Below are 120,198 nucleotides of genomic sequence, written 5' to 3' on the forward strand. Positions count from 1 at the left end.
ATTATTATAACATTTATCTGCTACTAAGAATACGATCAAAAATTGGTCTAGCTGTTTTATTTATTTTGCTAGACATTATTTTAATACTAAGTAATCTAGACGAATAGAAGCTGAGAAAAGCGGGGAAAACTGCGGGGCACAGCTAGTAATTTTATGTTCATTGAATTTCCCAAGGAAAGCGCTGGCCGTAGCGCGCATGAAAATATATAGAAAATTAGACTGGCGCTCTGTGTTACAGGCATTATCACTTTTTAAAACTGTAGTTCTAGTATGTAGTCATTACAATACAATTTCAATAAGGTACCTACTTGTCATCTTATTTGTTTTTACCAACAAGATGAACAAACAAAATGCATCATATTTAATGAAAGGACTAGTTAGCTGGTAGGTTATTTATGCACCTTGTGTATAGGTCCACCAGAATCTGATGGCATATTTATATTTAAAAAATAAAAGATTTTCATGTGGTCACTTTACTGGACAACTATCAAATTGGTTGTCAAATTATTTGTGTTGATGATTAATTTTTAGGATTTTGTCTTCAAAATCTTCGAAATGTCGATAAAACCGCTGCGATCACAAGCAAGAGGTGTTGTCTACAATGTGTATAGAAAAATATTCGATGAAGAAGGGTCAAACACATCACAATTTTCAATTTTAAAGCGCGTGAAAGATTTTATTGCTAAGTTGGACTTACTCGTTTTGATACTTTAAATTAAAAATTTAAATTAAAAATTGAAGACTGGCGTGCTTCAACCCAATAGCTACCTTTCTGTTGATCTTGGCGTGATGAAATACCTATATAACCTTGGCTTCCATATCGTATCACATGTTGTACTGTTTTGATTTTCCTGAGATTTATTTATGTATATATGACACGTTATATGCCTTATAATATATTATATTATTCATATTTATATGTTTCTGCCGTAATATAAATTATATGCATTTATTTATTTATTATTAATATTTTTATACTTCCTTATCTATATATTTATTTTAAGTACCTAGACTTAATTCTTTTTTAATATTAAGACGAACCGCAATCGCCGGTACAGCCTGAAAATCAGCGCTGCTTTTGTGGAGCATTTTGCTGAGGCTGTCTCCGTTTGCCTAATTGTAAGATATTTTATAATGTGTTTGGCTGTGTTTTTTTGGCAATAAATTTCTTTTCTTTCTTTCTTTCTTTCTTTCAAAAAATGTTATAAATATGTAACTATAATATTGTTTGTTGATTCAAATATAATTTTATGAAAACTTATTACAGGAGTTTCCAATTCGGCTATTTGTCAAGTCCAAGGTGTACAAGTCAATTTTATAATGTGTTAATACTTACGAAAATAGCTGTGTTTTACCTGAAAATAAAACACATATTAAATACTTACCTATATTTGAAGCTTACTTCATTGAGAAGGCACCTAGCTTTTTTCCGCCTATTCTTCCCTCTCTTTCCGTTGTATGTATGCTATCTCTCTCGCACACCTCTCCACCAGGTGGCGGGGCGCACGATAATGTCGGGCGCTGGATGTTTTTCATTGAGTCGAAATCCACAACAGGTGGACGTTAAGTGTAAGCTTCAAATATAGGTAAGTATTTAATATGTGTTTTATTTTCAGGTAAAACACAGCTATTAAACACTTGACCGTAATTTGAAGCTTACTTCATTGAGACCTGCTTGTTACCCACCTGGTGTACAATATATGGACGCCAATGTGAATTTGAATACATAAGTAATTACTTATTTCTTTATTTGAAAGAGTAAGGTGTGCAGATAGTATACCTACCAATAAATCACACAAATTTTTATATTATATAATATATTAACAATCCCAGATGAAAAGTTAATCAAATAAGAACCAAAAAGTTAATCATAATGATTAAAAGTATTAGAACTTATGAGATTGGTTCAAGCGTACCTTAGTTAACCTTTTGGGCTTGAAAAGTTAAAGTTACTACAATTTTCACTATCTTTAGCGTAAATCTGCGAAAGCGCCAGTAACGACTTTCAATTACGCATTTAGATGTTACTTACAAAATGAAGCAACAGCTGATCCCGACGAGGCAAAAATACCTCAAACTCAAACCTTTATTTATTCAATTAGAACTCTGTAGAAGCACAATTGAATCATCTTAACATAGAATTACCACCTGTCTCAACTCACACAGTTTTAACCCAACCTGCTACAAGCGGACAAGAAGAGAACTTGGTCCTTACTTTTGGGGTCAGAAATAAATTTAAAAGGTCACCCCTTGAATAAGGCAATAAAATATCAAAACAGGTAAACGGTTTTAATTATAATACAGATTTTTAACATCCAACCAAACCGTGCGGTATCTATTAATGTTTAGAGCCAACGCCACCAATCATAATCTAAACATGGCTAGTACTTTCAGTACAATGCATGAATTATTTATTTAAAACTGATAGGTCATAAACTCTGTACTGGAAACAAATATACTGAACTTAAGAGACTAAAATGATAAGGAGCTTATCTGTGTCCCAAAACTGCAATTACTACAGCCAAGTACGTTACTTTTAATCAATTCGGTTTTAAGATATAATTATGATTTACATCAGAACTTATATACCGAAAGCCTTGGGACTACATAACGTGACTTATCTTCTTATACTTATATAAAAATGAATCGCAAAATGTGTTGGTAAGCGCATAACTCGAGAACGGCTGAACCGATTTCGATAATTCTTTTTATATTCCTTGAAGTACGAGGATGGTTTTTATGTAGAGAAAACGTAAGTACCACGAGCGAAGCCGGGGCGGACCGCTAGTTTATAATAATAGTGTTTGTGCACAACACTAGGCAGTCAACAGCTATATGAACGTCAGATAGGAAAAGAGCCAAATTTATCCAGTCAGTAACAAAGGATTTTAACTATAGTTACTTTATTCTAATTCAACCAACTACTACTAGCTACTCCGTATGTCTTTTGGATAGACGGAGGCAAATAGGATTTTTATTCCAACTATATCATTTGATATTTTGAAAATGTACTCCACATTTTCATACCGTCAGAGTCATTTTGCAGATTATAGTGGTGCAGCACTGAACACTGTCTATTAGGTGGCTGATGCTGCTGACCGGGCCTTCAGTTCCGCTTTCCAGAATACCTTCACCCTTCTAGGTGTTACTATACTACTGAAATAGCGGTACTCTATCGCGTCGTTCAGGTCTCTAACTGACTAGGATTTCTCATATTACCGTAACAACCCTCGCTCGTTCTAACGAGGATAAATTATCGCCAAGGAATTCTGCTGCAGGATAATGGCAAGAGAGATTATAAGCTTAACTATGCATTATTATGTTAAGGAATATGGTGGGTTTTGAATACTATCGTCGTCTGAAAGTATCTCCTTTCGATTAACTGCATTAAGGATGCAGATCTGATCCCATCTTTGTTCCGTAGGAATGCTACGACAGTCTAAACGTTACACTGAACAAAGAAAATTGCCCTGAATATAGTCGGGTGTTCCAACATCCGTAATATGGCTAGCCTAAGGTTAGTTATCCCTTGATTGTAACTGCTACCAATGGAGGCATTGCTCTTGTGTTGTCCACAGTTGTGCGAGTGCAAAAATGAAGAACTGAGCTCGTGGGGAGCTATGTCGAATGAATCTGTGTTAAGATTATGACGGTATAGGACAGTTAGCTGTGGATGCGAAGACAGGACATTACTTTATTCATCCGTAAACACGCGAGGCAGCCACGGACAGCGATATAGCAAGAACTAAACTAGCAAAGTTTAGTTCGCTTACCAGACTTTGTCATGTTTTAAATGCAGTATATCCTCTGAATAGCATTGCATTTATGACTATTGATAAACTTAATTCACCCGTAAACACGAGAAGCAGGCACGGATAGCGATATAGCAAGAACTAAACCAGCAAAGTTTAGTTCGCTTACCAGACTTATATTTTAAAAGCCGTATAGCCTGTACATTTCATTTATTGCCCCCCCCCCCCCTCAAAGCAAGGAAATGAGAAGTCATTTGGCAGAGCTTTCTCGTTAAGGGTAGGGGTTCCAAGTAATATCTAATAATAAGAGGCTTTTGTTTGGAAAGATTGACTTTCCGTTATTTATCCTCTATCCTATGTAACTCAACAGTCAGTATTCTCAGCATTCGTTGAGTACTTAAACGTTTTACGTTAATAGTTGTATATAACTTTATTATACAATATAATAATCCTGGTGGGATGACAAAAAAACTTGTCTAACAAACGATTATCTTAATCCCTCAGCGATTTATTGTTTGAGCCCCGAAGAAAAATCTCATGGGTGCAATAATGAGCTCAAATGGGTTGAAAAACGAGTCAAATAAATTGCCTACAAGACCGGGCAACTAAAATAGGCCTATGAGAGGTCAACTATACGTAATCAATCGTCATTTGTTACATTCAATCGCTTTGCGATTAAAAAATCTCTTCCGATGTTTGTATATGAAAATTGGTCGGCTAGTGCCATTTAATTACGATACCAAACATACCGTTGACACAAGGCTTGGTGACAATCCTCGAAACCACCGCCACAAATCATCTGCGAGATGATATTTGATCCGACTCGCCTTCCTTTGTTGTGATTAGGCTTTGCATTGGTAAATACAATTTGTTCAATTCCAATTTCCATAATTGGTAAACCAATGGTGGTTTCCTGATTCCTGAAGCGTAAACTTTTAGGATACGAAGTATCAATTTCATGCGCCCATTATTTGACGTATCTAACCTTTATTGTATTTATTAGGTCATTTACTATACTGCCCACTGTGAAGTAGATTTCAAAACCTTTTTCTACCTACCTTAGAAGAGTGAAGATCCGATACGGTCATATCCAAAACTTCTTTCGTGGGTCCTCGTTGACAAAAGCAAATATCTATGATCATTTTAATGATCAATCCTTTGTATATTTGCACCAATCGCCATTAAAGCCCCGCGAGGGCTGATATATATTTGCACCATTTCCCCGTGGGGACGGTTGTTATCAAAGCCCCGCGAAGGCTGATATATATTTGCACCATGTCTCCGTGAGGTACTGTTGTAATCAAAGCCCCGCGAGGGCTGATATATATTTGCACCATTTCTCCATGAGGGACGGTTGTAATCAAAGCCCCGCGAGGGCTGATATATATTCGCACCATCTTTTCCGTGAGGGACGATTGTAATCAAAGCCCCGCGAGGGCCGATATATATTTGCACCATTTCCCTGCGAGCGACAGCTGCGCGAGGGATGTTTGTAACTAGAAATAAGTAGGGCCTGCCAAAAAATGCTTAAGAGACACCCTGCGAGGGTGAATTTGACCTGGCTAACCCCTGCGAGGAGTAGTGGCCACATTTATGTATTCTGCTTCGAGCAAGAATACACCTTAGTGCTAATATAAAAATAGCAGTAAATAATCATTTAAATAATATAGCAATTAACAAGGTCCTTTAACTTATTTTCCAATGTTAGCGACATTTAATAAATTCATAATTCAAATCAATTCACTAAATTTTAAAATGAACTTCGATTCATATTTATTTTTGTTCATGCAATCGATGTAACATTTAGTTGCTTTATATCCGTTAACATTCCTTACGAACGCAACCATACCGTCGTAGGACGTTATATTTAATTGCACAAAATAATCTCCACTCACCCGCAATTTTTTACTTTTTGTCGAGGTGTACAAGTTTATAATATTATTCTAAAACGTTAGAAGTGAATTGTAAATCCTTTGAAATAAGTGTATCTAAATCTAATTTATATTAAGATATCTCGATAATTATTATACGATAACCCTTTCAGCACAAGTTCAGTAAACCAAAGAATTTAATTGTAAAATTTTTGGTACTTACTCGTTTTAACAAAAAAGTTGCATCATTTGAACATAGGAAACGTAATTTTCAATCAAATTAGCCGTGTGTAATATGTCTATTTTCACATAAAAACGGATCAGAATAATACTCATAAAAGGACACGTATAGACTACGGATAGTTTTGAATGTGTGGAACATTCATGGTACGTATCTACTATACATGAGCGAATTCCATCATTATTCAGTTGAGCGGTAACTCCCGTACGATTTATAAAATAATATCACAACGTGTTCTGACATGTCGTGACTTCTTGGAGCTGACTCATCTCGTTCGATAATTTTTAGTAATAAACTATGATAGGAATTCCGAACCGTTCCTAGCGATAACGACAATGTAATAAAGTCGTAGCAATGGATTGTATGCCTGTAAAGCTTTGAGTTGGCTCATATCCATACTAAGTATTAATTGTAATTTTTCCACGAAAAATTCACTTGTACCCTTGTAATAAAAACACATTATTAAAAATGAAATAAAATATTAAAAATATCTATATACAAGAGAGGGTATTTGATATATCTAGTAATATCAAATAATCACAAAAGTAATATTAACGATTCGAGTAAAGCCGAACGGTAACACCGTTAAAATAGCTTTACTCACAGTATTAAAAATTCAAATATTAATTAGTACATATTGCATAATGAAATATTTCAAAAGAAAAGTTACTATTTCAAGTAAAATGTAACGGTTGTATCGTTAATTTTAAATATCTTTATTCATGCTATTAAGTATTTAAGCATATTGAAAAATAAACTATTGCTGAAGGATTCATTAAAAACCTCAGCATTTTAAATAAAGTCCAACGATTATACCGTTGACTTTAAAGATTTTTACTCATTTTTAAGTAAAATATTATTAGAATAGATGTAAAAATAACTCACTGTACCGATCCGACGGGATACACTTTTTAACACTTTTAGCACTTGCTTTAAGCAATACTTAATAGCACCAAGGTTGTAGTCTTGTAGACAACCTTCTCGCGGCGGAAGCTAGACGCCAATGAAAAACATCCAGCGCCCGACATTATCGTGCGCCCCGCCACCTGGTGGAGAGGTGTGCGAGAGAGATAGCATACATACAACGGAAAGAGAGGGAAGAATAGGCGGAAAAAAGCTAGGTGCCTTCTCAATGAAGTAAGCTTCAAATTACGGTCAAGTGTTTAATAAACATGATTTTATTTAATTATTGTTTTATTTTATAAAAAATTATAGACAATCGTTAAATATAGTACATAAGTTTTGATCTGCATTATCATTACATCAATATTTTCACATGCCATAATGATATATATTACCTATTACCCTTATAAAAGTAATATGTATATTATAAGTACATGTAATAAGTACCTACATAATATTACGTGGATATCTCATTATTAAATACAGTATTATCCACTTGTGTAATGTGACTCATGATATTGAGGACAAAATAAAAAAAATGTTATGTGGTTTTATGAAACCACGGTAAAAGTGAAACTGTTCGAACGTTTCCAAACACTGCTTTGTGTAGCGCATGTCGCGTGACGGTCGGCTGCCGAGTAGGTATACCTACTCGGCAGCCGCGATACACGCGACATGCGCTACACAGACTAAAAAGTTTGAGACGATGTAATAAAAGTTTCACTTTAAAAATACGCAGTATCAAGATCGTTCAGTCCATTTTCCCTAGGGTTGCACACTCAAAATTTTGATTTCCCTAATTGCCATCAGATTCTGGTTTACCTATAGTGTCCAAATTCAAATTTATTACAATAATTAATTAATATAAATTGTAATCACGAATACAGTACTTATAATTACTGATACTTACTACAATAATAATATAATATACAGGGTTACAGGTTAAGTCGACCTATTCCTGTTAAGAGCGTGTAGTAGGGGTCAAAACAAACTGATTTGATCATATAATACCATATCCAAAAGTTAGCCGTTGAAGAGTTATTGCAATTTTAATTTTTTTCTTGAAAATGCCACTTTATCTTCGCATTTAGCGTTTAATTTTTTATTTTACTTATTTGGTCTGGGTTTTTTTGAGTTTTTAAGTAAAGGTTGAGTTAAACAATAATTCTCAGCAATAAAAATCCATATCGCTGCAAACAATTCAAAGAAATGGCTTTTAAACTAAAAATAATAACATTAAAATAATTAAGTTAACTCGTTTTAAACAAAGATATTGAAAAAAATCTCTATGAAAATGTGTCTGCAGATGTTTTTAAAAACATGTGCATGTTCTTAGCTATGTAAAAAGGTATGATAACCTCAGGTAGCATTCGTGGATTCCAAGAAATCGGGGATAAACTTGGTATGGGGAAATAATTCTTAGAATAGCTCATTAACATCGGTCTAGTTATTATCTGCCTATGCGAACAATAAAGGGTTGTGCCGCGTGATTATGATGTCTCACTCACACGCTGCAACTATCTCGCTTCCACCTACTGGAGACATTTTGATGTGTTACGGGTTTTGTCAAGGTGTATCTGCACATGCTCGTGCGGAATACATGACCCGCTATCCTGACCGTCGTGCACCAGATGTTAGTGTCTTCGAAGGGACCTATCGTCGCCTTAGAGAAACTGGTTCGATTCTAAGACGACGAACAGACGTTGGTCGGCCATCTGTCCGGGATGAGGAAGACGAAGAGGAAAATGAAATTAAGCGATTTTTTCGAATGGATCCCACGACATCAACAAACATTGTTGCCCAAGAACTTGGTCTGTCTCAGTGGAAAGTATGGTTCACAATGAACACTTCAGGATATTACCCATATCACTACACGCCCGTGCACGTGATGGAAGAAGGAGATCCTTTAAGAAGACTAGATTTTTGTAGATTCATGTTGAATGCGGATCTGGAAAACCCCTCGTTTTTCAAAAAAAAATTTATGGACAGATGAGTCCAAATTTGATCAAGACGGTATCACAAACTACCATAACGCTCACTATTGGGCTCCGAAAGCACGTGGCAATCCTAACTAGAAGAATCCAAAAAAATCACAAAGACGATTCAGTCTTAATGTGTGGATGGGGATAATTTCAAATAAATTAATTGGACCATACTTCCTTCCGGACAACCTAAATGGTGAAAATTATGAGACCTTTCTGCGCCAACATTTAAGCGACCTACTTGAAGACATACCCCTGACTTTGTTAAGAGACATGTGGTTCCAACATGATGGCTGCCCTGCACATTACAGAAGAAGTGTTAGAGAATGGTTAGACATCAACTATCCAAACAGATGGATCGGAAGAGGTGGGCCCATACCATGGCCGGCTAGAAGTCCAGACCTAACCCCCATGGACTTTTACGTATGGGGGCATATGAAGAGTCTGGTGTACAATGAGCCGAACCCGATTCCATCTGTTGATATTTTACGACAAAAAATTATCGATGCAGCCAATAAGATGAGGAACCAATTAACAACTGGGGTAGTCAAGAGTTTTCTGCGGAAAAGGTTTCGAATATGTGTTCGCAATAGAGGAAGACATGTTGAGCAGGAACTGTAAAGTTTTTAAGAAAAATAAATTATGACAAAATTTATTCTGATGTTGTACTTTACTAACACTGTCCCATGTTTATCCCCGATTTCTTGGAATCTACGAATGCTACCTGAGGTTATCATACCTTTTTACATAGCTAAGAACATGCACATGTTTTTAAAAACATCTGCAGACACATTTTCATAGAGATTTTTTTCAATATCTTTGTTTAAAACGAGTTAACTTAATTATTTTAATGTTATTATTTTTAGTTTAAAAGCCATTTCTTTGAATTGTTTGCAGCGATATGGATTTTTATTGCTGAGAATTATTGTTTAACTCAACCTTTACTTAAAAACTCAAAAAAACCCAGACCAAATAAGTAAAATAAAAAATTAAACGCTAAATGCGAAGATAAAGTGGCATTTTCAAGAAAAAAATTAAAATTGCAATAACTCTTCAACGGCTAACTTTTGGATATGGTATTATATGATCAAATCAGTTTGTTTTGACCCCTACTACACGCTCTTAACAGGAATAGGTCGACTTAACCTGTAACCCTGTATGCAATGCAATGTAGATACATATTAAATACGGTACATATATTTATATTATGTGATTTAGCATTATGATTTATTATGAAATAGGTAGGTAATAAAGTAATTTAGATAATTATGAGATAATTGCATATTAGAATTAACTACTTAAGTATTATTATTGTGTGTGATTTCCTTTAATATATTATGTGATAGGACTGTAAAATGTTATTAAATTAAATAGAAAATCAGCCATGGATAGAGCCCTCTGCTTTTCCATTTTTCTGGTACGTACTTTATTGTCTTTTATATTAATTTTCTTTATTGTCTTTTATATTAATTTAATATAATATCTTCGTAGTTATAGCTGTACATATGTACAGCTATAACTACGAAGTGTATTATAATAATGATTCTATTGTTTCCTTATTGTTTTAACTGTTACTGCATTTTTATTAGTAAGTACTCAATGAAATTAAAATGGTTATTTACGATTTGTAAAAATTAAAAAATATGTCTCACAGCCATTCAGTTACTATGTACTACGTACAACATAGTAACAAAATGCTCACAGCTAACCCTACAGTGACGAATCCACGACGAAAAGGTACAATATAAAAATTAAAGTAAACCTATAAAAATCCCAAGGTCATCTAGTTTAAGATATAATCATATGGCACAGTACTGTTATCTGCTGACCCGGTTGTGTCCGTTGACCCAGTTGGCCCGTGGCCAATGAACCTGATTTTATTAGGCCAAAAAGTGTGGGTTCGATCACCACTTTTAGAAAAATAATGTTTTGGAATTTGGATATTTACTTTTCTAGATCCATGCTTTATACACGTAATAAGTATGAATATTGTATTTAAAAAGGACTTAATAAAGCTTGCTATAGCTCGGGAATATTATTCTTATATTATTACTTAATTATCACCCTCTATTACAGCTTTCTGGTGTGTATGTTACATACCAACTTCAAACTAACGTGTGCACCAGCAGCGGTCGGTTTGCATCCCCTGGCGACGAAACGTGTACAAAATACATCCTATGCATTCGTGTACCATTTACACAAACATTTAAATATTACAACTATACGTGTCCTACTCCCTCGTTATTCAACCCGAATAATAGCGTATGTACTACAAATTATACATGTAAAGAAACTAAAGTAAATAAGTCTCTATGCAACGCAGAAGGTCGTATCCCCGATCCAACATCGACCAATTGTACAAAATACATACAATGTATCAATATTAACAGTACTTATCAAGAATTCCCCCAAAGCTGTCCAGATGGTACTTATTTTAATCCCAACATGACCGAATGTGATGCGCTTTACTCGTGTCCTTATTTTTCCTGCCCATCATCAGGCAGATTTGCAAACACTACAGATCAAACTTGTCAGTTCTATATTTTATGTGTTAAATTCAATAATGGCACGTTAGCTCACTATTCCTATACATGTCCGTCGATTTCTGTGTTTAATCCCGCAACAGAATTGTGTACGACTCAGTATAAATGTCCAACGATGAGAAATTCTACACTTTAATTTAATAAATACACTAGGAATGAGGTGATTCAGTATTTACTTTGTTTTAATATTAAAATATTATTAACTTGCAGTTGTTTAATTCTCATGTCATCATTGTTATAGCAATAATGGAACGCATCGGAAATTTTTTAATCATGTGTAATATTTAACTAAGATTTAAGAATGATGACGAGTTTTCTTATAAAATAATGTAAGTAATATAGGTCTACCAGAATCTCATGGCATATTTATATTTAATAAAACAACGATTTTCATGTGGCAACTTTATTTGACAACTATCAAATTGGTTGTCAAATTATTTGTTGATGAAAAATTTTTAGGATTTTGTCTTCAAAATCTTCGAAAATGTTGAAAAAGCCGCTGCGATCACAAGCAAGAGGTGTTGTTTACTATGTGTATGGAAAAATATTGGATGAAGAAGGGTCAAACACATCGCAATCTTCAATTTTGAAGCGCGTGGAAGATTTGACTGGTAAATTGGACTTACCCGTTTTGATACTTTAAATTAAAAATATTTTAAATCCTAAACAACCTAACAAACCAATAGAAATGATTTGAGAAGAATGTTAATGACCTGCTACGGATATCAAAAAATTAGTGGAAGAAGCTTTTTCTGAAATTGGGCCAGAGCAATAACTGAAATGCTGTGAACACGTCAGAAAAATCGAAAACGATTATATGACACAAGATATTTAAGTAATAATCGAAGGGCGTTTTATTATAAACACTTATTTATCGTCATCTTCATCCGAAGAATCTTTTTCCAGTTCTGGATGATATGTATAATAATATATATTTCTTGACGGAGTATTTGTAAGCTGTCCAAGTCAATTTTGTAATGTGTGTACCTACTTACGAAAATAAACATTATTTTATATATTTTTTAATTTTATTAAAAAAAAAAAAATAATAAACAATCGAGTTTCCATCTGCATTATCATTACATCCACATTTTCATATGGGATTATGATAATATAATTTACACATACCTATATACTTAATTATTATATAGGTATGTGTAAATACATAATATGTATTACCTATCTAAAAGTTATATGTTTATTATATAAAAGTTATATGTTTATTATATACATGTAAGTATGTACCTACATATTATTATTATGTGGATATCTCATTTTTATCCACTTATGTTATGTGACTAATGATATTGAGGACAAAATAAAAAATAACCAGTATCAAGATAGTTCAGTCCATTTTCCCTAGTATTGCACACTCAAAATTTTGATTTCCCTAATTGCCATCAGATTCTGGTTTACCTATAATTTCATGTGTTTATACAGGGTGTCCCAAAAAGTAGTGATGAACGGAAGCTGGGAGGTAGAGGACCTAGAGGGCTATCCGAATCACCCCCATGTATGTAATGCGATTTTTCGTATTTTCGGAGTTATGACGTTTTTTTCAATTTTTCATTTATCGCTGAGTAGGATGAGATTTTTATTTATGGTGACGTAAATTATTGCGCTAGATGATTGATTTTTTTTGTGTGCTAAGCTGAAAGATAGGCCAATTCAGTATGGTAACATTTACTATCGTTAGATCTTCGAATGGAATAAAAAAAAGAATTAAATGCCAAGAAAGATAAAATTACTCAGTATGTTCACCACTTCAAGGGCCCGTAAAAAATAAAATCACATAAAAAAAGTTTTCCGTTTGTCTTTTAAAAACTTGCTCTATCTATCAGGTAGCTACCCTAAAAATTTCATTTTATTATTCAGAAGGCTTCAATCGAAAAATTGAAATCTAAATGTGGTAAGTGCAAAAATTTTATTAACATGATGATCATTAAAACCAATAAATAGGTGTTTAATTACCAGAAATTTTTAAAATAACCCCGCTGTTGCTGATTGTAAGTGCGACATCACCATAGAAAGTTGTCTTTTAAATGTCTGAATGCCCTTTTATCATTTTTAATGGTTTCTTCTGCTATTATGAATTTCCGGGTTATTTCGTCCAAATTGTGGCATTATCTCAAGTAGCGAGGTCTTTTTAGTATCCCCATTGAAACAAATCAATGGGGTTTAGGTCGAGAGACCGTTAGGCTAGGCTTTAAGGCAGGCGTCACCGGCGCATGCGCAGGCTGCAACGACCAATCCATCTTTCAGGGTATCTTTGCCCTTTAGCCTGGCCTCCACGGTCCCCGGACATAAACCCTATTGATTTTTTTTCCGTGGGGATAACTACAAAAACGAGAGACTGCCACAATTTGGACGAAATAACCCGGAAATTCATAGTAGCAAAAGAAACCATTAAAAATGATAAAAGGGCATTCAGTCATTTAAAAGATAACTTTTTACGGTGATGTCGCACTTGCACTGAGCAACAGCGGGGTCATTTTAAAAATTTCTGGTAATTAAACACCATGTTATTGGTTTTAATTGGTTTTTATTAATCATCATATTAATTCAATTTTTGCACTTACCACATTTAGATTTCAATTTTTCGATTGAAGCCTTCTGAATAATAAAATGAAATTTTCATGGTAGCTACATGATAGATAGAGGAAGTTTTTAAAAGCTAAACGGAAAACCTTTTTTATGTGATTTTATTTTTTTACGGGCCCTTGAAGTGGTGAACATACTGGGTAATTTTATCTTTCTTGGCATTTAATTCTTTTTTTTATTCCATTCAAAGATCTAACGATAGCAAATGTTACCATACTGAATTGGCCTATCTTTCAGCTTAGCAAGCAAAAAAAATCAAGCATCTAGCGCATTAATTGACGTCACCATGAGTGAAAATATCATCGTACTCGGCGATAGGTGAAAAATTGAAAAAAACGTCATAACTCCGAAAATACAAAAAATCGCATAACATACATGGGGGTGATTCGGATAGCCCTCTAGGTCCTCTACCTCCCAGCTTCCGTTCATCACTACTTTTTGGGACACCCTGTATATATTATAAATACTGCGGATTGGAAATGAAACACCTTTATTAAAATGTGAACTGGTTTTATTTCATAAAGATACAACTTAGTAACTATAATATACATAATTATTATTATATTTTATTAGTTTTACTTACTCCATAAAATATATTGCGTATACAGTACAAAATTTATATTCAAAATTAAGGCTAAAGTTTCTAAGAAGTGTTAGGGTGCACTATTTCAGGAGATTTTCGCATCACAATGGGTAATCGTAAGAATATCAAGAACAGCAACTCGAGTGCGCTGAAAAATCCAATCCCCAGGAACATGTTGAAAACACCACCTAAGGATGCTGAAAGAAAAAAACATAATATTATTTTGTTTACAAACTGATTTATTTCCTTTACACATACTCAATTGCTCAAATAGAGCAATGTAATGCCACGGATAGTAAATATACCTAACTCTACACTTTTAGTTTTGCTGAACCATGCTGAAACCACTGCTGAACCAAAATTTTGTGAGGATGGATGGATGTTTGTTACTCTTTCACGCAAATACTACTTACCTAACTAACCGATTACAATGAAATTTGCTATGTAGGTAGCTGAAGACCCAGAATAAGACATAGGTTACCTTTTATCCCGGAAATCCCACAGTAACGGGAACTATGCGGATTTTTCTTTGAAAACGATTGCGACCCCGAGGGCGGAAATCTAGTAAAAAAAAACTATCTACTAATAGTTAGGTTAATATGGAAACGACAAAAAAAATTGTGAAATTAATAACTTGCGTACACAATAATGTAATCCACGTCTCTGTCGGGTTCACGGTGAAAATTCTGGACCCACTGATTCTCATTCGGATATTGATTACACTGTCCAACGATACGTTGACGTTCGCACTGAAAACATTACATGTTTCCAACATTAGCTACCTTTTGAGTGAAAGAAACTGCGCTATAAAAAAAAGACGGGTTGCACTCCGGGAGTGCCGGTAGAAGTGAAAACTTGATTATTAACGTTGAGCATGTTTGATATTTTGGAATGGTATCCGTTTTCACGCTTTTTCGATCAGGTCACGTGTCCTGACGCGAGTTTAAGATTTTATACCCATTTACAGAAAAAGTGCTCAACGCCGCTAAAGAAGTTTTCACTTCAAAAAGTATCAGAGCTCGCAAATTTGTCCTACACAACAATCATCACGTTTTTTGTGTAAAGAAAAGGCTTCTAGTTTTCTTTTATATGCCTAGTCATCTTCATTCAGTAAATCAATAAAACATTAGAATAACTTACTTACTACAAAGTATTGAAAGATTGCTCAATAGCACTCATTCGACTCGATTCCAACGCAAGGGAGGTGGTCACCTTCTTGCAGGTTGGTAAACAGTTGCAGGTATTGTTGTCTGAAATAGTTATAAAAATCATGATGTAAGTGTACATTTTTTATCACGAGAATCCATTGTAAAAGCAATAAATAAATAAGCAACGAACATTAATAAATATAACTAGTATTGTTTAATTCAGTAAAAAATATAATATTCTCTGGTTTAGTATACACGACTTTTTTTATAACATATGAATGGCAATGAATGTATTTTTCAAATTTAATTAATAATGTGTTAGTTACCACGTTTAAAATCTCTTAGGCAGCACAACTTTTGTAGGGTACAGGTGGGCGGAACATTCATTTCTTTAGGTGAGTTGATTCGCACTACATCCGAACACCCACATCGTTGTTCCATACATTTCAACTAAAATGGAACACATTTTAGTTGAGTAAAACTTTTTATGTTGCTTATATTGTCTCATTTTATTCCTGTAGTGTTTATGGTAAGGGAAAATTACTACAACAAAATTAATTACGTACCTACGTATAAAACTCATTGAAGTGAAATTACCAATGTTTAGGTTTTCAAACTCACCAAGCATCTACTCCTCGAGTACAATTGATGAGCCGCGCAGGTTCCATCAAAAAGCTTGTCCATGTCGCTATCTATAACCGACACTGAAGTCAAATGGGCTTCATACAAATATCCAGGGCGAAGCGGCGTCGGCTCGAACCATTCTTCTACGTCATATTTGGTAAAGAACTATATGAGCCATATAAAAAATAAAATTATTTGGGATATAAAAGCAGTAATTCTGACTAGATAGCCTACATCCACCTACAACCATTTAACATTGAAAAAAAAGACGGGTTGCACTCCGGGAGTGCCGGCAGAAGTGAAAACTTGATTATTAACGTTCAGCATTTTTGATATTTTGGAATGGTAATTGGTATCCGTCTTACGCATGGAATATAAGGGCTAAAAAAAAAACATCCGTCTTACGCTTTTTCGATCAGGCCACGTGTCCTAACGCGAGTTTAAGATTTTATACCCAACGCCGCTAAAGAAGTTTTCACTTCAAAAAAAACGTAAATTAGCTCGTAAGCTAATGCTTAGTAACTAGCGGTAACTTCTAATAAACATGCACATGATATTAATATATTTCTATTCTTTATATGATAGGTACTCACTTCACAATTATGTAGCATTGGCTGGTTGTAACACTGCATGGTAATGCTTAATGTCCACATTGTTTCTATTTGAGACAACGAACCTGAGGCCGTTTTAAAGCTGCAATTTTGAAGGTCTTTTCAATCTTTCTACTATAGAAATTTGAAATCCAGATTATTTCCACTTTTTACATAGAACAACAGAACTGCTATTAAATTGAAAATAATTTAGTCTGTTTCTATTAAATGATTGAAATTTTCTTCAGATAAGAGAGATCAGAAAGCAAACCCCATACTCTACGGTTGGATTTTGCTACCATAGAACATTACAAGTTCCACTTACTCTTTAGGTAATGCAGTACAGCAGACTCCCCATTGAGTCAGCATTTTAGTAAACAACCGTCCACAAGCTATCGCTTTATCCTGCCATTGACATGCCCTCAAAATAGTTTCGCATGCCGGCATGATAGTGAATAAGGCTTGTGTAAAAGTGATGCCATTTTTGTCTATAATAGCGCTGAGAACAGCTAGACGATCTTCTGTTACGTATTTTCGACGTAAAATGCGCTCAAATATTCTGGGTAATTGTTTTGCTACTGCTGCGTTTACCTCGCTGGTGGATAAAAAACATAACGTCAGACTTATGCTATAGAAACTTTAGTTCGCATATAATATTTCATAGCTATTTTACTGCAGAGAGACTGCTAAATTATGTATTATGCTGCCAAACAACTCTGAGTTCGAATCATTAAATTTACCACAAATCACAATAGGTACATAATTGTTATTGGCTGCCATACACAATAATAAAACTCAAATCATATTCCTACAATATCATCAAATTTTTGAATCTCACAAATGCTCAGAAAACATTCGAGCGACAGTTGCCACGGGCGGGCAGATGGCCACTAGCGGCATATCCACATCACGGTCTTGCACCATCTCCTGCAGCGTGAGCAGCGCAGGCACCTGCATGAACCGCGCCCACACCACCGCGCACAGCACCGCCGAGCAGCAGGCGCTTGCGCAGCAACATAGTAGCCATCCTAGCCTGGATGATTGTGGGACAAGTAGAGATGATTTGTTAGACGTGATGTTGTGATGGTTATTGAGAAAAATACTGTAGTGGTTTTAAGGTCTTTGATAAAGAAGAAATTTACTGACTTAGTCTTAGTAGGTAGGTACCTAAATTATAGTAAAAATGTAGACTTTTTTTAAAGAAATATTTTGAGAATAAATTAAGAAGGTAACTAAGTACCTTATTCTACACTCATTAGATACTTACCTATCACAGTAATATTTCGAGTAAAGATACTTGAAACCATGAAACGTAGTGGTCTCGAAAAAATGTCTAATGACACGAGCGTACGATTTCATATTTTATCAATTTCTCATGAATGTACAAATGGGCAACAATATTTCCTATACAATGAAAAATCACGCATTCAATAGAACTTGAAAATTCTAAAGGTTAATTATCGATGACTATCATAATTGCTGGTGTTTAAATCGATTCAACGTTTTGTAGATCGGATCAAAAGGACCTTGATACCTGTAATTATGAACTCAGATTAATAATTAGAACTTAGTACAAGTTTTATATACAAGCTGCTCGTCCCGGCTGGGGCTGCCCCGCACTACAGAGTCCCCGGGACTTCCCTTGGCCTCCATTGTAAGAAAGGAAGTGGATTGATACCGTTTCATTTTATTATTGCTGGCTAAATTATTGTTCGTAGCTGGGTTCGAGAATATGCTTGCAACAGTTGGACGTTAGAGAACAGACGAGTGTCAAAGATAAAATTAATTTTACAATATACTTATCACGGTATCAACATCACCGAGGATTGTGGCCGAGCCCAAAGAGTATACAATTACTACGTAAGCCGAGCCTACACCATCATATGCGGATAAAGCGCGTCACACACGGTGAAGATACTATAATATTTTATGTTAAGATTCTCTAATATAAAATATTACAGTATCTTAAGGTATCCGGTATCAGCATTCTCACCATCATTTTTCATTTTGTCATTGCGTACTAAGGACCCCTGTAGAACCGCCATCCTGTTACAAATGACTCGAAATTTTGTGTCAGTGTTTCGGGTTATTTGTAACAGGATGGCGGTTCTACAGGGGTCCTACCTTAAGATACTGTAATATTTTATAGTAGAGAATCTTAACATAAAATATTATAGTATCTTCACCGTGTGTGACGCGCTTTAATCGGATTAGTGGATTAGTTACATATTAACTATATTCTATACTATAGACAATCGTATATTCGTATGGAATTACTAGGTAATGAATAAAACGAAAATGTTATATTTTGAAATTATTATTTATTAAAACAGGAAGACTTACAGAACACAGAACCGTACGAAGAAATTTTCTGACAGAAAAATTCTTACAATGATCGGCCGCCCTTAGTCCATGGCCTTATGTCAATATGTGTCAAAAGCTCTGAATAACGATCATATGGAACTGCCATATGCATGTACTTTTCCTGCATACCTAAGTAAACAAATCGGGGAACAAACATGGCGGGCTAGGGACGTTCACTTGTTCGTCTAGTCGATAATATTGTATCGATTGATGATAGAGTTAAGAATGGGTAATTCAGGTAATAAGAATTTTGTCTTTTTGAATGATAAGTATGCAGTAGGTGCTTACCTAGTAAGAGGTACTTCTTTCAACAAAATAAAAAAAGATAACTACTTCTATCGGGCAATCGTTACTCGGTAATTCGTGATTCGGATTAACCATTTTGCAATTGTACCTACCTACTAGGGATAGCTGTAGTGTGTAATCAATACATTTTGATATTTTCGTTCTGCAGTTTTATATGAAACAGCTGATTTTTTTCGCGATTGACAGGGTTTTCTTTATATACCTATGTATCCACACTAATCCTATCCTATCATACTTCCTACTAATATTATAAATGCGAAAGTTTGTGAAGATGGATGTGTAAGTTTGTTACTCTTTCACGCAAATACTACTGAACCGATCACAATGAAATTTAGCACACATATTGAGGGTAACTTGAATTAACACATAAGATAGGTTTTATAATATTATAAATGCGAAAGTGTGTATGTATGTATATTCCGTTTTCACGCTAAAACGGATAAGCCAATTTTGATGAAATTTAACATCGGGTTTTGTTTGACTATGGAGCCATCCATAGGGTACTTTATTTATTTATTTATAAGCTTTATTGTGTGCAACAAACAGAAAATACAAATTTTACTTAATAGGACATATTTAGTCAAAAGGCGGCTTTATTGCTCCAAGCAATTTCTTCCAAGCAACCCATTCGATCATAAGAGCATTCTTTACCCGCGACTTCGTTCGCATGTACGAAAATAAAAAAGAGCAGAGCCGCTGGCTAAAATACATGTGAGTGACTCAAGCAGATGTTCAAGGGCAAGTATAGTTAAATAACAAACACAATTTTTTCATAAAATAATTTATTTAAGTTATAGTGGTTACTATATAATATGTTTAGGTACATGCGACAGTAGTCTCAGATGCGGCAAATGAGCTTGGCCATATACAGTGTGGAAATTTGTTGACGGACCACTTCATTTAAACATTTAATTTTCTTTTTCTGTTTCTCCACTTTTTCTTCTATTTTTTTTTAATTCTTCGAGTGCTGAAGCCTAAAACATTAAATAAATTTTAATTATTGATAACAGTTCTCATAATTATACACATGAATCTCAGCATGTATGACTAAGACTATGAAAAAGTTACGTATTGAAGTTCCCTTTTTTTAAACAAGAATTATTTCATATAGGTTTTCTATTCAAGAACTGCTCTTACCAATTCAAGATCCTTGGCATCTTGTGGATGTGGATAACAGCATGATGGTTGATCAGTAGTATTTCATATGTCAATTAAAGCAAATTGAGATGGATGGTCTGCCTGAAAGAGATAAAAATGTTACATTAGATATGGTCCCAAGTAATAATAAATAGATTGCTACAGAAACATGGACTCAATGTTTGGTAAATTGTAAAACTTTTAGTATTTTTTTTTTATTAAAATAATTTATTGAACAAACATAGTGTATTATATACTTATGGAAAGTGTAGCTTTCCAACAACGAAAGAATTAAAAAAATTGGACCAGTAGTTTTGAGGTCTTTTTGTGCATACACAATCAAATCTTTCCTTTTTACAATATTAAGTATAGAAAAAGTTTGAGACCATGTAATAAAAGTTTCACTTTAAAAGATTTTAATAATGTAGGTAATATCTTAAAAACTAAAAAATAACTCAGTAGGTTTTAAGTACCAGTCATCACACCACTTGTCTCATGACACTCTAGGTCTCTAGAGCATATAAGTCAAAAAAGATATTGTGAAGCATATAGCAATTAGATTAATCGGTCAACAGTAAGGGGGTACAATTTCAATTACTACCTTGTACCTAAAAAAAACAAACAGGATGAGCTAAATAAAATCTATACTATAATATTATAAAGCTGAAGAGTTTGTTTGTTTGTTTGAACGCGCTAGTCTAGGGAACTACTGGTCCAATTTGAAAAATTCTTTCGGTGTTAGATAGCTCATTCATCGAGGAAGGCTATAGGGTATATAATATATATCACCACGCTTCGACCAACAGTATTGGAGCCACGGGGGTGAAACCGCGCGGAGCAGCTAGTTGTTTAATAAAAAGATTGATGAATTATTTACCTTTGCAAATACTGTTGGGATAGCATCATCTCTCAATCAAACAATGTTTAAAGTCTTATTAAATGCGCTCTCTTCAAAGTGCAATGAGCACACATTAATGTTTTTAGTTCCTGGCCGGATATTTTCTATGCCAATCTTTTCCAACCATGCCTTTCGCCGGGATTCGTTACTTGGTAAACTAAAACGAGAAAATATACAACAACATATAACTTCGCACGTAATTAATAAACAAATTAATAATTTATCGATAAGGTGTTTATGCGATGATGTTCGACACTAGCACTCATGTTTATGTTTTCGATGCAAATGAAATAAGGAGAATATTGCGGGTTTCTACAGCTCATAATAACTAAGATGATTAAATGTAAAATGATTAAAAGATTTCTATACACTTGATAATAAATACACTTTAATATAAGCAACAATTTAACAAAATGTTAGCCACTTACCCTTGAAAGGTTAGATTCGGCCTGTTTTTGCTTTGGCATAGGCCACAACCTACTATAGAACACTTCATGGTACCTATTATTAATTTCAATTATACTTATTACACTAGATTATGGTCGAAAAACACTGGAAAATCATAAAAATTTCACAATGACATCTTCTCACATGTAAACAAAACCGGATACTAAGATGGCGTCCGTGGCAGCAAAGGTACATCGATGCCAATGAAGAGGGCGCTAATAAAAAGAGTGTTGATGCTTTTTCTAAGGTAAAACCACTGTTGTGAGAAAGAGATAGGTATATCATTATTATTTCCGCGTCAAATTGAACAATTACGGCAGTTCCATAGGATTCTTTGTTCTGAGGTCAAAAGTCAAAACTCAAATGTCATTTGAGAAATACAAATAAGGCTAGCTGCATACCTACACATTACACTCGGAATGGGTAAATTATCCAATTCCATAATCTGAATTCATATTATTAATTCAGGTTTCAGAAAGATCGGTTTCTCAGATTATTTCTTTTAGACCTAAGTGTGAGCGTGATGATAGATGCGGAAAAGTTAATTTTGTGCGTCCAAACCCGCCCTTGTATATGGGATATTTACGATTTAGATTACTATGACCGGGAAAAAAAAGATTTAGCGTGGATGGATATTTTTCATATTTTTAATCCAAATTGGGAAATATTAAGTGAAGAACAGAGAAAAATAAAAAGTAAGTACATACTTACAGGTATTGATATTATAAAATTCAGATATGTATCTTAAAAAATGTTTATTGTTTACCGTCTTTAACAGTATATCATCCAATCATTTGAGTTTCTTAGAAGTTTTTAATTATGTTAGAAGCTGTGTCGTCGAACCTACATACTTCAATTTTAATTATTGGTAAAAAAAATTAAAATCAATCAATCATATTATATTGTATCTTGGAAGCTTTCACCAGCAGCTCGTATCTGTTTTAAAGTAGGTACCTAATAATAAATAATAACACTGTATTTTTTCCAACAGTTGCCGAACTCAAAAAGAAGTGGGGTAACTGTCGTGATTATTACTTGAAAGATGAAGAAAAATTGAAGGGTTTTAAAGGATCTGCTGCAAAAAAAAGGAAAAGATATGTTCACGCAGACATTTTAAGTTTCTTGGACAAAATTAAGAAAAACGAAAGAAACAATAAAGAAAATTATGAAACCGATGACTCTGAAGAAGATGAAAATGAGGAACAATGGGATGTTAGAACACACAGAGAGCAAGAAGATATAAAAACGGAATATATACATATTATGGATAGTAATACATATGAAGAATCAAAAGCAAAAAAGGAAAAACCACAAACTGTACCAGCTGATATATTAAAAATATTAAAGCTGAAAAAAAACACAGCAACTAAAGATTATGACGATGATGAAAAATATCTTTTGAGTTTTTTAGGTGACATGAAAAAAATGACACACATGCAAAAAATTGACTTTAAGTTAGGAATGGTGCAATTACTTAAAAATATATTCACAGAAAATTCTGATAATTATTATATTAAATCAAACACCCCTAGCCCTCAAAGTAGCTATAATTCGAGTTAACTACATGATAGTAGCTTTCTCAACAGGGCTTGCTAGAGTGGTCAAAGAAAATTAACAATAATTTTCATACATGTCACATTTGTAAATAATATTAGAATTTATACATTTTGGAGATTGAAATGCTCTTCATAATAGATCTTCCTGTGGGAATGAGATATTAAACTCCTATGCCCAGAAATAAAAATATGTATATCAATATTGCTGCATTGCGATGTGAAAAGAAGACAAACCAGCTTTATCTTGGGCATTTATAATATTACTAAGTATTAAATAAGGATACAAGAACCAGGCCATATATAGGCCAGCTGATTATATTTTCAATTTTTAGATCTTCTAGACTTGATGTGTCTACAACACTGGATTTAGCCAGCAGGTTGTTATTTAGTTGATCCGTATTAAACAACTAAGGAAACCGTCACATGTAAATAGGAATTTTTTCTTTTTAATAAATATTTTATTGTATGAAGGTTGTATTTATTGATCCATATTTATTTTAGAATATTTCTTTGAAATTTTTTATTACTTTTAATAAATTTATAGAAATAATCTTGCATTATACTTTCCTTTCCATATATCAAGTTCCTTTAGTTTGTTCGCATTTAGAGAATCAATCCAGTTCCAATCCAATTTCTTTTTTTTTTTTCATAGAGCCAAAACAAACAAAACTTCTGACCAATCTGAATTTTTAAACAACTGCCAGAATTTAGATTATGTATCCAGAGGGCCATGTTTGAATTCAGATTCTTAAGAACATTAGATTCATAGGTAATATCCGTAATATCTCTGTGGGTAATCTGATTTCCGGAAGTGCGCCTTACCATAGACTATAGATAATATAATATAATCATCACACAATAATAAATTCAAAATACTCAGTTTTATTTTTCAGCATAGTTGCACAGGAAAAAAATAATTGATACTTTTTAATCCGTCAGTCCTCGGATCACAGACACAATAGAAAATCTATTGTGTCTCGGCCCGATCGGGCCGCTCGGTGGTCAATGGGTTAAATTCATTTTATTGAAGATATTTGTATGAATAACAATAAAAAAGAAAAGAAAACATTTTATTTTCTGTATATCAATAGAAGGGAGCATAATATATCTAGTCCTAAACCCGTAAATGGGGATAATTTTCTAAAAATAATATAAAATTTTCTGTGTCACATTTTATGACTGTATGGAAAGATGTACATTCTGAATACATAATATTAATTATTCCTGTTTGGAATTCAGAACATTTGTAAGTTTTATTGATCAGGGAATTCATAATCTGAATCTGACCTTAACAAAAAAAGCCATTTCAGATGTATGAAGGCAGCCTAACATAGATTAAACAAATTGTACTATGTGAGCCATCAATTTTTATCAATAGTTCACATACTTATATAAATTTAAAAGTTAGGATTTAAATCTTGAGTTTGCTCTTGTATTTAAATCAATAGATTAAAACTAAAATTTAAAAATCCACTTGAAAAATTTATATTTATTATTTTATCTAAAAAGATTACCTAACTAATAGAAATAATTGACTAAAATTAAAATACCCGAAAGAAATATCTTGGCTTCATTTCTTATCTTATGGCTTAAAGCTTGCTAAATAATCATAATTGTGAATTCTTAACTAAAAGTCTCATTAAAAATTATATAAAGTTGATCTTTGAATTGAAATAAAAAAATATAATTAGTTACTCCATTACTCTGTTACATAATTATGAAAGTACATAATTATATGTACTTTGTGCGCATATAACAACATGAACAGATCACACTCAATAAGTTAACAAACACTATTGACATCACATTAGCTGAATCATACTTTACATTTTGCTAATTATAATCAGATTCTATTCCTCATCAGGCTGTGATTGTCATGTAAACGTAATACAAATCCCAAATTTAATAAAATTTGAACAATGCAAACATAATAAGTATATTGTAATGACTAATGATGTAATGTATTACGTTGAAATTGTTCAAAACACAAAACAGATGAGTGTACATTTAAAACACTGCTTAATCATAGTTAATAGTTATTAACCCATTGAGCCCCGAACGGCCCGATTGGTCCACGACACAATAGATTTTCTATTGTGTTTGTGATTCCGGGGCGTGAGTTATTAATTGCATTAGTACTGCATTACACTATTCGTCCAGTATACATCCAACACATTACTATTCCCTAGTACTGCGATAAACACTTTCATTTGTTTCACCAATCACCATATATAATTTCCATCACTATTCACTACACAAGATCACTCGTTAGCCACGGGTTCGGTGGCTGTGCTAGTACAGAAGCAGACATCAAGCAAGCAGAACACAGCTCGGCAGACGGGGCAGGAGCCCCGGGCTGCGAGCCACGAGCTTGGGGCTCCGGCCGCACGGGTCGCCCACCAGCGAGCCATGCAAGCGCAGCACCAGAGCACCCTGGAAATATAGCAATAGATTTATTATATGCATGTTTTACCCCATCTCCTCTGTAAAGGCGTTGGTAAAGGTTTTTCGTTATAGCACCAGGATGATGATCGGGTGTGTTATGTATGTAATGTAATAAAATATCATGTATGTGTAGGTAGGCTGAAATTAATTAAAAATTAGTTTGCATTGATCTGGCGGGTTTCATTGACGTCCCTTCCATATTTATCAGGGTGGTTGTGGATATAATATATCATAGAATGTATAAAAGAACAAATTACATAATAAATCCGTTGAAAAGTAAATAATATCTGTAAAACTAGGGTAAAAATATTAAACACAGCTGCCTTGGGCTTTCTGGATTGACCAAGGATTAAATAAATGTAAAATTTAATAAAGTACCGTAGTAACTTTATGATTGTAAAAATATTTGTAAAATCGATTTGTTACTTTTTGAGTTAAAACCACAAAAAACAGAAAAAAATCTTTCCTAGATATATAATATAAGAGTAACATAAGAGTTTTCAGGTTCTCAAACTAAACAAGATTACACAACACATACCTGCAGTTGCATTGTTGGCAAGGTGGGGGCCCACCTTGGACCTCCTCGGTTGGTTCACAACGCTTGTTAATCTTCACCTCAGCCTGATTCTGCATGCAGCCAATACATTGTTCCAACTCCTGTTGAAATGACTATTATTTTTGTTAAGTTTATGAAATATAAATATAGTGACATTGCAAAAATTATTTTAGAAATGTCCATTTTTGGCAGTGATAATAATTAAAGCAATGAATTTATTTAGCACAAAAATCTAACAAACATGGCAACTTTCTTTTTCTAATTAAAGCCAGAACAGAGTATTGTAGTCCTGTCAATAATAAATTTAAGCTTCGGAAAGAAAAGCATTCAAAAATGATCTTGTTTAAAATAAAAAAAAATACACCTAGTAGAGTTTATATGCTCCAAATTCACATCTTTGATATATCATGCTATATTGAAATATTCCCAAAGCATGCATACTATTTCACATACACTTTTCTCACCTGATCCACATGGTACACAGGATTCTGATCAACATGTTCCTTGAATACTTGCACAAATCTCTCAATGAGTGGTGGCATTAAGGATATATGTTCAGGAACGCGCACAGGCCTGTCAAGCCTCGGCTGTAACTCCCGCAAGGCTGCTGTAGACATTCTGAACACAAACCGTTCAATATCATCACGTAATGGGATGACTTCTATGTTTACGAATTGTACTTCTTCTTCACCAGTGGGTGTGAGGTTGTGAGTATCAGTCTGTAATAAAAAATAATATGAAGCCAGGTTACACCTATACTAATATTATAAAGCTGAAGAGTTTGTTTGTTTGTTTGAATGCGCCAATCTCAGGAACTACTAGTCAGATTTAAAAAAAAAAGTTTGTGGTTTTATGAAACCACGGTAAAAGTGAAACTGTTCGAACGGTTCCGAACACTGCTTTGTGTAGCGCATGTCGCGTGACGGTCGGCTGCCGAGTAGGTATACCTACTCGGCAGCCGCGATACACGCGACATGCGCTACACAGACCAAAAAGTTTGAGACGATGTAATAAAAGTTTCACTTTAAAAAAAATTTTGGTGTTAGATAGCTCATTTATCGAGGAAGGCTATAGGCTATATATCATCCCATTAAGACCAACAGGAGTATGTATAAAAGTTAAAATCTTTTGAAACATCGTAATAAGAAAGTAACTTTTCCATATAATTAATTAACATAGTAATAATTAATTGCGTAATTTTAATAAGACATAGATATCTCTATCTATATAGAAGCTTAGAAATGTATCTATACAGAATTCAATAAGATATGCAAGTCTAGTAGTTTTCACACATTAGAAGCTACAGGTGGTTAGTATTTATTGAAATAATATTTCACAATCTAGATATGATTAATTTATACTTACAGCAGTAGCAACAAGGGTGCAGTCTGATTGTTTTATAATATTAACATGGTACTGGGACACTTTGATGACCCAAGTTTGTGTAGCTATAACTTTGCTAGTTGCACTTAGCGGTAAGGAGACTTTGTCCACCCTAAAAATAAATTGTACACCATTAAAATGTATTTTAAATTATTTTCTTTACAGTGTTTTTAGACTATTAATGCCTGATACTACTCAGACACATTTGGTTGAAAAACTGAGTAGTAGAATGTATTTGTTAATTACCCTCGAAACTCAATATTAAAGTCAGCAGCCAGCACTCTCCAGTCTTGCCTGTGCCTCACGTACGGCATTAGCGCTTTAACCACAGGATGGTTCGTCTTGTCGTACTCCCACCAGCACGTCACAGTATACATCATGTAGGCAGGGATCAGCGCCGTCGCAATTAAAGAAGACAGCATCCATTCCCCGCGTTCTCCGCCGCACCACAGCGTGATAACGTAACCCAGCGGCAACGACGCATGTATCAGCACTGTTATCGAGATCCTCTTCATGTGGTATTTAATAAAGTTCATGTTCTCCGAACCGAGAAAGCTATCGAACACTTGCGGAATCGTAAAACCAGCGGATACGAACTCCGTAGGCGGATAAACGACGCATATCGAGAAAAGAATGTAAAAAAGTGTTATCAAAATATCCATTTTTTGTGGTGTTTTCGGCGATAACAATGGTATGTTATCGGTTTTCTGATATTATACACTGTTAAATTACAGGGAAGAAAGAATATTTATCATTGTGTTACGTTTACTGAAAATATTATAATTAAATATATTATGTTTATGATAAATTGCCAAACAATCACAACAACCACAAATCACCCACAAACGCACGAAACAAAAACTGAAAACACCACACGTATGACAATTATTGATATTGACAAATGACAACAGTCAAGTGTCAACTAACTTGAAAGATGAAGGCTTGCTTGAAAAAAATGTACCTACTACCTAATTTCTGTCAGACTGGCGGCAACGCACTGTTGCACATCTTCCATCTTTTTTAATAATTTAATAATCGACACGTAACTGAATTGCTTCTGCAAGACTTGACAGTGCAAAATGGCATTTTTAGCGGAGCACTCGCAGGCGTCCTTTCGATGTTTTACGAATACGCAGAGTGTTTGTAATCGATTACGCAAGTAGTTTTTATGAAAGCATAAGATTTTTCGATTCGAATAATCTTATACCTCGGCAAAAGGGGAAACGCCTGCGAGTGTTATCCATTACTTAATGATCTAAGGCAAGAAGCTTATATCTAATACACTGGAGATTTCAGTATGAACATTAACTTGTAACAAGAAAATATGACCTTGAATGACGCCTGTATGTTTTTCTCCCTTTCACACCTAACTAACTAGGTGTGAAAGGGATAAAAAACGTTATTCCAAATTTATTTGTAAGAAATTATGACATCCTTATTCTTTATTTACTCTAATCATATCTATTCATTGCATAAGGTTTGAATAAGCAAGTTTTTATTTGTACGGCTGTTAAAGGGCTGATAGACGTAGGAACTTTAAAATCGCGGTTTTAAAGTTCGCGTACTTACTCGGCTCGACGTCGGTGACACACGTAGAGCTTGGTCAGTAGCTTCTCACGTGTCACCGATATCGGACGTCACTTTGTCATCAACGGAGGGAATTTTGTGTTATTCAGGAATTATATTATATTATATCCATAAAACTAAAAGCAGAAGACGAAATCGGCAAAAGTGGGTGAAAAACTGACTTTCAAAAAAGAGCGTTTATCTCACGTAAATTTGGTGAATTAGCTAATACGTGAAGAGAAGAAAGACTTGCATAATTGTTTGAGGATGCCTGCGCCGTTATAAAATAAAAATAAAATAAATAAATAAAAAATGTTGTGTGGTTTTATGAAACCACGGTAAAAGTGAAACTGTTCGAACGGTTCCGAACACTGCTTTGTGTAGCGCATGTCGCGTGTCGGTCGGCTGCCGAGTAGGTATACCTACTCGGCAGCCGCGATACACGCGACATGCGCTACACAGACCAAAAAGTTTGAAACGATGTAATAAGAGCTAGCGCGCACGAGCAACTTTGTCTCCGCAACTATTTTGTCTCTCCCATCAATTTGTATGGGGAGTTGCGTCGCTACGTGCGCGCACTTTCATACTAGCCCATGGGTGAAGAGACAAAATAGTTGCGGAGATAAAATAGTTGCGGAGACAAAGTTGCTCGTGCGCGCTCGCTCTAAAAGTTTCACTTTAATAAAATCTTTATTTTGCTTTAAACATGGTATTCAATGGTGATACAATTATATTAATAAAGCACAAACATGTTCAGCCAATACAAGCATGCAAAAATAAAATAATAAAATAATTACCATAAAGGAGTTAATGGTGCGTTCGGGTTGAACTTTCCATGAACTCCTTTATGGTATAGAACACAGAGTATAGAAGTTTTTTTCATTAAGCCAATTAAGAAAATGTTTTCTAAATTTATAATCATTAGACGTCTTTAGGTTATTTGGCAGATGATTGAATATTTTAACGGCCATCCCCACGCAACTTTCCCTGTATTTGACGATACGAGGGTTCTCTCGTAAAATTAATTTATTCGGATCCCTTCGTGATCTCGACTTTAGTTGGGAGGATGTTTTAAACAAACTACTATTTCTAAAAACAAACATACACAGTTCAAAAATATATAAACAAGGTAGGGGTAATAAACCAAGCTTTTTAAATAAGGGTCGACATGATTCAGTGGGTGCTATTCCACAGATGGCTCTCATGCATCGTTTTTGCGCAATGAATGCTCTATATGATAATAACACCTTAGGGCGTATTCAGAAATAAAGCTTGAAACTTATAAGCGCTTATCGGCGCTTATCGGCGCTTATAAGCGCTGGTAACCTGCGCAGGAAAATATATGAACATGCGCTTATAAGCGCTGATCGGCGCCGACAAGTTCCAACAAGTTTCAACAAACTTGTTTTCCTGTGCGGGTTACCAGCGCTTATAAGCGCCGATAAGCGCTTATAAGTTTCAAGCTTTCTTTCTGAATACGCCCTTATAATAGGCTAGACAGGCTAGGCTCGCGGCTCGCGGCGGTGACAGACGTGTGAGTGAAGGCGGGTTACGAGCAAAATTTCAAACATGTTGGATCGTCAACGAACTTACTCGACGGCTTTTAAGTACGCGTACTTGGGGTGATACACGAGCGAAAAAGGTCGTCGAGCCACAAGTTCGCGTACTTACGTGCTGGCCACGGACAATTCGCTATAGCGAAAATTCGCGCGGCGCGACCGGCGGCGCGTCTTGCGAATGAATCAAATGTATGGAAATGTACTGGGCATGCCACGCGCAGCGGCGACCAGCGAGACGACCGGCGAATTTCCCCGAGCGAATCGCGCGGCACGACTAGCGATCGAAACAAATGTATGAGTTATTACGGCGCAGGCCACGGAGTCGAGCGGCAGACGCGGCGACTACTGCCGGAGCGAACTTAATTTAAAATAGTTTGTTTTTTTTTTCCGCGAAAATGGAGACGGAAGCTTTTATTGCAGAAATTCTAGCTAGACCAGCTATTTGGAAGTCTAGCCACCCGCAACATAATTTTTCATCATGCCTATATTTTTCATATTTTTGGTGAAATTCTCCGTCTGTAACACGATTTCTATTTAATTCGTGTACTCCACTATATCTTCCAAACATTAAATCTTGAGCAGAAAAGCTGCTACTCTCCAAACAACGTCGAGCTAACTTTGATAAAGCCATCTCGTCTCCTCGTCTACACTGGTCGCGGCGGCGAACGCAACTGCCCGTGGCGTGCTTACCGCGCCGCGCGAATTGCCGCGCCGCCCGTCGCGCCGTCGGTCGCGCCGCCGGTGTCCGTGGCCAAGGTGGTACTCGTACGTCTATCAGCCCTTTTAGAGATGGATGGATTTATCCATGAAATAACAATACCTGTGGAATTCAATACTGATTTTTCCATGAAAAAAAAAAGAGAAATGTCAGTGTCAACTGTCAATGTCACTCAAATGTCTCGATGCGGATAGCGGACACGTCTCACCGAATAGCGTATCCTAAAACAATTTAAAATCTGTGTATTTCGTCATTTATGTATCGGATTATTAATATTCTTAATACTATACTATAAAGTTGTTATTAGTACTGAGAAAGAAACCCTAAAATAAAGGTATGTAAATTGCTTATTGCATATTTCATGTGTCTTATCAAAAAAAATTTCATGTTATATCTATGTTTCTATTAAAATTAAAATGTTGGATAAAGTAAATGTGATGGGAAGAGCTTAATAATTGAATGACAATAGTTGATGAGCCTCGGTACGATTGATAAATCTATTTATATGTACCTTTTCAGAATCATGGGGGGAGTAGAACAACCCTGTTATACTTTGATTAATTTTCCAACCGATTCGGAGCCTTACAATGAGATGCAGCTTAAAATTGACCTTGGTAAGTAGATTTCTTAATACATGGCCCTATTCAATTTACTACATGATATAATAAGTGTATTAAATTATTGTGTGAATATGTCAATAGGCAAAACATTTGTATCAATAAAAACACTTGCAAAGTAATATTTCTTTTCCCATTTCATATTAATTTTCCATGTTTCAGAAAAGGGAGATATTAAAAAGAAAATAGAAGCTCTGAAAAAGACAATTGGAATTATTTTATCTGGGGAGAAGATACCTGGTCTCTTGATGATAATCATCAGGTTTGTCCTGCCGCTACAGGATCATACCATCAAGAAACTGTTGTTGATCTTTTGGGAGATTGTCCCGAAGACCACACCTGATGGCAAGCTGATGCAAGAGATGATTCTTGTCTGTGATGCTTACAGAAAGGTACTTAATAAAGTTTATTAAGAAGTTGATTTAGTAAAATAACATATATATCTATAATATAAAAATGAATCCCAAAATGTGTTGGTAAGCGCATAACTTGAGAACGGCTGAACCGATTTCGATAATTCTTTTTTTATTATATTCCTTGAAGTATGAGGATGGTTCTTATGTAGAGAAAACGTAAATATGTACCACGGGCGAAGCCGGGGCGGACCGCTAGTTAAAATAAAAATATATATTGATAAATATCAATAAGTATTATTTTACAGTTTTATTTAACATAAAAATTCAAAAGTCCAAATATTGTTTGAATAAAAAATTATTAATTAGCTACGTCAAAACAGAAAATTTTTAATCCCTCCCCATATATTTTCTTTTACTATGTGGGTGAAGCTACTGTTGCATAGCTCGTACATAATTTTAAACATTATCAAAGTTTCATTGTTTGCATTATTTTATTACAACTGATCACAATATTATCTTGCTATCATACATTTTTAGGACTTGCAACACCCCAACGAGTTCTTGCGTGGATCCACCCTGCGTTTCCTCTGCAAGCTGAAGGAGCCTGAGCTCCTGGAGCCCTTGATGCCAGCGATCAGGACTTGCCTTGAACACAGACATTCTTACGTGAGAAGGAATGCTGTTCTTGCGATTTTCACTATTTACAGGTGAATTAAATGATTGACATCTGATAAAATTGAATTCAATTGAATGTACCCGATTACATTTCGATAAATTTACCTGATTTTAATTAATTTTAAAATTTTAAATATTCAAAATAATGATAATGCGTCCTAAGTTGTTGAATGCAGCAAGTGTGTATTCTACTAATGTATAAAATGAAAGAAAGAAAGAAAGAAAGAAAAAACGTTTATTTAATGACACATAGCCTCACACGTACATAATGAAAAACAATTTATACAATACTTATATGCTACAATACTACTACAATACTTAAAAATACACATTGTAGTGTGTAGTCTGTGAAGCATGATGCCATAAAAAGGGGAAATCACTCGGTGAACATCTGTGACGTAAAAAAAACGTCACAGGAAAATAAATAAATGCGAAAGTTTAAGAGGATCAATGTATTTATGTTCCTTACTTGCTCATGAAAAAACTACTATAGAAAAATAAGGATTGACTTGGATTAATTGAGGAAATTATTCTGAAAAAAATTATAACAATTCTACATTAATAGGAATTTTGAATTCCTCATCCCCGATGCTCCGGAGCTGATAGCCAACTTCCTGGAAACGGAGCAGGATATGTCGTGCAAGCGTAACGCCTTCCTGATGCTGCTCCATGCTGACCAGGAGCGAGCGCTCTCTTACCTGTCGTCCAGGTTGGACAGTGTGCATGGGTTCGGAGATATCCTGCAATTGGTTATTGTGGAACTGATCTATAAGGTAAGTCTTATTTTTGAAGTGAAAACTTCTTTAGCGGCGTTGGGTATAAAATCTTAAACTCGCGTCAGGACACGTGACCCTGATCGAAAAAGCGTAAGACGGATGGATATCAAACATGCTCAACGTTAAAAATCAAGTTTTCACTTCTGCCGGCACTCTTGGAGTGCAACCCGTATTTTTTTGAGGGTTTTTTTGCCATGTAGTTTTTTTATTTTAATTATTTATAGAAAGTGTTTTTGCAATAAAGGTCTGTTTGAATGAGGCTTGAAAAAAAATGTGTTTGCTCACAATGATCATTTATTTGTAACTGACTTAATTTAATATGTAACAGAAGCATAAACAATTATAATATATTGTAAACATTTTCTATTTAAAAATAGCTTTCTGGCTCTTCTGTGTTGTAACTCTGAAACAGATTATAAATTCTTTATTTTGATGGCTCAAGCAAATGTTGATACATTTTTGAGTGACCTTAAGAAATAATTGTATGCTCTAATGCCACAATTGATATTTTTGGTAGCAGTGCAAATGCTATCCTGGACCTCTGTAGCAGGTCCTTGGTTGCATGTAGCCGCACATAATATGTATCTCCGTTTTGTCATTCTTTACGTATCTATACTATTAATATTATAAAGAGGAAAAGTTTGTAATTATGTATGTATGGTTTTCACGCATAAACCTCTCAACCGATTTTGATGAAATTTGGCACAAACAATCTTTAGACCCTGAGAAAGAACATAGGCAGACCGCTAGTCGTTACTAAATTTAATGTACGCTATGGTTTAATTACTGTAAGTACAATGAATAATTCTGTTTAAATAAATATTTAATCATTTTTTTTTAATATTAAGACGGACCTCAACCGCCGGTGCAGCCTGAAAATCAGCGCTGTTTTTGTGCAGCATTTTGCTGAGGCTGTATCCTTTGCTAATCTTAAGATAAATTTTGTAATGTTAATAATGAACAGGTACCTTCTAGGGAAGCGCGTTCCATCTTAGACCACATCTCAGCTTAACATCAGGCGAGATTGTGGTCAAGCGCTTCCCTATTACCAATAAAAAAAAAATGTTTTTGGCTGTGTTTTTTGCAATAAATTTATTTTATTTTTTTCTTTCTTTCAAATAAATAAAGGTGTGCCACGCGAACCCGGGCGAGCGGTCGCGGTTCATCCGCACGGTGTACGGGCTGCTGAACGCGCCCAGCGCCGCCGTGCGCTACGAGGCGGCCGGCACGCTCATCACGCTGTCAAACGCGCCCGCTGCGCTTAAGGTCACCTATAACATTACAAATTAAAAAAAAAAACTAATCTTATATGGATTACATAGATGTATAATTATTATTTCCCCAATTCCAAATAGTTTTTTAATTTTTGTGATTTTTCTAAAGCTTTCGATTATGTAGACAAAATTAAATTTTTGTCGAATTATGAATAATGCACGAGATTTGACAGCCTCTTTCTATCGTAACAAACTTCAAAAGGTTTCTTTTGAAGGCTATACATGTATATAACCTAGGTCCTAGACTCTAAAGGTACTCTTCTGGCGTAGTTGTGTAAATTGGTGTCTCACAAGGTTCTATTCTAGGTCCGGGTTTATTTTCAGTATATGTAAATGATTTAGTATTTAATATTATTCAGATTTGGGAGATTGTTTTATTTGTGTATGATACTTCTTTGATTTTAAACGCAAACAAATTAAGACATAAAATTATCGACTCCAAAGTGGTGAACAGCTTATAATTTATTTATAAACACTAAAAAATGTAACAAATAAAATATTTGCTCATAAATAATTATTTCAACAGGCAGCAGCGGCGTGCTACATCGATTTGATAGTAAAAGAGAGCGATAACAACGTGAAGTTAATAGTTGTGGGCAAGCTGAGTGCCCTCCGGGCGGAGGGCGGGGAGGGTGCGGCTAGAGCACTGCCGGACCTCGCTATGGACGTCCTGAGGGTGTTAGCTGCGTCTGATTTAGATGTGCGCAGGCACACCTTGCAACTTGGTGAGTTGTTTGTTCTTGTAGATTGGGGATTTTAGGAATTTTTTTTTGGGATACTAAATAGTAAATAGTACATCTGGTTTCATTCTTATTCTTTTTTTCTTATTCTTATTCTTTTGAAGTGAAACTTCTTTAGGCGCGTTGAGTGTTAAATTTCAAAATCGCGTCATGGCAATATCGTCACGTCATGGTCACGTAATTTAGTATCTTTGAATCTTACCAAAGAAGTTTCACTTCTGACACGTGTGCTCGGCAGACATGCACTTTTTTTTCAAGTATAATTTTTTTAATGATATTTTTGTGTGTCAGCATTGGAACTGGCGACGCCGCGTCACGCGGAGGAGCTGGTGGGCGTGCTGCGCAAGGAGGCGGCGCGCGCGCACAGCGCGGACCACGACGACGCGCACAAGTACCGCCAGCTGCTCGTGCGCGCGCTGCACCGCGCCGCCACCAAGGTATATATATCTATATATACCCCCCCCCCCTCCCCAGAGCTCAAATTAGTGTCGTCATAAATGACCAGCGACATAACTAACTTGATTAATTAATTTTTTTAAAGTGAAACTTTTTTTACATCGTCTCAAACTTTTTGGTCTGTGTAGCGTATGTCGCGTGACGGTCGGCTGCCGAGTAGGTATAAAGCAGTGTTCGGAACCGTACGATAAGAACCGTACGTGCCTAAGTTTCACTTTTACCGTGGTTTCATAAAACCACACAACATTTTTATATTTATTTATTAATTCTTTATTGCTCTGAATAAATTACAATTGTGACTTAATCTCTAATACATTGTAACAATGCGGCCTTATCGCTAAATAGCGATTTCTTCCAGACAACCGGTTGTATAGAGAGAAATTAAGTAAAAGATAGGAGATGTCGACTTCAAAATTATTATCATGAGAATTTGACTTTGAATTTAGTGTACAAATACGTACAAACATTAAAAACCTTCCAATCTATTGCATATTTAAATATTTAAATGTGTTAAATTATTTCTCCTAGTCAATGAAAACTTGCACTAATATTATTATTCCGCTCAGTTCCCCGAGGTGGCCGGCAGCGTGGCCCCCGCGATGGTGGAGATGCTGGGCGACGGCAGCGAAGCCGCCGCACATGACGTCATGCTGTTCCTGCGCCACGCGCTGCACTCCTTCCCCGACCTCGCCTCGCAGGTCTACTCGGTGAGTGAGTGACTGGTCACTTGGCACTTGCCACACGATACTTGCCACATGGCACTTGCCACACGGTACTTGCCACTTGGCACTTACTCCAAACATATCCAGTTATTTAAAATCCTACTGACAAATGTAACATTTTAGTTTTGATACTTTCCAAATTCAAATATGTATATATATCACAATTTGTATCAAATATTTTTTTTCCAAAAATAACATTTCATGATTTTGTCCCCGTAGAAACTTCTTGAATGCGTGAGCAACATTCGCGTCGGCAAAATCGCCCGCTCAGCGCTGTGGTTGTTGGCGGAATTCGCCGACACAGAAGAAAGGGCTTTAGCCGCACTTGAGATTCTTGATAACGTCATACCAGCGGCTAAAAATGCTGATGCAAAGGTAAGTCTTTTTTTAACTTCTTCTAATATAAGTCGTATATTTAGTCAATTAGACAAAAAAATGTGTGTTGTGTTGTGTTTATGTGTTTATTTTCAGAACTTTGTTTCTTTTAAGTGTTGTGATGTATGATTATTAAAATTAAGTTATATTTATTTGTTGTAAGATTGGTCAAATGTTTTCCAATTGATTAACGAAATTTTAATGGAAAAAGCTTGCATAAGAAATGATAACAATGGGCGTGTGTGCCGTGTGTGCCGCACACGCGTCAAAAGTGAAATTTCTTTGGCAAGATTCAAAGATACCAAAATCGTCGCCTTACTCTATGACGTGACGGTATTGCCATGATGCGACCTTGAAATTTTACTCTCAACGCGCCTGAAGAAGTTTCACTTCAAAAATAAATTCCACCAGGAGGAGGAACCAGAGAAAGCAAGCAAACAACCGGAAGCACCAGCTCGTCAATTAGTTACAAGTGACGGCGCGTATGCGACACAATCTGCTTTCAACTTGCCCCAGTGAGTATTTTCATATTTTTCTATTTCCTGGTTGTGTGGTACTAATTTGGTTATCTTTAATGGACAAAATAAGAAAATTCATAGAGGTTGAACAAAAGTGGGCCAAATGTTGATCCCTGGTGAACTCCAACGTATATCTTAAATGGTTATAATAAACCCAGCAGCAAATTTTATTGTTTATTGTATTAACTTCATCAAACATATCTTGAATTATTTTCACAAATATCTCTGGTACTTTTTGTATTATGATTTGCTATCCAGTTTTATGTGCACTCTATCAAACGCTGTCTCTAAATCAATGTAGGCAATTTGTAAAAATTATTAGTTGTTTTGCTGCAATAAAATCGACTGACTTTCTGGCGTACGTTAAATTTAATTTGTTACGGCTCTTTAAAAAATATATGGACCTTTTGCTAACCCAGTATTAATTAATTGGCATGATGGTTGATTAATGATTATGTACATTGAAGTGTGTTAACGATAAATCCGTGATTGTTATCTAAAGTTCTGTTGTCACGAAAATATCAGATAATTAAAATCGAGGTTAAGTAACGATTGGTACAGTCATAAAGTGGATGGTTTACAATTTTTTTATTTGATTATTTTCACACACGTAGAGTGCGTTTCACGAAAGAGTTCCCCTGACGTTATGTTGGCTTACCTGACTGTCAAAAACGAAAATACATATTTTTTTTTATCAAAAATGACAGAGAAAATATTCTCCTTTCTAGGCAGTCGACCCCGTAAGATACGGGATAAGGCTAGGAAGAGAGGAGAATATTTTCTCTGTCATTTTTGATTAAAAAAAAATATTTTCGTTTTTGACATTCAGGTATGCCAACATAACGGCAGGGGAACTCTTTCGTGAAACGCACTCTACAACCCTCACTATCCGATTCGAACTTGACTGGTATTCTTGACGTTGTATAATTTGAACGCTCTAATTAACTTGAATGTCCGTCTGACAATTGACCAGTTTTCTTGACGTTTTATAATTCGACTGCTTAAATTAACTTGTGCGTGTATCAGGGCGTCAACAACCGACACAAAAGAGGGTCTATCCACCGCGATCCGCGCAGGCGACAGCTTCACAGCAGCCTGCGCCTGCTCCGCGCTGTGCAAGCTGGCGCTGCGCTTGCCGCCCGCGAGACGTGCGCACGCGCTGCGGCTGGCCGCGCAGCTGCTGGCGTACCACAAGCTCGGTGAGTGGGGGGAGGGGGGGACAGTTACACAGCAGCCTGCGCCTGCTCCGCGCTGTGCAAGCTGGCGCTGCGCTTGCCGCCCGCGAGACGTGCGCACGCGCTGCGGCTGGCCGCGCAGCTGCTGGCGTACCACAAGCTCGGTGAGTGGGGGGAGGGGGGGACAGTTACACAGCAGCCTGCGCCTGCTCCGCGCTGTGCAAGCTGGCGCTGCGCTTGCCGCCCGCGAGACGTGCGCACGCGCTGCGGCTGGCCGCGCAGCTGCTGGCGTACCACAAGCTCGGTGAGTGGGGGGAGGGGGGGACAGTTACACAGCAGCCTGCGCCTGCTCCGCGCTGTGCAAGCTGGCGCTGCGCTTGCCGCCCGCGAGACGTGCGCACGCGCTGCGGCTGGCCGCGCAGCTGCTGGCGTACCACAAGCTCGGTGAGTGGGGGGAGGGGGGGACAGTTACACAGCAGCCTGCGCCTGCTCCGCGCTGTGCAAGCTGGCGCTGCGCTTGCCGCCCGCGAGACGTGCGCACGCGCTGCGGCTGGCCGCGCAGCTGCTGGCGTACCACAAGCTCGGTGAGTGGGGGGAGGGGGGGACACACACACAGCATTATTTTTTATACTAATTAAAAATTGTTTAACAATGTTGGTTTGCAGACCTGACAGGCTTTTGCCTACCTTTGCGCAAACTGTCAAACCTATCTAAGCTGTTTAGTTTACTTTATCGTATGTACGTAAATTAGAATAAATTTTGCTTAGTTTTCATTTTTTGGGTCCAGATGTTCACACGTCATCCTACGAATAAATTTTTCTATAAACAGATTTGCAAATAAATAATTATTGGTATTGTTCGCTTCCCACAATACTCGACCACCACAAAAAAGAAATATTACGAAATACCAAAAATATTTTTATTGATATAACATTATGTTTTTAGAGGGTGCAAACGGTCTAACAGCGGACGACATCGAGCACGCAGCGGTGTGCATACGCGCGGGCGCTGAACGACCTCCAACCATCACTGAAGCATTACTGACTTCGTCTCGACAAGCTCTTGCCGCATTACTGGCTTTGCCTGATCGTGCACAGCCGGAATTGTTGCCTGAGGTTGAGGTAAGGGAGGATTAAGTGGAAAAAAAAAGACGTGTGGCACTCGGGGACTGCCGCGGTAAAGCCGCCCGTCCCCGTGAGGAGCGTGAGGTTTTTCGTTACGGAATTTCTGGATTCGGTCCCCGCGCTCAAGGCCCGTGATAGAAGCTATGCAATAGCTTAATATAGAAGGATAGTGCAGGGAATCATGTGCAATGTTATAGAACATTTTGGTCCTTCGAGCCAGATTGATAAGTTTTCGTTTTGCTACTAGATTTAGGGCCGATTTTTCAATGCTTGGATAAAACTTATCCGTCCAATAAAGTATTACACGATAGTATTAAAATGTCACGTAAACTGTCAAATACGGGCAATTATAATACGTTTTTAAAATGGTAGTTTTATACATTATTCGACGAATAAGTTTTATCCAAGCATTGAAAAATCGGCCCTTAGTGAACACTTTATGGTAATCTATTAGTAGTATATTAGAGTTAGCCAACAGCATTAAGCCAACTTTAATACGTACGTAACATGTTTAATAATCGATCAATCAATCAATCACAATATACGCAACAATCTAATTGAATGCCAAATTATTATAAAACTAGCTGTGCCCTACGGTTTTACCCGCAGTGCTCCACTCCTGTTGGTCTTAGCGTGATAATATAATATATCCTATAGCCTTCTACGATAAATGGGCTATCTAACACCGAAAGAATTTTTCAAATCGGACCAGTAGTTCCTGAGATTAGCGCGTTCAAACAAACAAACAAACTCTTCAGCTTTATAATATTAGTATAGACTAGCTTCCGCCCGCGACTTCTTCCGCGCGGAAAAATTAAGATTTATTTTTTTCTACGTATTTTTCCGGGATAAAAAGTATCCTATTTTATGCCCAGGATAATAAGGTATAATTATACCAAGTTTCATCGAAATCGAACCGTTAGTTTTCACGTGATGCCTTCACATACAGACAGACAGACAAAATTTTTTTTATCACATATTTGGGTTTGGTATCGATCCAGTAACACCCCCTACTATTTATTTTTTCAATATTTTCAATGTACAGAATTGACCCTTCTACAGATTTATTATATGTATAGATAGAAACAACAACCCTCTGTTAAAAATCAATACAATGTTTTAGTCCTTCGGTCCGGTTTTATAAGTGTTTTTTTGCAGGCGGATCGTGCACTGACAGCCGTAGAGAAACGCGTGGAGGTGGAGCGTGGTATAGCGTTCGGTGCGCTCGCCGGAGCCGCCACCGCGCACCAACACGACATGTTCGAGCTCTCGCTCAACAAGGCTGTGCAGGGTGAGTGCATACACACACAGACATTCAAATACATACACGTAAACATTCACATACGCATTTATACTTAATTAACTTACGAAAGGTTACCACGAAATGATACTTTATGTGTATGTGTATGAGCATTTAAGAGGTAAGGTTGTTATCGACTGCGCGTTTAGATATTTATAATATGCGATAGGCAAAATTTTACTTTTGCATTGTAGTTATACCGAAACGGGTGCTCAAACTCACGCTCACATTTTTTATTCTTGTAAACATTTGTTTATTTCACATCCTACACCTCTCTTACCTTTCACCTTGTGTTCAATTATCACTCTAACGATTGTTAGATACAATTTAGTATCCTATTATCTAAATAACCCATTTCCCACCCAGGTCGTCCATCAGCCAGCAGCACGTCGGGCGGCAAGTTGTCCCGCGTGCGGCAGCTGACGGGTTTCTCAGACCCGGTGTACGCGGAGGCGATAGTCGCGGTCAACCAGTACGATATCGTGCTTGACGTGCTCGTTGTTAATCAGACTGGTGAGTTTTTGATCAAATTATCGTTAGCGTCCCATTTAAAATTTAAATGTTCCAGTGCAGTTCTGAAAACTGTGGATTTTAAATTATTGTATACTAGCGGTCCGCCCCGGCTTCGCCCGTGGTACATGTTTGCGTTTTCTCTACATAAGAACCATCCTCGTACTTCAAGGAATATAATAAAAAAAGAATTATCGAAATTGGTTCAGCCGTTCTCGAGTTATGCGCTTACCAACACATTTTGCGATTCATTTTTATATATAAGAAGATTTTCGTCGTTAATCATTTAGTTTGTCATTCCATTAAGGGATTATTTGCATTTTGTTAGATTTAATTTTAAACCATGACACTTGAGCTTTTATATTTTGAAAAAATTGTATTATTTAATGTCCAGTTTTAGTTATTCTTCAGATCGTCAGGAATGATTAAACAAATGTTTCAGGGAAAAAAAAGCAATTAAAATATATTGCGTTATATAAGACAAATCATTTTCATACATAAGCAACAATAATGGTCCAAGTCCTTGAGGAACTCCATGTCTGTTTTATTCATATGTGGACTTATATGCAATCATCTTGGTCTTTGTCAATATTTATTATTTCTTCATATTGTTTTCTGCTAGATAGGTTTTTATCAAATTCTAGGAGCATTTTTGTGTGAAGATATTGTGATTTACTAAGTCAAGAGCTTTTTAGCGATCAAAGTAGACACGACAGATAGATTTTTACTGACGTTTTTTATGGAGACTTAGCTAGTTAGTTACCGTTTAATTCATTGAAAACAAGCTAACGTAGTAGATTTATTCATCAGAAAACGATTATTTAGTATGGATAACATTTTTATATTGGATAAAAAGCAATGATGTTTCCTATTAAATACATACACTTCGTGTGTTGTGTGTTCCCCGTGGAAAGGCTATTTATCCAATGATATTATATATAGAAACAAGAGGTAGATACGTCATCAACGCACCAAAACTGATTCCGTGAATTGGTCCCATTTGGGACCAATGCAATCAGTCAGATTGTCACCGGTCCCAGTGAGCGCATGTGCCGATAGGTACATTAAAGTTGTCGAAAATGCCTTCCTGTGAGTTCAGAAAGTGCACGTATTCGTGCAAAAAAATAAAGAAAGATAAAGGAATATCATATCACAGGAAAATATATTAAATTATTACAGTTTAAGATTAAAAATAACAATTTACAATTCTTTATGAATGACACTTGCTTGACACTTGTATTGAAATAATGAAAGGGATAAAACATTGCTTCAATCACTAGTGTGACAAAGCTAGCGTACGCTGTGTTCAAAGATTATCATGTAGATACGATTATTGAAAATAGAACGGTTATTTTATTAATTTCCATTTGGGTAAATACTTGATTATTTTTATATTTAAATCCACACAGTGCATGTAATTAACAAATATATCTATTTATTATATACAATGAAATCGTGATGGCAAAAATGTTTGTTTGCAAAAATGATGTTGAATATACGTATACATTAAATAAAAGATTATCGCTACTGACGAAAAATGCTATATGCTTTTCTGTAAATGGCTATTGAACATAAATTTTATTTGTGTTTTAGATAAAAAAGGCATCCTTTCTTTTATTTCATAGACCTATTTCAGACACTAGTCCTTCACAACGAAAATGCTACACGTTTACATATTTAGTTCCTTTGTAATAGTTTAAGTTGTGAAGGCAAATAAATGAACTTTTTTTATATACATTTAATCTTTTTTTTTTCATCTAGGCACCACTATTATTACCTATATCCTACAAGTTGGAGTGATGACCTTGTACGGGTTTCGGGAACTGCCTTGAAACGAATAGCGTAAGATCGGTCCTTATGGAGTTCTATAAGGAGGACTATGCTCAGCAGTGGGTGTTTATCGGGTGAAATGATGATGACCGAATACGAACACCACAGCTAGTAATAAATACTTAATACAGTTATATCTCCAAAAAAGTTTTTTTTATTTTAATACAACATCATTATAATAATTAAATAGTAAATGAAATTGTCACATTTGTTTACTTGTGCAGGAAACGTAACATCTATAACATTGAACCTTCTGTGTCGTTAGTCTATGCCAATTACCATGGCAACTATTTGTTTATTTATATTTAATTGGTGAATTCTTATGACTTTTGCTTACACCTGCGCGGAAGTGTCAAACTATCTTTGTCTTTTTTGTTTATATCATTTTATTAGAGCCATCTCTCTTATACAGTCTGTCAATGTAATAAATTAAGTAAAATGAAACTTGTATTTGTGTGTGCCTGACACTGCATATGAAGCATTTTTTTATGGATATATTGTGAGTATATAACGTATCTATATATAAAATATCATTGTATTTATCAGAAAACTTTTTCTTTGCAAATTCATAGCATTATATTGATTAAAGGCGTATTATTACTAGAGAGGGCACCACGAACAAAATCTGTGTGACAAGCGCGGCGCGTAGTGAGTCGTACACTTTGTAGACATTCTGCCTCTTATTATTTATAAATTAAAACCAATCAATGTAACAAATAAATATTGTTTATCTTATTAAAAAAATATGAATAAACTTATCAATTAAAACCAATCAATGTAACAAAAAAAATGAGCTTGAGACGATTGACTCTAACTCGTGTTAAAAATGTTGTAGTACCGATGTCCTCTCTAGTACGTAGTACATGTAATTCAATGATTAAAGGGTGATAATTTCCTTTAAAATATAATACTTTGTCCGTTCGCAGAGGACACTCTGCAGAACTGCACGGTGGAGCTGGCGACGCTGGGCGAGCTGCGGCTGGTGGAGCGGCCGGCCCCGCTGGTGCTGGCGCCGCGGGACTTCGCCACCATCCGCGCGCACGTCAAGGTGGCCTCCACGGAGAACGGCATCATCTTCGGCAACATCGGTACGTGGGTACACGGTGATAGGAGTGGGGGTAGGAGTCTGTACATGTGCATACAAGGCAGAATTTTACTTGCAGTCAGTATTCTACTCCGTTTTGAATAATTGACAAGCATCAAAACTCATTTTTGGTATCAGCCGTCGGTATGTAACATACTATGTTTGCACATAAATACGTGCTTGACTTGACTTATGGGATGAGCAAGTATTATATTCTAATTGGTAATTTGTACATTTTTATGGCCATGAAGTGTCAAATGGAAACCACATGTCATCTATACATATAATAAATCTGTAGAAGGGTCAATTCTGTACATTGAAAATATTGAAAAAATAAATAGCAGGGGGTGTTACTGGATCGCTACCAAACCCAAATATGTGATTAAAAAAATTTTTGTCTGTCTGTCTGTCTGTATGTGAAGACATCACGTGAAAACTAACGGTTCGATTTCGATGAAACTTGGTATAATTATACCTTATTATCCTGGACGTAAAATAGGATACTTTTTATCCTGGAAAAATACGTAGAAAAAAATTATCTTAATTTTTCAGTTTTATCCATAGACGTTGTTCTGTAGAATCGCGAACACACGTTGCGTATTATTATAGGTCGAGCCGTATTTGGTATTTACAATAGATATTTATAAGATGTCATTGTCAGAGTTACTCAAAATGGAGAAATAAACCATCCACGCGAAGACCGACATCCGCGCGGACGGAGTCGCGGGCGGAAGCTAGTATATTTTAATAAACCTTTCAACAAACATATTTTTCAAAAATTTTTCATTGATAAAAATGATGATGATGACGATAATAATAATGATATTGTTGTTAATGATGCCAGTGTACGAGGTGTCAGGCGCGTCGCTGGACCGCGGCGTGGTGGTGCTGAACGACATCCACATCGACATCGTGGACTACATCCAGCCGGCCGCCTGCTCGGATGCCGACTTCCGCACCATGTGGGCCGAGTTCGAGTGGGAGAACAAGGTTAACGTTTACAATATTTTCAAACTCTAACTCAAACATTTATTTATTCAATTAGACTTTTTAGAAGCACTTTCGAATCGTCATTAGTCATTACATATTTTTGACATTTTTGAAGTGAAACTTCTTTATCAGGGTTGGAAAAAAATTTAGTGTAACATTTTTTCGTTACGCGTGACATTTTTCCGTTACGCGCCATCTTTTTCTTATCCCTACCACGCGTGATTCGACGTATTTCTGTAAAGTTGCATATAGTAAATTATTTTGAAAAATAAGTTTAATTTTCTCTAAAAGTGGACCTATTATACTTATAAAAATATTTAACCATGTTCCTAAATGCATAAGAAACCAAACATTGAATGTGTTTAGTTAAAGAAATGGCTGATTATTAATTGTTTTTATAGCCAAAAAGAATTTTTTGACCTTAAAATATGATAATTGCTAAATCGATTGTATAATATGCATGTGTAGTGTATTAGATCTAGTACCTATCTGTTTTACGCATATATTTGCATGCTTTATACAAAGCGAAACATGTTGAACAATTATCTCTTCACACCTCTCTGTACCATGTTTTTGGCAAATAAATGTAATTTTTATTTTATTTTAAGGTCATAAAGAAGTTTCACTTCTTACGTGTGTACAATACTAGTACAGGCACACATTTTTTTTATTATAATGGATTTTTTGTTTGTTGCATAATTGTGTGATCGTGATGCAATGAAAGTATTAAATAGCAAATGCAGCAAATTTGATAGCTCATAATTGATAACAATTATAACAAAACACTTTGTTTAATAAAATAACGATTTTTTGTACGTTATAAAATGTTGTGCGTTCGTCTCGCTAACACTGGACAATGACTGAACCGATCTAGTTTAAATTTGATTTTTAAAATAATATTTGTGGAAGTTAAAGGTTTATACGGTTTAAAATAAATAATAACAAGTAACCGTAGTAATTAAAGTTATTAGTCATAAAAACATCTAAGTGATAGAAAGTTTACCGGTCATCTAGTAATATGTATCTTTCTCTGAGCCAATCAATTTTCTTAAATAAATCTATATAATTGTCTCATTTAATCCTTTCATAATTACCAGGTGTCGGTAAATACCAGTATTACCGACTTGCGCGAATATTTGGACCACCTGCTCGCATCTACAAATATGAAGTGTCTCACACCAGATAAGGTAAGTCCTATTTGATTGTGGAAAAGCCGTTTTCTGTTTTTTCCAATTTTGAGTAAGGTTTTTCATAAACCAATTCATCAAATTATTAACTTTTGCATCATACATATTGTAGTAGCTTAATGCATGCGATAGCATAAAAAATATTCAAACTATATTTGTGACCTTTCCAAAGCATTTGATTGCGTGGAACATTCCATTTTGTTGCGTACACTTAGTTGGTATGGAATTGAAAGGTTTTGCAATGAACCTCATAGCTTAATACCTTCAGAATAGATACAAATCATTGTTTTTAACGAAGAATAATCGTGTTGGTGCGCCGTTTAACATTGGTGTTCTACAGGGATCTACTTTAGGTCCATTTTTGTTATTTTTTATGTTTGTAGTTGCTCTCATTATTGTTTAATGTGATTTAATTAATGCGTCACCCATCTTATTGCAGCTAATAACTTATAAAACACTGGTGTTATTTTTTACGTTTAATTTTAATAATTTATTGAATTACATAGTTCATTCGAACATAAAAATCTTGCAGAGAAATATTATTCTATGTGGGGAAATGTTGTATTTTATGCAATCTTGTTTATATAAAATCTATCTATCCACCTCCAGGCTTTATCCGGGCAATGCGGTTTCATGGCGGCGAATCTATACGCCCGTTCTATCTTCGGCGAAGACGCACTAGCGAACCTGTCCATAGAGAGCGCACTGCACCGCCCCAACGCGCCTGTTGTTGGACATGTCAGGATACGGGCTAAGAGCCAGGTGAGCACGAAGTCATACAAAAAAAAAAATTGGTTGTCTGTAAAGTCGGTTTACTGGCGATAGTTGAACGTGACAACGTCCGATTGTGCTTCTTTGTCGCTCGTTCCGCGCTCTCGCTTGCACTTCAAGCCTTACATGGAACGCCTCAGAGCGAGGTAACGCCGCATGAGTCATGTTTTTTCGTGCGTGCAGCCGACTCTATCGAATTATAAGACGTTGTCACGTCAAAAAAAGATCGAGTGTACCGCGCGTGTCAGAAGTGAAATTTCTTTGGCAAGATTAAAAAATAACAAAATAGTCGCCTCACTCCATGGCGTGACGGTATTGCCATGACGTGACCTTGAAATTTTACTCTCAACGCGCTTGTACAAGATTCACTTCAACAATTATTCACTGTACGTGTACTAGAATTATGCAATTCTAGTCAAAAATTATTTTATCTCATATACTTAAAAATGTAAACATTTTAGAGCTTTATTTCTAAACAATTTTTTTTCTAACAGGGCATGGCTCTCAGTCTCGGAGACAAGATCAATCTGATGCAGAAGGCGCCGACACACAAACAGACGGAAAATGCGATTCCCGCTGCGTAAATATATATAATTTAGGATGTAGGTTAGATTTAATATTATATCCTCGTATGGCAAGGAGTGTACTTTAAAATCTCAGAGGAATAAACCTATAGAGTTCTTATATTGAGACAGAACAAAATACATATTTTCTAATCTACTTACTCTTAGTCAATAACAGCATAAGTCAGATTGAGATAGCGATAGAGTATCTGCACTGTCTTCAAACGTAGCGCGCCGGCTATGTTTTGTTTGCCTTCCAGCTGGAGGTCTCGGTGCGTCAAGTGTTTTTAACGAAATATTTAGAAAATATAAAGTGTATAGTGTTTCTTTTTATTTGTCAGTGTGCTAAAATGACTATTGTATGTTTAGCTACCGGCTATTACTAGTCGAATGGGAGTTTTGGATGAAAACAATGAAAAAATATCTTTCCATCGGTAAGTGATTTTCAGCAAATTGATAAATATTTATGTTCTTACCCTATTTGAAGGTTTTATCAAGCGCTTTTTTATAAGTTTATGTTGTAACTGTAACATTTACCCACTTTATGGGGTTGTGGAATACAAATAATTAAATAATTTTTAAAAAATGTCACAATATTATCACGTTTGGCATTTTGTTTACCACCGTAGTGTTGTAACACATGTAGCGTATATTATCGATTTAATATGACAAAAAATCTATTTCATATTAACGTTGATTTATTTATTTTGTTTCTTATATCAGATTTATATGTAGTTGTTGTAGCAAATAATAGATGTAAATTTTCTACAGCAGGAAAATAAAAAATACCACGTGGTTGTTTTATTTGATTTATCTGTTTAGTTTGTTGTTTCTCTTTTAGATTATTAATAAATCCATTTTTTTTTAGATTTCCAGAGCTAAATAAAAAATGGGTATAAAACATGAGACGTGTAGATTGGACGCCGTCGAAATTTGCTAGATTGTGTTCACTGCATTTCGAGCCTGCGTGTTATCAAGATGGATACTCTAGAAGAATTGTGCAATCTTACGCTTACGTTTTTTTTTGTTCCTTTAGATAATAAATACATTTGTGTGTGAGTGAATTTTTATTTGGAAATTTTTTTACACATTTACTTTAAATGTGTAACTATGTGAAAATTAAACGGTTGATTAAATGACAGTTCTCATAGATGAGAAACTACTATTGAAATACATACTTAATATACATGCGTTTTCAAAGAAAAACCCGCATAGTTCCCATTCCTGTGGGATTTACGGGATCAAAAGTAATTTTTCCAAATTTCATTGTAATCGGTTTAGTAGTATTCGCGTGAAAGAGTAACAAACATCCATCCTCACAAACTTTCGCTTTATTAGTAGGATGTAAGGAAAATGTTTTCTTTAAGACTGTCCTTTTATGAACTTGTTAAAATTCATGCTGACTGTGCCTTTCTCCTCACTCCTTTAACTTTATTGATCTTTATTTTAAATTAGTTACATTTCAAGTTTTAAAATTTATTTTAAAATATACTAGCTTTCCGCCCGCGTTTTTTAAAGAAAATCCCGCACAGTTCCCGTTCACGTGGGATTTCCGGTATAAAACCTATCCTATGTGTGTATGTACAAAATTTCATTGTAATCGGTTCAGCAGTGAAAGAGAAAGTTATCCATTCTCGCATAATTTCGCATTTATTATATTCGTAGGATTAAACAAATAATGTATTCAACTGAAATTTATGATTAATTTTGTTTTTTTTTATTATTTATTATTTCACGAAACCGTAAATGCAACATGCATTCACGATGTTATCGATTGAAGCACATCCCATCACTATCACCTTCTATCCATGGGCGTAGCTAGCCATGGGCACAGGGTGGGGCAAAAAAAAACCGGCCAAGTGCGAGTCGGAGTCGCGCACCGAGGGCTCCGAACAAACCTACTTTTTATTATGTTGTAACTCTAAAATGTATGTTTTAGCAATTTTTATAATAAATAAGACATTGCTTTTAACCAAATTTCAAGACTCTGTGTTCACGGGAAGTACAATGTAGGTTTTGATTGCCTTGCGAATGTCGAAATTTGCGATAATTTGCAGCATAAAATGGCTGTATCTTTTGATTGCGTTGGCTTATAAGTTTGATTTTTTCACAGCTTTAAGAGACCGTAGACTTCGATATGAATTTCAGCTTGATAACTCTACGCGTTCCTGAGAAAAAGTTTGTTGACAGACAAACCGACAGGCAGACTTTGTTGTGCGATCTGTCTAAAAATACCTTTTTTTTTTTCAAGAACACGTGGCGGTATCAAGCTGAAATAATAATGAATACCTTAATCAAAACAAACTTAAGGTACCTACAGCCGTTTATGTTGCAAATTTCATCCCTATACTATAATATAGTTTATCTGTCTAATACAATAATATGATTCCTTTTTACCATAAAATATAGGTCTACCTATGTAAATCTTTGTAAATAGAAAAATAAACCATTTTTAATAACTCAGTAAATAAAGCAAAACCTTGCACTTCCGATTTCATGTTTGTTTTAGGTTAATGGTCACTTATTGACCATAAAAACACAAAATGCAGACAGATCCAGGTGGAGCTTTGCTCGCAATCTTATAGTTTTTGACCGATATCTCGAAAACTATCCACTTTAGGGCAAAAGTTGTTTAGGCTTTTTTGTAGAAAGTTTTGTAGAAAATTTCGCATATTTTATACCATGTAAAATTTTTTGTAAAACTTACTATTTAGGGTGCACTCACACACATCAGTCACCGTCAAGTCACCGATGACTGATCGGTGACGGTTCGTGTACGTATCCACAAACACCAGTCACCGTCATGTTGTCCGTCAGTCACGTCGCCGGTTTGACTGAATCATTGAACACATACATCAGGTTAGTCAGTGATTAGACGTGTGTCACGCTAGAGAACATGTAGCAATTGACGGTAGCACGCCGCTGACTGAACTGAGACGTGACGGCACCGGGTGAGTGGGGATAAAAGTATGATACATGTATGGAAAGATTATTTGACGTGCCTGACCGGTGACGTCACTGATAGATTTCGTGCCGGCGACTGTCGTGTGGGAACAGAGTCATACTAGAACTATTGATACATATTATTTTTTAATCCTGTCCGGTGACGTGCCGTGACGGTGACTGATGTGTGTGAGTGCACCCTTACGGTTTATGGCCTATTTGATGAACCGGTTGAAGTTGATCGTTAAAATATTGGATTAATGAATAAAATGCATGTATGTACATAGTTTTTAGGTCACTTTATTCTCTACAAGTTTTGTTTGAATTTTTTTTTTCTAGTGCCCATATTTTTTGAGTTGTTCCACGTATAATGTAGAAATGCCGCCGCTCGGCGGGTGACGTGGCAGGCCAAAATTTTTTTTACGGGTGTAATAAAAACGAAGAAGAAATTTCCAATGCAAGTGGATTTTCACCGTTTCCGAAACGGCAAAATTTTTAATACATTTTTTAAAATATTTTCCTTTATTTTATTCTTGCATCCGAATATAAAATAACTACTCAATATTATTTAGTTGTACGAAATATATACGAAACATACCTTGAAATTTACTATTTATCGCCAAACGTTAAATAACTCAAAAAGCATTAGAAAAGTTTCAAATAAAGTAATCTTAATAAATGGATAATGCATATGTATAATATATTAATGCCTATGCATTTCATTGATTAATCCAATTTTTAAAGAGTTACTTGCCAAAGATCGCTAACCGCTCATTAAATAGCCCATAAATCGTAAACGGAAAGTTTTACAAAAAGTTTACAAGGTATAAAAGATGTAAAATTTTACTACCTACAAAAAATTCCCAATATTTTTTGCCTTAAAATGGATAGTTTCCGAGATATCGGCCAAAAACTTTCATGTAAGATTGCCTGGATCTGTCAGCATTTTGTGCTTTTATGGTCAGTAACTTATCCTAAAACAATTAAAGTGAAATTGGATAGGAAATTTAGTGCGAATTTGGCTAAATAAAAACAGCTTTGAATGGGGTAACAGTACTACACTACTTTTTCTGGCACCAAAAGTGGTTTAAAATTTAAATCATGTAACATAGAAGCGCAAGCTTTTTGTTTAGATCGCATTTTTTTTTTGTGACGACTGACAACTTTCGAGTGAGAATTTTTTAACGGATATTAAGTTTTGTAGTCAGTACCTAGATAATTACGTTTTTTAGATTTGGTTAGGTACCTTCCAGGTCAGAGCCAGGGTGGGGCAAGTGCCCCACCCTGCCCCACCGTGGCTACGCCCATGCTTCTATCTATCTAAATACGTACCTATAGTAAAAATGGTGCCATGACTATGTTGAAACGTAGCTTGTAGTCTATAGCTATCTCATTCTTTCATACGACGTTTTCTTTAGATAGAGAGAAACAAATATATGTAAATTGTATACGCTCGATACAAGTACTCTATAGGTTTATTGCTCTGAGTTTAAAATTTATTACATGATACAGCCAATAATAACATTTATAAAAAAATATTGTCACCAATAGGACTTCAGAATATTGTTCTTTTAATTTTGTTATAACTATTCTTAGTATAATATATTTTATATCGTGCATTTAAATCATAAATTATTCAGTGTATACTTCCTTTGTCAGACATATTATTATGTTGATTGGTTTATATTGATATTTTATTAATAAAATTACTTATTCGATATGTATAATTTTGTTTTATTTCTTACTTAAATCATGTATTCCTGTTTCCTTCCTATTAGATCCTTGGTCAAACTTTCATCACATATTGTTTGACAGAGTACTCATATACAGGGTGTCCCACTATTGGTATACTAAGCGCGAAGAGACTTGTAGTTTAGCATACACTGATCACGTAAAAAACACTACAACAACAAAATTACGTCAAAAATTGTTTGCTAAATTTTTCCTAAAAATCCATGTTTTCTTCTCTAGCTTCGCGGAGCCGGCATATACCGCTTCGCTAATGTGAGCATTTTGTCTATGAAAACATAATGTTAAACGATAGCTCACGTGCGGGTGGCAAAGTGGGGCGGGTTGCTTGTTAGGGGTGTACACATAGAGTTTTATCTGATCTGTTTAAAAAAAAATGAGTCTGGAATTTTATTTTATACTATTATTCTAGCATAATCTAAGCACTTTTTATAATTTTTTTAAACATCGATTAATTGTTGATGACTTGAATCATTATATCTGGATCCCCGGGGCCGGTCTTGGGTTTGAATATCATATAAATTGCTCATAATTTCAAAAGGAAATTTCTCTTTTTCATTGCACTTTATACATTAATAGGGTAAAAAAGTAAGGTCACAGAAAAGATACTTAACCATTTATTAACAAGAAATAAAACCATCAAGTCTTATGTAATAAATTAGTTTAATGCGTCGTCAGCGATGTTGCGACGGGTGTAGTCCATGTTTCGTACAAGTCAACGTATAAATAATAAAAATAATTTATAATTAGTTAATGGATTGGTTATGAAACAGTACAGTCGACGCGGCGGCTCGAGAGTGGCTCCTTGGAGATAGTGTCTGGAAATAAAAATTCCTTTCATTAGTTTCACTATTACATAAATTTCGAACAAGGAATTTCACGGGAAACTTAACAATCTGTTAAAGACACTGGACTATATATATTTTTCGTAATGAAAATTCCGTAACGAAAAAACCTCACGCTCCCCACTCGGAGGTGTGGCTTGAAGGCATGCTATGCAATAGCTTTACGGCGGCAGTCCCCGAGTGCCACACGTCTTTTTTTTAATTTATTGAATTAGACTTCTAGAAGCGCTTTTGAATTGTCAAAATACAAGAAGAGCCAATAATAAACTCTTGATGCTCTTTTAAAATCATTTTACATTTCACTCACTTATTCCTCCTCCTCCTCTTCTTCCTCCTCCTCCTCTTCTTCCTCCTCTTCCTCTTCCTCCTCGACCTCTTCCTCCTCTACGACCTCCTCCTCCTCGGGTTCAGGCTCGAAAGTGGGCTCCTCATCATCCTCGGGCTCAGCCTTGGCATCCTCCTCACCTTCGGGAGATTCGGGTTCACCCTTCTTCTTACCGGGCCTCTCGCCGAACCATTTGGGCAGTCTCGCTGTTTTGGGAATTATCATTAGATATCGATAGGATAAATGGGGCAACATTTAGCGCTTTCTTTTTAGTGAACTAGAGGTTTTTAGGCAAATCAGCGCTATAAAGCTAAAATCTATTTAATGTAAAAGTATAATATCACGTTGAAACATACGATCTTTTTATTCGTATTAACTAAAATTCTTATCTGTTGTGGTAAAATTTTTGCATCGCCAACATAAGTGTAAACTGTAAAGCATTGATATTATTTTCCATAAGAATATGGTATTTACAATGAATCTTATTAAATAATTCAAAGATTAAAAAGTAGTATTGATAAGATAGAAAGCGTGTTAGTTACAAGATATAGCTAAACCTACTTAATTAGTTTGAGATGAAAAGGAAACGATTTTAGTAATGTTACCTGTGTCCTTTAAAAGTTGATAGAAGATTCTTTGAAGAGCAGCAGAATAAGCAGTAAGTAAATTATTACAGATTTTTACTATTGATTGGCTTTTCCTTAGAAATTTTCCAGATTGGAAAATTAAAAAAGCTCTATCGACATTTCTATATTATTTTGCTTTATTGTTAAAAGCTTTATTCTCCAAACCATTTTTGCCTTTCTCTTTACTTACCCTTTTGCCTGCCTCCGAACTGCTCAGCCCTTTCTTGCCACACCTTCTCCATGAAGTCCTTGTTCAATTTCTCTAGGTCCTGTTGTGAGGGAATCGTTATGATTGGGGTCAAATATAGGTATAATGAGGGAACTATGGTTACATTATCGTATGCATTAAATTTTGGGCATTTTAAAGTATAAAACTATTTATTCTTTTAGTTATGTCTAATTGAATTTCTAGTTACATATATCGATACGATAATGTCAGTGATACAGTTGGAATGGGACCCATAACAGCAAGCCACATGGACATGAGTACGACATGCCATCGCGGGGCTAAATGTGGGAGGAACAAAATGCCACATTCGCCGCTTACTTTTTGTTCGGTTCATAAACTCCTCGTGTTTCTCCTTCCATAATTTATCCAAAACCTCCGAGACTTGGCTATCGTATCCCTGTATAAAATGTGGGCATTAACAATGTTGATTTATCAGTTCCTATGTTAATCCTCTTTTTCAATATAGGTACATAAGTACCTTATTATTATGATTAATTCATTTTTGCTACCTTTGATTTCCTATGCTTATACCGTTCCCGATAGAGGACTATCATTTTTATTGTTCACTATAAGATCAAATAAATGATCAGCTTTAATAATTTGGAGTATTTCATAGAATTTTCTACTTACACCCTCGAACAACTTCTTTTTGTCGTCGTACGAACGTGTGTCAACGCGTCTTTCATATTTGGACGCTACTTGGATTTTGGGCTGCAAAAGAAATAACATTTTAGAGTCATGTTACTTGTAAGGTTCAACTCAAGAGATTTCTTAATTAATTTGATACTTACGGGGTGCTTGCCTGTGAGTGCTTCGGGGTCAAGACCCTTTTTAAGGGCCTTGTGCCTCAACTGTTGCTTCTGTCTTTCTTTGAGCTCTTTTAACTGTAAAAAAATACTTGTATTATTATAATTGTCTCATTAGTTTTTTTTACATCATGCTAACTTTTGACTTGAATCTAACTCATGGAGAATGTTACCAATTTTGTTGGTAGTAAAAGAAAAATTAACTACATCATACAATAGTTATCCGTTAATTTTACGTCTCTATACCCACTATTATGAATAAAGTTCTTTGTTTTATTGACTGTTTTAATCAAAATCCTGTTCAAGTGCAAAATAAATTCCAATACAAGAAAGACTTGAAACTCACGTCATAGTCCTGTCTCTTCTGCCTTTCCTCGAGATCGTATTTCTCGGTCTCGAGCTTGACGATGCACTCCCAGAGCTCGGTGGCCTTCTGCCGCAGCTTGTCCACGGAGAGACCCTCGATGGCCAGCGGCTTGATGCGGATGGAGAGGGAGATCCTCTTCTCCTCCTCTAGCTGCTCCTTTGTCTTGTTGCGTTCCAGTTGGGCGTTGCTGAGTCCGAATTGCTGGAAGGTCACGGTATTTTTAAAATATGTGAGCTTAAGATGTATAAAGATTTATTTGTATGATTATAATTTTATAAATGCAGAAATTTGTCTAGAATCATTAAAAATGTCTTGCGAAAGTGTTTTCTTTATAATACTTCTTAAATAGACCGAAAAACCTATAATCAAAAATATATCAGTTCATTTTGATCGGTCAGATTCTACAAACGAATTTTGTCAGACGTGTCTCTAAAAAATAGTGTAAAATGTAAAATTTGATTGATACAATGAGTGTAACTTACGTTGTCGCTTTTCTTCTGAATGGTGAAGTTGGGGCCTTGCTTGTTGGAGGCGTCCTTCATCGCCTGGAGCATAGCCTGGCGCTTCTTCTCAGCCTCCTCGAGCCGCTGTCTCTTCTCTTCGATGTCGCGCTGTTTCTTCTCCTCAATCTCGCGGATTCGCCTTTCTTCTTCTTCCTTCTTCTTCTGGGCGAGGCGCTTTTCTTCTTCAGCGCGGGAAACCTGATCAGTTAACCAATTAGTTATCAGGTTTTAGGTAATTATAAAGCTAGTTAGTTTATCTCTTAATTTGATATTGCTAATGAATGGAAACTAAAGTAATCAATGTTAAAAGCACTATGTTCATCATTTTGTTGTTAAATTGGATTATTTACCTTGCGCTTGGCCTGCTTCTCTTTGAGACGTTTGAGCTCATCTTCTTCCTTAGACCTTTGTTTACGCCATTCGTTAATGTACTCCTTCAGCTGTTCATCTAAATCCGACCGCTTCTGATCTTGACGCTGTTCATAAAAACATACAATTAATTTAATTAAATTTACTATTTAAATGTTGTTATAATAATATATTGCTTTTATTTACATTACAGTAGCTCCAAAAAATCCAATATAAAACAAATCGAAATAACTTTTAGCAGGTTCGTTAAATATTGATTTGGTAATAAATCCTTTATAACTTATTTGTATAAAAGACGAAATTACCTTGATGAATTCTGGATCTCCCTCACCCCTGAAATTATACAGATCGATTAATGAAATGCTATAGACTTCGGTCTGCAAGTTCCCAACAAATAGTTACGATATATCGCATACGATGACTATAAATTATTGTTACATCTTCTGTTGGCGTTGGTAGGTCGTAACGATTTATTGAGAACCAGTTAAATTGACCGCAGGTATGTTATAGCTTCTGTTATTGCATTATTTATTATTGTCTTAGTTGTTGTAGTTACACGAGTAATATTAAAGTTTGCTTTGACAACACAATTTATTTACTGTTTCTTAATTATTTGAGGTGAATATGGACATATTAACATTTAAAGGTATCTGTTAATTAATTTATTGTGTAAATTTAACGTATAATATTATTCCATTGGTATTTTATGTTTGATATTTATTTCTGTATAATTGTGTATAATAGTGATATATTTCGTTAAGATAATGCATATTTATACTGAATATAATGTTTTATATTGGACATATAAAGGAAGTTAATTATAATAATTAGGATATGCATGCTTTGACACTACCGTGCAATTATGAAAATGACATTAACGGAAACTCATCCATTCGAATTGACCGAATCGATGTGTAAAAGCGGCGCGGGCGCAACGAGAACATTCAAAAATAGAACATCTAGTTTGACCGTTAAAAATAACCGCATTGATTCGCTTGCTCAACACGATGACGGAAAATTTCTGGCAAAAACCATAAATATTAAAAACGCCCGAGCCGCGTTAGTTAATACGACTTTTATAGTTAGTGACACCATAGAGCGGTGCAACTTACGCGATCGACGGTCTACTCCTAGAAACAGAAAATAACAATCAGCATCTACCACACATTGTCGCAGTAATCGTACATAAAGAACATGAAAGAGAAAAGAAGCAGTGGTTTATACGTTGCGCATACAGTCTCCATTACAATATTATAGAGTTATTGAAGTAGAAAATTTAAAATCCTTTTTTTTCGTTTAGTGCAATATTATTGCCAGTGCATTATTAAACGGCGAAGCGAAGCTGTGAACATTTTGAAGTAATCAATACTACTTACTCTTGTTTGGGAGCGGGCCTAGAGAGCGATAGCAGGAGCGGGGAGGAAAAATAATTGTGATTAAAAATCGTATTCTAATTGTATTCATTTCAAAAGCTAAGTAATAGAAGCGAAAACAATCGGCCACACTATCGGTCAAGTAGATCGTTTGAACGATGTAGAAAGCGAGAATGCGCCTAACGTTCCAAGTCGGTCTGAGAGCTGAGAAAGCGTCAACTTAGCACTAGAAGCGAATATCTTAGCCTAATTGAGGCAAGCGTGCGAGTGCCGGAACAAGTCACTTACTTCCTGCAACAAAAGATTTAGGATACGGTGAGGGGTGCATCAAACCCGATACTAAAGAAATTGGAAGACTGAAGCTAATTGAATTTACAGTAGTGGTACTAAATGATAGATTTCATCTAAACAAGGTTCTAGAAGATCGCTAGGCAAAGAGACCAGGCCTCAAAGCTTAAAGTATCAATCGGAAGAGTTAAATCTCAAAGGGATCGCAGTATTCATCCGAGTACTCACGTCTCCACGACTTCTTCTTCTACTTCCTCCTCTTCGGAGCCACTGTTGAGAAAATAAAGGGTTTAGGAATAACACAGAGTAACATTTGCAGATAACATGGATATATTGGGGCAGTTAGCACATAGGTAACAAAAATTCGTTCTCTATGAATGAAATGGTCTTTGGGGGGTAAAAAAGATGCACATAGTGTTTTGGTTACGTTCATTTGTTTTGTATATAGTATAATATAGAGTCGTGTGTACATTGATCATCGTGAGTTACCTTTAATTTATCTGAAGATTTTCTAATAATTCTGAGTGTTTAAATAAAATAATACTTACGAATATTCCTCTTCGTCAGACATGTTGGTAGTTTGTTATTCTGTAAAAAAAGTTTTTTTTATTTTAAATAATGAACTAACGAGGGCTTAATGTGCATTCATTTATCAAATATCTTGGCACAGAATTGACTTGCACTGTTAAGATTTACATTATCTATTTGTTGGCTTTATTTCAAAACGTTGTTTAACTAATATTGTATTACCTACTACGTCGAGAATAACTGTCTTACCACAAAAAAACTTTAGACAGGGTTTAACTTTAAGCGCGGGTCTGGTTTTGTCGTATTTCACATATACAACTACATATTAAAGTGACAGATCCCTGGTTTAAAGTTAGACTGTGTTTAAATTGTTTTGTGGAAATAGCATAAAGCTCTAATATTCGCATAATATGCATATAAATTGGAACTAAAAACGTAATTCATCAACTGAAGTCTCGTATCAGTGGTTGAGTAGGTACTCAAAGTTGCAATTGTCATGTTTGATCACAAAGCAGCTTCGTATCTGCTTTGTGTGTTTGATATTATAGTCGTCTGCATCAATAAATGCATACTTTGTACGAACTGCTTTCATGAATGGATTGCGTATCTACTTACATACATTCATAAAATGGCGGTTGAAAAATATACAGGGTGTCCCACTATTGGTATACTAAGCGCGAAGGGACTTGTAGTTTTGCATACACTGATTACGTAAAAAATACTTAAACAACAAAATTAAGTAAAAAGTTTTTTGCTAAAATTTTCCTGAAAATCCATGCTCTCTAGCTTCTCTAGCTTCGCGCAGCCGGCATATACCGCTTCTCTAATGAGAGCATTTTGTCTATGAAAACATAATGTTAAACGATAGCTCACGTGCTGGTGGCAAAGTTGGGCGGGTTGCTTGTTATGGGTGTACAACATAGTTTTAAGAATTCATCTATTTGAAAAAAAAAATGTGTCTGGAATTTTATAAGTATTTTTACGTACTCAGCGTATGCAAAACTATAACCTCCTTTGAGCTTAGTATACCAACAGTGGGACACCCTGTATAGTTACGGTCGAATTGAGAACCTTCTCCTTTTTTTGAAGTCGGTTAAAAGTATTATACATATTTAAAAAGCCGTTTGAGTCCTGACTAGTAAGTAAAGTATTTTACCTATTTTACGAAAAGTCCCTCGCACTTTTTATACGCGAAATGTAATAATGACAATACAGTACAATACAATAACTTATTCGCATTAGTTACAAATATTTTATAACAAGAGTAAATTTTCAAAAATTAAAATGTTATATCTTAATTCCAAGTAAGGTTTACTTACTAAAATTTATGAAAAAAATCAGTCACTTAAAGTGAAAATGAAAATGAAAGAAAAAAAATCAATCTTTCATTGAAAAATCTTTCTATCACCTTTCAAGAGATTCCGAATAAATACGTACGTGGTCTAACAATGTAGGCACAGGCTGTTTTTTTTCGAGGTAGAATATGTACTAAATAATGTTTAATTTTAATAAATCAATAACGTACCTAAGTCTTAACTAGCAATATGCTAATCAGTTTTGTCAATCAACTCAATAATTAAAAATTAGAATCTGATTTCTTAAACTATGTAATCAAGTATTACAATATATTTAACAACAACAAAAATTACATATGCTATGTAACCGCTACAACTCTATCATATTCTCTGTGACGAGTGACGACAACGTTTTTTTTAATCCTAAGACTAAACAAAAACTAAAATAGTCCGATAATTACCTTATGGTTTAATTAAAGAAGTCGAAGGAACGTTGCGTTAGGTTCATTCCATTAACCTATTTATTATGAGCCTATTCTCATTTCCTTTTTGTTTTCTACCTAATTTTATTAAGGCTCCGGTTTGTGTTTAAAATATAAATGCAAGGAATAAAAAAGAATGCATATTTTCAATGAAAGAATTAATGACGTCACTTTCAGTTTTTCAAGGTCAAAAAATTTTCGTTAAGTTACCGCCAAAAATTCTCAATTAGATTGATTTTGAATTTGGAAACACGTTAAAAACGTTGGAATTTCGAATCACAGTATCCGATAGCCATAGATAATTTACGATTTACGCATAGTTACGTTCGATTATAATATTTAATATTAAAATTTCAAATATTATGTAGTTGGCATTATTGATTGCATGTTTCAAATGTAAATTATATAATTTAAATAAATATTGTTTATGAGCGAATGAAATATGAAGACGTGTAACCTTATTGTTTACAGAGAGCCGTCTATTTTCAGCGGTTTTATCTTTCGAACCAATAAGCACACCTACGGATTGTGCGTTGGCACTTGTTCAAAAAGTGTATATTTGGCATCAGTATCAGATTGTGCCTCGAAATATTTTTTGCAATACAGATATATACATTTTAAAGTTGTATAGTGGTTATGATAGTGTTAAAAAAATTTACCTGGTTAACTTTTTAATAAGAAAAAAGAAATTTTGATATAACTACCAAACTTGTAGCTTTTCTAAGCTGAGCTGAGCTAAAACTTTTTATAAGACGTGTCCTAAGTGATATTTAACGAATTTTTATTTGAATCTAGGAAATTACGTTTTACTTATAAATAACATAATATTCTAACAGTTACAATAATAATTTAAATATTTTCCAAAATATACTCAACACGAAATTTTGTGTCCAAAGAGGACGTTTTTCTAGTTTTTCACTATATATTTAAATATTAACTCTACTAGCAATGCAATCGATGTTTCTTGATATAACTTATTATTAATCTGTGATATTACTCTAATTACTAGTTTGTTTCATATTTTGACTGTGAGAATTTTCTTAATTTTTTTTCTCAGGATAAATTATCCTCTGAATTTTCAGAATCTGTATAGTATGTTTAGACTCTATTTTAAGCCTAGTGTACAGTGTATAGTGTAAGTGTTATACTTAAAATCATGTGTATCCACACGAAATCACGTAACATCCGTGTAACATAACTCCGCGCTAAACATAGTGTTGCTATACGCTGCCGACCCGATTTGGCAAACTCGCACCGCGTATTTATAGACACATCCTTATTTTCCATAGACACTTATGGTAAATCTACACACTGTACATTAGGGCACTGCACTACACCACGTCACTTACGTCGCACGGGTAGAAGACGGTCACTCAGTCACTTTAGCACTGGTTCGTAGACCGGCAGCACAGCGACGTTGGAATGTGGAGTCCGCGGCGACCGGGGCGGCTCTGAGCGGTTCCGAGCGATGTGCTCGCGCTTGCCCCGCGCCGCGCGTTTATTTTTAACCGCAGTCATTTTTGAGCTGATTTCAGCCAGCTCCGATTTCTGTAGCGCACGGTGGAACTCTGAGCGTCCTGCGGCGGACGTGAAGGGCGTGGTTACAGTTGTACTAATTATTATATTTATCAAACTTTCACGGAAACTGTATTATATTTGATTAGATATGTTAATAAAGATAAAAATAAGCTTAAACAAATGCCGAAATAAAGATTAAAGAACCGGAATGAAAACGCTTAGATGTTTTCCATTCATCTGTCATGAAAAACATAATTTATCGATGCAAATAATTGACATCCATAACGCGAGGATATTAATTAATATTTTACATGCTGTTCCGAACACCAATTCGCTCCTTCTTTCACACAACCAAATTCAAACACTTATATACTTAAGTATACAATTTTCAATAAATAAACTTAAACTTTTTCATTTAGTAGCAAAAAATAGCATTTAATACTATAATCATCTTCATCTCATAGTATTAGAGATATTATTTATTAGTGAGACTTCAAGGAAGAGTACCTAACTTAGATTCTAACAACGTACTGAAAGTTTTTATTGATCACCAAAAACAAAATAAAACTATTAGCTATTATCAAATTCTTCCATTTGTGAGTTACGATGATAAAGACAGACCACTACCTAGACCGGAGAATATACAAGGATCCAAGTCACTTAAATGCAAATGTGTCCGACTGACTGGTCAGTCATGGTCATGCAGGCACAAGACGAAAGTTTGTCTTTCTTTCACGTCCCAACGAAGAATTATCTCATATGTACAGAAATTTCCTTTGATAACGCAGACTAAGCGCCCTGTAAATAATAATTTAACCGTTTTTTTATTTAAAAAATGTTAAAGCATCTACAACTAATTGCCTTGTACCTATTAAAACCACTGTTAAAAAAAAACTTGATTGTCATTTGTCACTTTAATGTCAAATCCACGTGACATCTGTTTGTTTTCAAAGTTGTTTACATTTAAATTATTTCACAAAAATGAACTGACACGGGACTATTTTCTTTATATAGTTTTATTATTTAGTGATGTATTATAAAAATGAATTCTCGGAATAAAATACTTTCAGCATCCCCATCAACACCGAAAAGACGTCGTCTTGGAATTAGAAGGAATGTGCGGTTGTCCCAATTAAGTATCGAAAATATCAAGTTAAATACACCGAAACATTTACAAATCAATTCTAGAGTTAAGGAAAATTGTGATTCGCCGCCGTTACCATGCAATCAAGTGGAGTATTTGTGTGATTCAGAGAGTAATAGTTCAATTAGTAGCGATATACCATGCTCGCCCGGCATATTAGAGACGTGCAATATTTTTCATAATATAAGCAGTTGGAAATCGTTTCAAGAAACCAAAAGCCCTAAAAATGATGCAGCGTCTGTTAGCACAATTGTTAACGAAGTATTTAATGATTCATTTCAATCGAAATCATTTTTAAATTGTGTGCAAGAATTACCAAAGAATGACAATTATCAGGATGAAATCGAAAAAACTTTTAATGAGATAAATCAAACTATTTGCCAAAATGATTCATTTTTTGATGAGAAGGATTCGTTTTTGCTTGATATAAGAGAAAGTGGTATAATCAATGATAAACATACTAGAGAAAAGGAGTTACCTCGATCAAATGTAAATAAAGGAATTAGTGATGATTTTTATGGACTCCCAATGATTACAAAAGGACTTTTTAAATCATATAGAAATATTGAAAAATTTTATGGTAAATTCAATCTTGTTTCTACTTTATTGTAGTTAGTTTCGTTTTTAATTTTTTTTGTCTAATTTGATTTAATTAGTAAATTTGTTTATTGCCAAACTTTCATAGGCATCTGATACAGGAAAATTTTTTTCCCCATTTAATATTTATTTCATATATTATATTATTTATAATAATAATAATTGTGATAAAATGAATATCGTCCTTCTCTCAATTATTCAGATTGGCAAGAAGAGTGTCTCAATCTAAATGCAATAAAAGAGAGACGTAACTTAATTTATGCTCTGCCAACAAGTGGAGGCAAGACATTAGTAGCAGAAGTGCTTATGTTACGAGAAGTGTTAGTTCAGAAGAAGAATGCACTGTTTATCTTGCCCTTTGTAGCTATAGTTCAGGAGAAGGTAATGTTTATATTGTAAAAATGAGTATACAATACTTTGCTATGGGATTATAGACTTTATATGTAGTGGCTAAGGTTTATATTCGTACAGCTGTAATATTGGAAAATATGTTTATTACCACAAGGCACAATGTAATCATTCCATTAGTTTCTTTATACTACAAGTTATAAATGAACAATTTTCATATATTGGTTTCAAATATAAACAGGGTTGTTCCAGCTAAGTTTTGTTATATATATTTTTAAGCTATTGCATAGCTTCTATCGCGGGCCTTGAGCGCGGGGACCGAATCCAGAAATTCCGTAACGAAAAAACTAGGGATGTAACGATACATGATTTTGCCGATACGATACCGATACCGATATTTGTAATAAAATATCGGCGATACCGATACCGATAACGATATCGATGGCTTGGTAGAAAAATAAATAGTGAATTATGCATAAAAGTTACCAACATTTAACAGAGACTCAACTGTAAATCGTATTCTTTTAAATAACAATGCCAAATCAAAAAACAAGAAAACCATTTATTTTAGTATTATTATTTTGCAAAGTCAGTTAAACTTTAGGTTATACACATACAATCAGTTCCTAATAAAAGTTTACTATTGGTAGAGTTTTTTCAAAAAACAAAGTGCGCACGCCCGGGCGGCCTCCCGCATCGTTCATTGGGCGCGGTTTTTTGAATTGTTTGATATCGGTATCGGTTGTTTTATAATCGGCGATACCGATATATCGGCTTGCCGATTATATCGGCCGATATATCGGTATCGGTATCGGTATCGTTACATCCCTAGAAAAAACCTCACGCTCCCCACTCCGACGGGCACGGAGGTGTGGCTTGAAGGCATGCTATGCAATAGCTTTACCGCGGCAGTCCCTAAGTGCCACACGGTTTTTTTTACAGATATGGTCCTTATCACCATTTGCTATTCAACTAGACTTCTTAGTAGAAGAGTATGCAGCCGGAAAGGGACACTTGCCACCAAAGAAACGGAGAAAGAGAAATAGTATTTATGTAGCAACAATCGAAAAGGGTCTAGCATTGATTAGGAGCCTTATAGAGTTGGATAGATTAACAGAAATTGGCTTGATTGTGGTAAGTTTTTTTTTTGAAAATTTAAAGGTGTGCTGTGTGTTACCAGCAATAGAAATTCAAGGCTAGATGATAGCTGAAGAAATTCTAATGATATCTTTGTATGTTTTGTATTTTAATATAATCTTTAAATCCTTTTCATTTTGAAATAGATAACAAAATCATGTCCTATTTTTATTCCTAGGTGGATGAACTGCACTTAATCGGCGAACCAGGCAGAGGTGGTACTCTAGAAACCTTACTTTCAACAGTAATATTTGCTAATAGTAAGTAGAAAAGTTTAAATTTAATTTAATTTAGTTCTTAAGCAAAATATTAGCTATCTTGTCTCTAGATTTAAAAGAAAATTATAAAAATAAACAAGACAAAAATGTTGTGTGGTTTTATGAAACCACGGTAAAAGTGAAACTTTCCGAACACTGCTTTATACCTACTCGGCAGCCGACCGTCACGCGACATGCGCTACACAGACCAAAAAGTTTGAGACGATGTAATAAAAGTTTCACTTTAAAAATTGGGAACTACCGACATTCATAATAAAATTAAAATATCTCCACAGAAGGTATTCAGATAGTAGCCATGAGTGCCACAATAGGCAACTTGCCAGACTTGGCGCAGTTCCTTCAAGCTGAAGTATACCAGCGTGACTTCAGGCCCGTGGAGCTCACAGAATATGTGAAACTTGGCAATGTGTTGCACAAGATTGTATGGGATAAGGGTGGTATGGAGTTAGTACCTGATCGGCAACTGGCTTTTGATGTAAGTATTATAAATATAGAACAAACATTTGCATAATAAATTGATTTGTTGTTTATTTTGTGTGACTATTGGTATATAGAGTTGATTTTAAAATCCTGACAACTTTAATTAATTTTTGTTTTTTTAATATTGAATTTGAATTTTAACAATTCTTCATTATTTGTTCATGCTCTTATTAAAAATACATAAAATTTATACAATAAAACACAAATATTTGGATAATTCATTTATTTTAACTTGTAAACATGTCTTATTGCTTTAATGAGCTCCATGAAGGCGTCTTTTTTATATTTTATATTGTTTTGCCTCCACAAATATGCAAAAATATGATCTGAAAAATTGTCAGTATAATTGTAAAAGAATTGTTTTATTGCTCTTCACTGGGACTCACTGACTTGTGTAAAAATAATCTTATAAGAATAAAAAATGTTGTGTGGTTTTATGAAACCACGGTAAAAGTGAAACTGTTCGAACGGCTCCGAACACTGCTTTGTGTAGCGCATGTCGCGTGACGGTCGGCTGCCGAGTAGGTATACCTACTCGGCACTCGGCAGCCGCGATACACGCGACATGCGCTACACAGACCAAAAAGTTTGAGACGATGTAATAAAAGTTTCACTTTAAAAACAATATTTATAAAAAAAATGGGGTGGTTAATTCAACATGTTTAAAGATGAGACAATAATAGGTTTTCTGACAGCCCTTTACCCTTAGTACAAAAGCATAGGCAATTAATAAAACCCACCACAGCCTCGCCTTTTTGGATTAACACAAATGGAGATCTAACCTAACCAAAATTGTTGCAATTAATGGTTAATGCATTAAAACTATTACCTCGAGTGTATTTCCTTTTGCCGAAGTTTGATTCGAAAATCCGGACAATCTTCTCTGGGACATGAATATTTCCTTCATTTTTATATTTTTGATACATAGCAACAGTATCCCTGCAGTGTTTATACCAATCACTTATGGTGACTCGGCCTAAGCACTGTTGTCTAACTTCTATGTATGGGTCTTCATGAATTACAGTATTATGGTTCCATTTTCGTGAGTATGCATATAATAAGTAAAACACATGTACTAAATCTATTTTTGCATTTTCAAAAAAAGTTCCTTTATTTCTCGAAACTCTTGATGATTTCATTTACTTTAGTATAATTACTTTTTTTTTTGGGGTTGAGGGGGAGGGGAGGGGAGGGGAGGGGATTATATATCCCCCCCCCTGAAGGGGGGAAGTTGCGGAAATACATAGTTTTCGAGTTTTTTTTTTTTTTGTAAAATGTGTTTTTGAGGTTAGGAATACTATTAATTTTCTAACCATACCCATTCGTATGTGTTCAATTGTGCTAGATTTTCTACCTAGTACCAGCCCAGTATAAAATACATACAAACGAGCATTCGACGGAGCCCCAAGGGGCTGTCATGTCAACCTAACACTACGACTCGTGATCCCCGAATTTCATTATTTTGAGGTGTCTAATCGATAGCGGGTAGTGACTTTTCATAATAAACTGCTTTTCTTTTTCTACGAAAATGCGTAGTTTTTGTGAAAATCGAGAATGAAAATTATTTTGAGAATCGCCCTTAAGTCGCTTCTGGCACTCGCCGGCCGCTGCCGCGGCACGCTCGCTTCGCTCGCTCGGCTCGTGCGGCAGTTCAAGAGTTAACCTAACACGCTCGTCGCTTCGCTCCTCGCTACCTATTTGAATATTAAGGATAAAAGTTTTATAGTTTTTAACCTACGTAGTTTTTTTTTGTTTGAGTGGGAATCACCCTTAAGTCGCTTTTGGCACTCGCCACACAAAATGGGCTCACGTTTCGTTATTGCATATATTTTTTTTTAGATTTGATATTTACCGTATTAGATTTGTAAAGTAAAATATACATATTTATATCATATTTTTGATTTAATACATAATTGTTTAATTTGCGCTTTTATATTAACCGTAAAAACACATTTATTAAAGGAATCAGTCATTAATTACAGTGAACGAAACGTCAGCTGTCAAAAACGTCGTAATTAATAACCAAATTCCTCTTTGAAGATCTGAATATGTGTATTATTAACGATTGCCTTCCTACCCGTAGAGTCTCCCCATTACAAAATCCTAATACTGTAGTGGACTTAACAATTTGCTCTTCTGTCTTAGCTCCTTCCTTTTCTTGTTCTACGCTTTCCTCTACTCATGGGAGCGACCATTTTCCAATCCTCATCTCCTGCTCACGCACAGTCCATGTTCCCACTAGAGCTTTCCCACCTTTGCTCAAATTTAAGTTAGGCAATGCCGACTGGGAGAAATTTGCCAACTCCCTTGATACCAAAATAAGTAATCTCCCAAATGCTTCACCTGAGAATTGTTTGGAATCTTATTCTCTTTTTGTTAACTGTCTCGAGACTACTGCTACCGAATCTTTCCCATTGAAAACTTATTCAACTCTGTCTTTTAAGAAGCTATCCCCTCCCTGGTGGGACCATGAGTGTACTGCCATAGTTAAGGACCGTAAAGAAGCCGAGCTAAGATATGATTCCAGTATGTCTTATGAGAACTTTATTAATTATAAGAAAATTGCAGCACGAACTAAACGGGTGCTATCAAAAAAAAAGAAACAGGGTTGGATCCGTTTCTGTGAGAGCTTATCTCCAAAAACCCCGCCATCATTAATGTGGAATAGTATTCGCCGTTTCCGTGGAGCTCTATGTGATAAAAATAGAGTATCCAACAACTCAGACGTTTGGCTTGATGATTTCATTGACAAACTATCCCCTCCATTTGTCCCCTCTTCTGATCATTTTCCTTGTCCTCCCCATAATTTAGTATCATACGACAGTATGGATTGCCCATTCACCTTGCAAGAACTTGTTACGGTTCTTGATGGCTTAAAAGACTCATCCCCTGGGGTTGATGGTATACCATATTCTTTTCTTTGCAAGTCAGGCGATCAAACAAAATCTTTTTTTCTAAATTTAATTAACATTTTCTTTTTACATGCCATTATTCCGGACTCTTGGAAATCCCAGCTTATTATTCCTATCCCCAAACCCGGCAAGGATCCCCTTAACCCCAATTCCTATAGACCAATCGCCCTGTCTTCTACCTTAGCCAAAATCACCGAACACCTTATTAAAAATCGTCTAGAATGGCTGGTCGAGAACAGGGGCCTCCTAGCTAGTTCCCAATATGGCTTTAGGAAAGGTTTGAGTGTATTAGACAGTCTTAGTATTTTAACAACTGACATTCGTTCCTCTTTTCACAATAAACAGTATTTGGTTGGCGTATTTCTGGATGTAGTTTCAGCGTACGATAATGTTCTTCTTCCAGTGCTCAGACAGAAAATGTTACAGCTGAGTTTGCCTGAGAGGATGATACATTTCATCTTCAACTTATTAATGTTGAGGACGATACAAGTACGCTGTTCTAAAGACACACCTACTAGACATGTATTTAAAGGCCTCCCTCAAGGTTCCGTTTTGAGTCCATTATTGTATTCTATATACACCTGGGATTTGGATAAAGCCATTCCATCGTATTGTAGCGTTCTGCAGTATGCGGACGATATAGCATTGTATACTTCGTCAGAGAATATGGATGTGATTACCTTTCGACTTAACAGCGCCTTATCTTATTTGGAAAATTGGATGAACGATCATGGCTTGTCACTATCGCCCAGCAAAAGCAATGTAGTTGTGTTCACGAAAAAACGCTTGATCCCACAGCCGGTAATATTACTAGAAAACTCCTCAATCCCTGTAGTCAACAAGATTAAATTTCTAGGGGTGGTGCTTGACCAAAAGCTGAATGGTATGGCTCACACTAACTACATTTCTCAGAAGTGCGAAAAGGGTATTAATGTTTTACGCTCCCTAGCTGGTGTTTGGTGGGGATCACATCCATATTGTCAAAAACTAGTTTATAATGCTATAATCCGTAGCCATTTGGATTATGCGTCGTTCATCTTAGAACCTTGCAATAAAACAGCTTTAATAAAATTGGACAGAATACAATACAAGTGTCTGCGACTCATTATAGGTGCCATGAAGTCTACCCCAGTCAATGCCCTTCAGGTAGAATGTGTAGACCCTCCTTTATATCTCCGCCGTCAATATCTGTCAGACAAGTATTTCTTTCGGCTTATACAATTATCCTCTCATCCCCTTCTTCCTAAAATTCGAAATCTACTTCAAATACTTACTCTAAATAACCTCCGTCGTCCATCTGATTTTCCTTGCCTACTTAAAAGTCTCATCAAATTTAACCGCCTTCCGGATCCAACATCCCAATTTAGTATCCATCCTTTATATTCAACTCCGTTTCATGCACTAGTTTTTAACCCCAACATTAATATGAGTTCTGGTATTCAAAAATATGCTCCAGATTCTAATGTTGCTTTTAACTGTCTGGTTTCTTCCCACTGGCGTGGTTATAATCTTTTTTTTACGGATGCCTCAAAAGTGTCAAAACATCTTGCTGTAGGGGTTGCTGTATGGCACCATAACTCTAACACTATTTTACAATTTAAATGTCCCCCTCTCTCTTCTGTTTTTACTGGTGAAGCCACAGCTATCTTGGAAGCTCTCAATTTTATCGACTCTCATAATCTCCAAAATTCAGTTATTTTTTCGGACTCCCTCAGCTGTCTTCAGACTATTACTTCTAACCCTTTCCGCTCAAAGTCTAAATTTCCTATCATCTTTCTAATAAAATCCGCACTTTACAACTGCTTCAGAAAAGGGCTTCAGGTAGATTTAGTACATATTCCAAGCCATTCTGGTATTGTAGGCAATGAGAAAGCTGACGTTCTGGCTAAATCTGCCATTCAACATGGTACTCTGGAGCATTACTCTAATTATGCCCACGATCTCTCTTCTCTTTCTAAGGATCGCTTGGATCATACATGGAACAGTCAGTGGAAAAATTCAACCAAAGGGAAATTTTATAGAGATATCCAACCCTCAATTCCACGTAAGCCCTGGTTCTTCCGTTTCCCTAATATAGACAAGCCTACTGTTTCCACCATTTGCCGCCTCCGTTTGGGTCACAATACCACTCCTAATCATTTATTTAAAATTCATGTTCGTGACCATTCTCTCTGTGAGTGTGGTATAGACGAAGGAAGTTATGACCATTTATTCTTTGTTTGCCCTAAGCTCCGTATCTCACTTCTGGATATCCTTCCCCCAGATGTTCCCCTCCCTACTAATTTTAAGTGTTTACTTTGCCTTGTCCCTACCTCATTTGTGAATATCCTATCAAAATTTATCAATTTTAACAATCTAAAATTTTGAACTCCCACTGACTACCTATACCTATTTTATGTTATGCTTTTGTGATGTGTTGTGTTGTCTATAACTAATATTTGTTCTTTGTCAGGTTATACAGCTCCATGTAAGAAGTCTTTCAGTAAATAAAAAGTAAATCATCTCAACCGTGATTTTTCCTCAGCACAGAGCACGCTTAACATAAGCATTAACTTAAACTGACCATCCGTTCAAAACTTGACATTGGCAGAATCCGTCCTCACTGGGATCGGGAGTTGCCATTTGAAAAAGAAGAAGAAGAAGAATAACCAAATTTTCTGAATTTCAAAAAATTATATCTTGAAAAGTAATGGTTTCCGCAAGTTGAAACTTTACAAAATTAATTAACAAACTTAGAACTATAACTAAAAAAAAAATCAACGCTCTAGCGAAACGTAAACGTACTAAAGACGAGCCGCGATGTTTACTACATTGTTTTTCAGAAAGTACTAGACCTTGTTCTTCAGCGAATGCCACACATTGCTCATTAGTGCCCAATTTTTTTATGACTCTCGCCAAATTCCACTGTATTATCACTTCCTCGGTATAGAGGTTCCGACGGATAACAGGCCCCTCGTCATCGAAGTTATCCTCAACTGCCGGTCCTCTAACAAGCCCTGAACTCGCAGGACCTGGTTTACACGCACTTCCACTATTTTCAGATGGTGCCATCACAATCTGTAATCGCGAGCAATCAGTGTCCATAGTATGCGAATGTAGTATAGAAAAGCAATCCAATCAAAGTCCAAACATATATAGCCGTCTTAAAAAATCGCAAATGGATAGTATGTCTAAGCAAAAAATAAAAAACACTGAACTCTGAAGCATTCAACTTTTCAAGTAAACAAAACTTTGAAATCAACGGAATGATTAATGAATAAACCTGTCAAATGTCACTGTCATGTCATTTCTACGTCATTTCTAATATCCAAAATCAAAGAGAAAATATGTAAAGAGCCTCAGAGGAATAAACCTATTATTCCTCTGAGGAAAGAGCGGTTTGCGTTTCCGCAAAAAATTTACGAATTTGCGTTTCCATTTACGGTGAAAATTTCAAGCTGCTTGAAATGTTATATTAAACAAATTTATCGTTTTCTTTCACGAATTGCAAAATTGTCGACAAAATTAAATGTATTTTTTGCATTTTGTAATTCTGGCAGCTAAAATTTATTTGAAGATTGCCAAACAACGTCCCTAAATTCCTTCAGTATCATCAAATTCAGGCTGCTTGATTTTAAATCCGATTCTGAATTATATGTAGGTATACATATACTACCTGGCTCCGACCGGCTCGTAATTTTTCTGTTGTTTTACAAAATTTTATCACTTAATAACCTAATCCTAATCCAACTAAACAGAAAATCAACAAAAATATCCTTTGGCCTTAGGAATGTACTTTTGTTGAGAAAGTATAATAATTTTAATTTAAATGTATATTCTATTTTGACCGCGTTTTCCCTAATCAGAACTAGTTGAAACAAAGGCACATTTCATTACAACTGGTTCTATGGATGAAAAATATAATCAGAAGTAAGATCCAATATTATATTGTTTTAGTACACAGAAGCTGGCAGTAGGCTAGACCCGGACTTTGTGGGGGGTCTCGTCAGCGAGGTGGTGCCCGGGGACAGCTGTTTACTGTTCTGCCCTACGAAGAGGAATTGTCAGAGCGTTGCAGCGCTTCTTTGTAGCATGCAACGGAGGTTAATGGCAAACAATGTTTATCGATAATTTTGCTTAGGCTTTAGATACTTAACTATATTATTAAATATTATAGCAGAATTTGATACTGTGTGTTTCTATACATTGATATTTGACATGAATTAATGCTTAGAAGGCGTCCGGCGTCATGGCTTTTCTTCATTGTCACAACGCGTTTAGATCGAAGCAAGCTACGCCACGAATTTCCATACTTGGTCTTTCTCTGTCACGTGTCGTAAGCGTTTTCATTATAGCCGTAACACGATTTTCACGAAATATGGAGCTTTTAATTTAACCACGATGCGTGGTGAGCTATATCTTCACTCAATGAGCGTTTTCGGTCATTGAGCGTAAAATACATGTACATTGTAGCGAGATGCTGCAGCACCGCAGCGCTGAGCGCGCATCCCTGCAGAGCGCGCTGGGGGCGGAGGGCGCGTGCGCGGAGCTGGTGCGGTGCGCGCGCGCCGGCGTCGCCTTCCACCATGCGGGGCTCGCGGCTGATGAACGCGCTCTGCTCGAGCAGGCTTTTCGGTGCGAGCGAGCATATAATATGTACATACATACGCACAAACACACACATGGGCACACACAAATACCCTTAAATAGTTGTGGAAGTGCAGAAAGCATTTCGAAACTATTCAATAAGCAACTTTATGACGCTTGAGAAAATCAACAAAATGCAAAGGATATTTTTTTGTGATTATTCTAATGCTTTCGATTCTGTTGAACACAAAACTTTATTAAGAAAACACAATTTTATGGAATCAAAAATACTGCTTTAAATATCATATCTTCTTATTTAACTGATCGAATTCATAAAAGGTTTCCTTGGAAAACCAGAACTCGCTGAGAACAATTATGCAATTGAGTGTCCCACAAGGCTCTATTCTAGGTCCGTTTTAATTTTTAATGTATATCAACGATTTGCCATTCTTATTTATATATTCTTGCCAATTTAATTGGTGTGTCGATTACTTTTAATTATGATAATTTATTTTCATAGGTTTGTATTAGATTTCTGTGTGATAGTTGCAATGAGTTTCAACAACACAAATGTTCTACGTTCGATTATTTCTCATAGTTCGGGCGTGATATCAGTACTATGCTGTACGTCCACACTAGCGGCGGGTGTGAACTTGCCCGCGCGGCGCGTGATCGTGCGCGCGCCGCGTGTGGGCCGCGAGCTGATCAGCTTGGCCGCGTATAAGCAGATGGTGGGCCGCGCGGGCAGGAAGGGGCAGTGTAGCGTGGGTGAGTGATATTACTCGTGTTTTATTGTAATAATAATTTAGAATGCGAATGTACTGTGATTTCGAAAATTTTAAAATATTGTTTTTTTTTGTCATCGGAATAACTTGTCAATGTCAATCGTTTATTGTTCGTCACTCTTTCATTCATTTTACCAGGTTCGATAATAAATTTCATAGACCGTCGAACTTTTTGGTTCATGCCGGTTGACTTTTTAGAATCATTTAATTTCATTATTCATTTCAAACTCACAATTGCCTTTTAAAAATCTTCCAAAAAAGTTCGAGTTGTATAAAACATTGACTGAAACTAACACCTTATTTCGTGACAGTTATGATAAATCTAACGTATCGCTTGTTAGAAAACTGCTTTATGTACGCGCAGGCCGATTATCGCTTTGGACAATTTTTGATCGTCATCATGAGTCTAGTTATGTATTGAAAGTTACTGCCTTTAACTGATTATTGCACGCCTCATAAGCGAAGCGTTGAGGTGGGTACTACTGTCACTTCGCGCAAAACATCTGATTTTTCAAACTTAAAATGTCTTTATGTATCATACATTGCACTTGTAAGATAATACATACACACACATATTAAGAAAAAACACTATTTTTAACGTTCATGATATTTTTGATGTCATTTTTGTTATTTAAACTAGTTAAAAAACAGTTTAAAAAAGTTCTGTCTTGGACGTCCGTGTGTCTGTATGTGCGGATCCTTTTTCTTGTTAACACGATAGCGACCGAAATACTTTACTAATCGAGTCTTTTTTTTTCTCTTACGCTTGAGTATGCTCAGGAATAGAACCCTTTCATTTTTCAGGGTCTGATTCGATGTGGTTTAATTGTTATTAAATAAACAAAAATTATAATTAATAAATATTTATTAAAAAAAAATTATGAGGCGTGCACTTTTGGATTTTCCAAATTATTTTTTAATTTATTAAGAAGAATTGCATAGTACAAGCGCGAAATTTCATTTTGCTTCGTCACATTCCTTGACCATATAATAACCAATTACCAGGGGAAAGCATCATAATCTGTGACGAGCGTGACTGGCCCCGGCTCCGAGCTGTGCTCGCTGGTGGTCTACCACCTGTCCGCAGCCAACTGGCTCCCAGTATTGAGGGGTTGCTATTGAGTGCTGTAGCTTTGAATCTTGCTACTGATGTGGGAACTTTGAAGGAACTGCTTGGGCATACTTTGTTGGCTGTTACGGAACAGTGAGTTTGGATTTTTTCTTTAGCAGGATTTTTATTGTGTCGTCATCTCAATAATAAATAATTGTATGTCATAAGTTACTTTAATTACCAAAATTACGATGTAAGTAATAATAAATACTAAGCAATTATACGAACACGCAACGATCAATTGCCTTACAAATTAAAATCTGGAAAACTAAAACATATTTCAGAAGCATACGAAGTTACAGGACGATGAACAGTCGTAATTACATTCATAAATTCGATAAATTATTACTTTAATTGTGCATAGTATTCATTTTAAACAATGTTCCAGAACACTCAATATAGACGAAGTATGTAAACAGAATATATTGGCACTAATAAAAAGCGGGGCTTTAGAGTTTGTTGGCAAAAAAACGACATCAGTTAATGAAGTAGACAATGAATTTAAATTAGCTGTTAGCAAACTTGGTAATGCTGCGATAAAAGGTAAGATACATTTTAATTTAGATAATATTCTGTTTCTGATTCTTAAGAGTTGTGAATAATTTACAACAGCAAAACAAGTTTGGAAATTGTAAGCTTTCTTGTGTTTCTAGCGAGCGATCTAACTTTTTTATTTAACCAAAATCCTGAGCTAAATGAGTCCCGACTAAATATTGGCATTCTGTGCACTAAAATTTTAATGCGTTTTGTTCTCGAAACTTTTCCCAAAATTTTGAAATCACTCATCACTTTTGTGCAGGATGTCTAGATCTGCCCATAGCAAGACAGTTATTAGCCGATCTAGATCAAGCCTCTCGCGGTCTAGTGCTTCTGGGCAGTTTGCATCTATTGTATCTAGTCACTCCACATGAAATTGTCATCAGACCGGACTATAGGCATTATTACTCACTGGTAATTACCTTCTTTATTTATTGGAGTATTTATAGGTTTATTGTTGACTTTTTATATGACTCTTCTTCACGATTATTTCCTTCACCTTCATTCATACCAATTGCCATATTTTTACTAATTTATTAAATTAATAACTTGCAATTTGTTCAAAAAATATATTCGAATACTTTTTTAAAGATACATTGACAATTTAATACCTCGAAGGACTGAACTTTGCAAAATAAGTGGTTTAGGAAACAAGTTTATTTTCAATTTTTTTTTTATTCAGTATTGTGACTTGGATGAGGAAGGAGCTCAAACAGCGAGAATTTTGGGCATTACTGAGGTTAACGCGATACGCATGATGACCGGCAAACCTATCACGGTATGTTTCTTACATGTCATTTACTTTAGGTTTTGATGATAATATTGTTCATTCAACAAAATACAAAATAAGTATATGGTCGGATCTATATCTGATTTTTTTTTTTCGGAAATGAAAAGAGTTTGTGGACGCGAATTTTTTTCCAAAAAATATGCCTTTTCTACGTTCGCCTTAAAGTTCCTATATTTTACTAAATTATCCACATATTACAATTTTGAGCTATATTGCAGAATGTATCGGAGCAAGTACTGAACAGATTCTATCTCGCGTTAATGCTGCGTGATCTCTGGAAGTTAACGCCTGTTCCTGTTGTAGCTGATAAGTGAGTGTCCGTGTTACTCTTTTGTGTTTTTGTGGTTTTAATTTTTAATTATTACTATCTGCGCTTCGCGGATTCACCCGCGTGGCTCCGCTCTTGTTGGTCTTAGCGTAATGATATATAGCTTATAGCCTTCCTCGATAAATGGGCTATCTAACACCGAAATAATTTTTCAAATGGGACCAGTAGTTTCTTGAGATTAGCGCGTTAAAACAAACAAACAAACAAACTCTTCAGCTTTATAATGTTAGTATATTATACCTACAGATCACACCACAGGTTATTTTTACGCAAACTTTATTAAAGTGAAACTTTTATTACATCGTCTCAAACTTTTAGGTCTGTGTAGCGCATGTCGCGTGTATCGCGGCTGCCGAGTAGGTATACCTACTCGGCAGCCGATCGACACGCGACATGCGCTACACAAAGCAGTGTTCGGAACATAGAGATAGTATGTACTACTAGAGGGGTTATTCCAAACAAAAACATTGCGCGCGGCCGATGTGGTGGGGTACGTGTGGAACGAGCGAGGCGTGGCTTCAAGTTCAAAGATTAAGCAATGCGTGCAGATGCGACACATTGTGCAATCTGTTTACTCGGTACTATCTGGTGGTACTGATACTAGGGAATTAATAAAACGAGGATTTTATATTAAACTATGTATTTTAATTTCCTTTAAATAATATCAATTTAGTAAGCTTTTGTCGTTTTGTGTAGTAATCAATAGTTTTATCAGTTTTTGCTTCATGATGTAATCGAATTTTGGAGTATTGGTTTATAATAGCCCTAATTAAATGGATACGATGATTCAATGTTGATGGCGTTTACGTATAAGAAACTCACATTTTGAAAAATCTCACGTGAGATTCGAGGATGGGGGAGGGGTTGAATAAATTCTCACGACATCTCACCAGGGGGGGAGGGAGGTGCAGAAAATTTTAAAAAACACCTCACGTAATTTATGGACGCCCCCTTACTCGATCACAATTTTTGTAACGAATGTGAAAGACGAAACAATAAATACGCAAAGCGGCTTTTACTATAAACGGAACTACATTTAAAAATATACTTTATTTATTGAGTTATAAGGTTGCTTCCATTCTGTTTATTTACATTCTCAAAAACATCAATCGCCGCAGAGGTGGCTTGCGACAAAGGCGGCTTGTGTCAAAGGCCTCGGCGATATCATTTAAGAACATAATATTATGTACTTTAGGCAAACTTGTAATAAGATCTATTTTACTTTCTTATTATTCCATTTGACAAGGATATTGGGTAAGATACCTATTGGAATAATTTTATTATTATGTATGTACTTATTAAATCCGCGAATAAAAAAAATTTTTAGTCGTGAATATAGAAATTGGGTCGCATTTTTTTAATCCGCGAATAGTGAAAACACGAATAAAGGAAGCGCGATTAAGGAACTTTTACTGTATTAGTTTCTGTGAATGTTGTGTTTATTTGTAATTGTTGTGCATAATAATTTATAAATCCTATTGGAACAACTGTTGATTAACCTTTTTTTAATAAATAAAAATAGGTAAATAAATAAATATTACTTAATATAACCTACCGTTTTACTTTTCGTAGTCGGGTAAAAGTATAAATATTTAGGTACTACACCACGGTAATCTTTCCTAGTATATATACATAGTTAAAAAAATCCAGTTACATTTTTTTAACAGACTCATCGATAGTGTCACGTCTGTGCTGTTAGTCTATGAAAAATGGCGCGAAACGCAGAACGCGTGGTGATTTTTCGCAAAATGATAACAATATTAGTAAAATGCATGACTTACTCATAATAAGGAAACTTACTGGTGAAAAGTCACTCCTCGGGCTTTGTTTGTATTATGGGAACTTGTAAAACAATATCTAAGCAAACACGAAGGCATTTTGAACAGAGCAATAACACGTGTTGACGCGGCAAGCGGGGGGCACAGTCCGACACAGACTAAAGAGACTTGTGATTCTTACCTCTAGCTCGTGTTAAAGAGAGTGTAGTAGCGATCGCCTCTCTAGTACGTAGTACATACTATCTCGATGGTTCGGAACCGTTCGAACAGTTTCACTTTTACCGTGGTTTCATAAAACCACACAACATTTTTTTTTGAGTGTATCTTTTTCTCAGCTATTTTTCAGTTTAAAATTAAATCGATCGATCAGGATGTATTTCTTTCTAGCAGCTGTTCAAAAAATCCTGTAACTTTGTGTAAACTACTGTCACATTACACGCAGATACAACGTATCTCGTGGTCTGGTCCAATCGGTGATGACGTCATCATCGTCACTCGCGTCAAGCGCGGCGCGGCTCTGCGAGTGTCTGAGCGTGGAACCGTTCTGGCAGTTCCACGCTCTGTTCCACGAACTCGGTCTGCGCTTGCGCAACTGTGCCGTGCCGGAATTGGAACAGCTTATGGAACTGCCCGCGGTTAAGAAGGTAGGCTTTGGGTATATTTTGATTTTTGATATTAAATAGTAAAGGTTAGTTAACTGAATATATTTGTAAAAGAAATTTATTTTGTTAGTATTATAATGTATAAATATAATATATAAGTGGCAAGCTAAAACTTGTTTTTTAAAAGCTTGAAGCTTTCTGAGCTTGAACAATTTTCCTTAATTTCGTAAAGTTCTTTTCAATTGCTGTTACCTGAAGCTCAACTTCAATCTAAAGCGCAAATTCAATTTACCACCACAATTCGCTGTCATTTGAAGCCTATGATATGTAGGTAGCTTTAAATCAGTCTCAAAATATTACCTGCAACATTTTCTACAAATAACTAGCAATATTCATACAGGCGCGTGCATTACAACTGTACCGTGCGGGGTACAGGCGCGTGGAACAAATAGCGCGGGCCAGCTCTGAGGAGCTCGCAGCATCCGTGCCACATCTCGCACACACCGCTGCTAAACATCTGATAAGCGCTGCACGGGTATGGATACTAATAACCATTAAATATACTTAGCTTAACTAAATTGCCGCCCTCGTTATCAAAGAAAAACTCGCATAGTTCCCCTACGTCTGGGATTTCCGGGATAAAAAGTAGCCTCATTTTAACTGTATATTATGTAAGAAAATGTAGTATTTGCGTGAAAGCGAAAGAACTTTAATTGAGCGTTACGTTTATAACTTTATCACCTTTATTTCACGTGTACCACGTTCAGCAGAGAAGTTTATTTTTTCTTATTTGTAAAACTTTACTGATCGTCTTTGAATTTAAAAATAATCTTCTTTGGCAAGATGACATGACGGTATTGCTATGACGCGACCTTGAAATGTTACTCTCTACGCGCCTAAAGAATTTTCACTTCAATATAAAAATAGTTAACTACCTTAAAGTACCCTCGTTATGAAGAAACAAAAACTTACCATTCATTTTAATCTTTTATGCATAAATTTACTAAGATCCGGCTCGAAGGACCACAATTACTTTTCGTATGCTGAGCATTTTTATTGTTCTTAAAAATTACAGTGCTAATACCAAAGTTATTAAAAGTTACTTCTTTATTAATAGAAAGTTGTATAATTATTCTAATTGTGTCCATTTAAGAAAAAAAATATTTTAATATTGTTAAATTATCTTTTTACAGATGATGTTGATTGAAAAAGTGGAGAATTTGCGCGCTGAAGCCGAAGACGTTATGGAAGATTTGAAGTTGGACGATAGACTGAATATAATATGAGGCAATAATATATAATAAATCAACTATCTAATGTATTGTGTAAATAATTTTTTTTTTTCAATACAATTGTTTTTTTATCACTCTATTCATAAAATATTTCCTTATCTTACAAATTTTGTGTATAGATGTGTAGAGAATCAATTAAATAAATCAAATTGAATCAAATTATGTAAGTAGGTCATAATGCTCACAAATAACAATTTATATTTTCATACATGGAATATTTATAAATTGGTTCCAGTTGTCTTTGAATTTATAAAAAATAACATAATTTACTTTTTCAATAGTAAGAAACTGAATGAATGAACTGAACTAAAACAAATTTTGGCTTTGTTATCCAAAGAATGAAAGTGATGAAACCATTTCAATTAAAAATAGCCTCTAGTTCTTTTTGGTAGGCAAGTGATCACATCATCACAGGCATCTTTGCGTATATTGTATAAATAACTAGCGGTCCGCCCCGGCTTCGCCCGTGGTACATATGAAAAATAGATGTTGGCCGATTCTCAGACTTACCCGATATGCACAGAAAATTTCATGAGAATCGGTCCACCCGTTTCGGAGGAGTATGCAGACTAACATTGTGACACGAGAATTTTATATATAAGATTATATTAGCTGTGCTCCGCGGTTTTACCCACGTGGCTCCGCTCCTGCTGGTTTTAGCGTGATAATAATAATTATATAGCCTTCCTCGATGAATGGGCTATCTAACACCGAAATAATTTTTCAAATCGGACCAGTAGTTCCTGAGATTAGCGCGTTCCAACAAACAAACAAACTCTTCATCTTTATAATATTAGTATAGCTGATATTTCATAAAAAGACGCCTCATCTGGTTATCAGATCGGTGAAGGTCGATCTTAATTCGGATCTCGTACTAAAAAGGTAACTAATTGAACTAAATTAAAATAAAAAGCAAACATATCAAACAATCAATTTATTCATCGCTTCTTATAGAAACAGGGTTTCAACGACAAAAATGGCAATTTGTTCTTCTTCGGCGGCTCATTGACTTTCGTGAACTCCATGAAATAAAACACATTATTGCTTTTATCCAAATTTTTCAGTGAAAAACCCATCCTTTGAACATCGTTTATGAATTTGTCTACATCGTCGAAACGGCTCTCTACTTCTGCTATTAATAGATGCCCGCTGAAATATGCATTTTTATTTACATTATCTCTATTTTATAAACGCGATGGTGAGTAATCAGGACATAATACAAATTACTCGACTTAACAATATTTAAATTTAGCAGGGAAGTTTTTTATATGCTACAGGGCTTTTTATTATTTCAGGCTGCGAATAGAATTTCGGGAACAGTTAAACTGCTTTATAGTACATCCAGTACATGAAAATAATGTTACAAAATTGTAGAATACAATAACTGGGTCATAACACGTTATAATCTATGAATTTCTATACATGTAATGTCATATAGTATTTAGTTATTACAATCATCATTAGGTATTTAAATTGCAACATTAATTACAAAGCAACCAAACATATGTCACTGTTTAATAACTTAACACAACAATTTTCCCTCCAAAAAACTTACCCTTTCTTCAAAACGCGATTAGCTTCCACGATAAACTGAGTCAACTCCGTCCCCATGAGCGCCAAGCAATAAACAGCTACATTCATTGAACTGGTCAATAGTGGAGTATGGGCAATATCACATACTTCAACATTTGGGTTAAACGCCACTAAGTCGAATGATCTAACTTTTTGTGGCACTCGTCGAGAAAGGATACCTTCTCCACACCCCATGTCAACTATTAGATGGGATTTCGGCCTGAAAACGAATTTTTATTAAAAATCGATTGATCCAACTAAGAATAGGATGGAATCAATAATAGTCTAAGATAAACGATAATAATTTTTGTATTTGGTAGAGTCCGAAAAATTATAATGTCATTGAAAAAAAATCGAAGTAAATCGTATTTTTCAAGAAACAATTGACACATAAACATTACCATTAATTGGCTTGCACTTAGGTGGGGTACAGAGCGGGGTGGAGCGAAAGATCAAAGGATCGATAACATTTTTTGGCACATTTAACTATTACAAAAATAAACTTACATTTTCAATATCCTTTTAACGATAACGTCAAGGGGTTTTACGGGCCACTTCTTCACCTGCTGCTGGTAGCCTTCATGGTATGTTTGGAATGCATTGGGGTCCTCCTCGAATAGCTTTTTGGCATCGAAACCAGATGATGTATAGAGCTTCTCATTTAAATACCTAAATTGTGCAGCTATACGGAAGAAAAAATACAGATTCTTCATTATAATTACGATTTTTGTACGGTGTCCTTCAGACTACTGTTAGTTTTTTATCCTACTAATATTATAAATGCGAAAGTATGTGTGTGTGTGTTACTCTTTCACGCAAATACTACTAAACCGATTACAATGAAATTTAGCACACATATAGAGGGTAACTTGGATTAACACATCCCACGGGAACGGGAACTATGCGGGTTTTCCTTTGAAAACGCGGGCGAAGCCGCGGGCTGAAATCTAGTGTTTAATAAAATTTTTAGTCAATATGGGCAAAGTTGTGACTTATTGTCTAAACTGTTTCTACTAATATTTATTTATTCTTTATTGCTCCGTGAATAAAACTTAATCTAAGAATACATTTAAACAATTGGCGGTTTTATAGCTATGCGATTTCTTTCAGACAACAAGATGTATGGAGAGAATATTGTAAGTAGAAAAATGAATTTTTGTAGCAATAAAGTTCAATAACTACAGGACTAGCTTTTAGTTATGTCAGCTCTTATGTAAGCTTTTAGGTAATCTATAACGAAGGTTCTTATGGACAGAAAACATGAAAACGGGGCAGTGAGGTAGAACAATGTCTTTTACAAGCTAGTACAATATAATTATAAGTGGCTAGGAAGTAAATATTATGTAGATTGTAGATTAACGTCTTATGCTAATAACTAAATTACACATTACCTTTAAGTCGCTGCAGCATTCGTTCTCTCAAATTGTTACCGTTAACTTTTACTGTACTTCTAAGATTTTGTTTTTGTAAAACATTTCTTAACAGTTGTTTTTTACGTTCCTCTTTTAAAAGTGGCTTTTCCTCTATGAATGTTTCTTCCACAGCTTTTTCTTCTTCATGTTTTCTTTTTTTTAATTTCTGTTTTTTAGCATTAATAATGGCTTCATCAAGTTTGTCAGTATCAAAAGTCTCCATTTCGAGGCTTTCATTTAAGTCAGGTTTTTTATCATTGAAGTTACTTTCATGAGGTCTTTTTTTTCCTACAACTTTTGTTTCTGAACACTTTTCACTTTGTTTATTTACTACTAGTTTCTTAGGTTTTGTTTCTATGTTTTTTATAATATTATTACTTTTAGCATCACTCTGTTTATTTTCTAATTTCTTGTGTTCTGTGTCTATCGTTTTGACAATATTCTTACTTTTAGGTATGTCTTTCATTGTGGAAGACTTATTTTTCAATAAATTCTTTTCCTTAACAATACCATTGGATATAATAGGTGGTTTCTTAACCTTTTTATTTTTCTGTGGATGCGCAATTCTATTGGGTTTTTTAACTTCATTGATATTCTTTTCACTATTTTCTTTTTTAATTATGTCATTATTATTATTAATCGGCTTGGGCCTGTTTTTCTAAAAATAAAACGTTCATTTCACACATTAGCTACTGTTACTTTAAAAATAAAAATTTGTAGACTATGAAAAATATTTATTGGACAAACTTAAGACTTACTTTTATTTCTTTTAAAAAGTCCAAATTTGAAGCCGGGACGCTAGCCTCCCATTCCGGTACTTTAAACATTTTGGTTATTATAACTTAAATATTAATACATAATTCACGATAGAATTAAATAATTCATAGCGTGTTTACAAATCAAAAACATGTGAGCGTAATTTTGATTTTTGATTTTTGACGTATGGCATTGTATCAACACTGACAGTGACAGTTCATCACAGAGCTCGTCACAGACTAATAAGTTTACTAATAAAAAAAAAAAAATTACTCTATGTTATGTGTGTAATTCGAAATTTAAACACTTATAACCACCATTTCTTTTAATTTTGAAATTAAAAGAAATGGTGGGAATTTATTACCAAAAAAGTGAAAATAATCCGAGTTATCACAAGGTATGTATAAATTAACTTCCATGTATTATATCCGCCTCTCTTGTTTTCGCTCTCATAAATAAAATTGACAAACGTAAAATTAATAACACTTAGATTTTTTATGTGGTCATGAATATGAATATTCGCTCTAAAGATATCAATTATTAACATTTTGCTGAAATTAAATGAATATTTATATAAAGAGTACACACTACGCATGTCCAATTTTAGCACATGCGCTTATCAGAGTATCCAGCCCAGCTGTGTATCTATTTAAACAATATTGAACTGTGCAAAATAATATTCAAATAAAAGCTTCATAAAATATTTACGTATTGAAATGAAGTAAAAAAATGACACAGAGGAGGATTTCATGTTATTCTACCCATTTATAGCAACCACTGTTAAGTTCAATGATTAATAACAAAATATAAATTTATTTAATAGATAAAAATAAAATAAAATTAATAAACGAAGGATAAAAAGGTAAATAATAAAGCTGCATATTTATTATTATATATTTATGTTGTAAGTGCAATCACTATTGCTATATCGATATATCAAAAAAATTATTAGTTTTGTGTTAACCTGTAGGTATGAAATTGCACATATTAAATATTTAAGTGCAATTTAATGGCACTTTACCTTTTCTATTAGAAATTGCATCGACGTGATAAAATGAAGGTCTTTATTTTATAGCAAAACATTTATTATTATATTTGTATGTATATTTACAGAACACACTATTATGTCAAAAGCATGCAAGTATCAACGGTGATGTCAGCCTGAAATAATGCGTTTTAACGGATTGCAAAGACCAATGGCGAAGATAAGAAGGGACAAAATTGTAAGTACCTACTTGCTAAAAAACTGCACCCTGGGCCAAAAATTTAAATTTGGAATAAGTTATAAGACATGGTTATCGTCGTAATAAGTTATAAGACATCGTTTGACTTTTACACAGACTACCTATAATTATTATAAAATCATTATTTTTTTTTATGATGAAAGAAAACATACTTATAATAACATTATAGGTAATATTAAAAATATTTCCCATTATATAAATAACATTTATATTAATTAAGTTTTTTCTACAACCACTTTTTAATAGCCAATAATACTTAAGATTAAATTATAGCGTTGTATTGAAAACTGAACGTATTTTATTATTTTGAATTTCAGTGGCGATGGCGGTTACAGTGGAGTCTCGTCACTCTAGCGGCGGTCGCTCTCGTCATCTACAATGCAGCCGCTAACATGTGGCTCTTGCGACCAGCGTCTTGTCCTACACCCAGTACCATACCACCTGCTATAGTTGAAGCGACTTGCGAACCATGTCTTGAAACAGCCTCAAACACCGCCATAGACGATGACCCAATTTCTCGTATAGACTTAAATCTGGGAAGATGGGACGGGTCTCGGTCCTTCAAACTATTCGATTACGTCGCAGTCGGCGACATGTATGTCGAAGCTTCCGCGAATAGACAAGTCTGTTTGGCCACGCAGAGTTCTATCGAAAGACTGCATGAGCTTTTAAGGATCGCTGCACACTGGTCCGGACCGATATCTGTAGCGGTATTTGTAGCTGGAGACGAATTGAGGCTTTTACGTGCATTCGCAATGTGGTTGTTTAGATGTCAGCCAGAATTGTATTCAAGGATAGCGATGCACGCAGCTATGCCGATCGCTAAGCCTGGTGTGCAGGGTACACTGCCAGTTTGGGCGAAAAATTGCGACGCACAGCCTTTACCCGTGGGGGAAAGACGGGCAGAGACTGTAGCTTGGAGATCGAGGCATCCATACCCCCAGAATCATTTAAGAAACCTAGCTAGAAAGAATTGTCACTCTGCCTATACATTTTTGGTCGATATTGACATAGTGCCGTCGAAAGGAATGGCAGAGGAGCTTGATAAATTTTTATTAAATACTCCCAAATGTTCGCTATGTGCGTATGTGGTGCCGACATATGAGTTGGACAAACGTGTAGCGACATTTCCTCCCAATAAAAAGGAACTGCTGCGGCTGTCGAAGAGCAAATTAGCGATACCGTTTCATAGAAAAGTGTTTATTTATAATCAGTACGCTTCCAATTTTACAAGGTTAGTGAATAACGCAAGCAAATTCAGCTTACGTGTTAATATCGCGTGCGAGTTATCGTAAATGAAATAAATGTCAGCAGAGAAATATTCTAGAATTAACTCTTTAGCTATTCGTTGAAGGGCTTTGAATCGATTGTTGGATTTGGATAAGAATTAACTATAATTTTGGCTCTAGAGAAATTCAACACTGCTTTTTGAAAACTTCGTTTATTAATACAAAATATTATCACAGATAATATTATTTTGCTGATTTTATTTGCGCTTTAGTTCGTTTTTTTTTCGCGAATTTGAACTCTGAACTCTTAGACGTAAACATATGAACTTCCTTAAGTGAAAACTAAGATTTTATAATTATTCGATAGTTTAGGAAGTTTTAACCATTAATAAAAAGAAAAGTTCATATTCTGATAGTATTCTAATGCCGTAAAATTTCCAAGATTATTTCTTTTTTGCGTTGATAGCATAAATGCACGCGCACGTAATAAATAATTAGTCGTAATTATTTTGCTCTTTTTACCAAAAGTTCGTATTAACAAGCCATTATATTCTAGATGGGAATCAACAGGCGGGAACGAAAGCCTGGAGACGCACATCAGCCATAACGTAACCAACTTCGAACTCCTGTACGAGCCCTTCTACGTGGCCCCAGATACTGTTCCACCTCATGATGAGAGGTTCCTGGGGTATGGGTTCACGAGGAACACGCAGGTATGGCTTTTGATGTTAGGGAAAATGTTCAATTATGATATCGATTCGCAATTTGCATAGTACATACTTAATTTAATTGTATTTATTTATGTTATCGGCATTCGTCACTACTACACAACTACATTTTAATATAAATTTGACAATATATTTTATGGTTAAAGTAATTAGTATTATAATTCGAAATTGATCAGTGCGATAGTTGAAAATGGGCATGCAATACTCTTTAGACTTTACTAAAGGATGCCAATCTTTACTTGCGCGTGTTATCGTGAATTTCACGAGAGTGTATGATTCAACAGATTGTGTTTGTTATGTGTTTATATGCCGCTATAAATCATTACCTAACGACGAACTGAAAAATACATTATGAAGATTTTTATTGCAAATCACTTTTTTTATAGCAATTCGTCTCTACACATTTTTGGTACAAATTTAATTGGAATAATATTAAATTTTTTACACGTGTGTAATTACTTTTAATTGTTATCTCTGATGGATAGTAAAAAGCAGTGTTTCAGTATAATTCAAAGGTCGACATAACATCAAACAAATGACGATTTCATATGCAGCAATGCAGCGGTAAACACTGCCGGAGCCCGGAACTCATGTCACGTTAAATTATATATTACATCTTCTGAACATCTTTATGCAATAAAAGCGTGTCGTATAGAGGTGATCTTCCAGTTAATCAGACATTAATACATTTAATCTAAATAACTGCATGTCTGGAATTAGGTCGGGCTAGGGTTGTCATTCAAAATAATTAGTGTTATACTGCTAAATACTAGAAATTCTAACATCGTTTATTAGAAACAAGTTGACCCGCGTACTTTATTTGCTCTCAAAAGGAACATTTTTTTCCTATTTTTGCAAAAATGATGGTCTGCTTCTATGGTTGGTAAGCGTGAAGTTTTATAGAGATATTTTATATCCTCGATACAAGTAATATCCAACACAAATATAATAATTGTTCAGATTACGCCAGTAAACAATTTTTTCTAATAGTAAGCGCTTTATTTTAATTTAGGTAGTATCTAATTAGATCTGTAAGTTATTTTACAATGCGTACCTAAGTAGGTAATATCGACGTATGTTATTGATTTTTGATATTTCTGAATCAAATGCCTCTTTTTTACGCAGGTGAAAAACAATCGTATATTTTATCAAAACTATCTAAGTAAGCCGGAAATTATATTCAACTCAAAAATGCCATACTTTGTCAATTTGGCATGCAAACCCATGCCAATCGTGCTTGATAAAAAATTAACAAAACACATCCATTGCCAACAATGGTGTATATTTTAGGTTGAAGATAAAAGGGGGAGAGGGGGGACTGGCGCTTGTTATTTGCCGCCAAAGAACAATGTTATTTATTTAATATCTATTTCTGATATTGTGCTGTTGCCATCCCTAGCTCTGGCACGTAGGAGGTGTATTGGCAATTTGCCAACAGCGACCTATTTCATTGTTACTTCGGATCTGATATAAGCGCTGGAACACTGGACATAGACTTTTCCTGTCACATCCCATATACATATAAGAACCTCCTGTGTAATACGGTTAACAAGAGGAACTCGCAAACCAGTACCCTAAATTCAGCGGCGGCCTTAGGGGGTGGCGAACGGGGCAACCGCCCGGGGCCTCGCTCTTGCAGGGGCCTCGCGCAACAACCCACCCAAGCAAATTTAAAAAAATGAAAATGTGTGCGTGTACTGAGTATGTTCATGCGTGTGTATGAAGGAAACGACGATATTATCTCGGTGCTGAAATACTGAATACATAATAGAAAACAAATTAACTGAAGTTTACACCACTATCGAAATAGTCCTGAGAATTATTGCCACCACACCTGTGACAGTTGCGTCTGCTCACTGCTGTAAGGAGTTTTTTGAGGCTTAAAATTATTAAAACATATTTGAGGAATTCAATGACACAAGATCGGCTTTCAGCCCTTGCTATTCTTTCAATCGAAAATGACGTAGCTCATTCGTTGGTTAAAGATTTTAGCCTTAGGAAAAGCCGCAAACATCAATTTTAAAATTTATCATCTCTGTATTTGTTAATTTGGTAAATCTTTCTATGTATAAATCCATACTAATATTATAAATGCGAAAGTAACTCTGTCTGTCTGTTACTCAATCACGCCTAAACTACTGAACCAATTTTCATGAAATTTGGTATGGAGATATTTTGATACCCGAGAAAGGACATAGGCTACTTTTTATTGCGAAATATGTACCACGGGCGAAGCCGGGGCGGACCGCTAGTATATAAATATTTTAAAACTCAAATTTTATTCATTTGTATAACTTTATCATTTCTCCTCAAACATGACAAATACCTAAACCAAACAACCAGACCTACATTCGCATCACATACATTTCACGAAGAGCAAAGGGCCTCGCAAAGGGCCTGCCGCCCGGAGCCTCGCAATGGGTAAGGCCGCCGCTGCCTAAATTCTTAACTATAGTCTATATTCTAAACAAGCTTTCATATTAGCACCTTCCTTAAACAATTTATAGTTAAAAAATACTAATCAGAAAATAAAAATGTCCGAGGTGTCACATGTGGGTCACCGTGGGGACACCCGATTGGAACGAATTTCCTTTCCTTTTCAAATACATGCACCTACATATTACAGGAGTTACATGAATGATATACATAAGTGATTAGCGAAGGAATGCACTTACTCCTTAGCCAGCGTACCGCGCGATAAGGAACTTCGTTTCAAAAAAAAAGAGAAAATAATAAAAATTATGTACCTACGTATCTACCTAAAGTATCTAAAGTAAAGTATCTACTTTAAAATAAAAAAAAAAAACAGTTCCTGCTTTTAAAATTCGTTCATTCCTGACTTTTGTACCTACAGACTAATGCTGCATTATGTATCGTTATAGCTTCTTAAATGTTTAAAAATTACGTACATTGCTATAAAAATAATCCCACTACTATTATAAATATGAAAATTTATGAGTTGTTTTATTAATCACACAGTTATGCGAAAAGTTTGTCGTATAGTTCGTATTAAATATCGCCTTATGACTTGGATTAACGGATTGGATACTTTTTATCAAGGTTCAATCCGGGCAGAGTATTATAGGTAGTACAATAAACAAACGACTAGTAGTATTTAGTAGGTAGACATTTTTTTTTCCTGTGAAGCAGGGCCGAGTTATACCTACGTCTGTCTCCCGGTGAACTTCCTGCAACAATAACTCAAACATATTATTATTATATTGTAAAAAGTTATGGTCAAAATTATGGTTATGGTTAAGGTTGGGATAAACATAGGTACTACGTAGACGGAATCGCGGGCAGAATCCCTATTAATATTATATGGTAGAGTCTTTAAATTTGTGAAATTAATATATTTTAGTCAGATGTTTATTATTCTTTCACGCAAAACAAGCAGATAGGATTATTAAAAAATTTAAAAGGGAGACGAGGAATAATAGGTTACTTTTTTCTTCAGTAATAGTATAAATTCCGACATGCCTACACATTTCTGCACTCAGGATATTGCTATACAATAATGAGCAAGTTTCGAAGGATACGACTGACGTACGAGCTGTAAAGCTGTTTCAATAATAGTTTATTGTGACGCTGCGCACCGGCATCCGCTATTCGCATGTTTAATGGCCCATTGCTTGCTATCCGCGACTTCGCCATTTTGAATTTATAATGACGCCATAACTTTTGATAATGGGATGTTTGAAGATAGGTATGGTGAATAATGTTTATGGAAGGGTGTATGTTTTTTCAATACCTAAGTTATTTTTTCTATAACATATAGGTACTTAATTAAAAATTTCTATTTGTAAAAGATGCCATATTGCTCTAAAGTTTACACGATTAAAATAATCGCAAGTTTAGAGTTTGGGTGTATGTCGTAGGTCTTTCGTAGGTAGATATATCTTTGCAAATGAAAAAAGTGCACAATATTATTAAGGAAATAAAAGAGTTAAGAAATTTAAATTTTAACTATTAAATTCAAATCTAACCGTTATTTATGCAAAAATCAAATGAGGGAAAGTAGAAATTTAGTAGACCTTAAATGTAATGTTACTAATTACTATTCACTCCATAAAATATCGAAAAGCAGCAGTTAAAAAGATCATGATCATGTACAGGAAGAGTAAACATTCGGCTTCAGTACATTTTTTACTTCTTGTGTAAATAACGAGTAACTTCATGTTTTCTCGCCTGCCCTTTCAGGTAGAAACTGCTTCTCGAACCCGTGGTAAATGGTCAATTTATGTTATGACAAAAGTGCTTCTATAAGAAGTCTACTTGAATAAAATGTGTGGAGTTTTTTTGATTTGAATACGTTTTAACTTTTAATATTAATTTATAATGACTTATAATACGAAATAATCGAAATACAAAAGCTTAATTCGTTCAATTTTTTGCTCTTAATTGCCACAAACATCTTTGCAACAACAAAATATCAAATTAAAAGTACCAGGAAGTAGGATTAATCAATAGATAACAGCTACAAAAAGTGGAACAAATCGATCAGTTTTATCAGCGTTTTATTGCTACAACTGTTGGAACTATGAACGCAACAGAATTTACAACCCACTAGAGTTACAAAAAAGAGATTGGGATCGTATCATCGTAATAAATAACATGGCTTTTTGTCCAGCGCCGGCGAGTAATTGCTCACGCCGAAATTTATAGATGGCGCTACTGGGTTATTGAATACGATTAATGAGTTTTCGCCGTTTCAAATACATTGGATACCGGATTATAGCTTATAGGAAGGTAGGCGTAGTCTTTGTGCAGTACGGAGGTGTCTTTTTGTTAAGGAGAGATTTGGTAGGTAGGTAGCTAGTTCAATGCCTGTGAACAAATGTAGGTATAAAATAAAGTCACATTAGTGACTCATACTTTGATCGATTGTTTGAAATTATAGCAGACTAGCTGTGCCCCGCGGTTTCACCCGCATAGCTCCGGTCTTGTTGGTTGAATTCATACCTAGATTCACATTACAATTATTAAAACAAATGCATATACCTACATAACGAAGAAGAGCCAACTATGCTTTTAGAGCTGGCGTTCAGCACCGATGACTAATAGTAATTATTGTACGTATAATTACCCAATGTTTTACACTGGCGCCCATTCTAAGGGCCGTAAGTGATGTAACACGCTGTATGTCGTGGAGTAGAGCCAAACAGAACCATTTGGCAGACAACTGCACAAATCTATCGCTCCCACCGCTTTGCCGTGACGTTAGCTCACAATTTGTGAAAGCTAATAAATTTGATGAGTCAGTCGTGTGGGGTTAAGGGATGTTATGCGTGTTAAGTAATACGAAATAAGATTTGTGAGAAGAAATGGCAGTGAAATTGTGTCAACTTTAATACAGAACATCGTGTTCTGGGTAGACGTGTATAGCTAAACGCGGATGCAAACGTGATAAAGAAAAATATGTGAAACATGAGAAATATATCACACAAATTTACGTGCAACTTAAAAAAAGAACGTGTGCGTCGAGCACACATGTCAGAAGTGACCCTATAGGTAATAACAAAGTAATAACTGCTGGTTTCATAGCGTCATGTTAAATGGCATCATCTTCACGAATACGTCAAACTAAATCCTAGTTCACGGCCAAACATATCAAATGCAGTAAATACACATATAGAAGTATAATCTCAAAACTTCAACAAATGTTCTATCGTAGGTAATAATAGATCAATATTGCATACAATATTGTGTAAATATTGCGTTCCCGAGCGTGTGTTTTGATTCCGAACTTCTTATTAATGAAGGAATGAAATGAACATTAGAATTCTTGTAACGTCCGTCCGTATCGTGGTATAAAAGTAAAATGTCGGAGTGGGCCACGCTCGCTTGTCCACGTTCAAAATAGTGTGACTATTTCGGGAACGCGCTGTAACCCGACACTCGCGGGATAGGAGTGCAAAACATTTGAATAATTATTGTGTGAAAATTTATTTATTAGTTATCAAAACCTGTGTAAATGTTATTCATATACTTACAGTGGGTCGTATTTTGGAAGCGTGTATTTAAGATTTTATTCAGACTTTTTTTTCTACATAACTATTATGATATTATTGGTACACATAATTAGGTAAAGTTCTTGGGTTTATCGTGAACAGACAGACAGACGCGGCGGACTTTGTTAAAAATATTATGTAGTGATGATGTACCTAGTAGGTTAGGTAGCGTAGATGCATGTTCCATTCTTAAAATATTGCTATGTTTGCAGATTCTCGAAATTCGATATTTTCATACGGAAATCTTTGAAGTGGTCATTTAGGTAAATAAATTAGTTAATTAAATTTAAGCACGAAAGACTATGAATTTTCCTACGCTTTAATACATAAACAAACACCCGAGGTAGCCGTATAAATGAAAATACAATGTATCCAAAGTTTTGCTACTTTAACAGAGTCCAATAAAAACGAATAAACTGCCTTATAATTTGGTTGTAAAGTCTTGTATTCCCATAACTTTAATTTAAACTTTATTCGCGGAGTACCCATTGTACTGTAAAATTACTACACCCCAAGAATACTAATTTTATCTCTCAAGTTTATAAATGAAAGAACGATAAAAGTTTTCCACCCCTATTAAATATTTCGATAACAGGGAAGAATTTCGTAGAATATGCCTCTTATTTATTACTTTTCTTCCAGATCATATCTATACAATACTAATATGATAAATATGAATGTCTGTTTGTTTGTATAGACTAAAGTTTGTGAAAAATAATGTGTTGGGCATGATAGATATATCTAGTGAAATATCTACTGAAAAAATGTATGGAAATATCAAATAATTTCAAATGGAGTAAAGTATGAGAAAAAGTCAAAATTAAGTTTACGATTAGAGTACTTATCGAGTTTTGCTACTATTATGTATTCTGTGGTATCGAATTAAATCTTTAGAAATATTAATTCTCTCGATTTAATACATCAATTGTATTTTAAAATGGACAAGAAAATTAGAAATTAATTTGATGTAACATGTCTGGCTTTGAATAGTTATTTCACAGCACGACTGATTATTGAGTAAATTAAATCTTTTGAAATTTCTCTATTGTTGCATTCAGATGTATTTTCTATTCTTTCTCATTGTACTTTCCGTATTATAAAACAGCAAATTGTTATATAATGGAATATTTGCATTGGGTGCAATGTTTAGCCATTCCTTAGGTGCAATGGTGCGGTCTAAAACCACAATTATGGTTAACAATAAAAACATTTTCTTGCGCATTTGTAATGTGATACTTTACAATAGTTTGTAGGTTGTAAGTTTAATATACTTAGAGCCCGGGTACATTACACCCAACATTATATTAATGTAAGAAAATATTGTACTTAGGAAATTAAACAACAATGCACGTAATAATAAAACATATTATTTCGATAATGCAAACAAAATCATGTTTAACATACATCAAATGACACAATTCAAAAGTGATCAAAATAATAAAGCAACCAAATTCATAGGTTAAGCCACTTTAATTTTAATACGAAATAATGATAGAGTTATTAATGAGAAATTCGCAATTACGCTACAATGTCATTGGAACAAATAAGATTAATTTGCAGTCGACACTGCAAACTAAACTTCGACCAATAACAGAGATTGTTAAGTGATAAGCGGTAGCGGAAATATTAAATTTAAGTTTGTAAAGCTTTTATTGTATGAAAAGATACCTACGTTAAAAGCATGCAAGCAATTAGTTATCATGTGCCAAATAGGACCCATCTCGTAACTAAGAGCTTATGGTGGCATTGCACTTCATTTTTCAATAGTTTGCAAAACATTGTATTTGTTGAAATAATGTATTTTTGATAAACATAGAAGTGGGACTATTTTTATAATCACTAAACTGAAAATAATTTCACAGTCGAAAGCTATCATCCCTTCTTTTCCATTACTTTTTAACCAGTTCAAACTTGGCTAGAGCGGTAAGAAATATTTATAATGTTCCTTTTTTTGTTTGTAAGTGGGGAAATCTTGCATAGATACCCACGGCCTCCGGGGAAGAGGCCGTGGGTGATGTCGGATTTCTACCGACCAAAACTCCACTGTGTTCCGTCAACCCGCATCAACGACAGGGCCACGGGTATAGGTAGAATTCGTCCGTGACCCTATCTGCGGTAGCCCGTCGCCGGGCCCAAACAAGCTAAGACCCTGCCAGCTCTACCCTCATGGGGCGGCCGCGGCGTGAGCGGAACACGTCTCACGCCGCCTCATCGCACCACACAATGGACTAAATCCCCGCTCCATCGCCCGGCGCCACTCGTCAAGGAGGCTGGTTGCGGCCGCGTAAACTAAAATATTATTATCCGCTTTCCTCTAGTAGTGTAGACCCCAGCGTCACGGTCCACCGGCAGGAGCCAGGTGAAGGCCGATGAATCATCAGCATCAATAATCGATATGCGTACAATCAATTTCCAACAATTTAATATCCACCTGCGAGCGCAGACGGATTGACTTTTTCACACGAAAATTTTCATTTCAACGTGCATATTTCATGCTGCAATCTGTTAAATAAAATATACCCGTGGAAACAAACGACGGTAAACTATTCAACTGTATATATTTGCATTTACAGTGCGTTTTAAATAACTCGCGAAGAACATTTTCGTATTTGAGATTTTGGATTTGCGTGTTTTTGTTACAAACTACGAGTAGTTTCTGGCGGTTTCTTGCGCGATATTTAAATAAAGATGAATGTATCTTCTAGTGTTGTTTATGTATTTATTTTTACTGTGAATTTATTTTATTATAATAAATTGGACAGTTCTTTATTATGTAGAATTTTATAAAAAATATCATTTTAAATTAGAGGCTTAATAAAATCGGAAAATCTTAAATTTCATACGCAATTTTTATATCTATGCTAAATATTTAATTGGGCTATTAGAATATTACAAACTGTTTTCATAACAGTTCAGATAAAAATACGAATAAAAATTTAATGTTTCTAACAAAAAAATCAATTAGCTAATAATCACCTTCAACTACATAAATTTTACGAAATATTTAAGGTAAAACAATTGAACAAAAAATGTAATAATCTAATTATAATCTAAATACCAATATTTCTTTGAAATATAACCTGTTGAAAATGGCAACGCTTTTCAAATAATAAATGACGTTATATTTTTATAACAATTTTTAATGATAAGTTCTTGGAAACAGATTTTAAAAGGAAAACAATAATAGAGCAAGCTAATTAATTATCCTATATTGAACAATATTTTTGAATGTTTTTGTTCTGTAATTCGATTGAATTTACTTTTAAAAATAGAACACAATAATGATAATAAATCAGTTATGATATTTTCATTTTTTTATGTTTATTTAGCACACAATAAATGATTTCTGACAATTTTATAATATTTGTTTAGTAAATTATAATATTATGTTCCAAAATGGAATTAATTTTGGGATAAACCAAAATAAAACATCACACACATAAAACTGCTTTACTTAATCTTCAAATGTAATTATAATAAATCATACAATTATAAGTAACCGAATACACACAAAATAATATTAGGTAGGTACCGACATTGTAAGGAAGCTACATCGGAAAATTAAATGTCCCATGAAAATACGCCTCCACAGAAAACCTGATAGAAATACCGTTATATTAGTGTAATCGGGTCGTTTATATTTTTACGATACACCCGCCGCCCGCCCAGACTCCGTGCCACGGCTATTTTAAACACGTGTGATTACGTCATCACTGTGACGTCATAATGCACATTGTTTATTGAACAGCTGATGTAAATTATTGGCGGGAATACAAAATCGAACATTCTTTGCATATTGTTTAGTTGATGATGTAAACTCAATCTTAAACTCAAATAAACATCTCTTTAGAAGTGCTTTACAATATTAATCATGTAGAATATTTGAGAAGTAATGTACATATTAGTAAGGATTTATTGTATTAAAATAAAACTTCCACGTGCCTCTTGATTTTTACTCAAAATATTGTACAAGAAAATCAATGAATTGTTGGCATAATTTTACTTTGAACCGCTCAATCCATTGCGTAGGTTATTTTTAAACAGCAAGCTTTAAGGTTGAGCACGAATTCGTTTTAGATCACATTGTTGGAGTTACTTCATCGTTAAACCAATATTATGGCGTTTGTTCAGTTTTTATAATCTACTTTGTAAATTATATATTGATCTATGATTTGAAACTACCAGCCTTATTAGTGGTGGTTTAAAAAATGACTATGCATAAACACTTGTAAAAGTTATAAGTGTCAAGTTTGAGGAGCTTCTTTCAAATGTTACAGAATCTGTATCAATATGGTATACTTACATCCTGATCATCCAGTTTAGTTCAATATCATTTGCATAGCTAAGTTAATTTTACCCGAGTTAATATTATGCATGCAAGCTTTTTAATAAAAGTTTTTTTATCTACAAAAATGGCTCTACTAAGAGCTCTTCATATTAATATCATAATTAAATATGTATTACCATTTGAGTGTAATAATTGACAAGACGTACTTCATTTATATGTATGTTTTGCTCTCAAAGCACCTCTGTGCTCGAACTCGCTAATCTCAAGATTTTCGACTTGAATTATTTTTTTGTACGTTATTACTGGACGACCGAGGATTTTGGCTATGTAACTTTACGCTAGAACCAATACGATTGATACGTCTATGAACATATTATCAAATATGGGAAATTGATAAATATTAATTGTTCCAAATAAAGAATTGTTGATTGAATTTCTTTTGAGAGCAGACGAAGTCATGCGGGTACCTAATGCCTACATATATACTTTCTTGTTATATAAGTAGGAAGTGATATTATTTCCTTGATCCAGTTTATTTCCCTTTCCATAACAAAAATAATTCATGGACGATAGAGGACGTATTATAAATCCTAGTTAAGTGGAAGTTTGGTGAGTTTTTTCACCGGATTGGTAACAAAAGGTCGCGGCCAGTTCAAGCGGTTGCAGTTGGGCAACCGTGGTCTGGCCTGAGACCTAGAGAGTGCAGTGTTCAAGTGATAATTGGTCCGGTCTATCATGCGGTTGACAGTTTTGGCTGTTCTGTGCCTCGCGAGCGCAGTTGGTGAGTGACTTTTTGTGGCTTTTGGATATGTGTGCACAGCCTTATTTATGTTTGGCTACAATGTATAAGGCGTAAAGAATGTGTATGAAATTATAGAGATTGCATGGGTAAAATGTAAGAGTGGCTTATTAGTAACAGAGAAATTATATCATGGAGGTTAATCATTGTACGAAAACAAATTATTAATTAGTGATTAGTTACAAACATTAAAGAAACAAAATAAATACACATAATATATATTATGCGGAATTCCCTACTTCTTTTTTACTAAGTCATAATTAAATAGGTAACATGTGATAAAATTGTTGCTTTTGAAAAATTGCTTATAAATATTTGTTTATTTTAATGAAACCGCTTATCCTTATGTTGAAAATTTCAAGACACATGAACTTACAAAATACTAAGTTTAATGCCATTTGTAGATCTGCAAGAAGCGACAGAAGGCGAGTGCTGCAATGATGAACAGGTCCCAGAACTTGACCTGTCCCAACATCTGGAGCTGGAGGCTGTGTGTCCAGAACTCAATGGTCAGATTATTGGAGGAAGAGCTAGCTCTATTAATAGACATCCCTATCAGGTAAGGGCTAGGTGTTTTAGTCGTCTAGGAATTAGTTGGTTTTTAGTTTTAGTATTTTTTGAGTGTAATTAATGAGTTATGAAGATGGAAAAGAAATATGAATATTTTTTTTTAGAAAAAATCATTGAAATATGTACGTAAAATTAATCAATTCATAAAATGTTTCAAATATTTCTTTAAAGCAATTGAAAAATACAGTATTCTTTCGGATTATACATACTCAAGAACGCATAATATTGCTGTATCTAAAACATTTTTTATTTTTATTGCGGAAAGATTAAAATATACAATCTAATAAATTCTCCACATTATGTGTGCATAAACAAAAACTTTACCACCACGTTATTTAATTTACGTAGTTCGAGAATGTGTAAAAACAAAATGTTTCCAGGTGTCGATGATATTAAATGGGAACTCGTTCTGCGGCGGTTTTATCATAAGCCCCAACTACGTGTTAACTGCTGCACACTGCGTTCAAAAGTGAGTGTTATTTTATGTTAGTGTTACGTTTATTATTATCTGTGGTGTTGTTACTATGAGAGTTTGTGTGTGTGTGAGTAGCTTGAGATATAGTTAAATTATGTTAAAATTAGATATAATATTGAGTGCAAACGACGCGGACGTTATTTTGACGAAAGTATTAATGGAATACTGAAAATAAATATCATAGCAACATGACGTATGCTCTAATCGGCCCTAGCATATCATAATTTCTTTCTCGTTAAAACATACATTTCAATACAATAATAACAAATAAATACAATCCAATACAAAAATCCAATTCAAAACGTTAGTTAAATAGAGATTAGCTTGTTCAAATAAACTCACGCTTAACATTAAGTATGAAGTCTGGACTCTTTGTAGGAGTATTTTTACAGGCCTGCTTTACTGCTATATTGTTGTTAAATATTCATTAATACTGAGGCATCGCTATGAATTTTTATCTCTAGTTTAATTGTCTGTTTACAGCGTTGGCACGAGCGCAACTTTAGAATAACGTAATGGTTAATTTGAACTCTCGCGTTATTTTTAAGAGTTTTTGATGAGATTTTAATGTAACTCGGTACTAGGAAGATATCAGATTACCGTTTTGAATTTCTCCTTTTTAATGATGTGTATCAAGGGCTCGTTTTTATTATGTATGCTATTAGATTTTCTGTATGCAAAAATACAATTCTTAGAAAAGGAAATGAATACTCTCCATTAGTTATATTAATTTTTTTAAAGGTTTTTGAGTCAAAATTCTTCACTGTTTTAATATCTAGGTGTAAAATATGTCTATGTTTATATAAATAGCGACGATTCAGGTCTTAGGTATAACTACTATAATATGATCAAATTGCAGTGGCTTCGCATTTCATCTTTCATCATTTTAACGCATTTCACCACACTAAATGGAGATTTTAATTCCACATCAAACTATTAACATAGCAATGTCCTATTAAATGGAACACAGAAAGCATTTCCACTAGCGCGCACCTTTACAAGCGTGCCACTCGACGTTTCTCGCTCGACCCGGCTCATTTATGCCGACGCATTATCGAATACAATTCAGAGAAACCCGCGCATTGTGTAAACATAATTTTTTCATAGCGTTTAAAATTTATTTATAAGAAGTTGGCGACGTCTTTGACACATTAACCCAGATACGGAACAAAGGACGTAAAACTAAAAAGAGTTAGCGCCGCGCCTCTAGTTATTTTTTCATAAAATTGCACTTTTATGAGCGTGCAAAGTGTAAAAGCATTGTTGCTATTAGGATAATATAAAATTATATTTATTGCGCTTCACGTTTACGTTGGAACGTACTTTAAGTTTGTGATATAAACTGGGTTATTTCGAAGAAGTTTCATGCTTTTAAAATCTAAATGTTAAAGTGAACGATTTTCTTAGAATTAGCTGAACTTATAGAATTGTTTGAACGTTTGAAACAAATTAGAATATAATATATATGAACTGACTTTTTAATGACTGAATGGAGATGATAGGAAGTAGTTTGTACAGTTTATTTCTCTGTGAATACTCCATTGGTGTGTCTTTGCAATAATATTACGCTCTCGTTTATTTATATTAGATTTCTGTAAGGTTACAAAACTCTTTGAAGACAGCTAATTTGATTTACTTTGGTTGTTCTCGGCAAAAATATGACGATTAAAAACTTCTTTTAAAAGCAATAGTAAAGTTTAAGGTTTAATAAGTTCATAGGTATGACAGAAAAGTGTATCATTGGTATCACCTTGGTATCACCTTATTTATTATTCAATCGTTCTGAGTTATAGTTAACTAGTTAGTTCTCAGTTGTAACTTTTTCAATTAGGTTCTTGTAAATTTTTTTTTCTACCAGCGTCCAACCCTCCCGCGTTCGTCTCCGCGTCGGCAGCACACGCCGCGACTCCGGGGGTCGTATCGTCCCCGTAGCAAACATAACCGTTCACCCGCAGTACGGTAACCCGCGGTTTGACAACGACATCGCAGCGCTGAGACTGGCTCAGCCGCTGACGTTCAGCAACGCAGTACAAGCTATACAACTGCCAAGGCGGGGTCAGGCTGTCCCGTTGGTTAGACTTACTGTAACGGGATGGGGGTTGACAGCTGTAAGTATTTAGTATTTAAGAAGTACAGGTAGCATCTTCAAGGAAGCTTGTCACAAGAGAAAGTTCATGCAGATGCTATAGATAACACAATTTTTAGTTTACAGTGCATACGAATTCAAAGCCGCCATAAAGATTGATGCTACGTGTATCCTTAAAACACTGGCAAAGCACATCTGTTGATAGTGTTTATGAGTGGTCACCAGAACATTAGGTGCTCTATTGCTTGCTATGCCCATAAAATATTAAGAAAAAATACTTAATATTTACTGATTATTCATAGAAATCTCATCCCTACACGTTTTGAAGATAGCTTTCATAAACATAAACAGTGATTAAGTTATACAGCTTGAAAAATAATTTAACTTCATGAAAAATATTTCATTTTTACAGTCGAATAATTAAAGGCAAATTTTAGAAGTTTCATTAGGCAATTAAAACACAATTAAAATTGCCAAACAATAAAAGAAGTGCAAACAATTTCTAAACTAAATTAAAATTAGTAATTAGATACTCAATCTAGATTTTATAACTGGCTCAATTAGTTAAGGGTTGCTAAACATAAAACCTAGACTGGATTGGCCCAGAAAAAGCTAGCATCAAAATAGATAGAACATTTCCATTAACTGGGTCAGCACGATTTAAAAGTACTTGCGAAACTTTAAGAGCTACAGTACAATTTTGAAGTAGAGTAAGTACAAAATATTTTTACTCAATTCGATATAATATATTGGATTTAAAGCGTGAAATTCAATCCTACCAATATCTTCTATTAAACGTCGAACAAATTTGAAACTTTATTTTAAATTTTAAAATGAAGCAGTTATAGAAAATTTATCAGTTTTGAGTTTTCTGCAATCAATTTAATTAAGTGGATATCTATATTACACGAATTATATTTATGTTATCAGTATTTGTTTATGCGTTATCGTTATTTCATAGGGAAAATTTTCTCTATAAGCATGTTTCTTAATTCTTCCTACCTTAAATTCAAAGCCTATATTCACCTAGAACTTTCTAAAATGATACAAATGAAGTATACTTCACAACAATATCTTATCTTGCCTAAAGATACCTTGTATTATTCGAATAGAAGAATAAAAATTTTGCAAATAACCCAAATCTAAGTTCTTCTAGGAACTTAGATTTCAGACTTTTACAGATGTCCGTCAATGTTATTATTAGAAGGTGTAAATGCCAATACAACATCCGACCTTTAAAAGCAGCACTCCGCAAAAACGATTTGACGTCAAAATGTGATGGCATAATAATTTAAATATCGTGAAAGCGAAGTAGGCAATGAAGAAAAATGTGCTTAATTCACATTTCGACATAGTACTATTTTCGTAGAGCTAATAACCTATCTACACCTTTTTATTTATAACTAGCTTCCGCCCGCGGCTTCGCCCGCGTGGTGTTTTGATAACCTTTTATCCTATAGCCTATGTTCTTTCTCAGGGTCTAAAGATTGTCTGCGCCAAATTTCATCAAAATCGGTTGAGACTTGAGAGGTTTAAGCGGGAAAGGGTAACAACAGACAGAGTTACTTTCGCATTTATAATATTAGTAGGGATTGTGGACAATCTACAAGAACAATTTCTTCCAGCCCCGCGGCCAAAGGATACCCCGCATAATGATGGAAGCCAACGTGCCCGTGGTGCCGCATTGGCTCTGCCAACTCTCGTATGGAGACGCTCTTACCAACAATATGTTTTGTGGCGGACACTTCTTGATTGGTGGCGTGTCTTCTTGTCAGGTTTGTAGTGAACAATAGATGTGGTATTAAAGCTTTCTAATAGACATGATGATTTAATTTGTAAAAAAATTTTGCACGCCATTTAAAATCGCAGTTGTTAGACTAAATATTGTATATAACCTTTAAAATTACCATATACGAGCAAATAAACATATTTGATTTGATTTGACAACATTTAACTAACGAACTATATATATTAGAAGTTTAAAAGTTAATGTCATGTTGTGCGTTGGCCAAGTTGTGTTGCGAGCCAAATGTCGCATAGTGGAAACGCGGCTTCAATATAATAATTAATCTATACTAATATTATGAAGCTGAAGAGTTTGTTTGTTTCAACGCGCTAATCTCAGGAACTACTGGTCCGATTTGAAAAATTCTTTCGGTATTAGATAGCCCATTTATCGAGGAAGGCTATAGGCTATATATCATCACGCCAAGACCAACAGGAGCGGAGCAATGCGGGTGAGACCGCGGAGCACAGCTAGTGGTAGATATTTGTTGAGCAACAGCTGATCTACATTGTTGATGATTGTGTACAAGATTATACGATTTGATTTATGAAGAGTCAGGTCACTAGTATAATAGTCAATTGCAGTAAAAATTTTGTCATTTTTATAGCTACTATAAAAAGTTATATGTAAAAGTAAAATATTTATATGCACGAATGAGCAGGGTACTTCAAATTAGCCGCTGATGGGGTCACGGAAGAATTCTACCATACCCGTGGCCCCGTCGTTGATGCGGCTTGACGGAACACAGTGGGGTTTTGGTCGGTAGGAATCCGACATAACCCACGGCCCCTTCCCCGGAGGCCGTGGGTATCTATGAAAGATTTCCCCACTTAAAAAAAAAAATGTGAGCCGTCATGGGACGCCTGGCAGATGTGAAACATCGTTCGGTTTACAAGTGAGCCTATAGATGTGTATAGCGTGGCGACCCGTCGCCATGGCAAGCGTCGCCACGTCAACAATTCGGTTTACAAGTGAGCCTATAGATGTTTCACATCAAAAAAAGGGTACTTCAAATTATTGAAATATCATTTAAAGCATCGAATATTTAAGTAGACAAAGCTGGAAATTCTGATAATTTATATGTTAGATACAATACAATAGTGAATTGTGAAGACCGTACTCCTATTGTTATTTTCTCTAATTTATTGAACTAAAATTACTGAACTGAAATAGAAATTCAAGAGAAAAATTAAGTAATCTATTCTTTGGAGATACAAGTGAAAAAGTAATAGCAATATAATGTGACTATTTTATTTATTTATTTAGTTGGTGAAAACAGACGGAATGAAGCGTATTTTTAGCGCGTTGGATGTCGCCTGTATTGGAGTGGTATTTTTATCGCGACCTAATTGCGTTTGTTAGGGATAAATGCTTTATTCAATAATATTAAAAAAATGAATGAGATTTAAATTCATCCTGTTGCTGGGCAAAATATTTTTAATTAATATTGATTAAAATGAATTAAATTTTGTTTTATAATATGCCTACCTACATAATCAAGTATTATAATCATGATAAACTAGCTTTCCGCCCGCGGCTTCGCCCGCGCAGTCAAAGAAAACCCGCATAGTTCCCGTTCCCGTGGGATTTCCGGGATTGCGTCATTTTCCCGGGATAAAAAGTAGCCTATGTCCGTTCTCGGGTATCAAAATATCTCCATACCAAATTTCATGAAAATTGGTTAAGTAGTTTAGGCGTGATTGAGTAACAGACAGACAGACAGAGTTACTTTCGCATTTATAATATTAGTATGGATTGGTTATTGGTATTAGAGTTCACATAATGTGTGTTTGGAAAAGTAGTTATTATGGCAAAAAATGTAGAATGTAATGTAGAATTCTGAATCCTGAGCTAGTTAAATTGTTTGTTTTATATTTTTTTAATATGTATTAGTCATCAACAAGTTGTTAGTGTTACTTGTTAGCCATACTACTGCCAACAAATCACTATTTTTATTCCTATTTCCAAAACTAATACTTGACTGACCTATTCAACTTGGTTGGCTTATACTTCAACGCCAATTGACTGACCTATACAATTTGATCGGTTAATACCCGCCTTCTTTCTAGGGCGATTCCGGTGGGCCAGCAGTATTCCGTGGCACGGCATTTGGCGTTGTATCCTTTGCTAGAGGATGTGCCTTACCGCTCTCACCCACTGTTTTCACTAATATCGCCGCTTTGAGAGACTGGGTGACGCAGACTACTGGAGTTTAATTCTACTAGAATAATAAGATTTTTTATAAGTCATTTTCTACCAAATTTAGGACAAATTTGTTCGGCTGTTTTTACGTGAATGAAAAATTTGACAGTTCCTTTTCATGAATGAATATTTGGATTTATTAGGTTGGCAGGATTGTTGCATATACATACTTACTTGGATTTTTTAAATATAAAATGTCAAAGTTATTTATATTTTTTATATTGTAATCATAAGGTTTAACCATTCCATTTTCAGTGTACCTTTTGTAATAAGAAAAATTGGGTTCTAGAAACATCTAGAAGTATTTAGATGAAATGGGTAAATGGGATTTTTGCTATATAAATAAGAGTTACATTTTGTAACGAAGCTGATTTCACATCGGAATGTCTGTGATAAAAATAGAGCATGTTTGCCGAACTCATTTATGTTGACTGTTTTATTTATTTTGTGTATTGTAAATAAATTTGTTACTTTTTTCTAAATGTGTTTTCTTTATTGCGTATCTACATCCTGAATAAAGATTAAATAAACAAATTGGTGACTTTTGCTTTTCTTTGCCTGTCTATAAATTAAGTAATGTGATTTGAAATACATAGGTCTTAAAACAAATGAAATATGTACCCAAAATCTTAATTTTATGAAATAATTAAAATATTGCATTGACGATAAGAAAATGCCTACTTTCGAATCAAAACAATTATAGATTATAGAATTATAATGTTCAGAGTTGGCAAAGATGATTCCAGATTTGTTATTTATATATATGTATTTTATAAAATAAAAGATATTTCTTTTTGAAAACATTTCTCAGAATGAGTACAATACCAGCTAACATTTTTTGTAGATTTCCATTGACTTCATTCCAAACACAAACAACACGAAACGGAAAACTACAGAAATAAAACGTCATGTTGTCAGTTTGTTAACTGTTGAAGAATTTATGTCTATTATATGTAATATTTATAAAAATAATTTATTTTTTTATGAAAACAAAGTCAAAGTTAATATTTTTTTAAATAATTTAAACGTAAATTGGTTATTCTTTATTACGTTCATATTCCATGATGATAACTGGTGCATATTTATTTAATTATTTTTTGCTCATAATTTTAAAATTATTTTTACTTCATATCCTTTCATTCTTACCAACGCCTTCCATTTCACAGGTATACGAAATGTTCCTAATCGGATACCAGTTCAAAGTCCTGTCACCCATATTCACAATCCACTGGGGCTTACAATTGCGACGCAACCGCCCTCTATGGCGGGAAAAACAGAACGAAAAAAACAGAAAACACTTCGAGGCCTTCAAGCGAGAACTGTTCGCTAGATACAGGAAGGATCCCCTGCATTTACTGCGAAAGAGTGTCCAAGCGAAGAAAACATAGGCCTCGCAAGGCCGTGCGAGTGTAGCCGGCCTTATTTGGACAATTTTTATACTGTTCAGAATCTTCTGACACTCAGTGTCCATGAATTCAGTGAAAATTAGAACTGTGACCACACGTTCACATTTATCGGGACTGTTTTAAATGTTTTTCGTGCCAGTGCTTTTGTGATGCAAAATGTGATCAAGTGATTGTAAAAAAGTGAAATTTATTAAAAAATAGGACTAAGTAAAACAAGGTAAATAGACAATTTGTGTTATGTATTAAGAGATTGTTATAGGTTATTGTTTAATTAATGTTTATTGTATAGTTTATATAATTTTATTCATGTTTAGATCATGCTTTGTTTAAACATCGCATATAAGTACCTATGATTTTGTAACTAATGTGTTTGTGGCATTAGGCTATAAACAGTAATATTATTATCATAGGATTCGGAAAAATGGACTTTTTCAAATATACCTAATTGAGATATTCACTATCAATAAAATTAAATAATGCAAGCTTTTCGTCTCGTTAAACGTTTCATACTATCCTTATCACGAGCTTATTTTGTTGTCACTACGGGTTTTTAAGCCAAGTTACCTATCGTTCACGGTTCTAAAATAAAATAAAATTAATATTCCTTGCAGTATATTTTTCACAATTCCTAAAAAAAATGAAAATCTTGTCGATAAAACGTAAAATAAGCAGCGATATTCACATTTTTCGGATTTATCATACGAGCAGACCTGAATATTCATTTCATATTTCATCATTCTCATATTGATATTTTCGGCGTTTAAAAAATTCCTGTCAATGGAAAAGAATAAGGTCACATATCAATATGTTTTTATTAGTCTGTTTTTCTCATATCAGTTCACGACCTAAATAAATACGGGTATTTATTGAAATGCCATTAAACTAAGTAGTTTGACACAAAAACAACTGTATAATAGGGTAGGGAAAATTATATTTATTTTATATAAATGTTAAGAAGTATACATAAATGTCATGTATAAATATAATTATAATCTTATAGAGCTTATACATGTACCTAACTAATTAACTATTAAATTATGTGATGTTTTATTTCAATCAATGTAACTGCCAAATCTATTGTTGTCTTTGAGCTGATTTTTCAATTGTCTAGTTAATGAACGTGCTGTCTCTTTCTTTTACTTGGAATAATTTGAGATGTTATTATATTTATCTTTATATTGTACATTAAAAAATTGGTCTTAGTAGGTTCAATTTGTTACTTTGTAAGTATAAATAAGTTTAAATGTTTATAGAACTTTCTACGGCTGTTATTTTGTAACTATATTATGTTTATTGTTACAATTTTTGCCAATGTATCGGAATGTACCTAAGTGTGAATCTAGAGTCTATTTGAAAACTAATTGTTCAAAATATACCTAGTTAATATTTTTTCTTGAAAATTCACAGAATGTGTTAACTAGTAAGATGAAGAGGTTTAGGAAAGGAAAATGAAAGTCGAAACTTTTTCCCCTGTCGGGTTTTTTATTTTAAATAATTCTTTTTAAATAATCTGTTCACACAAAATTTTGTCTGTGTGACAGAACAAACTAAACACGCACTATTGTTAAGTTTGACTTGTATTAAGTTGATAATTATGTGTTGTCTATAAATGTAAAATTGTTGTACGTGTGCGCACAATTTAGTTGTTATTTATCTGTTGTAATTGAAAGGCACAAATAAAACGAACTACATTATATTCAGTCTTTTTATGTACAGATGGAATTGCACTAAAATACTATTTAGGTACTTAACTAATTTACATTTAAATTTGAACATCATTAAAATAATAATAATTATAGTTTAGTAAGCTTAACATACCCGAAGTTAGGGGTTAAGTTTAGGTGCAGACTATAAATACATCACACTTACACATATTTATAGACCGTAGGTACCTACAAAAAAAAAAATGTGTGCGTGTACTAGTGTACACGTAAGAAGTGAAACTTCTTTATAACTTTATTTTTCAAAAAATAATTTACTATTTGCAACTTGACAGAAATACGTCGATAAACTCACAAATTTTTTTCCAACCCCGATAAAGAAGTTTCACTTCAATAATATAATTAAAATGTGACATTAGTGTCAGGTTTTTTAGTAATGTGTCCATGAATCCAGTCCCATATGACGGGGTGTGCGAGTCTCGTGTATACGCCCGGGAAGTTGCCCCGGGCACACCCTAGTCCCCACGATACAACGCCGATCAGGGTCCCCTCGGATACTATGGGGCCGCCGCTGTCTCCCTATAATGTAGATTTCTTTAGGTCTATGTAAAATGTACATTATTAATAAGTTTAGGTTAGGCAGGTTTCAAGAAAGATAAAAATTGCAAAAGCTTTAACACTAACTAATTATATAAAATACAATAATTTCTGAACCGATTTACTTCACATTAGGTATTCTACATATATTCCTCGTGCTAACTTTCTCTAACAGCAGTTCTAGAATATTCTAAACTTCCTTACCTGACAAGCATCAGGAGCTGGTTGTGTGAAGGAACCCGCGCAGAACATGCTAGCAGGATCTATGGACTTCTTCTCCAGACCAGACTGTCGGCACAGCTTCATGGCCATCGTCTTTATACTTGCTGATTGTAAGAAGGTTGCTCCGGGACCTCCTTCCTAACAAATAATTAAAAATACTAAATAGGTAAAATTGAGTAACATCAAAAAGGAAAATGTACCTACAATCGCTCTTTACTAAGCAGAAAGCGAATAAATAAATAGTAGGTAACTCATAAATACCATTATTAAAATATCAAACAAGAATTTTTTTATTCCTCGTCGAATTTTTAATAACGCGATCTGTGACTGGCTATTTTATTTATTGAGAATTGAATCCTACTAACACAATAAATCATTCGATAGTGACTTCAAATAGCTTTTAAATTTATAAAACATACAAAAAACGATATTATTTCTTACATTTGCTAAAAAAGCTGTTAAATATCTAAGTGATTAGGTACGTATTTTAAAATCACCACAAAACCGCGTTAATACTCTTTCTTAGAAAGACTGAGTTCATAACACTTTTCTTAATGTCGCGAAGACACTTTGTTCATGTGTTCTTTATGAATAGCACTCACTATATTACCTGACACTTCACTAAACTAACTCAAAAGGTTTTGTCCTTTTCAGTCTTAGTCTAAAAGGTGCTTAAATTTTCAAATTTACATTTTAAAATATGTAGTTATTGGACACATTCTTAGACATACCTACTATACCTAGCAAATTAAGTTAGATTTATATTATTCATTAGCCTATAGTAAAAGGCTAGATCGTAATTTTCAATAATGATACCCTAGTTAGGTTCATTATTTTGGGTAAAAAAAACCTTTTAGATATTATTTACACATAGTTTGTCAATTATCTAAACATGTAAATCAATATACTCTGTCTAGATATTAGAACATACTTTAGTTCTTCTTTAATAATATTATGTTTTAATAAATGCTAAAACTGTCAAAAACAGCTTTATTTAGAACTTACCCGTAATTTCCCCCAACCCGACACAATCGCGACTTGATTAGCCGGGAGCCGGCTATCTCTCACAGCTATCCGGATCGGTAGGACCCTGGATGAGAACCTCAGCGGTGTGTACAGCTTCACCAGACCAGCATCATTGATCTTCGTGCTGCTGACGTAGCGCGGGTGCACGTGGGACTCTTTGACGTCATACATCTCGCCGCCGTGGGACTTCCAGGAAGAGCCTAGGCGAACTGTCAGGTCTGCGGCTTGCGCTCTGAAATATGAGTTGAAGTTTATTCTGAGTAATAATAAAAATAATGTTTATTGATCACGGTAGTTTTTATAATTTGTCTTTTATTGTAAGTTCTAGATAATTTGAATGTAGAATACTTTTTGGTTTTAAGTCTTTTTTTTATTATAAGCTATGTAGGCATTTAAATAATTAACATTTTGACGTACATTTTGGTAATTAACGTTTAGATCTAAATCTCAGGGCCGAATGAAGAACATTTATATTTTGGGTCTTCAGACTCAAAAGATTTAAATAACATTTAGGTACAAAGAGACCTAATAACCTGGATTTGCATATTCTTTTATAAAGAATTATTAATAGCGAGTAATTTGTCCATTTGCTCAAACGAAAATGGTTCAGCCATAATTAGACGTTAATAATAAATGAAATCGTCGATTGAAGGTTAACTTTTTGTTAAACAAATTTACGGAATGAATTGATTCGTTTCAAATCGACAATAACTCCCGAATCGCATTATTAATTCACTTCTTAATTCTGTACATTAATGGATGATAAATTAAAATTGACAAATGCTAATTTATTTTACGTTTCCGTATAGCAAATTGTGTAATGTACGATTGAACGCTGTAATTCAATCGATCAAGAAGCTGAGAACGTTCCAGAACTAATATAATTGGGGCAAGTCTAAATTTGAAGGTCCAATTAAGTATGGTCTATTGCAGATAATAAGTTTCATATTTCAGTAGTAGTACTGACTGCCACTTATGATACTGTGAGACTGACACTACACTTATCAAAGATTTTGACTCTCTTATTAAAGATTTTGAAAATTCTGTCCTTATGGAAGTAAAAAGAGGTAAGTTTATGAAACTCTATCTGTTTCGAAGCTAAATCGATAAAAAGTTAATGTTGTTCCAACGAACAAAGACGCGCTGAAAAAATGAATTTATGCGGGAAGATAGAGCAACTTTTGCTTTTCGCATTTATATTATGTACATGCAGATATTATCTCGAATAATATTATACATTGGCAACAGAGCTGCTACAACATTTTATAGATGTATTATCACCTAACATTATCACCTACATGACATGTACGCTTTGTATCTCAAACGTAAAAATGAATACAGGGAATAGGAACAAATAGAGAATAGGTATGTTACAAACGGCTGAATGCTGAACATAACATGACATTCGACACGGCATGCCTTGAATATTATGGGTCACTATTTACGAGAAACTTTACTCAGTGTACTACAACATAACCTAGATAAGTTTTCGAAGATTGTCATAGAGCCGTTCTTACTTTTTCGAATTAAATGTTATTGAATTGCTAGAGTCTAAACCAACGTTCATAATCATAACATACAAAAATTATTATGAATCGATTTTATGTAAAAGACACAGCAGTGTAAGCAGTGACATAAAAAGAGCGTCTACATCTCAAATACTTGAAATAAAAAGTCAATAAGATAAATGGACGTAATATTATTACACGCAGTTACGGGCAAAATTCAATAAATGGACCCAAATGAAACGGGAGCGCAAATAAAAACTCTATCAATTTGAAGGGCGTCGAAGTGAGCCGAATAGATGTCAGTAATACGAGAAATATGTCCTATCGCCGACAGGATCGCCCAATACTGGGAACGTGTCGTTTCCGAAGTATCTGACTATAAATTTCTGGGGCGCCGTCGTAAAGAGCCGCCGCGTACATTCAACAGAAAAATATACATCTTGTTTTGTTAGGACAGTGCTTCTCAATGTTTGGTGTGAAACACCCTGGAAGAGATTGTGAAATGTATACGTACACGGTACAACTTACAAGAGGCTTTCATTGTTGATTTTATGTATTGTATTGTGCTATGTAATGTCTTTGACGTAAAAGTATGATTATTACCTTGACTAGTTTATTGCATACTAGCTTTCCGCCCGCGGCTTCGCCCGCGTTTTCAAAGAAAAACCCGTTCCCGTGGGATTTCCGGGATAAAACCTATCCTATGTCCTTTCTTGGGTATCAAAATATCTCTATACCAAATTTCATGCAAATTGGTTCAGTAGTTAAGGCGTGATTGAGTAACAGACAGACAGACAGAGTTACTTTCGCATTTATAATATTAGTATGGATAATATTAAAACTACAGTCTTTTCCCTATTGGCTACATATGCTTATACGTTGCTATGAAAGGATTTATGACAAGTTATTTAAATGTTTGCATGTCAGCACTGTATTATAAAACATCTAGAACAATTAGGCAGGTTATTACGTTAGCATAACATACATTAATTACATAATGCCGACCACGTATAATCACGATTTTTATTCGCAATTGGGCGTTTTGCATTTTTCCACATATAGGTATTTCAGATTTATAAAGCTGTTATTTTTTATTTTTGGGTATAAATAGGTTATATTATATTGTTAACTTCTATTCTAAACAACCGTTAAGTTTATTTATTATAGTTAACTGCAAACAGTAATAAGACCAATCATTCTACAATGTACATCCCATGACTAAAAACTTAAGCCCAAATAAGTATTATTTATCCTCAACAATAAATTATTTTCTTACGATACCCGCTACAATGTTTGAACACCGCTGCTCTAGGTGATTGCTATTTTGCATCGGAAAAAATACAATCGGGCCGAAGGATAAATTGAAATCGTGGGAGGCTGCAATTCACGGGAAGCGCGACGCTAAAGCCTCGGACTTTCTACTCAATTTACTGCGTTGTAGAAACGAATTTTGTCACTGTTGTACCTATTCTAGCTTCTATTCCGTTGATTTGTTTATTCTATTTATTACTTGGGCAATTTTTTTTACGTGAATTTTTGTTAAAAACATGAGATGATTAAGTGTTTTGTGATAAAAGATGGAGTAGATTCGAGGTAGGAGGGTAAAAGTATAATTGTTGGTCCATAAGTGAGGTCAAATGTAGTAGAGTTCGAAGAAGATATTAAAATAATAATATAATTAAAATTAGCAATACGCAACCAATTTGTCAACTATATAAAGCTATAAATCTGACTTTTATATTACCTTCAGGATAACTTTATAATGTTCAAAATTAATAGAGTAAAGGCTGAGTTTAACACTCCACATATTTTGAAAGGTGTTATTTCAGAATATAATATTTTCTTTACCTCACTACCTTTTTGCGTTTCATAGAGAAAGTTTTTTACACATGAAACGTTACTATGAAATATCAAGCCGAAAAAACCACAAAAAACTGAATCTAGTACACGATCGTCGAATATTTCAGAAATTCATATGAGACCATCAACATCGCCAATATCTATGAAAACCGAAACGCCTTATAAAATGTGCGAGCAACGTGTATTTTATTTCCTCGAGTTTACTACAGGGATTCCTCCTGCTTTGTATACTGACAAATACTCTACTCCTTTATGCGAAAATATAGGCGATACCCTTGACATCCCGAGGGGTATTGTCGAACTTCTATATTTTGAGGAAATCCTTGTTTGTTGGTAAGGATTTACGCTTTCGGCACAATATGTTTATTTTAATGGAGTGTTTAAGCTTATGGGTTTAAAGGCACGTTTTTGTGTATTCTGTGTTACACCGTTTATGGTTCGTGAATGTTCTTTTTAAAATTTTTAGTTTTGAGCAATTTTTAGCAGAGAATTTTTAGTTTCTTTATCTAGATATGATCTAAGGATGGTTAGAAAAGTTAAAGTACTTACTGATAAAATCAAAATAACTAGATGTACTCATTCGAAATAAATAGATGTTTGTCGTATATAGTGTATAACAGTTTTTTTATAATTTGCAAAGACGCGAATATGGCCTTTCGCTCTGAAAAAGTTTTCCAGATCTAATGTAGAGTCAAGTGTCTTACTCTACACGTCAAAACTCTACAAGCCCTTAACTTGCCCTTAACTTGCCCTTAAGAAAAGTTACAAATAGGTATCATATACCACTTTTACCTCAGCAAGCAATGCGCAGCGGTCAGTATCCAGTATTCAGTCACAACCGATCCACCGCAGATGGGGTATGTCTTCTCTCGTATAGACGCCTGCCACGGTACAGCTGCTATGGAGGTGTTCTTGCCAGAGACAATCCGTCTGGTTGACCCTGATGAGTATGATCGATTAATTTGTATAGAGCATGCAGAGCTTTTTCATTGGTTGTCTATTAAGGTATGTTTTGTGTTTGTGATATTATATTATATTGATGTAATACTAGTAAATATATATTATTGAGAATAAAAATATAAACATTCTGGGTTGCCTATTATGATTATACTCGTTGGAAAGAACTAGTAACAGATTATTGTGTAGTTAAAAGCAGGTGAGAGTCTGTAGAATGAATGAATGAATGAAGTCTGTTGAATGAAAAGGTCGGATATAACTTGGCCACTTGGCTATGTAATTTTGCTTATATGTATTTCAAGAACAGTCATTAAAATAAAGCAGTAAGTATACAGAAAAACATTCAATATAACATATTGGAAATTAAAAAAGGTTATACGTACCTCTTCGATTATTATTCACGCTGGGATTACCTGGAAACAATTTAATTCGTAATAAAGATTTTTCCTCTCTTTCTACGGATATATTTGTTTATTTGCTACTTCACTTATATTATTAAGGGCTGATTTTTCAATCCTTGGTTAAAACTTATTCGTCAAATAATGTATAAAACTACCATTTTAAAAACGTATTCTAATTGCCCGTATTTGACAGTTTACGTGACATTTATTATTATCGTGTAATACTTTATTGGACGGATAAGTTTTATCCAAGCATTGAAAAATCGGCCCTTAATCACAGGAAAACTCAAATCCAACAAATCGTCTTTTAAATGTTTACTTAATGTTTGTTTTAATGATAAAAAAGAGATCTCAGTGAGATTTATGAAAGAAAGAAAAATTCTTACCCGTGAGTTTATCCAGTAAAGTTTCGTACTTTATTCTATATCGTTGCTGAACTTGAGTCTTATTCAGAAACTCTAAAATATTGTTTTTGTTAACTTCGGCTTCAGTCGCCAGCTCGGAATAGTCCACTATAACAGTTTGAAGGAACCCTGTATCTAAGTTCGCGCCAAATACAACGAGTGAAGTCAACCGTAATACTATAGCTATTTTGAACATTGTTCTAAATTGTACACATGTTAAAAATTACACATTATAAATTATTTTAGAACATAATATCATCAAATTATTTATGTTTTACTAATTTCAGTCAAAATTTAAGACTCCAAGATTAACTTTCCCTTGTGGTATAAAACGTGATTCAGTCCACGTGGTAAACGTATTTACGTCTTTTGTAAACGTAAAACGAAATAGCCGTGAAATTGCGTTTCTTTAATATCAATTTGTATTTTATAATCGTGTTTTATTGAATACGCTTACGCACGAATATCCAGTTAAGAGCGCCTACCAAATTTAATAGCAATTACGTCAATGTCTGCTATATTCTTTTTTGAATAGGCGCTAATTTTTAGTTCGTGTTAAAGTTAAAATTGTTTCTTAAGATTTCAGTCTTAAAGTAGTCGTAGTCATGAACTGAAAGGGTGCGAAGTTTTCATGGCCCAAGGAGTTGTTTCGGACATTTTTAAACTTAGAAAATCCGCTTTTAAATCTAATTAACAAGTTTCAGGTAGTAGGAATTCGTGCGCCAATCTGTAATTAAATTTGTTTCATTCGAGCAAGTTTCGGATCCAAGCTCGGTTAGAAAATGGCCAAGGCGAGTTTGTGTATAACTTTTGTTGAAATTCGAATTGTTCACTTAGCAATTTTATTGTGTTACCGTTATTGAAAGCGTCTTTGTTTGGGCTCTTATCTATGAAAGGCCTTTATAAATATTCATTGTATAATTTATCGAAATTTAATGGTTTACCTTCACTTAAATGGTCCGTTTCTTTTATTGCTCTAAATATTGTCCTAAAAATTGTGTTAAAGATAGCAGTATCTTTATATTTTTACAACTAATAATAATGTACGATTATTGTGTGTCTCTCAATTGTATTCAATTACAACAAAATTTGAAGACGTTTACAAAGTTAATTCAATGAGAAGACGACTTTGACAATTAATTCCAAGAAAGGTTTTCCATGAACGACAATTATTAGACAATACCCGACTTCGAATTTATTTTATTTATTGAAAATAATATATTGGTTAAAAATATGTAAGTAAGTACGTTTTTCAAAGAATCCATATTTCTTATTATAAAAATAAATGTTCGAACAACGATTGCAAGAAATTTCTTCTTCTTCTTTCGAACATAATAATATTATGTTTGCAAGCAGAATATTGTTATTTATTGATCTTATTCTCATTTAAATACAATTACAACCAAAAAAAATTTCTCCTTCCTGGACCGGACTTCTTGGTTGGAACTTAACGGTTACCGTAGACCATAATTGCTATACATTAAACATAAAATCTATCTATGTCATAAAAAGTCCCCTGGCGATAAAATGATACAGCAGACTCGTTAAACGACACCGTACTTTGCTCGCGACAAAGGCGCTAACTACGGCCACTACGGGCGCAAGTGGCTGCTAAGCTCTTTGTAAGCTTCCTGTAAGCTCAGGTTAGCTTCTATTTTACTTACATTTTATAGCTCGCTGTAATAAGAGGCCACGCGTCTTTTAGTTAAAAATGGGACGCGGTACATGTTTTTTTTTTGTTTACCAAATCTATACTAATATTATAAAGCTGAAGAGTTTGTTTGTTTGTTTGAACGCGCTAAACTCACGAACTACTGGTCCGATTTGAAAAATTATTTCGGTGTTAGATAGCCCATTTATCGAGGAAGGCGATATCATCACGCTAAGACTAACTAGACTGGAACACTGGGAGTAAAACCGCAGGGCAAAGCTAGTAATATATAAAAAAATGCATCATTTACTTATATTCTTCTAACTTTCCTGTTTTAATAGTATCACAGTTTCAATGACAGATGATAGAGGAACATTTATGTTATATTTTTATTTGAGAATTTTATTCATAGTGGTTTCTTTTTTCATTTTATGCGAGATTATTCATAAAAATCCTTCATAAACTATAGATTTCGATTAAAACCTGCGCACGGTGGTTGGTGGCGATATTACTATAAGCGGAATATTTTTACTGCGTCATGAACAACCCGTAAGTCATACTTTCATCTTTATCTTCTTTATCGCGGTTACGCTTTTCATGTAACAGGAAAAAAATATTCATACATTAAAATAACATACACTAAGTATTTCATGATCATATCATAATATATTGAAAATATGTTCATTTCAATTAAACAAACACAATTCAACTCATTCATCTGTGTAAAAAATGCATTGATTTACAATTCACAAGCACCCCTCTTCTTGAGGAACAACGATTGTGACGAATTTTTCTCTCGCGATAAACAGCCAGCATTGCAGTTCAACCAGCACAGGTTCCAATAAGTTCTGCCATCAGTACCACACATTGGCTGATATTCCGGTGGACAGGTATAACAACTACACCCTCGAGGCTGGCACTCCCCATAATAATACACACTTCTAGTACCACCATCAGCAGAATTCGCGCATCTTAAATGACACTCGTTTGTGTAAGTCTTCTGGTCACTACCACACACGGGTATATTCTCTTGTGTGCAGTAACAACCGGAACATTTTCCATAACTAGCTATTGTTAGTGCCATATCACACTAGCGGATTGCGAGCGGTTTCAAAGCGGAGCGGGTGCGCAACGAATACGTTGCGGGCGCGCAACGAACACGCCGCGGTTGCGCAGCGAATTCGTTGCGGACGCGTCATTTTGTATACTCTCGCACAAAAGCCAGCCCTTCCGCCTTGCCTAACTTCCATTCAATATTTCCATCGTTTCTGTAGCACTCAATTTTTTAACCGTACTGTGGAAATGCACTTACTTAACAGTTAACTAAAGATGTAATAACAACTGGAGTTGTTAAAAAAAGGTGCTATAAAATTGAATTACTAGGACTTTTAGAATGTACCATACATTCCAAAAGTATGTAACGACTGACCAGTATAATCTCTCCCATAGCAACGTATGTTATAAAGAGATTTTGTGAACCTAATTATGAGCAAAGTGATAGTGAGTTGCTGGTTGCTTGATAAAATTTTCTATTCACTGCTATTTATCTAATAATAAGATAGCCCTGTTTTAGTTAAGGAGCTTTAACATTTATTTCACT

At 34.8% G+C, this 120,198-nt stretch overlaps 11 protein-coding genes and 2 long non-coding RNA genes across 19 annotated transcripts; 5 read left to right on the forward strand and 8 right to left on the reverse strand.

The window, feature by feature from the left end:
• Positions 1-14,489: 14,489 nt before the first annotated feature.
• LOC149482541 (uncharacterized) lies at positions 14,490-18,252 on the reverse strand. Of its 4 annotated transcripts, none has more exons than XM_089703985.1 (9): positions 18,106-18,252; positions 17,677-17,871; positions 17,164-17,433; positions 16,842-16,941; positions 16,246-16,413; positions 15,951-16,074; positions 15,621-15,726; positions 15,119-15,225; positions 14,490-14,673 (listed from the first exon to the last, which is right to left on the reverse strand). In XM_089703985.1, exons 1-9 carry the CDS (start codon positions 18,195-18,197, stop codon positions 14,537-14,539), a joined length of 1,299 nt encoding a protein of 432 aa, XP_089560111.1. In that variant the 5' UTR covers positions 18,198-18,252; the 3' UTR covers positions 14,490-14,536. The 4 variants fall into 4 exon arrangements, with proteins under 4 accessions (XP_089560111.1, XP_089560108.1, XP_089560110.1 ...); XM_089703982.1 differs by lacking the exon at positions 18,106-18,252 and adding an exon at positions 17,985-18,073; XM_089703984.1 differs by lacking the exon at positions 18,106-18,252 and adding an exon at positions 14,958-15,037 and having other exon boundaries at positions 14,563-14,673; positions 17,677-18,065.
• Positions 18,253-20,062: 1,810 nt separating this feature from the next.
• LOC149482542 (uncharacterized) lies at positions 20,063-22,293 on the reverse strand. Its single transcript, XR_016316734.1, has 4 exons — positions 21,972-22,293; positions 21,523-21,700; positions 20,646-20,747; positions 20,063-20,482 (listed from the first exon to the last, which is right to left on the reverse strand). It is a non-coding gene; the product is annotated as an uncharacterized LOC149482542 (long non-coding RNA).
• A 74-nt stretch (positions 22,294-22,367) lies between these two features.
• On the forward strand, positions 22,368-24,012 carry LOC149482543 (uncharacterized). The gene is made up of 2 exons (XM_089704358.1): positions 22,368-22,685; positions 22,982-24,012. Exons 1-2 carry the CDS (start codon positions 22,514-22,516, stop codon positions 23,548-23,550), a joined length of 741 nt encoding a protein of 246 aa, XP_089560484.1. The 5' UTR covers positions 22,368-22,513; the 3' UTR covers positions 23,551-24,012.
• Positions 24,013-24,556: 544 nt separating this feature from the next.
• LOC149482544 (E3 ubiquitin-protein ligase TM129) lies at positions 24,557-28,816 on the reverse strand. 2 transcript variants are annotated; one of them, XM_089704352.1, is made up of 5 exons: positions 28,177-28,816; positions 27,913-28,042; positions 27,012-27,266; positions 26,530-26,648; positions 24,557-25,979 (listed from the first exon to the last, which is right to left on the reverse strand). In XM_089704352.1, the coding sequence occupies exons 1-5, from the start codon at positions 28,590-28,592 to the stop codon at positions 25,808-25,810; spliced, it is 1,092 nt and encodes a 363-aa protein (XP_089560478.1). In that variant the 5' UTR covers positions 28,593-28,816; the 3' UTR covers positions 24,557-25,807. The 2 variants fall into 2 exon arrangements, with proteins under 2 accessions (XP_089560478.1, XP_089560477.1); XM_089704351.1 differs by having other exon boundaries at positions 26,530-26,660.
• Positions 28,817-31,931: 3,115 nt separating this feature from the next.
• betaCOP (coatomer subunit beta) lies at positions 31,932-49,875 on the forward strand. Its single transcript, XM_089704239.1, has 20 exons — positions 31,932-32,107; positions 32,293-32,387; positions 32,553-32,782; positions 33,284-33,453; positions 33,987-34,194; positions 35,326-35,463; positions 35,998-36,196; positions 36,503-36,648; positions 37,234-37,374; positions 37,609-37,764; positions 38,176-38,279; positions 39,309-39,481; positions 40,403-40,578; positions 41,740-41,872; positions 42,248-42,394; positions 45,148-45,309; positions 46,150-46,295; positions 47,393-47,482; positions 48,092-48,244; positions 48,748-49,875. Exons 2-20 carry the CDS (start codon positions 32,297-32,299, stop codon positions 48,835-48,837), a joined length of 2,853 nt encoding a protein of 950 aa, XP_089560365.1. The 5' UTR covers positions 31,932-32,107; positions 32,293-32,296; the 3' UTR covers positions 48,838-49,875.
• LOC149482546 (uncharacterized) lies at positions 49,848-53,833 on the reverse strand. Its single transcript, XR_016316725.1, has 2 exons — positions 53,088-53,833; positions 49,848-50,634 (listed from the first exon to the last, which is right to left on the reverse strand). It is a non-coding gene; the product is annotated as an uncharacterized LOC149482546 (long non-coding RNA).
• A 319-nt stretch (positions 53,834-54,152) lies between these two features.
• up (Troponin T, skeletal muscle) lies at positions 54,153-63,050 on the reverse strand. Of its 3 annotated transcripts, XM_089704240.1 has the most exons (14): positions 62,894-63,050; positions 59,788-59,827; positions 59,468-59,509; positions 58,955-58,972; positions 58,691-58,708; positions 57,884-57,911; positions 57,560-57,685; positions 57,189-57,407; positions 56,686-56,907; positions 56,325-56,417; positions 56,164-56,244; positions 55,495-55,573; positions 54,661-54,884; positions 54,153-54,326 (listed from the first exon to the last, which is right to left on the reverse strand). In XM_089704240.1, the coding sequence occupies exons 2-13, from the start codon at positions 59,808-59,810 to the stop codon at positions 54,661-54,663; spliced, it is 1,173 nt and encodes a 390-aa protein (XP_089560366.1). In that variant the 5' UTR covers positions 59,811-59,827; positions 62,894-63,050; the 3' UTR covers positions 54,153-54,326. The 3 variants fall into 3 exon arrangements, with proteins under 3 accessions (XP_089560366.1, XP_089560367.1, XP_089560368.1); XM_089704241.1 differs by lacking the exon at positions 58,691-58,708; XM_089704242.1 differs by lacking the exons at positions 58,691-58,708; positions 58,955-58,972.
• Positions 63,051-63,997: 947 nt separating this feature from the next.
• On the forward strand, positions 63,998-81,799 carry mus301 (mutagen-sensitive 301). The gene is made up of 16 exons (XM_089704244.1): positions 63,998-64,786; positions 65,006-65,184; positions 66,094-66,285; positions 66,467-66,548; positions 66,842-67,041; positions 73,895-74,040; positions 74,411-74,572; positions 75,123-75,292; positions 76,315-76,513; positions 76,809-76,963; positions 77,220-77,371; positions 77,640-77,735; positions 77,966-78,057; positions 80,296-80,497; positions 80,856-80,990; positions 81,649-81,799. The coding sequence occupies exons 1-16, from the start codon at positions 64,105-64,107 to the stop codon at positions 81,739-81,741; spliced, it is 2,937 nt and encodes a 978-aa protein (XP_089560370.1). The 5' UTR covers positions 63,998-64,104; the 3' UTR covers positions 81,742-81,799.
• LOC149482549 (uncharacterized) lies at positions 67,257-73,244 on the reverse strand. The gene is made up of 3 exons (XM_089704086.1): positions 72,743-73,244; positions 67,876-68,179; positions 67,257-67,372 (listed from the first exon to the last, which is right to left on the reverse strand). Exons 1-3 carry the CDS (start codon positions 73,040-73,042, stop codon positions 67,269-67,271), a joined length of 708 nt encoding a protein of 235 aa, XP_089560212.1. The 5' UTR covers positions 73,043-73,244; the 3' UTR covers positions 67,257-67,268.
• Positions 81,800-82,671: 872 nt separating the features above from the next.
• Positions 82,672-85,681, reverse strand: LOC149482550 (ribosomal RNA-processing protein 8). Its single transcript, XM_089704245.1, has 5 exons — positions 85,490-85,681; positions 84,711-85,389; positions 83,827-84,001; positions 83,303-83,539; positions 82,672-82,896 (listed from the first exon to the last, which is right to left on the reverse strand). The coding sequence occupies exons 1-5, from the start codon at positions 85,556-85,558 to the stop codon at positions 82,686-82,688; spliced, it is 1,371 nt and encodes a 456-aa protein (XP_089560371.1). The 5' UTR covers positions 85,559-85,681; the 3' UTR covers positions 82,672-82,685.
• Positions 85,682-86,613: 932 nt separating this feature from the next.
• Positions 86,614-108,897, forward strand: LOC149482551 (beta-1,4-glucuronyltransferase 1-like). The gene is made up of 4 exons (XM_089704349.1): positions 86,614-86,710; positions 87,049-87,965; positions 88,517-88,673; positions 108,072-108,897. Exons 1-4 carry the CDS (start codon positions 86,657-86,659, stop codon positions 108,291-108,293), a joined length of 1,350 nt encoding a protein of 449 aa, XP_089560475.1. The 5' UTR covers positions 86,614-86,656; the 3' UTR covers positions 108,294-108,897.
• Positions 99,281-107,332, forward strand: LOC149482552 (uncharacterized). Its single transcript, XM_089704355.1, has 7 exons — positions 99,281-99,768; positions 100,191-100,345; positions 100,737-100,825; positions 102,690-102,939; positions 104,543-104,692; positions 106,773-107,048; positions 107,161-107,332. The coding sequence occupies exons 1-6, from the start codon at positions 99,723-99,725 to the stop codon at positions 106,917-106,919; spliced, it is 837 nt and encodes a 278-aa protein (XP_089560481.1). The 5' UTR covers positions 99,281-99,722; the 3' UTR covers positions 106,920-107,048; positions 107,161-107,332.
• Positions 108,898-110,370: 1,473 nt separating the features above from the next.
• Positions 110,371-119,682, reverse strand: LOC149482553 (trypsin-4-like). Its single transcript, XM_089704120.1, has 7 exons — positions 119,342-119,682; positions 116,930-117,147; positions 116,526-116,555; positions 115,978-116,125; positions 111,797-112,049; positions 110,774-110,929; positions 110,371-110,551 (listed from the first exon to the last, which is right to left on the reverse strand). The coding sequence occupies exons 1-7, from the start codon at positions 119,680-119,682 to the stop codon at positions 110,375-110,377; spliced, it is 1,323 nt and encodes a 440-aa protein (XP_089560246.1). The 3' UTR covers positions 110,371-110,374.
• Between the last annotated feature and the right edge of the window lie 516 nt (positions 119,683-120,198).

Source organism: Colias philodice, chromosome 15 (assembly GCF_061535455.1).
Source record: "Colias philodice isolate Cphi_HAF_F1 chromosome 15, ilColPhil1 Martin Lab GWU primary, whole genome shotgun sequence".
NCBI lineage: Eukaryota > Metazoa > Arthropoda > Insecta > Lepidoptera > Pieridae > Colias > Colias philodice.

Excerpts from the sequence above, each read along its gene's own strand:
- LOC149482541 (XM_089703985.1), bottom strand. The coding sequence starts at position 18,197 with ATGAAATCGTACGCTCGTGTCATTAGACATTTTTTCGAGACCACTACG. Across the intron at positions 17,872-18,105 it reads TCGAAATATTACTGTGATAG|GCTAGGATGGCTACTATGTT; the intron begins GTAAGTATCTAA and ends ACAATCATCCAG. Across the intron at positions 15,727-15,950 it reads CCTAAGAGATTTTAAACGTG|ACAACAATACCTGCAACTGT; the intron begins GTAACTAACACA and ends TAACTATTTCAG.
- LOC149482549 (XM_089704086.1), bottom strand. The coding sequence starts at position 73,042 with ATGGACACTGATTGCTCGCGATTACAGATTGTGATGGCACCATCTGAA. Across the intron at positions 68,180-72,742 it reads AACATCGCGGCTCGTCTTTA|TCATCAAGAGTTTCGAGAAA; the intron begins GTACGTTTACGT and ends AAGTAAATGAAA. Across the intron at positions 67,373-67,875 it reads CAAAAGGAAATACACTCGAG|ATCATATTTTTGCATATTTG; the intron begins GTAATAGTTTTA and ends ACAATTTTTCAG.
- LOC149482553 (XM_089704120.1), bottom strand. The coding sequence starts at position 119,682 with ATGGCACTAACAATAGCTAGTTATGGAAAATGTTCCGGTTGTTACTGC. Across the intron at positions 110,930-111,796 it reads CGGGTTGGGGGAAATTACGG|GAAGGAGGTCCCGGAGCAAC; the intron begins GTAAGTTCTAAA and ends ATTATTTGTTAG. Across the intron at positions 110,552-110,773 it reads CAGCTCCTGATGCTTGTCAG|GGAGACAGCGGCGGCCCCAT; the intron begins GTAAGGAAGTTT and ends TCTACATTATAG.
- up (XM_089704240.1), bottom strand. The coding sequence starts at position 59,810 with ATGTCTGACGAAGAGGAATATTC. Across the intron at positions 56,245-56,324 it reads CACTCACAGGCAAGCACCCC|CCCAAAATCCAAGTAGCGTC; the intron begins GTAAGTATCAAA and ends TTTCTTTTGCAG. Across the intron at positions 55,574-56,163 it reads AAAAGAAGTTGTTCGAGGGT|GACCTAGAGAAATTGAACAA; the intron begins GTAAGTAGAAAA and ends CCCTCACAACAG.
- LOC149482551 (XM_089704349.1), top strand. The coding sequence starts at position 86,657 with ATGCGTTTTAACGGATTGCAAAGACCAATGGCGAAGATAAGAAGGGAC. Across the intron at positions 86,711-87,048 it reads AGATAAGAAGGGACAAAATT|TGGCGATGGCGGTTACAGTG; the intron begins GTAAGTACCTAC and ends TTTGAATTTCAG. Across the intron at positions 87,966-88,516 it reads TACGCTTCCAATTTTACAAG|ATGGGAATCAACAGGCGGGA; the intron begins GTTAGTGAATAA and ends ATTATATTCTAG.
- LOC149482543 (XM_089704358.1), top strand. The coding sequence starts at position 22,514 with ATGATAGATGCGGAAAAGTTAATTTTGTGCGTCCAAACCCGCCCTTGT. Across the intron at positions 22,686-22,981 it reads AGAACAGAGAAAAATAAAAA|TTGCCGAACTCAAAAAGAAG; the intron begins GTAAGTACATAC and ends TTTTTCCAACAG.
- betaCOP (XM_089704239.1), top strand. The coding sequence starts at position 32,297 with ATGGGGGGAGTAGAACAACCCTGTTATACTTTGATTAATTTTCCAACC. Across the intron at positions 32,783-33,283 it reads TCTGTGATGCTTACAGAAAG|GACTTGCAACACCCCAACGA; the intron begins GTACTTAATAAA and ends ATACATTTTTAG. Across the intron at positions 46,296-47,392 it reads AGTTCGAGTGGGAGAACAAG|GTGTCGGTAAATACCAGTAT; the intron begins GTTAACGTTTAC and ends CATAATTACCAG.
- mus301 (XM_089704244.1), top strand. The coding sequence starts at position 64,105 with ATGAATTCTCGGAATAAAATACTTTCAGCATCCCCATCAACACCGAAA. Across the intron at positions 66,286-66,466 it reads CAGAAATTGGCTTGATTGTG|GTGGATGAACTGCACTTAAT; the intron begins GTAAGTTTTTTT and ends TTTTATTCCTAG. Across the intron at positions 80,498-80,855 it reads AACTGCCCGCGGTTAAGAAG|GCGCGTGCATTACAACTGTA; the intron begins GTAGGCTTTGGG and ends ATATTCATACAG.
- LOC149482544 (XM_089704351.1), bottom strand. The coding sequence starts at position 28,592 with ATGGATATTTTGATAACACTTTTTTACATTCTTTTCTCGATATGCGTC. Across the intron at positions 27,267-27,912 it reads GCACCCTTGTTGCTACTGCT|ACTGATACTCACAACCTCAC; the intron begins GTAAGTATAAAT and ends TTTTTATTACAG. Across the intron at positions 25,980-26,529 it reads TGCCAACAATGCAACTGCAG|GGTGCTCTGGTGCTGCGCTT; the intron begins GTATGTGTTGTG and ends CTATATTTCCAG.
- LOC149482552 (XM_089704355.1), top strand. The coding sequence starts at position 99,723 with ATGCGGTTGACAGTTTTGGCTGTTCTGTGCCTCGCGAGCGCAGTTG. Across the intron at positions 100,346-100,736 it reads TTAATAGACATCCCTATCAG|GTGTCGATGATATTAAATGG; the intron begins GTAAGGGCTAGG and ends AAATGTTTCCAG. Across the intron at positions 100,826-102,689 it reads GCTGCACACTGCGTTCAAAA|CGTCCAACCCTCCCGCGTTC; the intron begins GTGAGTGTTATT and ends TTTTTCTACCAG.
- LOC149482550 (XM_089704245.1), bottom strand. The coding sequence starts at position 85,558 with ATGTTTAAAGTACCGGAATGGGAGGCTAGCGTCCCGGCTTCAAATTTG. Across the intron at positions 84,002-84,710 it reads AATGCTGCAGCGACTTAAAG|CTGCACAATTTAGGTATTTA; the intron begins GTAATGTGTAAT and ends TCTTCCGTATAG. Across the intron at positions 83,540-83,826 it reads GTTAAAAGGATATTGAAAAT|GCCGAAATCCCATCTAATAG; the intron begins GTAAGTTTATTT and ends ATTCGTTTTCAG.